General features: G+C 42.1%; 1 long non-coding RNA gene across 1 annotated transcript; it reads right to left on the bottom strand.

Annotated features, from left to right (window-relative positions):
* Positions 1 to 32,584: 32,584 nt before the first annotated feature.
* Positions 32,585 to 132,528, bottom strand: LOC141981330 (uncharacterized). The gene is made up of 3 exons (XR_012637735.1): positions 132,397 to 132,528; positions 120,713 to 120,830; positions 32,585 to 33,386 (listed from the first exon to the last, which is right to left on the bottom strand). It is a non-coding gene; the product is annotated as an uncharacterized LOC141981330 (long non-coding RNA).
* Positions 132,529 to 144,179: the final 11,651 nt, after the last annotated feature.

Genomic DNA, 144,179 nt, shown 5'->3' with positions numbered 1-144,179 from the left:
TGTGCTTCTCCCGAAGGGAAGGTGGAGCTGTACACTGAGGATGCATCTATGCCAAGACTCTGGGGTACTCTGATTCTACCCCATTGGCAGCCTATGAACATGCCCTGAGCTCGGAGCCAGAGGCAAAATGAAAAAACAACCTGGCAGCAAAACTTTGAAATTTCAAAGTTGTTTCCATTCTACAGGTGACAGACCCATTCTTTTTTCTTTTTTCCCCACTATTTTTTTTTTGGTAATTTTTAATTTTTTTTTTTTACCAAAGTGTCATTGAAACTCCTCAGCCTGATTGTTGGGCAATTAAAAATACCGATAACCATTTTGATAACTGTTTTAATGTTACTGATCGTTTTAACTGAAAATCTATGTGATTTTTTTTCAAAAAGGTCACCAAGGTTTCTCAAAAATAAATCCATTTTTGGAAAAAAATTCACACTTCAGCAAAAAATCATTTCATTTGGAACACTGCAGCCAGCTCAACTTTCAGAGGAGGAAGGAACTCTCTAAGGGCTTGGCTACACTTGCACGTTAGAGTGCATTAAAGCAGCCTCAGGTGCCCTAACTCCCGACCCGTCCACACTGGCAAGGCACTTAGGGTATGTCAACACTACGAAATTAGGTCGAATTTATAGAAGTCGGTTTTGTAGAAAGCATTTTTATACAGTCGAATGTGTGTGTCCCCACACAAATGTTCTAAGTGCATGAAGTCGGCGGAGTGTGTCCGCAGTACCAAGGCAACCATCGACTTCCGGAGCGTTGCACTGTGGGTAGCTATCCCACAGTTCCCGCAGTCTCCGCCGCCCATTTGAATTCTGGGTAGAAATCCCAGTGCCTGATGGGGCTAAAACATTGTCGTGGGTGTTTCTGGGTACATATCGTCAGGCCCCCCCTTCCCTCCCTCCCTCCATGAAAGCAAAGGCAGACAATCGTTTTGCGCCTTTTTTCTTGAGTTACCTGTGCAGACGCCATACCACGGCAAGCATGGAGCCCTCTCAGCTCACTGTCACCGCATGTCTCCTGTGTGCTGGCAGACGCGGTACTGCATTGCTACACAGAAACAGTTTATTGCCTTTTGGCAGCAGACAGTGCAGTATGACTGGTAGCCGTCATCGACGTAGTCCAGGGTGCTCTTTTAACCGACCTCGATGAGGTCAGGGGCGCCTGGGCAAACATGGGAGTGATTCAGTCAAGTCATTTCCCTTTTAAGTTTCATTTCATGGCGATTCAGTCCTACCGGCCGCGTAGTCTTTTAATCTGCAGCCAGCAGAAGACGATGGCCGGCAAGCCATTAGTGTGGAATGTGGCTTGCTGTGAGTGTGAGAGAGAGGCGGGGGGGCAGGGTAAGGGGGTGTGAACTTACAAGACAGCATGCTGACACCCCAAAAACCCACTCTCAGCACTCCAAAAACCCACTCTCTCTCCCCCCACACACTCCCTGTCACACTCCCTGTCACACTCTACCCCACCCCCCGCATTGGAAAAGCACATTGCAGCCACTTGAACGTTGGGATAGCTACCACAATGCACTGCTCTTTGTGGCATTGCAAGAGCTGCTAATGTGGCCATGCCAATGCGCTTCCAGCTGAGAGTGTAAGCACTCAGCAGCGTTTTCCCTGCTGCAGTCTCTGAAGGCTGGTTTAACTCCCAGCGCTCCACATCTGCAAGTGTAGCCATGCCCTAAGGCCTAGTTCACACTGCTATAACTGTACCAGTTAGGGTGTGATATTTTTACCAAAATGGCTATACTGGTAAAAGCCCTAGTGGTGATGCAATTATACTGGTATAAAGGTACCTTATTATGATACAGCTTATTGCCCTTCACGTACAGAAATAAGCTATACCTGCCAGAATTTTTATGCTGGTAGAACTGTGTCATACCGCTTTAAGTACACTGGTATAGTTAAAGGGTTACAACTTCTGTGTGTAGACATGCCCTTAGGGATAGAAGGCCACACGCCTATCCTTCCCTGACTGCCCTCTATAGTGTTGTACTGAAGGTACTGCCTCCTGCTAGTTCCTCCTTCCCTGCTTTGCCACTCTTTGCTGCTCTCCATTGGGCTACTGGAGAGCAGGGGGAAATGAAAAGCACCTACCACAAAGGACTTTGGTTCGCTTAAAGAATAGAGGAGAGAGAATTTAATTAGTAGCAATTAGCTCCATTAGCCTCTACTTACCAAACTGTCATTTACTTTAAGGACCTCTGAAAGCAGAGAAAATAAAAAAATGTTATACCTCATCAGTATTTGTTTGTGCCACATATTGCCTTGTTTTGTTAAGTTTCACATGTTCTTTCTGCCTTTTCTCACATTGAGCTAATGGTACTGCATATTAGTTATTATGGAACAATGGTATTGGTGTAGGAAGAGTTTAGGGATATCTGCTAGTGCAGTATAATTAGATAGACAAGGTGGGTAAGGTAATATCTTTTATTGGACCAGACAAGCTTTCAAGCCACATAGAACTCTTCTTCAGGTCCTGAAGAGCTCTGTGTCAGATCAAAAGCTTGTCTCTCTCACCAACAGAAGTTGGTCCAATAAAAGCTATTACCTCACCCACCTTGTCACTATGAGATGCTGGGACTGACATGTCTACAACACCACTGCATAGCACAGTATAATGTTGTTTATGTAATGCTTGAACTTTATACCATTGTTAATGACATAAAGGGGTTTATAATAGTTATCAGGACCATAAAAGTGGTACAAAATGAATCTTTTTTTTTTTAGCCTCTAACTGCAGAGATGTGAACAGGCCACTTCAGCTTGAATGATCTCTTAGAATACGGGTTAACTACTTATGCTAAACAACCTGCTCCACCTTGTATTTAACTGTGACTCTATGGGTATGTCAACATTGCAATTAGATACCTGTGGCTAGCCCATGGCAGCTGACTCAGGCTCACAGGGCTTAGGCTAAGGGGCGGTTTAATTGCAGTGTAGACATTCAGCCTCAAGCTGTAGCCCAGGCTCTGGAACCCTTCCACCTCACAGGGTCCTAAAGCCCAGGATCCAGCCCAAGCCTGAATATCTATATAGCAATTAAACAGCCTCTTAGCCTGAGCCCTGCAAGTCCAAGTCAGCTGGCATGGGCCAGCCTCAGATGTCTAATTGCAGTGTAGACATACCTTTTGCATACCTTTCCAAGACCTGAAGAAGAGCCCTGAATAGCTTGAAAGCTTTTCTTTTTCACCAATGGAGGCTGGTCCATAGAAGGTATTGCCTCATCCACATTGTCTCACTACATATCTTGAAACTCTTTTAAAGAAACGTGGACCTTTAATATTACTAAATCCAAATGCTGACACAGACAGCCCATAGAGGATCATATTCTCCAATGCACAGCAGCCATTTTGAATCACACTGGTGGTAGAACTTGGCCCAGCACCCAGTGTAATGAGCCCAGGAAGCTTGCCTCAATGTACATATGATTCTCCAGAGGTGTATGGCTGGTGTGAGGGCACTTACACTTCCCTACTGTGATATGGCATGGAAAATAGGGCATGGTCGGCTATTATTTTTATCCTTGAAATTAATCCAAACAAACCCTTATCCACCTAGTTCTGTCCCTGTGGTGTTTAATCCTTTGTCTTGATGTCTACAATCCTGGGCTCCTTTCACACCAGCAAACCTTGTAAAGTTCAGAAATCTCCAGCAGTGGTATATGGCAACCCACTACGACAAGGTCATTTTACGTGTTTTCTCTACTGATTTCCAATTTTCCCCCAGGGAAATTACTCCATAGGATGACCTCTTTGCTTGGTTCAAAAAGATTAAGAAACTTGGCACACATCAAACTGGGATTTTTGACTTAACCTGCAGAGCTGGGAACTGAATCACATTCAGCATACAGGAAGCCCTCAAACTCTGGTTAGATATAGGAAAAATATTGCAAACCATACTTTGAAACAGTGAAATTTCTTACAGCAGGACATGGAATTTCTTTGTATCCTCCTAGATATCAACCTGCTATCACAGGGTAAGTCTATAGTGCACATTAAACTTACTAGCACAGGTAAAAATAGCATAGATGTGGTAGCATGGGCTCCAGCAGGGCTAGCAATGGCAGTACGTACCCACGCTCCCCAGTGGGCTTGTACTCTGGCTGCTAGCTCACACTGAAGCCCATGCTACCATGGCTACAGTACTACTGTTACCCATGTTAGCTAGATTAAAGCTAGCCTGGATATGCATACCTGTGCTGCAATCACACTTTCACTTGCAGTGTAGACATATCCCAAGTGGCTTAGGTCCTGATCCAGAGCCCACTGAATGCAGTGGAAAGACTCCCACTGACTTCCCTGGGTTTTGTACCAGGCCCATAATTAGTATAAACATAATGGGCCAGACCCTCACCCTGTATGATCTGTGCAGCTCCACTGACATCAATGGAACTATGTCAGTTAACACCAGAGGAGGATTTGGCTCAGGTCTGCCATTTCCAAATCTTTGTTTCTCGTCTTATTTTCATATTCTAGAAATGGTAGCCATGCCTACTCTCCTGCTGTCTCAGATCATCCAGGAACTTTTCCATTATGAGACCGTCCCACACACTCCGGAACCACAAGGTATTTTCAGGAGGCATCTTCCTTTTCTAAAATTCTGCCAGAGCACAAACGGCTGCTAGCAGATGGTTATTCATTTCTTTAAAAACAAACAAAACAGAAAAAATAAACCACAAGCACAAAGTACTTCAGTTATGAAGAAAAAACCAAATGCACAAATACAAAACAGGGAATAACTGGCTAGGTGGTAGTACTGCTGAAAAGGATCTGGGACTTATAGTGGATCACAAACTGCATGAGAATCAACAGTGTGATGCAGTTGCAAAAAATGCTAATATTATTCTGGGGTCTATTAATAGGAGTGTTGTATGTAAGATACAGAAAGTAATTGTCCTGCTCTACTTGGCACTGGTGAGGCCTCAGATAGACAATTGTGTTCAGTTCTGGGTGCCACACTTTGGGAAAGATGTGGACAAATTGGAGAGAGTCCAGAGGAGAGCAGCAAAAATGATAAAAGGTTTAGAAAACCTGACCTATGAGGAAAGGTTAAAAAACTTGGCATATTAGGCTTGAGAAACAAAGACTGGGGGTGGGAGTGGGGAACCTGTTAACAGCCTTCAAATATATTAATGGCTATTACAAAGAGAACTGTGATTAATTGTTCTCCATGTCCACTGATGCTAGGACAAGAAGTAAAGGGCTTAATCTGCAGCAAGGGAAATTTAGGTTAGATATTAGGAAAAACTTTCTGAGTATAAGGATAGTTAAATTCTGGAACAGGCTTCCAAGGGAGGTTGTGGAATCCCCATCACTGGTGGTTTTTTAAGTACAACTTGAACAAACACGTGTCAGGGATGGTCTGTGTTTACATGGTCCTGCCTCAGTGTAGGTGGCTGGACTTGGTGACTTCTCAAGGTCCCTTCCAGCCCTTTATTTCTATGATGAACAATTCTATCCATATCAGCAAGCTAAAACAATGAGAGATATGTTATGTTTGATTTGGGCCTTTAAAGGAGTGTTTTGGGTAGCTAGTTTTGACTAACCTACTTACATCCACTCTCACATCTAGACTGGCTCTTTACAGTTCTGACAGAGAAGGAAATGTGAGCTTTGTAACTGCACTTTTGGTAACTATTTGAAATGAAAAAAAATGAACAAAAAAGCTCATTAAAAATCACAAAATTAAAAGAAAAAACAATTTTCAGAATATAGACTATAATTTGTCATCTTTCTGCTTGTCTGTAATGATGGACACTGCCTTACGCCAAGTCCCACTTCAAGCATCCTGGGTTGGTCGTGGACCCAGGCACCGGTGGTTTAAATCAAATCAACAACAACAACAACAAAAGGCAGAGTCAAAAACATAATAAAAAAGAGTCAAAAAAAGCCCTTGGTCCTCACGATTTTCATCTCTGTCTACCTCCCTGGTACTTCCAAGGGGTTATAAGTTTCTCAGAGGCAGCCTGGTGCTAGCTCCTCTGGCAGAGAGTTGATGCTCTTTTGAAATCCCAAGCTCTTTTGCCCCTTCCCTTCCTGTCCTGTTCCTCCCTCATTCATTAGGCTTGCATTCATTAGCTATAGCAGCTGTGCGCTTGTCTCTGCATAATTTATATGCACTGTTGTATGTGTCAGTCCCAGGTTATTAGAAAGACAAGGTGGGTGAGGTAATATCTTTTATTAGACCAACTTCCGTCTGTGAGAGACAAGATTTCAAGATAAACGGAGCTCTTTGTGACCTGAAGAAGAACTCTCTATAACTCGAAAGCTTGTCTCTTTCACCAACAGAAGTTGGTCAAATAAAAATGATTATCTCACCCACCTTGTCGGTCTCTATAAAGGATATTTCTCACAGTTGAGCCAGGGCAGGGCTGATTGTGCTGTCTGCAGGCAGAGAGGATTCTAAACCCCTTCCTACTTGTATTTTGTGGGGGGTTTGTAGACCGTATCACACTGCTATTTACTATGGGGAGCACTTATTGCAATTTTGGCATTCCTAGTCATAGATCTAGGACTCTGTCGTAATATGCAGAACTTCAGTGGATTCACCATGACTTGTGCCATGTAGTTCCATGCAGCTTTAGACGCGCATACAATATTTGATCTAATGGCCTGTTCTTGCCACAGACTCTATGAAGCTGTGATTATTCTGCCTTTTACAATGCAAGTTGCACCTTAAAGTGATTTAGGTAATTTTAGTACACTTTACTATCAGTTTCAGATATTGTGTAGCATATGACAGGTTTCAGAGTAACAGCTGTGTTAGTCTGTATTCGTAAAAAGAAAAAAGAAAAGAAGTACTTGTGGCACCTTAGAGACTAACCAGTTTATTTGAGCATGAGCTTTCGTGAGCTACAGCTCACTTCATCGGATGCATATAGTTTTCAACTAATAAAGCAGAGAGCAAATATAAATTCTGTGAAATCCTGGCCTTCAGAAGGCAATTGCAAAACTCCCATTGATTTCAATTGGGCTAGAATTTCATGTATACTATGCCCAGTTATTTATATGGCCTTTTTCTGTTTCCTATAAATATGCAAATAGCTTGGGCAACATTAAAAATGAAAGTATACCACACCAGTAAGATGGTAAAACATTAAAATTGCACCCATTAAATGGATTAAAAACTGGCTAACTGATAGGTCTCAAAATGTAATGTGAACGGGGAATTGTCTTTGAGTGGGTGTGTTTCTAGTGGAGTCCTGCCGGGATAGGTTTTTGGCCTTAAGTTATTTAACATTTTAATCAATGACCTGCAAAAAAACATAAAATCATCACTGATAAAGTTTGCAGATATTACAAAGGTTAGGGGAATGGTTAATAATGAAGAGGGCAGGTCACTGATACCGAACAATCTGGATTGCTTGGTAAACTGGGTGCAAGCAAACAACATGTGTTTTAATATAGCTAAATGTATACATCTAGGAACAAGAATGGAGGGCATATGTCACAATGGGGGACCTTATCCTGGGAATTAGTGACCCTGAAAAATATTTGAAGGTTGTGGATAACAATCAGCTGAAGATGAGCGCCCAGTGTGATGCTGTGGCCAAATGAGCTAATGCAATTCTCGCACCACTCCACCTTCCCACAAGGTTACAGATTGTAAGGATGAACATTTTCCCTTTTTTGGGGAAATTCTGTATTTGGCATCACAACAGCTCATTTATTACTTCTGTATGTTGTTCCAATATTACAAACGTGTGACAGAGGCTCCCAATAGAAATACTGCTGTACATTTTTATCAGGAAGAGTATTTAACCATTGGAACAACTTACCAAGGACTGTGGTGGATTCTCCATCACTGGCAATTTTTAAATCAAGATTGGATTTTTAAAAAAATATGATCCAGTTAAAAATGAATTATTTGGGGAAAGTTCTATGTCATAGACAGGAAGTCAGATTAGATGATCACAATGACCTCTTCTGGCCTTGGAGTCTATGAAATTAATGAATCTATGATGAATGGACATTTACCACCACAGTCTTTATCTTTATTGTGGGATTTGTGGTACTCCCTATACTTCACATAGGAAATACTAAATTACTCTGTAAATTTAACAACTGCCACTGGTAAATATCCAATTTTTATTGGCACTCACCGTAAGATGGACAGGGCAATTAGTAACTTATAGTGATGGGCTGGAAAAGATTCTTTCTCCATTTATGCTTTGGTCATGCTTCCTGCTTCTGAAAATCTTTTTAAGTGAAGGGATTGCATTCAGAATGGAATTCTAGTCAATGATTTCCAGATCACTATGGAAAACAACCTTTCATGAGCTTCTGTTGGAGCTTTGTAGTAATAAAATCTCAAGGAGATTCCACTCTATGAGGCTGATGGAGATGTAGTTGGAGCAATGGCTGTGAAGGTTGTGAGGGAGCAAGAAGCAGAGTTGGTAGGGATGACTGGAAAACCAAGGTTTGGGAGGAGGTGGAGGAAAAAGCAGGAAAGGTTTTGACAGGAGGAGAGGTGGAGTGGGGAAATTTTGTATGTAGCAGAGATCTTAGAATGACCTCCCTCTCCCACCCCGAGGAAATGTGGAATAAAGTTTTCATTCATCATTTCCTTTCATTCATATCAGGCCTTGATGAGCTCTCTTAGGACTGGGATTTGCATCTTGCAGTCCCCCACAAGGAAGCAGCAGCTTCTAGTTGCCAGGCCCCAGGAGCAGAGCAGGGACTAAATTGTAACTCTGAGAGTCACAGCTCTGACCCATTCTTCACCCCTACTGCAAGGGGGAAGTAAATTGCACTAGTCCATTCCCTAATGCAGCTTAGTTTCCCTCCACTTCATTTCAGGTGTGCTGGCTGGTGACTTGCGTAGAAAGGAACCAGGGCTCTGGCTACTCCCCACACTGCCTCCCCACAGGTGGCTGTTCTATATCCATATTTGACCTACAATGCAGATAACTCCTTTTGGTCCCTTTGCCTGCCAGTACAGAAGTAAAGCCTGGGTCACAGTCTGGTCTTTAGCTTTCTACCTCTTCTATTGATCATCAAAGAAGCTAAAGTGTATATCAGCAAAGGCAAAATGCTTCTAATCTCTATCACAGACAAATACTTAGTCAAACTATATCACTGTATATGGTTGTGATCTGGAAGTCAGTGGAATTTCTGGATACACAAGGAATGCAGGATCACGACCCAGCTATGAGCTGTATAAATCAAGTGAGACCTGATTTCAGAGGTTTTGAGCACCCATACTTCCCATGGAGACAACAGGCACTGACGGTTCTCAGCTCCTCTGAAACTTAGGCCCAAAAGGAACAGAAGAGGTAGATATTTTGTTTGGTAGAAGTGTAATGATTAAGAGATATTTCTGTCTGTAAGTCTCCTACTTTTGAATTCTAAGGAAATTCTAGGGATACATTTTTGTTTTCTATATTTATATGTCCTAATAGGAAATGAGAAATAATGTGACGTCTTTATAATCTTAGCTCATTTCAGTGGTATGGCTGTACTTTAACTGTGAACCAGCCCGTGACACTGAGGAGAATCAATATGAGCCATCATGCGTCGGACACTTTGAATTTCTAACGGTTTATAATTGGGAATCCACTCATTATATCATTGCTGTACCTCAGCTAGATTAAAATTAGTTTTTAATTTAATCTCTTGCAGTTACTAGAAGTACTGCTTGCATTACAGCTCATTTCGTAGCACTCAACACATCTGCAAGTTTTTCACATAGATCAACTTGTTACCATCTGGTGGCTGTTCATGTTACAGTCTCTTTCTTAGTGGACAGGCGCTAACATTAAAAATCTTGATTATAATAATTTGCCCCCTTTTGGACACTCGTAGCAATGCGATCCAGTATCAAATGGCCATTGAGACTTCAATAATTTCTCACCTCTAGAGACAGTCCCCACGCAACAGGCTTGAGGCACATTGGCAAGACAGTAGAGAAACTTCCATTGTCACTGCCCAGGCATCTAATGCATCTATTTTGTGCCAAGCGATTTCCAGAATCATCAAGATGGCACCTTCCATGTGCACTAAATTCACTTTAAAAAGAATGAGAGACATTTTAGACATCAGCTCTTTTAGACACTAGCACTAACGGTCCATTTCCCATTTTCTGACATTTGGAGACATTTTTCTGCTAATCAGAGGGAGTGAAGATACTGTCTACTACTGCCTAAAGGTAGGAGGCCCTTTTTTGAACATATAAAGGACTGTGATGACAGAGAAAAATGGATTCTGGTCTTACTTACACAGGTTCAAATCCAAGAAGTCAATAGAGTCACTCTTAAATTGCCCTGGTGTCAATAATGTCAGATTCAGGACCTCTAGGTGAGGTGAACCTTGGGAGTTTTGCTATGTTTTTGTTGGTGGCCTTTGTGTCTTCAGGAAAGTAGAATCACCGTATAGGCATCTGCCATTCTATTACAATTTCCGCACTATGCCTTGGAAGGCAATCCCTTCAAATAAAATGTGATACTAAAAAATAAATTAAAAATATAAAACACAAAGCAACAGCTTAGTACCTTACCGTGCAGTCTCTTTGAAACAGCTTTTAGAAATGTCCGCCCCCGCAGCCTCGCCATTAATTTGTGTATTTTCTTAAGCACATAATAGCACAGACTTCTCAATATAAGACTGGCACTATTCATAAGTAGAAGGAATGAAAATTAAGTTTGTTTTTATTAATTCACGGAGCAACCCATGTCTGGTACGCACAGCCTACGTTTCGCAAGTTAAACACAGAAAAGGAAATACATTCCCCCTTTATTGCTGCAGTTGCTTTAAATTAAAATGCTGAAGAAAGATAATGTTATGTAACACAAAGATTCTTTTATTTCTCTTAACAAGCTTTATGAACATACTGATGTATTTTATAAACATAATAAATTTTATCTGTCAAATCAGTGGGAAAACACAGCCCCAGGGCTCAGTGCTGTGTTGTCTCTGAAATGATACTAGTAAAGTCATACTAAAAGTAAAATAAAGATAAGAAGAAATCTTTTAGTGGGTGTTTACAACATTTTAATACTAATGGAACCATGTTTGCTGCAATTGAAAACAATTTGGTAAAAGCTCGTAGTGCAAAAGGCAATGCATTTTCTTTATACAAATAAAGAATATAAGATTAAAGGTCCGGAATAAAACTGGCAAAAGCCATCTCTTCATTGCTTTTACTGCCACTAAGAGAGGATGATCTAACTTGCTTGTCTCATGAAGAAAGTGTGCCTGGCCACTCTGCAGTTGTTGTTATAGTGTGAAGGAAACAAATGAACAGATGAATATAAAGAGATGAGGCCTACAGATGGTAAGATCTGGAGTTCCACTGCTGATGGCCAGCTGGGGAGAACACTTGGCCTCAAACTCTCTAGAGTTTCACTCTGAGCTCTGTCAGCAGCACTGTGCTTGTCAGTCAAAGGTATTATGGGGGCCATGTCTTTGATGCTAACTAGAACCTGTGCCTTTGAGTGTCCTAAAGACTGGCACCAGGATCTGGAAGCATATTCAGAAATTAATGGGGAAACTGGGGGAGATCAGAGAGGGCTTTTATGACAGTAGTCTGTCTTGCCTCAGAGGTAAGCTGTTATGTCCCCAGATAGCTTATAGAGAAAGGTACTTCTGACCAATTCTCTTATCCTAGCATTAGTAATGACTCCAATAAGACCCAGAACCTGCACATTGTCTTGACAATCAGAGGCAGACATCTTCAATGGAAGGTGAGGTCAAAGCTCCTGGTCTTTTCTCCAATTGACTCACATTTCCTGGCAACATCACTTCTATATTACCCAGACTATCCTTGAGGCATTTCGTTATTGGCACTTTTCTCGCAAAGGCACTGGAATGTGTAAGTGATGATGCTGTCCATGTTTCAGAACAAGATGTAGCGATGGGTGTTATCAGTATATTGTGGGCACTGATGTCCCAGAATCTCAAAATCTGAACTAGTTGTTTCACCTAGAGAAGGGACTGGATTGAGACTTGCAGCATCCCAGAGGTGAGAGTTCTCAGTGAGAAAAAGATGCTGCTCACCACACATGCTTTGGGATCTCCCCAAGAGAAATGGATGAAGCCAGCTCAATGAGACTCCATTACACGTCGTAGGCCTTGCCCTCAGTATCTCATGGTGAGCCATGACAAAGATTGCTGACAGATTTTGGAACATTGCCATGGATATTAATTATATCAGTGCAGTGCTGTTTCAACCTTATCCTGCTCTGAAGCCTGATTGGGAGGGATTTAGGATTTTGCTGGAGGACAAGTCCTGCTGGCACTAGTTGGTGCAAATTTCTTAATAACCTTATTAAAAAGTCCAGACTAGAGGTATTCTGAAGTTTATCTTACCTTTATTTTTATTTTGTATTTTATTTGCATTACACAATGTGAAAGGGGATATTTCAATTACAAGGTGTAAAAACTTGGAGAATAAACCCAATATCCTCTTTTCAGCCTTTGTTTTGGTAAATGTTGTTTTTAAAAGAATTAATATCTTTACATGTTTAGGGGCAAGAGACAAATTCTTCACTCAAACATTTGTATGAAGCTCAGTTTCCCACCATGAATTGCTTCTGCCGTCCACAGAGAAATCTTCAAGGAAGAAAGTTGGCAGTTGAAGGAGTTCTGAAATGTACATTCAGTAAGCAGTATAATAAGAGTAGTGTTTGTGTTGCTTGAGTTAGGTTATATTTGTCTTTCATTACAAACCATTAGCTATAATATACTTTGAGGATAAAGAGCAAACAAAGTCTGAGTTCAAGAGTTTTTTGTTTTGGTTTTAATTTGAAGAAAATAAGTTAGACTCTGGTGGGGATTTTTTAATTAATTTTATTTATTTACCTGTATAAATAAACTGCTAGCTCAGGCGCTATACACCTTTGCCAATAGTTAATACATGGTCATAGGATCACTTTATAGAGGTGGGGAAACTGAGGCATGACAGTGTGACATATCCTGCCCAAATGACTCAGAGTATTTTCTAAAGTTTTCAGGGCCCTGTGCTGATTGTTTGTTTGCTCCAACTCCCTGCCATCTCCTTCCTCACAGTCTCTTTACCTCCAGCTTCACTCCACATTGGACCTCATACCTTCATCCCCAGTCTATCCCCTTCTTTAAATGCCCCCCTGCCTTCTCTTGCCATTCAGTTTAGCTAATTCCCTTCCAACTGACCCCCACTAAAGAAAAACATGGAACAAATATGACATCTGCTGCCATCCATCGTTCTCTTTCCTTGTGTTATATCCATTTGTCCACTAGCTGCCGGTCTGGTCTGTTTAGAATGTACGCTCTTCATGGCAGGGACTGATTCCTATTCTGTGTTTGTACAGCATCTAGCACAATGGTACTGTACATTGATTGTTCCTTAGGGACTACTGTCCTAAACATGATTAATAATAATCAGTAGCAGAACGACAGCTAGAATTCTTTGCTACCCCTCCACTGACTGATCCACTGGTCCACACTGCCTCCTAGAGTAAAAATGTGTATTACTAGAGTTACAAACGTGGAAAAAATATGTTTGGATTTTTAAGATGTGCTCTTTGCCTGCTTACAAATTAACTGTGTTTGTAACCTTTTTGAACAATATTATATACAGTATTAATATTGGATTTGTCGAGTTAAACAAACATAAAACCAAGAGTTAATTTAGGCCCGACCTACACCATGTGCAAAACTGTCTCAATGTTTTTCAGCAATGCCTGATGAGGCTTGTGCTGCCATTTCGATTGTTCAAGACAATGACATTGTTCTTGAGCATCTTAATAACATAACTAAAAAAATCTTGTGCTTGCCTTGCCTTGTTGTAATTATGAAGTATTTCAGAAGATCACATTTTGTCTGGTTCCACATCAGCGAATTTCAACACTCCCCCCTCCCCCGCCCTTTTCCAGATCATTAATGAAGAAATTAAATGAGACAGAACCTAATATTAACCCCTCTGGCATTTCAGTAGCATCTTCCCCCAGCTCAATACACTGATGTTGATTTTTGCAGTAATGAATCACCGGCCTTTAGCCAGTTCTCAGTTCATCTCCAAGCCAATTTGAATTTGTTTTTCAATGACCACACTGTCAAATTGAAGGAGGGCAGAGGAAGACAACAAAAATGAGTAGGGTACTAGAAGTATTAAAGATAAATAAAAGTTATATTTTACATTAACTAAACCACAACTGAGAGAGGGGAGGGCATGAAAACAGTTTATAAATATTTGAAAGGAGTAAACACCGAGGACCAGAGGAATTATTTAGTGTAGTAAATGGAGATTTCACTAGGCATAATAAAATTAGGAAAGGGACATTTTAGTATGAATATTGAAAGGAAAATGCCCTGACAGTGAGATCAATTATGCTGTGCAATAGTCTGCAAAACAAATGGTGGAAGCCTCATTACTGGAGCCATTCAGAGTTACAATGGACAGGGAACTGGGAAAGTACTGTGTGCAACAATTGTATACTGGCAGTGAGGTGGACAGGATAATCCAATAGGTATTTTCCTTGCACTTCTATGAAGATATTTGTTTAATACTAGAGAACCTTCACACACACACACACACACACACACACACCCTGTCAAAGTAAAACAACAAATGAAGCTGTTTCCTTAGTAATGGCGACTTACCAGAAAAATATATGTGAGGGGCAGTAGGGGTAGGAATATGTGAAAGGATGGGAAGGGTTAGACCAGCTATAGATATAAAATTAGCATGCAGACTTAAATCTAGGTACATTATATGGACAAGCACCACACACAAAGAAAACATATGTTGGAACACTACATTAAGAAGCATGCCTCCCTTATCACTAAAGAATAATAGAGTTGCAAAGCTGTTCTGATATTTCTCAGCCAAACTCCCTCCTGCTAAGAGCCCATGCAGAGAGACAATGTAGCAAATTACAAACAAAATAAACAGTAAAAACAGGATAAAACTGTCTGCTCAGGAATAGTCTTGCATTTCTTATGTTCAAATCCAGCCCAGGGATCAAGTTCAGGATATGACCAGCTGTATCTGGGATCAGAGAAAACTGTGAGAAATTTGAGGTGGAATGCTCTGATAGGTTTTTGGCTATCCTGTCAGAGACATTGCCCAAATAGAAGTTGAAAGCCTTAAGACAATAAGTCATGGAAACCTAACCACGTCAGACAGAATCTCTGTCAGTTCCCCTGGGAACCCTTTGAACCCAGAAGGGAATAGAATGGCTAGTCCATCACAAGATTTGTCCTCCCTTGTTCTGGGCATGTGGTGAATAATGTGCCTGGGTATGAGGAGTAAGGTAACACCAGTCCTGGGTGCAAACCAGGTCAGGAGAATCATCAGCAACAGGATCATGGATATTTTGGGTGGTATTTTGGATTCCTAGATTATGAGTGCATGAGTCCCAGCAAATGGAATGGCATGTCAGTGTGTTACATGAAAATCCAATCAAAATTTAATTATTCCTTTCACACAGGGCCTGACTGAAGGCCCTTGGATCCCAGTATATTGTTGACGGTATTTCCCATCATAGTTGATTGTATGAGAGTCAGTTTGTTTCAGTGCATCTTCTTGTGTGAATGTAAACTCATGAGGGATCTACAGATGAGTCCACACATCAGGCAGACATGGCTGCATGTTTTTGCCACAGCCTGCTTTCTTTGCTCAGACTTCTTTGGCTTTTTGTGTTCTGCTATTTTCAACAGGTCTGCTGCCATCCTGATCTGTCCGCAGCAGTAGTGTCCCATGTGTTTGGGTTGACTTGACCAGCTTTTCAGGTGAGCTTTGAGTGTGTCCTAATATTGTTTTTACTGGCCTTCCAGCAAACGTGCTCCTGTTTTCAACTGTCCATAAAATATGGTGTGAGGAGTTGCACATCATCCATATGTATGAGGAGACCAGCCCTTTGAAGTTGTGTCTATGTGATTAGTGATTCAAATCCAGGACTTTGATGTTTGGTATCCTTTCTGACCACTTGATTTTATATATGAAACACAGTATATATTGATGGAAATGTGCATAGCATTTCATATATAGTATAATATTTTCTTTGTGGACTCAGCTGGATGCCTCTTACCTCTCATATTTTATGTGACTGGATAGAAAGAGAGTAAGCAATCCAGTTTACAAAGCACCTTTCAGCTGAAGATCCCAAAGCATTTTAAAAAGGGAGATGAGTATTACTATTCCTATGTCACAGGTGAGGAGGCTGAGGCACAAAAGGCAAGATTTTAAAGATATTTACATGTCTAAAGCTGCAGATAGGCACTTACTGGGATTTTCAAAAGCACCTAAGCACCTAACTCCAGTGGGCACCTACTCCTTTAAAAATGTGTCCCAAAGAGTGTAAGTGAATCAGTCCCTCATGTCACTCCCAGTGAGTCAGTAGCTGAGTTGAGAATAAAACACTTGGGCTCCATTCCATACTTTTGCGCTGAAATCCTAGCTCTGTTAAAATTAATGGTAAAACTCCTATTAAGTTCAAGAGAGGCAGGATTTCACCCATGAAGTCAAATGAGGTTTTGTCATTGACTTCAAAGGAGCTGGATTAGGCCCACAAGTCTCCCAACATCAAGTGGGCACCCTGTACTAATCACTGGACAGCATTGCTTCTCACAGGATGAGAGCAGAGAAGCAGCAGAGCGGAATGAGCATAATTTAGAAATGGCTAAGGAGTAGCTGGTTGACCTGACCAGGGTCAGAAGGAACCTGGGAGCATCAGTGAAAGTCCAGAAAGTAGCCAGGAGGATAGAGAGTATCCTAGAGAACAGGAGTAGCAGTTGTGAGGGCTGGGTAAGTGTCAAAAGGGGAAAAGAAGGAGGAGCAGATTGGAATAGTTTCCTTTAAAATGTCATTTCTCTAACAGGTTTATGGTTCAGCTGTTTAAATTCACATTGGGCTGAAACTTGAAACACAAGCTGTTAAACATGTGCAATAAGGCTTGTGTTAAAAATGGTTTAAACCAGGCTGGTTTTAAAATCCAGAATAATCACCTCAGATTTTTTTTCAACTGGAAAGAAAAAAAAAAGACAGCCAATAAAAATAGAAACCTCCAGCTTTTGTGAACACGTGTTCTGTATTGTGCTGGGGTCATTACTTTTTTGTTCTTCACTCAAGTTATTTTCCTTTGAAATGTAGCTGTAGTACCTGGGTGTTGGACATTCATACAAACAATATGCATGGGGCAGGTCTACACTTAAAAGGCTGCATCGGCACAGCTGCACTGATGCGGCTGTGCCACTGAAGCGCTTACGTGAAGATGCTCTTAAACTAACAGGAGAATTTCTCCCATCAGCATAGCTAGTGGTGGTAGCTATGTCAATGGGAGAAGCTGTCCTGTCAACATAGCCCTGTATACACGGGAGTTGGGGGTTAGGTTGGTATAATGACGTCGGTCAGGGTGTGGTTTTTTCACACCCCTGAGCGATGTAGTTATACAGATATAAGCTGTAGTGTTGACCTGGCCTAAGACTCCACATCACAAACACATTGTAACTGTTTGCTGATACTGATAGGATCTACAGATGAGGCCATTCCATTATCTGAATGCTGCCTTTCTGTTGGGAGGCTCTCTCACACATTTGTAACAGTGTAACAACATAGAGACGTAATAAATGAACTGTGGTGATGCCAAATAAAGAGTTTTGAAACAGTTTTCTATTCCACATTTTATTTTATTAAATATTCTTGTTAAGCCAAACAAAGGGAAAAATGTTCATCCTTATTATCTGGAACCTTGTGGGAAGGTGGACAGGGGAAAGCAGAGTGGTATTGGCTGTGTACACATTCCCAGAAATATTCTGTTCACACGAAGCAGGAGCATTGAGGGATAAGAAGGGGGGAAAGTGGTAGGGCACACCTGGCTGCTTCTTTAGGGCTTGATCTTGCACAATTGAAATCAATTGTGAGAAATGCCATTGACTTCAGTAGGCACAGGAACAAGGTCTGCATGCATCACCAGTTGTTACATGCTGCACATTGCAATCTACAGACTGCTCATCTGGGGACCCAACTGTGTCCCTTAGATGGCCCCTCCACTTTCCAGTTGGGCTTTGATGTTCTGGTGGGCACAGTAGCCTGATTCCTTTGAGTCTTGGTTTGAGGCCTATCCTGCAGTTGCATGGTTGCTTGAAGGAGCCCCTCCATTCTCTTTACTTCCCACAGCGCACCTATGCATCAGCAATACTCATCATTGGTCTAACTCTGCTCCAGTTCAATCTGTGATAAAACTTCCATTGATTTCAATGGGAGCAGAGTCAGGCCAATGATGAACATTTGTGAAAATTCCACTCTCTTGGTGTAAACTGAAAACTCTTTGGGACCAGGACTCTTTGTTTTATGTATATAGCACCTAACACAACAAGGCTCTGATTCCTTGCCAGGACTTCTAGGCACCACCATAGTATATATAAAAACCCACACAAAACAGAGGATGCAGCCATAAGGATCTAACAACATGACAAAACTAAAGCTAAACACTTTAGCTAAAGCAAAGTTGCTCCATATCTGCATATGGGATAAGAATAGGGGTGAGGAGATGTGGGGAGGCAAAGATGGGAAGCAAAGAACAGATGGAGCATAATGTGTATCAACTACACTTTCCTCCATTCCTCCAGAATGCTCATCTCTGTCCCTGCCCGGCTCACCCCCATGATAGTCCTATAGCAGAAGGCAGGACTGGCACTGGAATAAAGTCTGTATGCTGGCTCCATGTTGGCTCTTTGCTGGCTGGGGAGGCCCCAGTGGGTGGATCCCAAAGGAGAACCAGGCCCTTTATCTTGCCTAAGTCCTGCGGTGGCTCAGAATAGTTAGAGATCTTATAAGGAGATAAACAAGATGTCATAATACGTAGGCACAAAATACTGAGTTGTACATACAGCATTGACACCCAGTCTTGAATTTAATTGCATTGCCTAATTTTAATCATCATCTACTGTTAGGGACAAGTTTTAAAAATATAAGCGATGTAGTGCCAGCAATATGTTCATCTGTAAAGATGTGCAACACTTTCACACAAACCAGTGTTTGCACAAACAATTTTTTTCTTACAGGCTTTCCCCTGCAGTTCCACTTGCACATATTTGGCACACATAGTTTGGATACCTTGTTTGGAAAACTTGGCCATCATTGCAATAACAGTTTCTGATACAATATTTTCTTAATTTAACAATGAGGTTATCACTGAATGTGGATGCTATGAATCACATTCTCATTCTGCTATACCAATATACCCCAGATGAGGACCTACTCCTTTGTCTTTACAAAAACTAAAAATGACCAAATACATACCCACTGAAGGGAAGCTAGTGAACATAGTAGCAGAAAGCCAGGTGGAGCTTTTCTTTTTTGATACGGTGTCTGGGAATATTCTTACAGTTATCTCCAAGAGACAGATAATTAGCTCTGTCATAGCTTTAAAATACTGAGATAAAAAGGGACCTTCTGGAAAAATGACTTATGGCATTAGACACAATACATAAATATTCTCATGATGGAGAAATACACACAAAATTACACACAGAGCAAGGCTGAGCTCATTAATCATCTAGCTGAATTTATTTTATTTAGGGCTAACAGGAATTTTAATAAAGAATAGGATGAAGTCAGTGAAAATACAGGTTTGCTGACTGCGATAATTAAGCGGATGGATCTATCCTCACTTTCTTGACAATACCAGTGTAATTACTACAAAATCACAGTAACTTGAGAAACTCTTGTTGATTTCTATATGTCATCATATTAGTCAGATCTTTGCTTTTTTAAAAAAGATCGATATGTTAATGGACTCAATCCTTCATTCAAACATGAGACAAAAGCTACAGCTTCATAAGAAATTATAATCGTGATAAAGGCATTATAATAAGAGCGGGGAGGGAACCTCCTGGGGCAAATGAAAACCCGGAGGAATTCTATGAATAATTTAAAGATCAATTAGCTCTTCATCTGTTAGGAACTTTTACTAATTCTTTGTAGACAGCATGTTTCTTCTTCTGTGCAGATGGTAATAATTTCTATATTATTTATAAAAGACAACAAATGATCTTAGCTTTTTTGGCATGGACTAGTATCATTAATCAGTTTTGACTGTATGTTGTAGTTAAAGTCTTGGCAGCTCAATCTTATGTAATTTAACACAGGTTAATTTACCCAGATCGAGAGAGGTTTATGACAAAGTTATTCAAGTGTGTGTGTATGTCAGTAACTATACCCAGACTGAAATGTTGCCCTATGCTACCCTGGTGCCTAACAGAAGTGAGAGAGCATAGGAAGGCTTTTCCCTCATGCAATCCACAGGTAAGGATACTCCTATAGCTATATGGAGACTACTAAGGATATGTCGACTTAATGCACCAGCCTACATACCATGCACCGAAGGGTATGTGGTCTGCCTGCTAGGGGTGTGGCCAGCTCCCCAGTGTGTATGCTGTAGTCAGTAGTAAGTGCATGCATTGATAGTCCTTCTCAAAGACACCATAAACATCTTTCATTGCTTTAAGGAGGCCTACCCTGACCTAATCCATCCTGCAATGGCACAACGACTCTTGTGCCAGATATATGACAGACACTGCTCTGTTCCGCACATACTATAGGATGATTTGTCTTGTTCTGAGGAGTGTGAACCTCCCCCATTCAGTGGAATGAGGTGCTAACCTTGTCCAGTGATAATATAAATATCAATATTGTTAACTATTTCATCCCTCCTCTAAGAAAGGAGAGGAAGGATCACAGATGTAGGCAATTTACTGCAAGTGGCATCTCATTTTCATGCCACAGTAGATAGCATTTGGAAGACACAACGACTCCCCCCGCACCAGACACACACCCCCAATCAAGAAGAAACCCAAGGAGTTTAGCAAAGCCCATGGGCATATTCAAGCCCCACTGAGAAGGAGCCAAACATATTTTGAACATTTGCACAATCTACTGGGAGGAGCATTTCACTCTGGCAACTCACATGGGTGATATTTACTCTGTGAGTGGAACCTGGAATACCACCACAATTCTCTTTCCTGATGGGTACAGTTATAATGTCTGTCATGTACCTCTTCAAAAGTGGATGCTTTCCAATGGTAGATTGAAATGATTCCTATTATTAATATATATAATGTGTAATTCTGTAAAGCCCTTTAAAGAGCACAGAAGAAGCTAAGTGCATTAACAATAAAAATATTGCAGTTCTTCTGACTCATAACCATCATCCACTACGTTAGAACACTGTCGTACCTCTAATGGGGCAGGATTAAGGCAGGAGGATCGGCCCCACCTTTAATGTATTGGAGAGGTTTGAATTTATTAGGGCTATCAATTAATCTCAGTCAACTCAAGCAATTAACACAAAACAAATTAAATAGATTAAAAAATAGTCATGATTAATCGCAGTTTTAATCTCACTGTTAAACAATAACTGAATGCCAATTTACATTTATTATAAATATTTTTGGATTTTTTCTACATTTTCAAATCATTGATTTCAATTACAATACAGAATACAAAGTGTACAGTTCTCACTTTACAGTGAAAATATGTACAATAAAAATACTATAAAAAGATAACCAATAGAAATAGTATTTTTCAGCTCAACTCATACAAGTACTGTAGTGCAATCTCTTTACCATGAGAGTGCAACTAACACATGTAGAATTATAATTTTCTTACATAACTGCACTCAAAAACAAACCAATGTAAAACTTTAGAACCTACCAGTCCACTGAATCCTACTTCTTGTTCAGCCAATGGCTCAGACAAACAAGTTTGTTTATATTTATGGGAGATAATGCTGCCTGCTTCTTATTTACAGTGTCACCTGAAAGTGAGAACAGGCATTCGAATGGCACTGTTGTGGCCAGCGTTGCAAGGTATTTATGTGCCAGATATGCTAAACATTCGTATGCCCCTTCATGCTTCAGCCACCATTCCAGAGGACACGCTTCAATGCTGAATTTAAATTAGTATTTTATTATTAACAGTGCAATTAAAACTGTGATTAATCACAACTATTTTTTATCTCGTGATTAATTACAATTATTTTTTAAAATCATTTGACAGCCCTAGCATTTATTTTAATGGCATGATAGAATCCTCTACTAGGAATGCGAAAAAGATGACACAGAAGGCCGCGTCTAACTTAGAAGCTGTTGCAGGCTACCATATAAATACATGGGCCCAGACTGTAATGTCACACTCAAGATTGCAGTGCAGGGAACTCCAGATGGGACTGTGATTTAGGGACACCATTTCTCTCTCAGCTCCCCAGTGCATAGTACAAGCGTGCACACTATCTATCTTTGATGCTTTTATTGCACCCATTGCTGTGGTATCTAAGCAAAAGTACGTAACCCTTAGAATGGTGACATATACTCCCAGAGAGCAGAAATTGCTCTTATGCCTGGTCTTTGTGTGGGGGATACAAAAGGAGGAAAGGTCTCTTGAGAACAATCTGGCCCATATACTGTAATATGTACTCAGAGCCAGATTTTTAAAGGTACTTGGGCATCTAACTCTCAATGGAAGCTTTAAAAATCTGGCTTTTTCTACCTAATTCTGCCAATTTTTACTATTGGAATAGAGAATTTTTACATGGGTAAGGTGTTCCAGATCTGATCCTTAGTTAAGTATGAAAATCCTTATTATTCTGTAATTCAAAGGATGGAACAATTACCACCCATTGTGGCCACTTTCCTATACTTTTGTGAGGTATTTCTTTTATCATTTTTCTCAAATGAGTATTTAAAGAATCAGAGAAAAAGATACCTTTTTGCAATGCTCTCATCAAATGCAAATATTTTGGGTGAAAATCACATTCCTAACGAGCTCTCATTCTTGTTAACAATTGCCACACAGTTCAAAAGGTCAATAATATGTCATATTTATTTATGGGACAGCATAAGCAGAAAAATGTAACATCCCAGAGCTCTCTTTTCACATCTTCCATTTCCCTAAATGGGACAGAGAGGAATTACATAGAATGTTTATAATATTGGGGGGGGGGAGGATTAAAAGTGATGTGCTAATTTACAGATGTTGAGGACCCCTGCTAATTTATCTAGTAGGTAGGAAGTCTGTGAAGGCTGATCGGTATAGGATTTACAGGTTTTAATTGTATCCATAGTATTAAAGGCTAATTAAAGTGTTAAAAATACAGCTATTTCAAACAATTTCAAGCAGTGCATTCATAGGGAAATTTTGAACACAGGTAAGACAGCTGCAGCTAATTTCTAATCTTGCATTCCTGTAGTCTTTATTTTGCAAACATGTGAGAAAAAAAATCTCTACTTGCTAATTGCAGGTAAATCCACAGTTATAGAAACAGTTTGGCACCCCGCCATGAACCTGATGTTGTATTACAGCCAAAAGGTAGTGTTCCTTTGATTGAGAAGATGAATAATTTAGTTAAAGATGTAGTAAAAAAAAGTGTTAGCTTCCCATTAGCTTTCTTTTATACCATCTTTCTGTTAGCAATTTCAATATTTAACTCCAGAATAGGACTTAACTTCTGCCCTTTGCAGAGAAATACACTAGGCTTTCCACTCCTCCATAGTAAGCTTAATAGTTCTGCCTGACAAATCTTATGATAAAGGTTCTATCTTAAAGTGTGGGTGTGTGTATTTTTATATATGTTGTGCATATATATATACACACACACACACACACACACCATATATATCTATAAAACCTACACATACCCCAATGGAAAAGATGAGGAAAAATGACAAATATAAATCAATCAAGCAAGACATAGCTCATAATATCTATATATGTGATAGCTATACTTAGAGATCAGTGTAAGGGATATGAGGAATTCAATTTCTTCTCCTTTATCTATGATCTTACGTTTTGCTTGATGGATGTAGGGTACTGTCAGTCATTTTTCCTTATCATTTTAACTGGAATAAAAATTAGGAGGATAACACTAGTATAATCGGGAGAATTATCAAGACCCATACGCCACCTACAAAACAGTGGATCACAAGCTTTAAAATCATCTAAAGAAAATAATTGCTCTACACTAAATACACCTTCCAAGCTAGATATCTGTCCTCTGATAAATAATTTAGGGAACTTTATGACCCCGCACTTACATATAAGTAAAATGTAACCATAGAGATTCCAATGAACTGAACAATGAGCGCATTAACTCCAAGAAAGTATAAACTATCACAGGAAGGTTATATCTATATGGCCCACAGGGCATGAAGAACCCTCTATTGGGGAGCCAGGCTTGCAAATTGTGGAGGCCTCAGGTTGTTGTTTTTGAGGACATTACTGAAGGTCTTTGTGCTTTGTTTTTTTGGATGCTGGGATTGATGATAGCATGTAATGGTGTCCTGGAACTGATGCCATTTCTATACACACAGATATCGCTCTTAATAGCTAGGACATACTTTAGTCTATTAGCTTCAGTTTATATGAGGAATGCTGCATGGATCCAGGGACAAAAGAAATGGAGAAAGAGAGGAAAAAGTACTTCTTATCAACCTGACCTATTCATGGGCTGAGGGACAAATAACTACATCATCAGTTGTATCACTGAGATTGTATCTACTGGAAAGGCAACATGTGAACTTAGGACATATAAGAATGTCCATAGTTGAAAAAGAGGAGATGACAGAAAGTTGTGTAGGTCCTGACTTCACATGGTTTACCTGGCTCATACTTCTTTAATCTGTCTTTCACTCTATGAATTTACAAATGGAGACCACTTGTGGATGTGGAGGAGATGTCAACATCCTTAGGGACTATATCCCACTGCATGTGGTGTACAAAAGAATTTCTGAATTCTGGTCATATTTAAAATTCATGCTGAATAGAAATAGGCATACATCTAATATTCAAAATCATGATCCCAAGCAGCATATGAACCAGTTTGGTCAAGAAGACTATTAAGGAAAAAAACTACAATTTACAGTTCTTTTATTCAGGTAAAATATTTGGGAAGAGATTTTTTGATTTATATATTTAAAAATTGCCCTATTCTCGTCTTAATGTATGATTTTTATGTAGCAGGATCTGAATGAGCTCTCCCTGACAGCTAGCTGATGGGGGAAAAAAGTCTTCAGGACCGGACTGTATCTACATGCACACACCCACTCGGTCTAGGTATCCAGCAGATAGAGCTGTGTTGCCAAAATAATTGATTTTGGCTGGTGCTGAGTTAAAAAATTGCTTCAGTACTGAATGCAGGGTAATGAAATGTTGTTACCCTTATTGAGTATGAGTAAAGGACAGCAGAACTGTGCTTAGCCTGTCCTGACTGAGGTGTTACCCTCAACTGAACTGAACTTGCTATACAGGCGGCTTGGATGCCAGACCCCTGTGGTATCCTGTGAGAGAGAGAAGGGGTGGGGACAGGAGTCCTTGCCAGAAGATGTGGGCTCTGCTTAAGAGTCCTAGGCCTGGTTTATCCTGCCCTTCCCTGCCGTTCAAAGATAGAGCTAATTAAGACTCCATTAGGAGTCTCTTGTTTTGTTAAGTGATCACTAGAGCTGAAATCACTTCTTGTGGGACCGTGTGTCTGCCCAGGCTGTTTCAGCAATGAAGTTCCCCCAGTAAGAGCTGAAAATACTGAGAGATGGCTGGACCCTCAGGAGACCAACCGACCTCCAGAGGTCACAGTAGAGAAGCAGGTAGCAGCAGAAGGTGACAGTCTGCATCAGTGACGACTGGCAGGGTGGCCAGAGGAGAAGCTGGCAGGGCAGCCAGCAAAACGGTGACCAGAAGACTGGCGAGCAGCTGGTAGGGTGGCCAAAGAAATGGTGAGCGACTGGCAGAATGGTGACACCAGAGCAAGTGGTTGGATGGTGGAGCAAGCAAGGTGCCTTCTCCCCCACACCAGGGTGGGAGGTGAACTCACACAGACACACCTCAGAACTCTGGGCCTTCAATGACCAAGGACAACCACTGTGAGTGGGGTGTGGTGAAGGAGCAGAGAGGGGCACATTAAAGGAACTTTTGGTTGTAGAACTCAAGAATCTGAAGCAAAATACAATGCCCAGCGTACTCTGGGGTGGGTATTTTTTGCTCAAGGTTTTATGTTAATTAATCTTGCTTGCAGCATTTTCCATATTTAATGCCGGGTGACTTCCATCCTTTTATTAAAAGTTTCTTTTAAGCACGAGGGGAAGTATTGCCTCTCAGAGGCACCAAGGGGTGCTGTGTAATTTTCCCAGGTTACTGGGTGAGGGCTTGAGCTGGTTCTGTGTTGTACTGTTGAAAAGGAACCCCTAGATATTGAACCCAGCCCTGGTTGCTGCCAACTCCACCTGACAGAAAGGTTACATTTAATTCTGGGCCTCAAAAGTGAAATATAAATTTTACCTGTCTAAAAACTAAATAAGAGTCTAAGAAGGAAAATACTTTCACTCATTATGACATTTAAAACTTGATTTTTTTTAAAAAAAGAATGTATAATTTCCAAATGTTCATATTATTAGAGCATAAATACTATTGAATGCATTCAATATCCAGTACTCCAACTTCAATTGAAATAACTAAAATCTATCGCTTTTTGCGTGAATTATCAATGGAAAGGGCGTTAAAACATTTTGGTGTGTGTATGAAATACATTACCAGAGTAGTTCAGAAGCTACCAGCTTTACTATACAAGCAGTTTCTCTGTAATATTGATTTCTGCTACCAGAGAAAAGAACTAATTTTAGAATGCAAGGGTGGACAATAGAAGCAGCATCAACATTTGCTTAAAATAAATGTTAACACTGGAGATTTGAATCAATGAAATGAGCAATTGCATGTTCCGTCCTTATGGACAATGCAAATAGCATCCTTTGCTTTTCCAAAAGCAACAGTATATTGTATGTCATAGTCTATACTAGCAATTTTACATCTTATGTAGATCCTCTTTGGCTGAGTTTATTTGTCAATTTTATTGTTCGCTATTGCATTACATTTCCCTTAGTTTTGCTTTCTGAAGCAGTTTAATACATCTTTGGTCAGCACTTTGGAATTAAAGATGTTATATAAATAAATCCAATGTAGTGACTGTTCTAGCCCTGTCCCTTATTACAATGGATGACCCTTATTTTAGACACAAATTTGTGTGTGACTTACACAAAGTGAGTGCTATCTGGATCTTTATTATTGCAAATTATTGACCTCAGCAATGCTGACTCCTGAAACTGAGAATGTATCCAATGTTATTTATGTTACAGAAATGATTCTCACAATGCTCTAAGTTTTCAGTGCTAATCTTGAGCATGTGCCCCTTAGTTGTGGTCCTAGTCTTCATAGTTTGTGTCCCAGACTTTGGCCTTGGCAGAGAGTTATGTTCTGGAGGCTTTTGTCAAACTAAGGTCCTGCAGCATGTTCCTGGCAATTTTGCAAGGCTCCATTAATCAAGTTGTGACAGCTATACTTTTATATTTTAGAAGTAAAATATTTCAAGATCACAGTTCCTAAACATCTGCATAATTGTTTGACACATATCAATAAGATTTTTGTCATCAAATTTAAGAACATGGAACACTTTGTGAGACAAATCTGGATACTCTTACAGGAAAGTCATTCTGAATGTAGTAACTGAAGAAAGTAATATTTTGTTTATAGAAAATTGGCAAGGGATGGCCTAATACTCAGCACTGCCAGACTGATCCCCTCAGTTCATTTCTAGGTCTCAGTTGTTCACCTCCCAGGATGAGGAGAGCTGTAGGTCATATGCTTAAGCCCTGATCCTGCACCACTGAATGGGGCTCCCCCCCCCCACACTAACTTAAACAGGAGGAGGATCATGTCCTTAGATCCTGATGAGTGAGTGTGCCTGGAATTTAAATAGTTGTGGATAAATCAACAGCCACCCCACTGGATGATTAAGGAACAGTATCAACTGAGTCTGTAATGAGCCTCATCTATTTCTTCTCTGCTGAAAGGATAATGGCTGTGACAGAAAACTGTGGGGTGGGTTTAAATCAGGCATTTCGGGATTCCATTAGGTATACATAATAGTTCCTGAAAATAAAATAAGACCACTGAGCTAGTAAACATGACATATTAAAAGAGTCTTAATTTGACAGCTGCGCTCAAGGACAGTGGGTTGGGAAGCATAGCAGTCTGCTTCGGAAAGGTGATTTCACTGAACAGAACAATGGATACCGCTGACTAGGAGCCAAATCATGTAGCTAAGAAAAGGCTGGGGTTGAGGGAACAGGAGTTATGGGTAGTAATTTGAGAGGAAGTTGGTTTGAAAGCAGTGAAAGTGCAGCGGGAGTCAAAAATAAGGAAGGTTATGAGGGGATCATGCAGTAAGGAAAGTGCAGAAATACATACATGCTTCTGCCCATAGGAAATGCACATCCAGAATGCTACAAATGATACTCCTTTGTACTTAGGGACTTTGGCCATATTTGCTGTCCTTCTACAGAACGGCAAAATGTGCACTCTCACAAAAATTGGGGGAATGGTAAATGATGAAAAGGGCAGTCACTGATACAGAATGATCTGTATCACTTGCTACTTTGAATTCCAGTAAACAATATGTATTTTAATTCAGCTAAATGTAAATATACACATTGAGGAACAAAGAATGTAGTCCATACTTACAGGATGGGGGACTCTATCCTGGGAAACAGTGACTCTGAAACTGATTTGGGGGTCAGAGTGGATAATCAATTGAACATGAGCTCCCAGTGTGATCCTGGGTCCCAAAGGGTTAATGCAATCTTTGGGTAACAGGGGAATCTTGAGTAGGAGTACAGAGGCTATTTTACCTCTGTATTCAGCAGTGGTATGACAGCTACTGGACTGTGTCCAGGTCTGGTGTCCATAATTCAAGAAGGATCGTAATAAATTGGAAAGGGTTCAGAGATGAGCCACAAAAATGATTAAAGGATTAGAAAACCTGCCTTATAGTAATAAACTCAAGAAGCACAATCTATTCATCTTAACAAAAAGAAGGTTAAGGGGTGACTATGTCTGTAAGTACCTGTATGGGGAACAAGTATTTAATAATGGGCTCTTCAATTTAGCAGAGAAAGATATAGCATGATCCAATAACTTGAAGTTGAAGCTAGACAAATTCAGACTGGAAATAGGGTGTAAATTTTTGTTAGTGAGGGTTATTAACCATTGGAACAATTTATCAAGGGTCATGGTGGTTTCTTCATCACCGAAAATTTTAAAAATCAAGATAGGATGTTTTTCTAAAATATATGCTCTAGGAATTATTTTGGGAAAGTTCTGTGGCCTGTGATATGCAGGAGGTCAGACTAGGTCAGAATGGTCCCTTCTGGCTTTGGGAACTATGAAAAATACAAGAGTTGGCAACACTGAAGTAATTCCTATGTTCCTAAATGCCATTAACCAGCTGTGTTCTAGCAAGTCTAGCTATTATAGGAGCAGTAGCTCCCAAAATAAGCTTGTTATTATACACTTTTACTGTTACTAGTTGCCTTCAGAAACATTGGACCATTTATTTATAACAACCGGTATAAAGTTTCTGTCTAGTAACATCTAAATATCCCTGTTACAGAAGTATCTGGTGACTTTCAGGTAGGTGGGAAAAAGGCAAGGGGGGGGGGGAACACACCACACCAGAACTTTGAAGAGGCTGACAGGAAAATGGTGGTGATGTGAACAGAAATTGAAAACGAGGCAGAGGGGAAGGCTTTGGAAAAAAGATAAGGAGGTCAACAATCATGTTCATGAACCTGAGCTGGCAGTGAGACATGCTGAATTAGGAGCCAAATGCCTGGGTAGTGTAAATAAAAATGGCTCCACCAAAATAAATGTGGTTGCTCCCATTTACATCAGCTGAGCATCTGGCCTAGTATGACTCAAAGACAGACTAGACAGAAGGGAAGATATCAGGAGTGGAAAGGTAGATTTGTACAATTGATTTGTGGGACCACAGCTGTAGAGAAGTCAGGGACATTTATTGATTAGAGATCAGGAATGGACTATGTTGATGATGAAGGGGAGACCCAGAGTGCTACTGAAGGAAATAATATGGTGCATGGAAAGAGATCCAAGTGGGACCAAAAAGAGAGGCAGATATACAGGCTTCATCTACACTACCACTTTTGTTGGTAAAACTTTTGTTGGTCAGGGGTGTTAAAAAAACACATCACTGACCGACAAAAATTTCACTGGCAAATTTGCTGGTGTGGACAGCGCTATGTCAGCAAGAGAGGCTCTCCTGCTGAGATAGCTAATGCTGCTCGCTAGGGGTGGTTTAATTACACTGGCAGGAGAGCTGTCTCCTGCCAGCAAAAAGTGGCTATATGGGAGACCTTACAGCTGTGCTGCTGTAAGGTCCATAATGTAGATATAGCCACAGAGTGCACTATCCATGTTTGTTTATTTTGAATATCACCTCTGCACTTACAGTTAATTCCTTAGTCTTGAAAATATCCAAGTTCTAAGTTTATAATCATCTCGATTCTAAAGTGAGAACTCACATTTACCAGCTAAAATGTCCGATATATTTGGTACATAATAAGTTTTCAATATCACTCTGTTATATTAAGATTGTCTGCCACTTCTAGACTATGCAATTCAATGACTTTTATTTCTGATATGAGAAAGCAGAAATTAAAATTAATTTCTCAGGTTTAGGATTCAATGAGCATTTTATCTCATCATCCTCAATTTCTGTCTGTACAAGATTACCCTGTAATTCATGAGCAGGAGGTAAGCCTATTTGCTGTGATACATCAAGAATACTATGAAGCATGCAGTATTATGCTCAGGAGCTGGCTTGCTGCCATTTGGGAATTCTGCAGATGCTACGTCAGATACTCTTTCTATTCCACTTTCACTTCTAGAGATTTTCCAGGACCATCATGATAAACCGGACATATAGTATCTGATCGGGGGAGACTAAGGTTATGTCCGCACTGCAGTTACTTGTCTGTGTACTGCTAGATTGTGTACCCCATACCCACACAGAGGGTCCACATATGTTGTGCTGGGCATATGTGTGTGCTGTGCACAGGCATATACCCTCATCCACACCACTCCTTTTTGGTATGCTTTGTCAGTGCCAACATTTAAGGGGCTATATCCCAGAGTCCTGTGTGTCACAGGAGACACGCTAGGAATGGCCTTGCTCGTGTTGCTGGAACTGTACACCACTGTCACGCATTTGACAATAGTGGCTCCCTGTTATCTCTCAGCAAATTTTTGATGTAGCAGTAATTCAAGCTGGTTCTTCAGGTTTAACATCAGGGCAAATGTGGTTGATCCACCTTTGTAGCTCACCAAACCCCTTCACTGAGCAATATGTAGAGGGGTCACCATTAGCAAAGAACATCTCTCTGGCAAAGGTGGCGGGGTGTGCTCTACAATACTGAAAAGCCACTTCTCTTTTCCTTTCCAGGTTTTTGCAGAAATCACAGTCATGTGCTGTGAATCCTGCTACCTCATTCCAAACCTCAGGGAAGTATCACTTTGCTTATACTCAGAAAACAAGGTGTCATAAATGTAAAGGGAAGGGTAAACACCTTTAAAATCCCTCCTGGCCAGAGGAAAAACCCTTTCACCTGTAAAGGGTTAAGAAGCTAGGATAACCTCGCTGGCACCTGACCAAAATGACCAATGAGGGGACAAGATACTTTCAAAGCTGGAGGAGGGGGGAGGAGAAACAAAACTTTCTCTCTGTCTGTGTGATGCTTTTGCCGGGAACAGAAAAGGAATGGAGTCTTAGAACTTAGTAAGTAATCTAGCTAGGTATGCGTTAGATTCTGTTTTGTTTAAATGGCTGATAAAATAAGCTGTGCTGAATGGAATGTATATTCCTGTTTTTGTGTCTTTTTGTAACTTAAGGTTTTGCCTAGAGGGATTCTCTATGTTTTGAATCTGATTACCCTGTAAGGTATTTACCATCCTGATTTTTACAGAATGATTCTTTACTTTTTCTTCTGTTAAAATTCTTCTTTTAAGAACCTGATTGCTTTTTCATTGTTTTTAAGATCCAAGGGTTTGGGTCTGTGTTCCCCTATGCAAATTGGTGAGGATTTTTATCAAGCCTTCCCCAGGAAAGGGGGTGTAGGATTTGGGATGATTTTGGGGGGAAAGACGTTTCTAAGTGGGCTCTTTCCGTGTTATATATTTGTTAGATGCTTGGTGGTGGCAACAATAAAGTCCAAGGGCAAAAGGTAAAATAGTTTGTACCTTGGGGAAGTTTTAACCTAAGCTGGTAAAAATAAGCTTAGGGTTTTTTTTTCATGCAGGTCCCCACGTCTGTACCCTAGAGTTCAGAGTGGGGAAAGAACCTTGACACAAGGTGCACACACAAGTGAAGTGAGCAGTAACTTTTATTTACATGCATACATCAAATGCAGAGATAAATGGTTTGTAACAGGGACAAATGAACCAAAAAAAAGGGCCAAATCCCCTCAGAAGTGGGCAAACATTACTTTCTGTGTACACATCTCTCCACCCTGGCCCTCCCGCTTGCCCTGAGACATGGGGAACAACTACAAAATATTGTGGAGGGGAACAAACATAGATGTGTCCTGCATGGGTTTGGGGGCCAAACAAGGGCTGGGCTATATATAGGGTGACCAGATGTCCTGTTTTTTTGGACTTTTTCTTATACAGGTGCCTATTACCCCCCCCCACCCATCCCATTTTTTCCACAGTTGCTATCTGGTCACCCTAGGCTATAGGGACTGTATTGGACTCCTTGTTCCCTTCCTGGATGCTCCAGAGGGTTCCCCTGAGAGAGGGGTTTTGGGTGACTGAGAAGGATGTGGTGCTGGGCATCCAGCATGCTCCTTCCCAGTAGTAGAGGAGCTGGGATTCATTGCCTCAGCAGCAGGCTGGGTGGCAGCTGATGGATGCAGGGGAGGTGGTGGTGCTACCTGTTCTGGGAGAGGAACAGTGGAAATTACTGTGGGTGGGCCCCAAAAGTCTTTCACCCCCACCTTATGTGGACCAGGGATTCCATGACTGTATGATCCTGTTCCCCCATTCATACTCCCATTCCTTGTGGGCATGATCTCATTTTCTGCTGTCTTTCCATGCCTCATTCTGCCTAAGAGCCCGATCCTCCCTTGCCCTAAAAAAGTCCAACTACTTCTGATTCCTTCTGTCTTTGCCAAAAAGCTGGTCCTTCAGGGTTGTTTGGTGTCTTCCTCTGCTCCTGCCTTCCCATTGGAATGGGTTCCCTGTTGGCATGGGAATGTCCTGACAAGTCAAACACATGGCTAGCATTATACTTCATTTCTCCTTTGAAGGAACCTAAGAAATCTCTGCATATAACACAAGTCTGCTGCCGAAGGCCACAATATTGATATATTTTTAGCATTGCAGGAATGCTACTGTTACAACCTCCTCTCTTCAGTCTACTTTTTGCAGCCTGTGAGGAAGGAGTTAAGGGTAAAAATGGTTTACAGTGCATCAATGAGTTGGTTGGAGTGTAGACTGGCTCCTTCTAGAGTAGTTATCAGTCATCCTTTTTCTTCTTTAAAGGTTGGCCATCACTTGGAGAACAGAGCAGTCCTGAAGGTACTGGAATGGAAAAGAGAAGTAGCTTTTCAGTATTGTAGAGGACACCCGGCCACCTTTGCCAGAGAGATGCTTTTGCTAATGGTGACCCTTCTACATATTGCCGACTGAAGGGATTTGGTGAGCTACAAAGGTGGATCAACCACATTTGCCCTGATGTTAAACCAAAAGAACCAGCTTGAATTTCTGCTACACCAAAATTTTGCTGAATTATGCTTAGAGGACTGCGTGGCAATTTGAGGGGAAATTCTAAGATAGCAGATTGACCGCCCATGGAAGAGGAACAGAGAACCACAGAGAATGCCCACCCACCCGCAAACCACCACTACATCTCCAGAAAGTCCGGCCCTGTCATAAATATAAAGGGAAGGGTAACCATCTTTCTGTATACAGTGCTATAAAATCCCTCCTGGCCAGAGGCAACATCCTGTTACCTGTAAAGGGTTAAGAAGCTCAGCTAACCTGGCTGGCACCTGACCCAAAGGACCAATAAGGGGACAAAATACTTTCAAATCTTGGAGGGGGAAGGCTTTTGTTTTGTGCTCATTGTTTACGTGGTTGTTCTCTCTTGGGACTGAGAGAGGCCAGACAGAAATCCATCTTCTCCAACCCATCCTAATCCAAGTGTCCAATATTGCAACCAGTATCGGTAAGCCAGGCAAGGCGGATTAGTTTATCTTTTGCTTTATGTGAATTTTCCCTGTGTTAAGAGGGAGGTTTATTCCTGTTTTCTGTAACTTTAAGGTTTTGCCCAGAGGGGGATCCTCTGTGTTTTGAATCTGAATACCCTGTAAAGTATTTTCCATCCTGATTTTACAGAGATTATTTTTACCTTCCTTTTTGTTTAATAAAACCCTTCTTTTAAGAACTTGACTGATTTTTCCATTGTTCCAAGATCCAGGGGTTTGGGTCTCTGATGATTTTGTAACCAATTGGTTAGGATATTATTCTCAAGCCTCCCAGGAAAGGGGGTGTGTAGGGCTTGGGGGGATATTTTTTGGGGAAGATGTCTCCAAGTGGGCTCTTTCCCTGTTCTTTGTTTAAAACGCTTGGTGGTGGCAGCATACTGTTCAAGGCCAAGGCAAAGTTTGTACCTTGGGGAAGTTTTTAACCTCAACTGGTAAGAATAAGCTTAGGGGGTCTTTCATGCTGGTCCCCACATCTGTACCCTAGAGTTCAGAGTGGGGAAGGAACCCTGACAGGCTCCTGTGTCCAGCGAACAGCATTGAAAGAGACAGGGAAACAAAGAATAGCATCACAAGTGTATTTTCTTCCCTGAAGTTTTCGATTAACACCTACAAGTCAGTCACCGCTCTGCTGCTAAGGGACACAGCGTTGTGTCTGTGGAACAGCTGGAGCAGATGCTTCATCCACCCACCTCTGCTTCTCCTCGCTTCTGCAGAATGGCTTGGCACAGGGAAAGACCACACACCAGGGACTGGGAACAGTAACAAACATTTGAAGTGGCCACAGGGAAAAAGAACTGCTCTGACTTTCGTCAGACAAATGGTTCCCTTTCCCTTCCTGGACCCACACCCAGATACCAGCAATCCCCATCCCCATTCCGCACAGCTCCTGTTTGCAAGGGGAAGGAAAGATGGTGGGAAGAGGGGTGGTTTGGGGTCCTGAACAACTATAAAATATCAGAGAACTGTTCTTTCCCTACCTGGGCCCTTTTGGAACCACCTCCCTTTCCTCACAGTCGGCATGGCCCAGGGACTATCGCTGGTCAGAGTGCTGGCCAACAAGTGCACGGGCACAGGGACCACTCATTGATATTCTGTTATAGCTTCTGCGAAATGCTTTACAGTGGTTCATGGGATTTCAATAAAATGTTTGATTTACAGCTGTGTCTTGCTCGTGTACAATGTTAGGATGGAGTGGGGTTGGGTGTGGTGAGGGGCTGGCTTCAGGCATGTATCACTGGAGCAAGAGGGGATATTTCCAGGGAGTGTGGGGGTATATTGTAACTTGTCAAACTCAGATTCTGGTTCCTGCTGTAGCTCCGGCTCCTCAGAGAGGGCTTCTTCAACCAGGTCTGGGGGGTAGAGGAGCAATGGGCCCTTCTTCCTCCCTGATCTACCAGGGCTTCCTCCAGGACTTCTTCAGAGGTTCCGGCTTCCTTCTCACCCTGCCTCTCATTTACATTCAGTCATCTGATGAGGCCAGTGGGGTTGAAGAGGAGGGTCAAGGAGGGGATCGTGCCTGGACAACAGGTGAATCCACACTTTGCACAGGCTAGCTCGCTGGCTGCACCCCTTCTGCCCGAGGGCCTGCCCCCTTGCATGCTGGACCCATCCCCCATAACAGAAGAAGCCCTGAAGGGCCCCCCCCACCATTAGAGGAGCCCCGGCGTGTCCACTCCAGCCACAACAGACCACTCCTCTCCCGAGCACCAGTCTGGTTCCAGCCACACTGGGCTGAGCCACCACCACCACCACCACCACCACCCTGAGCTGTGGGCTGAGCCTCTGCCCCACCCCCAGCTGCTGGTCCCGGCCACGCCAGGTTGAGCTGCCGGCCGGGCCAGGCCTCCAGTCCAAGCTGAGCTGCTGCCCAGGCCGAGCCGCTGGGCCAAGCCGTGGGCCATGCCGAGCCGCCAGGCTGGGCTGCTAGCCAGGCCGAGGCGCCAGCCCCACTTCCTGCACCAGGCCAGCCCCAGCGCGTGGCTGAGCCACCTCACTCCCCCATCAGACCCTCCTGCCCACTGCTGGCTCGCCACATTCCCTGCTCCTTCCTGTGCCCCGGAGGAGAAGGGACGCAGTGAGCAGTGGCAGGCAGGCAGCAGCAGCAAGCAGTAGGGGCCTCGAGGAAGGGGAAGGGACAAGGCCACCATGGCTCAGGTGTCCAGCAGTGAGTCTGCAGCAGCTGCGCCAGGCTTAGCCTTCCCTGGCCTGTTATACCTGCCACTCATGGCATTGTGACTGAAGTCAGGCTCAGTACTTGCAGCTCTGGAGAGCACCCTATAATTATAAATGGGAATTGCATGCCCATTTGGAGTGGAGACTGGAACCCCTTAATTTTAAACACATTCAAGTCTAATTATAGGTAGGGCCAGTAGCATTGCCTATTATTTAGAATGCCGGGCACTTCCCATTATAAGACCCCATTTTCAGTTGTGTATTATCTTTGACAAATTTTCACCATCTGGCCTGAACTTTTCTATGAAGTGTGTCTGCCTCAGGCTGAAACTTTTTGGAAAGCTTCAGCCAGAATAGTTTAGCTGCTTCCAAAAATGTAGCTCCTAGATTTAACCTTTTGGGCCCAAGTACTAGGTAAGAGTGAAAATGACAACATGAATCTAAAATATAATGATTTTTGGGAATTAAGCGAAGGCTGGGTAGGATAAAAAAATAAAAATTCCCTCTGTAAGTAGGGTACAGAAGTGGATAAAATGAATGAAAAGAAAGGACTGAAAGAGACCGACATCCATATCTATGGGAAAACGCTCTATCACTGGAAAACCATGGACATGGAATTATATAATGAAATTATATGATTAAATAAACAAAAGGAGAAGACTGATAAATATCACAAATATATTGACCTTCTATATCTTGAAGAAATGGGGACACTGTTTCCAAATAAATACAGATGGCCCAGAGAGGAAGGAACAGGAAGAGTGGGAACAGCTTTCTACATGCCCTCACTCATAGTCAAGAAAACCATATGGCTAACTAACTTTATAGCTGTCTTTATGACTGAGTTAACAGGATTATGCTAGTACTAAACTGGGCTTTAAATGTGCAGTCAGCGGCTGTGGCCATCCTGCCCAACTCCTTATTAGGACTTCAGGCAATTTACAGTGGTAAATATGACAGCAGAAATGATATTAATGAAATATTACTACTAACAATAGAACTGGTGCAACTGGATATAACCATAGTAACAGCATGGCTCCCAGCATATGGAGAGATAGCAGGCAACAAATTGGTGGACCCACAGGGAAAAAGCGCCATTAATCACAAAGAAGTTGACTGGGGAATCCCCACATTAGCAAACTGAAATTTAAACACCTAATCAAAAATGAGCTAAGGAAGGAAGGGCAAGATCTGTCGGCAAGTGAAACAAAAGGGAAAAAATTCTGAGAATTATGCCCAACAGTTGAAAATGTTGATATAATCCAAGGCCCTGACAGGAAGAGAGAAGTGGCTCTATTTAGAATTTTTACAGGGAAATGTGGGTTAAATAGTAATTTAGTTCTATTTAACATGCACAGAGATGGATTATATGTAACATGTAAGGTTCAGGAAATAACAGATCATCTCATTTGGGACTGTATAGACTGTACCAGTGAAAGGAGGTGTTTATATAGAAAACTCAGAGGTTTTAAGTTAACCGAAATTTTCCTTCCAGTATCTATCAAGAATACAAGGAAAATGGGGCCAATAAAAAAAGCTCTTCTGCAATTCCTTAAGAGTACCAGGAAAAGTACAAGCTCTTAGTCATGAAAAAGATTCAAAGTACAGTGCATGGTGGTCATATAGATTCAGAAAGTGAGTCTACTGAACCACAGAACCAAAGAAGAAGGGGCTGGAGGGCTGCTCAGCTGGCTGCTGGGGGCCTGACTGTGAGTGGGCAGCGCCAGCCCCTGAGAGAGGGACTGTGATAGGGCTGGGGTTGCTGAGCCAGGGACTGGTAGACTGCGGGCTGGCTGAGCTGTTGCTGGCTGACAGGCTAGGCAGAGTGAGAGGGAAGAGATAACAAATGAAATGGAAATCAGGCTAGACAATGAGGCTATGGAAAGCATTGAGGAAGACTGGATGCAAACCATGAAAAGGAAAAGCGTAGATTTTCTGAAACCAGAACAAAGGTCACCCAATTGGAGGGCAGGAACACAGGAGCCAGGTTTCTCCTTTCCCCAGGGGTGCTCAATCCCCGCTCAGCCTCAGGCCCCGCCCCCACCCCTTCCCCCAAACCTACACCCCTGCCCCACCTCTTCCTGTCCCCGTTCCTCCCTAGGCCCTGCCCCCACTCCACCACTTCCCTCAAGGCCCTGCCCCAGACCTGCCTCTCCCTACCCAGTTCTGCCCCCTCCCCTGAGCACGACCCGTCCCAGAGTCTCCCCCTGGAAGGGAGAAGGAGGAGCTGATTAGTGGGGCTGCCGGCAGGTGGGAGGCGCTGATGGGGGTGGGAGGAGCTAGCTGCCGGTGGGTGCTAAACACCTGCAAATTTTTTTCCATGGGTGCTCCAGCCCTGGAACACCCATGCTGTTGGTGCCAATGGACAGGAAAGGGAAATGAGGAGAATTAAATAGTAGTAAAATCCCTAGGTAAGGACATAAAGATAGGGGATATCAACCCCCTGAGGACTGCAAAGTGGGTCAAAAAAGTGCTGGAGATAGTAAGATCTAAGGAATAACCTTGTTAGTGGAATGTAAAAACAAAAAACAAATAGGGAAATTCCTTAAGACAAAGATGTTATGTACAATAAAAATAAGCTGTCAGATACCCAAATTCCTCACAGGAACAAGATGGGTAATATACGCCAATTGAAATGTCAGAAGAAGAAATAAAGCAAGGAATGATTGAAGATAAGGTGATAACTGCTAGGAGGCTAATTAGCAGAATGTGGTAATAGCAAGTGTTCGAGACCTGTGCTGGTCACATTTAAGGGAAGAATGCTACCAGACTGAGGCCTGGTCTACACTAGGAAATCAGGTCGGTAAAACAACATCGTTCAAGGATGGGAAAAATCCACACCTCTGAGGATTTTAAGTGTAGATGTTTTAAGTGCAGACGTGCTATAAGCCCTGTATTCCTCCTCCTGTGAGATGCTACATGTGCCAAGTATTTGGTCATGTAGCAAATAATTGCAAAGGGAAAATACAGCACAGTAAGTGTTGAGGTGAACATTCATATGATAATTGTGAGGAAGGGACAGAACTAAAATGCTGCAACTGTGGATGTAGGGGATGTACTGAGGCAAAGAGATAGAGAAAGAGATAGATACCCCCCACACACCCCCAAAAAAATTACTAACAACATCTCATATGCAGAAGCTACTAGGAAATACCTAAAAGGGGGAAAAAAAAGAGGAAAAAAGGAAATCTGATAAGGGGAAAAGGAATAGCCAGCAACAAATTAATAGGAAGGAAGTAATGAGTGACATTGGGATAAAAGGAGGTGACATACTACTTATAGAAACAGAAAGATTCATTGAGTTTATGATTGAAGTAATAAATTGTACATCTCGAACAAACAGGAAAGAAAACAGAAAATGAGAATTGTAATTAAAACAGTTGAAAAGTACCTATGGACTAGCAACCTATCAGGTGAATAACTTCATACTTTCCTACGGGAAGGAAATATTGAAGGTTAAAAGAATGGTGGTGACTACCCTCAACTGGAATGCCTGTAGCTCTATAGTGCATTGGCAAGAATTAAAGAAAAAAATATACAGAAGGAAAGCCTGATATAATATGCATATAAGAGACTTGGCAAATAGAAAACAAATGGCTATGAAATTCTGGGATATGGCATATATAGTAGACATGACAGAGAAATAGGAAAGGATGGAAGTGTCTGCACCTTTGTTAAGAAGAACCTGAACTACCTTGAGGTAGAGGTTAAAAAGCTAAATATTGACTATAAAGCTATTGAGACATGCATACAAAACAATTTTGCATCTCTAAGACTTTATAATGTTTATAACCCATTCAGGAAACTAGAGGCTATGGACTGGAAAGAATTAATTGCAGATGTCACATGCCTGTTCATTATCTGCAGTTATCTGATTAGTCACAACAGATTGTGGGGAAGTAAGAAAAATGATATAAACAGAAGATGTCTAGAGCAATTTTGGGAAGACAATAATTTAGTAATATTAACTGATGGAGCACCAAGCCGGTTGAATGCAGCACCCAGAAGCCTCTCTTGCCTGGATCTGGGAATAGCTTCTAGCACTACAGCAAGTAAACACAGCTGGGAAATTTACAGAGAGGAGGCAATGGGTAGTGACCATTTCCTGACGTTAATTATGTATCAAGGAAAAGGAAATACCAAAGACGAGGATAATATCCCCATTTGGAATCTAAAAAAAGCAAATGAAAAACTCTGTAGAAACAAAAGTGAGGAATGTGAATGAGCAATATACACATGAAGATATTGCAGAATGATATTGTAATGTTACAAAGGGAATCATAAAGACAACCAGCCTAGCTATTCCTAGGATACCAGCACTAGTGAAAGATAGGAAAAGTGCTCCATGGTAAAACAAGGAAAGTGAAATGGTAATTAGGGAAAGGACTAAAGCATACAAGACAGCAAAAAAATTCCTTAAATGGCAAGGACATAATGAAATATTGAAAAGTAAGGCAGTTGCACAAAGGGCTACAAAAGGGCAAAAAGAGAAAGCTGGAGAATATACTGTCGGAAACTAAATACAGATACCAATACAGCAGAGGTACATAAACAAAATTAGAAAAATGAATTGAATAAAGAATAAGAGCCACATAATGCCAAGCCATGCAGTGCAGGTCCTGGAGTAATAAGCTCCAACAAAGAAAAAATGGAAATTCTAGCCACTATGTTTCAAAATGTCAATAACAGCAAAGCTCAGAAGACAGAAATTAGGACGAAGAAAAGAACATTCATTATGGATAATTATGAGATGATGAAGAGGTGGGAGTAGAGTGACCAGATGTCCCAATTTTATAGGGACAGTCCCGATATTTGGGGCTTTTTCTTATATAGGGTCCTATTACCCCCCTCACACACACACACATCCCCTGTCCTGATTTTTCACACTTGCTGTGTGGTCACCCGAGGTGGGAGAAGGTTGTGGATATAATTTGAAATGAAAACTTTAGTATGAGAGAACTCCAAAAAGCAACAATAAGGAGCAAAAGCACCAGACCAGCCAGGGATAAAATAAGCTTTGAAATGCCTCAACACCCAAGTGAAAGAAACTTGAGAGTGATACTAAAATGATATAATATGGTGAATAGATGAAATATCTAAGGACTTGAAACGTGATTATTGTTCCAGTGAGGAAGCCGGGTAAGTTGAACTGAGTATACAAGGCATACAGACCAATTGTCCTCACAGCACATTTAGGTAAAACCATGGAAAGAACAGTAATGGGAAGATTACTAGCATACCTAGAAAATAATTGATTAATAGATTAAACGCAAAGCAGGCTCAGAAGAGGTAGGAGTATGATTGACCACATTGTAAGGATAGAGACAGAAGCACAGAAAAAAATGTGAGAACCAAAGAATTCATGATAGTCACCTTCCTGGATGTAGAAAAAGCCTATAATGTGTTATGGAGAGAGGAACAACTTCACAAAGTAGCCTCCATGGGTACTGTAGGAAAAACGTTCGGATGGATAAGGGACTTTTTAAGCAAAAGAAATATACAAGTCTGAATAAGAAAACCTTTTTCCAAAATATATTCCAGGCGTGGTCAAACTGTGGCTTGCAAGCCACATACGGCTCTTTTACAGTTAAATTGCGGCTCCTGGAGCCCACCAGGCCCTGCCCCCTTCTCCACCTAACAGACTGGCAGGAGGGGAGCTCAGGGCTTCTGCCCTGACTTAAAGTACTGGAGCTCGGGGCTTCAGCCCTGCAGGGCATGCCTGCTGGGGCCCCATGGGGCATAAGCCCCAAGCCCCACCATCACCCTTCCACAGGGCAGAATCCCTGAGCCCCAGAAGCAGGCCTGGCTCTCGAGGTTATGAAGATTATTGTATGTGGCTCAGAGGGTCAGCAAGTTTGGCCAACCCTGACATATTCAATTGCAAATGGAACTCCACAAGGGTGTGTAATTAGCTCAACCCTCTTTAACATCATAATAAATAACCTCTCCCAGGAGATGAGTACAGGAATAGGGTTCACATTATTTGTTGACAACTGTGCAATATGGACCAAAAGCAGAAACCTTGAAAGCACCACCAAACGAATCAATGATACACTTAAGAGAAGTGCAGAATGGGGAAACAGGTGGGGCTTCAGATTCTCCATAGGCAGAACTAAGGGAATGATCTTCACAGAAAGAAAATCCAAAAAGATGTAAAGTTATATCTATATGACCAACAGCTAAATATAGTGAAAATTTACAAATTCCTAGGTGTCGTTTTTGGTAACATGCTCTCTTGGAGGGACCATATTGAATACTGAAAATATTTAAAATGAGTGCAAAGGTAGAATTAACTTACTTTAAAGTATTTCTGGAACATTCTGGGCTGTTGGGTAACAAAATGGTGGTAATGCTATACAGAGTGCTAATTAGCAGGGGCGGCAAGTTATATGGGCCCGTGGTGCCTCTGCTCTAGAAAATTCAGGGTCCAGGGGCCCAGCTCCATCAATGTTCGGGGCCAGGTATCTCCCCGACCCTGCCTGCCACCCTATGCGCCTCCCCGGAGCATCCCAGCCTGTACCCTGGGCAGCAGGCGGCTGCCCTGTCGCTCTGCACAGTGCTCCCTCGCCCCCTCGCTACAAAAGGGAGCGGCGCCGGCGGTAGGCTGAGGCAGCGGTTATGCGGAGGGAGTAGGGGAGGAGGCGCATACATGATGACAGCCCTCCCCCCACTCAGCACCCACCACAGGGGAGGCGAGGGGGCTTCCTGGACCTGAGAGGGGCACAGCCCCTAGAAGCACGTGCAGTGATGGTGCCGGGTGAGTGTGCTGCTGCGGGGGGGCGGGCTAGGGGGACTGTGGAGCTCTCCTCTCTGGCCCCAGCCCTGGGGCAGCCTGAACTCCTCATTCCCAGCCCCACCCCACCACAGAGCCCACACCCACAGCCAGAGCCCTCACCCCTCCACACCCCAAACCTCTGCTCCAGCCCTGAGCCCTGCACTAGACTGTAAACCCCTCATCCCCAGCCCCACCCCGCAGCCTTCACTAATGATCTGGAAGATGGCGTGGATTGCACCCTCAGCAAGTTTGCAGATGACACTAAACTGGAAGGAGTGGTAGATACGCTGGAGGGTAGGGACAGCATACAGAGGGACCTAGACAACGTAGAGGATTGGTCCAAAAGAAATCTAATGAGGTTCAACAAGGACAAGTGCAGAGTTCGGCACTTAGGATGGAAGAATCCCATGCACTTCTACAGACTAGGGACCGAGCGGCTAGGTAGCAGTTCTGCAGAAAAGGACCTAGGGGTTACAGTGGACAAGAAGCTGGATATGAGTCAACAATGTGCCCTTGTTGCCAAGAAGGCTAACGGCATTTTGGGCTGTATAAGTAGGAACATTGCCAGCAGATCAAGGGACGTGTTCATTCCCCTCTATTCAGCATTGGTGAGGCCTCATCTGGAGTACTGTGTCCAGTTTTGGGCACCACACTACAAGAAGGATGTGAAAAAATTGGAAGGAGTCCAGCGGAGGGCAACAAAAATGATTAGGGGGCTGGAGCACATGATTTATGAGAAGAGGCTGAGGGAACTGGGATTATTTAGTCTTCAGAAGAGAAGAATGAGGGGGATTTGATAGCTGCTTTCAACTATCTGAAAGGGAGTTCCAAAGAGGATGGCTCTAGACTGTTCTCAGTGGTAGCAGATGACAGAACAAGGAGTAATGGTCTCAAGTTGGAGTGGGGGAGGTTTAGGTTGGATAGTAGGAAAAACTTTTTCACTAGGAGGTTGGTGAAGCACTGGAATGGGTTATATAGGGAGGTGGTGGAATCTTCTTCCTTAAAGGTTTTTAAGGTCACGCTTGACAAAGCCCTAGCTGGGATGATTTAGTTGGGGACTGGTCCTCCTTTGAGCAGGGGGTTGGACTAGATGACCTCCTGAGGTCCCTTCCAACTCTGATATTCTATGATTAATTTTGTTATGTGCACCAATATGCAGGTTTTGGGGAGCGGGACTTGGACCTGTTTGTGGCAAAACCAAAAATTATACAAACCTACCACCCCTGCTAATTAGACCAATTATCGAATATGGATGAGTCAACTGCAAACACAAATCTGAGAAAACTAGACTATATCCAAGCACATTACAGCATACTTTCAGGGCCCAATTAAGGGTCACAATCTCTAACTTCTACTACAGAAAATAGCACAGAAGTACTGCAGAATGCCAGGCACGCTAAATACTTGACAGAATTCTGTCATTACTGATATACACAAACACACATTAATAAATATAATAAAATTATACTATTCAATCATATAAAAGACAAATACTGGGCAAATTAAATAAGAGTAATCATATGGAGGTTATAAATGACAATGAACAGTGAGGTCACATATATTATTATAAGATTCAGAAAGGCAGTGATTCAATATTCTCCACCTTATCACAAACTAGCTGACCTTAGTGATACTAGCAAATAAAATTTATGGTTTTCAGTAACTCAGAAGATTCACTTGCAATGCCTGAGGCAACACAGACCCATATTTTTTATACTTTTTACACAGGTTAGTGCAATAAGCAAATGACCTATCATTGCCTGGATAACTACAGAGCAATGAAATAGTGTTGATACCCTGTTTAATCCAATGTTTGATGTTTTTGACGCATTTCATTTTGTGCCCAGTGAGTTTCTGAGAGAAGTGAGATGGCCAAATATCAGAAAATTATGTATATACTTGACATTTTTCATGCTAATTTTATAATTTTGTGTGTGGTTGGGGAAGTGGTTTTTTCTATAGACTTTTAAAAAGTCCAGGTATTGCCCCTGTAGAGATTAGAAATGAGAAAAAGATTGGATTTTTTTTTCCAAATCTCAGTACTCAGAGCTTGTCTTTGCAAAATCCATGCCAGCTCCTAATTAAGTCAATGGAAAGGTTCCCATTGATTTCAATGGGAGTTGGATTAGGCTTTTTGTACTCAGGAGCCAACAGCTTCCCATGATTTCTCCATGAAATACCTGTACCTCACTACTCTTCATAGCTGTAAAGTGGTGTTGGGTGCCAAAGATTGTGGGCAAGGGTGTTAATGGCATTGCTGGCGGATGGTCATGTCTAATCATGTCAAATCATATAAAATTCTCTCACTTGGAGCTCAACTATTAGATTGACTTATAAATTGTTTATGGTGCACATGAATGTAGACATGACTTTACGTACCAGGAAAAATAATACAAAAAAGGGGGTGGAAATAAAGTCGATACCTTCCTTTCAGTCTTCTAGGATGTCCTGCTTATCTGCATCTGTACCCTAGGGCCTGAGGTTGTCATATATCTTCAACAATCTTTTAAGTCAATGGGAGTTGAGGGTGCTGTACAGCTCTTGAGAGAGATTCAGCAGCTCATAGGAAGGGAGCCTCAGATTATAAACACGCATCTCGGGTTGTGTTTGGTCTTGTACATCTCAATTCCCAGAGCTGGTACTTAATAAACTAAATAAATAGTACTAAGGAATTTGATAGAGCCTAGAAGAAAAATGACCGTGTGTCATATGGAGATAATTGCATTTTGTATTTAAATCTGAGTGATTTATAAATCCCTTTTCATTAATGTAACTGATGGACACCAGACACTCAGCCAGATGTAAAATGAGTCAGCAGTCTCCATGCAGCTCTTATTGGATAGCTATCTGTGTCACAGAATCAACCTCCAGAAGGACAATGACTAGCTATCCCATTGACAGTCTCTGGAGTCAGGCCAAGGACATGGAAACCGGATAGCATTCTCATGCCCAGAGGTGGATCCTCTAGAACTGCCTGGGGCATAGTGATGAGGGCAGTGTGGAGAACAGGGATGGGCAAACTACGGCCCGTGGGCCAGATCCATCCTGCAAGCTGTTTTAAGCCGGCCTGCGAGCTCCCACTTGGGAGTGGAGTCTGGGGCTTGCCCCATTCCGGCCAGGGCGCTGGTTCGGGGGCCGTATCACAAGGCTCAGCCCCGCTCCAGCCGGGGTCCTGGGTCAGGGGCCGCATGGCCCCACTCAGGTTCCTATGTGCTCCAATGGCCCCCTCCAGCGCTCCAAAGGGAGCTACTGGGGTGGTGCCTGCAGATGGGGCAGCATGCAGAGCCGCCTGACTGCACCTCCGCATAGGAGCTGGAGAAGGGACATGCCACTGCTTCCGGGAGTTGCTTGAGGTAAGCACTGCTCGGAGCCTGCACCCCTGAGCCTCTCCCCATGCCTCAACCCCCTGCCCCAGCCCTGATCCCCCTCCTGCTCTCCAAACCCCTTGATCCCAGCCCGGAGCACCCTCCTGAATCCCAAACCTCTCATCCCCAGCCCTACTCCAGAGTCTTCACCCCCAGACAGAACCTCCACCCCTTCCCGCACCCCCACCCCAGCACTGATACTCCTCTCACCCTCCGAACCCCTTGGTCCCAGCCCAGAGCACCCTCCTACACCCCAAACTCCCCAGCCCCAACCCAGAGCCCGCACCCGCAGCTGGAGCCCTTACCCAATCCCATACCCCAACCCCAATTTTGTGAGCATTCATGGCCCACCATACAATTTCTATTCCCCGATGTGGCCCTCGGGCCAAAAAGTTTGCCCATCTCTGGTGTAGAAACTTGCATTGTTTGCACTCAAACTGTCCCTGTTTAGTGAATAAACAGATTAGTTCAGTATTGTCACATTTCAGCAGGACTAAATTCAGCATAATAAAAAACCCAACTAAAAACCCAAAAGCAAAATTGGTTAAAATGTAATAAGAGTAAATGAATGAATGCTGTTCCTCTAAAAAAATTGGTAATGAAAATCCCCTGGGGTGAGATCAGTGACTAAATGATGGTTTTCCACAGTATAAAAAGGTTTGTAAGTTATTACTACTATATTAGTTATTAGAATAAATAATAAAGGAATCAATATGTAAGCACTTAGATGTGGACATTTTGTATCATAAGCAATACATGTTCATAAAAATCAGACCATCCTAAACAGTGCCAATCGTTTCCTTTGATAAAATTACAATCTTGATGGACAAAGGTGATGCAGTAAATTAATTTTACCTACGCTTTGGTAAAGACTTTATATTAGAGTTCTATGCTAAGATCTAAAATTAGAGGGATGCTGAGCATGGATACAAATGTGTCTCATAAAGCAGGTTTCAGAGTAGCAGCCGTGTTAGTCTGTATTCGCAAAAAGAAAAGGGAGTACTTGTGGCACCTTAGAGACTAACAAATTTATTTGAACATAAGCTTTTGTGAGCTACAGCTCACTTCATCGGATGCATATAGCTCATGAAAGCTTATGCTCAAATAAATTTGTTAGTCTCTAAGGTGCCACAAGTACTCCTTTTCTTTTCTCATAAATCAGTAACAAAAAGAGTAATCTCAAATGGGGAAAGATTAGACGCTGATTAAATACAGGGTTCTGGGTTAGGACTGATATTCCTGTCATCTTTGTTAGTGATTCAGAGGACAAAATAAGATATATTTAACCTATGGGTTTGATTCTTCTCTCAAACACATGGTGTAAATCAGGAGTGACTCCAATGAAGTTATTCAGGTGAAACTGTCTTTTGGCTTCCAGGGTACGATGGCATATGAGAGAGGGATGACAAGCAGGACAGATGACACTTAACTGGGAGGAGAGGTAGATACTCTGGAGGGTAGGGATAGGATACAGAGGGACCTAGACAAATTGGAGGATTGGGCCAAAAGAAATCTGATGAGGTTCAACAAGGACAAGTGCAGAGTCCTGCACTTAGGACGGAAGAATCCAATGCACCGCTACAGACTAGGGACCGAATGGCTAGGCAGCAGTTCTGCAGAAAAGGACCTAGGGGTTACAGTGGACGAGAAGCTGGATATGAGTCAACAGTGTGCCCTTGTTGCCAAGAAGGCCAATGGCATTTTGGGATGTATAAGTAGGGGCATTGCCGGCAGATTGAGGGACGTGATCGTTCCCCTCTATTCGACACTGGTGAGGCCTCATCTGGAGTACTGTGTCCAGTTTTGGGCCCCACACTACAGGAAGGATGGGGAAAAATTGGAAAGAGTCCAGCGGAGGGCAACAAAAATGATTAGGAGACTGGAACACATGAGTTATGAGGAGAGGCTGAGGGAACTGGGGATGTTTAGTCTACGGAAGAAAAGAATGAGGGGGGATTTGATAGCTGCTTTTAACTACCTGAAAAGGGGTTCCAAAGAGGATGGCTCTAGACTGTTCTCAGTGGTAGCAGATGACAGAACAAGGAGTAATGGTCTCAAGTTGGAGTGGGGGAGATTTAGGTTGGATGTTAGGAAAAACTTTTTCACTGGGAGGGTGGTGAAACACTGGAATGTGTTACCTAAGGAGGTGGTGGAATCTCCTTCCTTAGAAGTTTTTAAGGTCAGGCTTGACAAAGCCCTGGCTGGGATGATTTAATTGGGGATCGGTCCTGCTTTGAGTTGGACTAGATGACCTCCTGAGGTCCCTTCCAACCCTGATATTCTATGATTCTATGATGAAGTGAGAGGGGAACTTCTTTATCTGTGTGGGATGATCTTTTCTTCTGCCACTGACAAGATGTAGAGTTACTTACATTTTATGTGTTTTATTAAGTTATGTACTTGTGCCTCAAGTCATATAGAAGGGCAATTTTTTTCCACAGAGGATCTAAAAAATAAACATTTGCAGATGATACCAAAATAGGAAAGACTTTCAGAGACTGTGGAAGATAAACTGAGATGACAGCATGATCCGGAGATCTGTTAGAGATGGCCTTATATAAATAGGTTAAGATAAGAGCCAAATGCCGTGATTAAGGAAAAGAAAATGCCACTATAAATTCAAAATGGGAGAGTGTCATAAGATGCCCCCTGCCTGTAGCATCCTCCTGAAACAAACTGTGACAATGACATGCATACCTACCTCAGTTTCCCCTTGCAGAGTTCCTAGAAATAGTTCTTAGACTTTTCAAGTATATATATATATATATATAAGCCTTGTGGAGTTAACTTATTACCTCCCAGGCAAGCTGGACCTAGTGATCTTTGGTTGCAATTAGGGTGACTAGACAGCAAGTGTGAAAAATTGGGACAGGGGGCAAGGGGGTAATAGGAGCCTATATAAGAAAAAGACCCCAAAATTGGGACTGTCCCTATAAAATCGGGACATCTGGTCACCCTAGTTACAATATACCAAAGATCACAAAAGATTCAGGTTGCTTCCAGTCCCAAGAGACTAGTCACTTATCCCAGGTCAATTTGTACCTCAGATCTCACACCAAAGATAACACTTATAGCCAATCCTATAGTAAACTAACTAAGGATTTATTAACTAGGAAAATGAAATGACAGAGCTATTTACAGGTTAAAGCAAGCATGCATAAATACATAAATCAGTTACACCCTATGGTTCCAAAAGGTGACAGAGTTGTAGCAATCTGTCAGCACTGAATGTCTTTTAGGGCTAACCCATGCTAAGCAGCATGGGGATCTCTTGCTTATGTTTAGCAATCTTTGCCCCCAGAGTCCAGACAGCCTAAAAGATCCAGTTTCTCCTTGTCAGGGATTTTTATCCCCTTCACCCCAGGGTCCAAACTGATGGGATGAGTTCATGCATAGGTCTCTTCATCCTGGAGGAAGTTAGGAATGCAGTCAACAGAGCCTCTGTCCCTGGATGCTACACAATACCTCGGATGAGCATTTTACCTTGATTAATGCTTCTCTTCCTGATTGGTGAATTATACATAGGGCCTACCAAATTCATGGCTGTGAAAAACGTGTCATGGACCATGAAATCAGACCTCTTCCACGAAATCCAGCTATTGGAGGAAAGGGGGAAGGACGGGGCTGGGGTATACCAGGCTCCAGCTGCTAATCCCAGCCAGGCTGGGGAGGGACGGGACTTCCTCTTCCCCTACATGCCTGCTCTTATGCGGAGATCACACCCACCTCTCGGTACTTCCCCTGGCTGCAGGAAGCTCTGTGGCTGCTGCCTTCAGTTCAGCACTGTCTTCAGAGCTGGACTCTGGAGGCAGCACAGCCACAGTGCTTCCTGCAGACCAGGGAGGTACCCAGAGGTGGGTCTGATCTCCCCACACCTCCCCAAGAGCAGCCATGCAGGGGAAGAGGAAGTCCTGTCCCGCCTCAGCCCAGTCAGAACAAGCAGCTAGGAGCCCCTGGCTGGGGTGCTCCCAGCAGCACGGGGGAGATCAGACCCACCTTCACCTCCAGGAACCTCCCCTGGTTGCAGGAAGTTCTCTGGCTGCTGCTTTCAGAGCTCAGATCTGAAGGCAGTACAGAAGTGAGAGTGGCAATATTATGATCCCCCTACAATAGCTTTGCGACCCCCCTGGCCCCATTTTGGGTCGGGACCCCAACGGTTACAACACCCTGGAATTTCAGATGTAAACATCTGAAAATGTTAAACTGATTAATTCTAAAACTCTATGACTGTGAAATTGACCAAAATGGGTGGTGAATTGGGTAGGGCCCTAGTTATATAATTACAGAGGTTTACAGTGCAAATATCCACTATAGCTTTATATCATGGGCTATAAAGGTTATAAATGAGATCAGTACATGCAGCATCCTACAAGCATTTCAAAAGGTCTAAACATATTTTTATCAACTTAACTAAATTCAGCATAATAAAATAGCTCATTACCAGCAGGAGAGTGGGGTTGGGGGAGAGAAAACCTTTTGTAGTGAAACACACCCATTTTTTCATGGTCTGTGTGTATAAAAACATCTTCTGTATTTTCCACTGCATGCATCCGATGAAGTGAGCTGTAGCTCACGAAAGCTTATGCTCAAATAAATTGGTTAGTCTCTAAGGTGCCACAAGTACTCCTTTTCTTCTTATGAGAAGAAACTCCAAGAGCTTGGTTTGTTTAGCCTAACCAAACAAAGGCTGAAGGCAGATATGATTGCGCTCTATAAATACATCGGAGGGATAAATACCAAGGTGGAAGAGAAGTTATTTATGTTAAACACCAATATGGACAAAAAAAATGGAAATTAGACAAAGGTTTCTAACCATCAGAGGAGTGAAATTCTGGAACATACTTCCAAGGGGAGCAGTGAGGGCAAAAAACCTAACTTGTTTCAAGACTGAGCTTGATAAGTGTATGAAGGGGTTGGTCTGATGAATCTGCCTATAATGGCATGAGGACCATCTGTGACTGCCAGTACAAAATATCCCCAATGGCTGGAGATGGGACACTAGGTGGAGAGGGCTCTGGGTTACTACAGAGAATTCTTTCCCTGATTTCTGCCTGGTGGGTCTTGCCAACATGCTCAAGTTTCAACTGATCACCATATTTGGGGTCGGGAAGGAATTTTCCCCCAGGTCAGATTGGCAGAGAGCCTGGGGTTTTTTGCCTTCCTTTGCTGCATGGGGCACAGGTCACTTGCAGGTTTAAACTAGTGTACGTGGTGGATTCTCTGTAACTTGACGTCTTTAAATCATGATTTGAGGATTTCAGTAACTCAGCCAAAGGTTAGCAATCTATTACAGGAGTGGGTAGGTGAGATTCCGTGGCCTGCAATGTGCAGGACTTCAGACTAGATGATCACGATGGTCCCTTCTGGCCTTAGAGTCTATGAGTCTGACTCTATATCCTTCAATCCTAAATTAATATATATTTTGAGGATATTTGAGCTAATAACTATGATGCAGATCTATCTGATTAAGTTAACACGAGAAGATCTGAATAAGAAATTTGATATTTGGATAGTAACATACCCTATGCATGATTAGAGAGCAAAACTAACTCTTTCTTCTGGTGTTGTGTGTTTTTCATTTTCAGAATCTTTTATAATCTTAACCTATTAGCTGAGGGTGAAATTCACCCCAAAGCCAAGGCATCTCTTATGTTTCATTTAAGCACTCAAAAAAAAAACAAACCAACCTTAAATGGGAGTTTAGTGGTTCATAAGCTTTCTGCTGGCCCGCTGCACAAGGATGAATTTCATCCAGAGGGCAGAGCCTTGCTTTTAAAAGCAAAGCTTGGCAAACAAATAGACGGGATACTCACAATAAACATGTTCCAGTCAGTTTCTGTTTGTTTGTTCCAGTTTGGATTTTGTATTGTTTCTTTTGAAAGATGTGGAGTGGCCAGGGGCCGGCCAGTGACCTGCTGATTATGAAGATTCAAAATTTTGTTCTTTACCACAAAATTCTAATTGAATTACAGTTCCCAGCAAAGTATCAAACATCTATACATATTAATAGGTAGAGCTGGTAGCAACCCTTATAGTTTAGTTAGTCTAACATTTTCCATTATAGGACCCCACTTTCATTGCTTATAACTTTGCCAAACTTTAACCATTTGGGCTGAAACCCTGAGGAGAGCAGGACTGAGAAGGACTTACCCTGTAGTTGGTTCCCCTTTCTGCCAGGGTCTGCTGTGGCATGGAGTACTGGAGTTAAGAGCAGGGAGACTCTATCCTGTGTTCTCAGTGTGCCCCAGGGAGAAGGGGAAAAAACGTGAAAGGAGACTGAGAGAAGCTATGGGAGGTGGAGTCAAGAGATGAGGGACAAGGATGAGGAGAAACAGGAGCCAGGAGAGGAAGGGCCTAAACACACTCCCCTTCAGAACTTGGAATTGAACCCAGATTTCCTGAGACTTAATATTCCTCTGCTGTCAGCAAATATCTGTGAAAACCACTGGCAAAATGTATCTCTCATCTCTCTCCATTGATTGGTCTCTACATAGAGGGTGACAACATTTTGCTATCACTTGCTGCAATAGCTCTACTGGAAGAGGCGTGTGTTTTATATCTTAAGGTTCCAACCCTGCAGATGGGTTGACAAAATGGAATTTCTGGATTTTTTCCATGTCCTTAAAAAAAAAGTAAGAAATTGCATTAAAAAACTACATGAAAAGAATGTTTATGTTGCCCCCAACATGCCCCCTTCACTTGATGAGAGCAGGAAAGCAGGTGGCATAAATCCAGATATGGAGAAATCCTCAGCTGCCTGTGAAAGCAGCACAAAAGGAGACTCAAGAAGACCAAGGATCTGGCCCCTTATTTTCAAATTCACACTTACAAATTACTGTAAACAAGGGTCCAATTTCCCTGCTGGTGTAAACTGGCAAAGCTCCATTGATGTCCATGGTTTTTTTTTTTTTCCTTTCTGCCTTTATTTCTGGGAGTGATTGCTGCTAAAATAATGTGAAAGTTTTAAAACATATTGGTGAAAATATGCAAAAGAACACTAAAGAAGGGATGGGAAGGGAGCTGGGTATATTAGAAGAGTCTGAGGGGTCTCTTACATGGGACTGTGCTATCAAATCACAACAACCCTGCACACTCTGGGCAGTTGGCGGTGAAGCATCCTGGCCCCACCTGTACTTCTGCTCCTCATAAGAATACCAATTTTCCTGGGAAATGGCATTTATGCACCTCGTTACCATATTGTGGGCCACAGCTCAGCATTATTATTCCAGAAACACTCAATCTGTTCCCTGCAGCATCCTCTCTTTGGGGTGCTTTACACTCAGGAAGAAGACAGTGAAGGCACAGACTCCAGTACACTGTGTGGAACGTGGTGCTCTGGATTTTGAATGCACTTGCTGGCTGCCCATCTACTGATATTGCATATGCATCACTGCACATCTCTCCTCCGCATAAAGAAGGATTGTACCCTAGATTAACATGCTGTGGTGCAATTTTAAATGTGAAATAAGTGAGTCAATTACAGTTTGTTTATTCTTCTGTGGCACTGCTGTGATTTGAAATCCAGAGACTTCATCCAGCTTCTCTCTGAAAGCTGGAGACTTCATCCTGCTTCTCTCTGAAACACCATGTAGCCTGAAGAACCGCAGTCACACCAAGGGATTTAGAACAAGAAAGCAGACTACGGCAGCAGTGACAACAATACTGACAATTTGCTGCTGTCCCTTTATACAGTAATCAGCACTTTCTTGCAAGGCTTTTATTGTCTTGTTTAGATAATAGCAAATATGCAATTTGAAGCTATGGATCAAAAGGATGAATTCATAAATACAGATACTTTTCATTCTGTTATTTCCAGGGTAAAAGTTAGAAGCATATCAGATACCTTAGATGTGAATATTATCAGTAGAAAGATTAAACATACATCTAAAAGCTCATAAGTAGCTCTTTATAGTTGTAACTAAAATAAATAATGTAAGAGGATGACAGACTTCTGTTACATTTACATGCGTATTATATTTTCCTCGTAAGCCATGATGCTGTATTTTATGTAAACTCTAGTAACATTTTACACATTTCTCTTTAGAAATAAAATCAAACTTCCTATCTTATTGTGTGGAATACATATAAAAAATAGAATAAATGATCCTGAGAATTATGTATCACTGTTTGTACACTACACTGAAAATTGCTTTCTTGTCATTCCAGTACTCTCAAACTTTGTCTTAGTACTATATTGTTTCACCACAAAGTAATTCCAGTGGAGCTATTGCAGTATGAGGAACCCAACAACTAGCATTAATTCAAAGAACTTCTTAATATTTTGACTTCTTCATGTTTAGTTCAGAGCACTCCAGACTGATGTGAAGCTTTGGAACCCCTGTTGTTTTATTCACTTTAGGCCTCAAATCCCACTACAGAGAAGGCTACATCTTCTGGATGGATGGGAGACTCTCCAGAACCCATAACTGATTAGATATTGGAGCAAATTGAGGCTTAGCATCACACCAACATAGTTAAGAAAGGTAAATCCAAGAAACCAAGGGGAATCTGTCATGTATCAGTGAATACTATTTGTGCTCTCCACAATGCACTTCTTATCTTGTTGTACACTTCTTGTCAGTAGAACTCAAAAGCACTTTATCCCAATTATTTTACAAATGGGAAAAGTGAGGCACACAGCAGGGAAGTGACCTGCTCAATGTTACTCAGCAGGCCTGGGAATAGAACACAGCTCTTGGGGGTCCTAGGCTGGTATGCCATCCACTATACCAATGCCTCCTCTCAACAAGTTCTGTATATCCAAGTTAACCTTTATATGGACCCTCAGTATGACCCCAGATCATATTTCTGAAGTGTCTGCCTTGGACTATAACTTCTCTAAATAGAGAATGAAAGCCTGTAATCAGACAGCTCAGGCAACTAGGATAAATCTAAAAAAGAATGGCTGCCATATTTATGCTGATCTTAGCTATTCAGATAATATTATTTAACACTTTCTATTTCTGAAGGGCTTTACCACCTTGGCTAACTGCCAAAGCAGCTGGTATTAGTGAAGGTTGAGATTTTCAAAGCAGTATAGTGGATTAATTTTAAGTGAAGATGTGTGACTAACTCCCCTGCACTACTTTGAAAGCCTCAACCAAAGCATCTACTTAACTCTGTCATTTAAAATAGAGTATGTTGAATCCAATTGACAGCTCACATTAGGCATCTCTCAATTGGAAATCTGCTGGCTCCTCCCTATCCTCACTTATCCATCGGAGACAATTTTTACTTATGTGGGCTCTGGTGCTCACAGAGTTTGCTCAGGAAGTACTGTCCCATTCAAGGTGTGCAGCAATACTGTCATTTAATTTTTTAAAATGTACATAATCCTTACTGATATTGGAAATAGAATAAGTGCATGTCAGTCATTGGTTACCATGATGGCACTATTTTGGAAAGTTGTTATATATTGGTGCCTTCGATACTTCTTGCTTACATACTTGCAGTAAGTATATGGGATGCTGAAACACAAGTGTTGACCTTTTTTTGCCTGCATAGGTTACAGACCTCTGCACCAATGATTACAGCTCATGCCAGATAACAGTTGCTCCATTTTTGCACTATACCCAGAGTAGCATCTACAGCAAATCAGCTGCTGCTCACTTGTCCTCAGCTACCCAGCCTCATCAGATGTTAGAGCAGCAGAGGGCCTCTTATCATCTGGAACTGGTGTAAGCTCTGTCTCGGCAGACAATGGGTGGATGGAAGAATCGTTCAGCTCCTCAGCATGCTGCTGCAGAAATGGAGTCTAACTGCTTGTTCCTTTGCACCCTTTACAATTGGGTTACATCAATTCACATTTTCAAGGCCATCTTTGCAAGGAAAAAGGCTAGAAACTTAACTTGTTTTACAAAAAAGGAAAGATTATATTTTCTTTCTTGGGCCTAATGGCCAGCTCTGTTAACAAAAGGGGCTCACAGCAGCTTCTTCTGCCTCATTCATGCTCAACGGTATTTATATGTTTTATCCAACTCTCTGCCTAAATGTGAAAATCCAGAAGGCAATCTTTGTCCATTGTAACATATTCAAATTGCTTTATGACTATAATGTATTAATAAACCAGGTCTCGACACAGCACTGCCAATCCTAGGTATTGATCCACCAGTAAGTGACAGTTTAGCAATTCAGAGTCACAGGAAAAGTTGTGTTAGCATTTTTTCCCCCTGATCAAACAGTTGATATAGCAATTTCAAGTGAGGAATGAGATTCTTGTGCCTGGAAGGAAGCAGACAGCGACTTTAGAAGATTTTGATAAAGTATGATTTTTCTCTATACAAAAGTAAAGAGAGTGTTAAAATACTAAGATTAAAAAAAAGAGAACTGGATAAATTCATGGAGGTTAAGTCCATTAATGGCTATTAGCCAGGATGGGTAAGGAATGGTGTCCCAAGCCTCTGTTTGTCAGAGGGTGGAGATGGATGGCAGGAGAGAGATCACTTGATCATTACCTGTTAGGTTCACTCCCTCTGGGGCACCTGGCATTGGCCACGGTTGGCAGACAGGATACTGGGCTGGATGGACCTTTGGTCTGACCCAGTATGGCCATTCTTATGTTCTTATGTACTAGCAGTTGTGATTTTTAGGTGTTTGCTATTTCTTGCAGCAAGAAATGGTTACATTCCCATTTCTTTGTTTAAAATTTGTTAGTATGTTTTTCAAACATGAAATAGCCCTCCCTTCACATTTTAGCTGTCTGGCTTAATTCTTTTTTTTTCTACTAGAATGATAGAAGGTCATCTAGTCCAATCCCCTGCTCAAAGCAGGACCAACACCAACTAAATCATCCCAGCCAGGGCTTTGTCAAGCTGGGCTTTAAAAACCTCTAAGGATTGAGATTCCACCACCTCTCTAGGTAACCCATTCCAGTGCTTCACCACCCTACTAGTGAAATAGTGTTTCTTAATATCCAACCTAGACCTCCCCCACTGCAACTTGAGACCATTGCTTCTTGTTCTGTCATCTGGCACCACTGAGAACAGCCTAGCTCCATCCTCTTTGGAACCCCCCTTCAGGTAATTGAAGGCTGCTATCAAATTGCCCCTTACTCTTCTTTTCTACAGACTAAATAACCCCAGTTCCCTCAGCCTCTCTTCGTAAGTAATGTGCTCCAGCCCCCTAATCATTTTCATTGTCCTCCGCTGGACTCTCTCCAATTTGTCCACGTCCCGTCTGCAGTGGGAGGATCAAAACTGGGCGCAATACTCCAGGTGTGGCCTCACCAGTGTCGAATAGAGGGGAATAATCACTTTCCTCGATCTTCAGGCAATGCTCCTACTAATATAGCCTAATATTCTGTTGGGCTTCTTGGCAACGAGGGCACACTGTTGACTCATATCCAGCTTCTCGTCCACTGTAATTCCCAGGTCCTTTTCTGCAGAATGGCTGCTTAGCCAGTTGATCCCCAGCCTGTAGCAGTACATCAGATTCTTTCTTCCTAAGTGCAGGACTCTACACTTGTCCTTGTTGAACCTCAGATTTCTTTTGGCCCAATCCTCCAATTTGTTTAATGGTTGGGGGTAATCTGGGAAATAAAAGTATGCTCTGAAAGCTGATTTTAAATGAGCTAAAAATCTAAAACACCATGTTAGCGATACAGAGAAATTCTCCTTATTTACTGTTTTCTGAACCAAAAGTTATGGCCTCCCTTAATAAAAACTTCTCTAAATTATACAGGAACAACAAGAAAGCCCAAGCAATAAATATACTAAGAACAAAAGTAAAGATGAAGATTTGTTGAGCCCAAACATCAAGAGTGTTAAATTATGTTTTAATTCTGGAAGCGGCAGCCAGTACGTCCCTTGGCCCGCGTCGCTTCCAGCAGCTCCCATTGGCCTGGAGCAGCGAACCGCAGCCACTGGGAGCCGTGATCGGCTGAACCTGCGGACACGGCAGGTAAAGAAACCGGCCCGGCCTGCCAGGGGCTTTCCCTGCACAAGTGGCGGAACAAGTTTGGGAACCACTGAGCTAATCATTTTTTTAAAAAGTCAACACACATTATAAGCTTTATTCCCCTCCTGCCTTGTATCCTATGTGTATACATGGTTACGTCTGTGTGGGTGACTGTAAATGTGCTACCATTTTTTTTGGTAGTGTTTGCATTCATGTCACACTACTGTAATATCAGGGCCTTATTATTATTATTAAAGACACTGGCATGACTCACACAGCAATATTAATGGTGACACTGAATGAATTGATAGATTATTAGAATACATTTATTCTCATTTGTCCTTGACATCACTGTCAAAAATGTCACCAGGATTTCAATATTCAAAAAAGGAGAGTAAAAGTACAAAACATAATGGCCTTTGTCACTTAAATTATTCATCTTTTCACTAGAAAGACTGAAACAATGTTTAAATAATAACATATGGTTTTTCCTCCAGATTAAATCTTTATTCCTTATGGAATGAAAGAGGGTTTGCTAAAGGGATATTATAGCATGCTCAGAAAGCTGCTGCTGAAACAAAGCCTTGAATATTTTAGAAATATAAAATATGAAAGACTTTTTTTTAAATGGAGTGCGATATTCTTGGTTTTCCGATTTGTCATCCCTTTATATCTAGGGTTGTTACTGTGTGGTTGCTAGGGTGCACAGCTGAGCAGGACAGATCAGAAAGAGTTCTTTAAGTGCTCAGCAGCCCTGGTGATGTGTATGCTATGAACAATTAGATAACTTTAGATAGGTATACATGTAGGGAGGTAGCTAGATCCGATAAATGACTTGGACTTCTGAAAAGAGTTGGGGAAGAAATCATGCATGCCTCATTTTCAGAACCTGCACAAAATTGAGGCCAAATGCATAGCTAGTATAAATCAGCATAGCTCTGCTGACTTCCATGGAGATATGCCAGCTTACACCATTTTAAGAACTGGCCTTCTCTCTACCCGAGACTGTTCTGCGATACTGTATCCGACCAGCCTTTGAACATCTCTACATTCTTTACCCCTAAAAGTTGCTTAATCTCTACATTATGTGAATGTAATCCCTACACGTTTGTACTAAAATATCATAGACTCAACTGCATTCAGAGTTAGGATTAATACTATTATAACTATATGGTAGGTGCTCTCAAAACACTAAAGAAACAATTCGTGTGCTAAGAAACTCACTATCTAAGGACCAATAAGTAGACAGCCCTTAGGGACAAAAGACCTAAAACAAGAATGGGCAAATTATGTATAATTTATACACAAGTCCACTAAATTAACTGTTTTTAAGAGCAATTTAAACATAGTAGGGTAGGGACCTTGTGGATGAGCTCAGGTGGTCATACTAAGCATTAGAGGGACCGTCTACAAGAAAGTATTGATGTGATTGTCTGAGAAGCTGCTGGCAAGCAGCTGTGCAAGGTCGGGAGCACCAGTGTGTGTGTCTGGGGAGCAACATGAAACTTGAAAACACAGGGTAAGTAGGAAAAGGCTGAATTATGCAGCATTTTGAAGACAATGAGAAGTTTAAAATTTGATAGGATGGTGGATATGGAGCTGTGGAGAGATTCAAAGAGGAGAGCTACCTGATCAAATCAATGAGCAAGGAAGATGAGTTGTAAGGTGACTGTATTACTGCCTGCTCATTTCTGTACAGTGTGTTCAGTTTAGATGGTGGTATAGTCTGCCCATAATAGCATTCGGGCTCAAGGAACCTTTACAAAGAATTAAAAATTCAATCAAATCTAATCTAAAGCCAGCAGCTCCTTCTCACTCCCCAGCCAAAGAAAATGAACAATCACAATGAAATCAAGTCCAGAGACTATCTCCTTTCCCTATAGACACCAGCCCTAAATGTGCCCTTATCTCCCCAAAAGAGATGGGCCTGTAGCATGCCCTGAAGGCTGGCAACTATTAGGATGTCATTTCCTCAATACAGATGCCAGATACAAATGAATCCAGCTGATTAAACTACTTTATAGAAAGGTGGAGGGGGGAATTTGTCTCCATCCCAGGAAAGGCAAGATGTGGAGCCTTAATTGCTGGGTAGAAAGGATGCCTTTCCTCAGGCAGCATGAGTTTTGCAGTTCACGGCGGGTGATGCTGCATCCCACACTCTGCCTCTCCTGCAATCTGTTCGTACTAGGACTATCCATCTGTTTAGTCTAAACAGCCCTCCAGTTGCTTATATGTTTGTTCACAGATGTAAGTAGGAGATTGACTGCAGGTTTCCAAAACTCAAATCCAAGATTATGAGACACATTTGCAAACATACTTGCATACAGCAGAGTCTTATTTTTGTGCTGGGAAATGGCCTATTGTTTGACTTGCTAATCTGTTCCATTTAAATTGAAACATGGTGGTGATACATAAGCCTATAAAATTAAATCCGAACAATATTTTTTGCTTAAGTCGAGAACCATAAAATATACAATGACATAAAACGTTAAGGACAACATCCAGATAATCATTATATATAACAGACATTTGAAATCAAATTTATTTGAATGGAAATGAAATTCTGCAGGGACGCAAGGAAAATCTGCATTAGAACAAACTCTGTCTACCTCAAAGGAATCTACAAGACCTAGAAATAACAATGTACTTTTCAGTTGACTCCCCAATAATACTTTACATTAAATCAATTACTGTATGGGGGGCATGGATCAATGTTCATGTCACACTCCCCATTAGTACCCAGCCCAGGCCAGGGAATCTAATGATCCAACCAGTGGACCAAGGAACATGCCACTCAAGGAACATTGTGCATATGCCAAGAAGAAGAATTAGTGCATTTCATCAATGAGTCAAATCCTGAGGTCCTTTCTCTAGCAAACTCCCACTGATTGCACCAAGGACTGTTGTAATTCCCATTGGAACAAATTCTGAAGACTTTACTCAGTTTCTCTCAGTCCTTAGGCAAACTCCCAGACAATCTTGTTTTTCCTCCAACAAGCCCTTAGCAGCTGGAAAGTAATCAAACACAACAGAAATCGTTCAGAATAGAGTGCACCAAAACCCGACTGTCCTGTTTTGGCATGAAGGTAGTTCTGTGGGATGATACCATAATATTTTGCACAATGTAAAGCAGAAGTTTCTCCCCACTCTACCAACTGCTGTAGATTATAAGATTTCAATCTAGAAGTAAGATTCAGGACCACTTGCCTTCATGACTACTCCAATTAAGTATTTGAAGTTTTGCAGGAATGGCCCTTAGGCTAGGTCTTTGATTATTATTTTAGACCACATATAGACATATTTCATTGGGCATAACTACTTGATCACTGAATAATAGTAACCTGGAGTGTCCAAGACTTTCCTGGACATAAAGACTGTGTCAGGAATGAGGGCGTGCAGCTGTGCTGGCCCTGTCCAATGCGTGCAGCTGGGCCACAGAAGAACCATTGGATTGGCTAAGGCAGTCAGACGGCTTGCTCCTAAGCCCAACAGCTGCAAAGGGCTAGCGGCTGTTCAGTGTGTGTAGCTGTGGGCTCTCTGTCTTGCTGTGTTGGCCATATTCCAAGCCCTGCTCCTGTGTTGCTCTAGCCTGGACTCTGATCTCCATCCAGCCTTGCTCTGGCCTAGATGCTGCCCTGCACCTGACCTTGTTCCAATTCTGTCTCAGCTTTGCTCCTGCTTTTATTTGTGCATAGTGGCTGTCACCCAAATGGTATCACAAAACGAGTGCAATCAGGGTGACCCAACTAATTACTGTTATCCACAACAAGTCATCTCATACAGGAACTGTGCATGATTTTTTGTGTATGAGGAACAACCACAATGGCGTAAGAAAGGGTAAGGCCTTTGAGAGACTTAAAAGCAAATAACTAGCCTTGAAAATTAGTCCTGTAATAAACAGGCAGCTGGAGCTAGCATTAGAAGTTTTGTTGAATTTGGAAAATAAAGTGGAGCAGAGGGAAGTTGAACTAAGACACTTTCAGGCAGTCCAAAGAAAAGTCTGTTAAGGTAATTAAAGTGTTTAAAGGCAGAGCACAATTTTTATAATATAGTCCAAATGGAAGAAGCAAACCTTGGCGACATTAAAGCATGGTCCTACTCTGAAATGTGACTTTGCAAAAATTGCATTTGGACTAGTTCAACATTTAAATCATATGAAACCCAGATCAAATTTCCTTGGTTTAAAAAAAAAATGTATTCCAATTCCAGCCCTGAAAATTCAACCTGGAATCTGTGAGTCAGTCTGGGTACCTTCTGTCTCCTGCATCACCAACATGAAATGGAACTTTGGTAATATTTCTGTTGATATTGCATGAACCAGAATAAAAATTGCTACAGTCTCCAATAGGTGTTGCTTCTGCAGTGTTAACAAGAGTAAAAGGCAGTAACAACTTATTTTAATCAGTGAAGTAAGCAGATGTGACTGTCAGTATGCAGCAGGCACAGATCAGTTAAGTATACACCAATTTTAGTTGCTCTTTAGGATAAAACCACATTTTAAGAACATGTGGGCTAGATCCTTAGCTGGTGTAAATCATCATTAAACCATTGATTTCAATAAAACTGCCAACTAATATCTGCCGCAGAGAATCTAGCCCATACACTTTTAAAGACAAAGATCTGAATTTCTCATGATATCCCAGTTTCTCACTTCTGATATATTAACTTACAGCTGTCAAAATACACCTTAATATCAGGTATCCTTTCTGAGATCTGTGGTGACAGTCAGGCTTCTGTTTAATTTGCATTCACCTGTAGGAAATTATTCTCAAAATGCAATAAACAAAATCAATGTGTAAGCATAATGTATGGTAAGTTTTTTTTGTTGCAGAGATATGTGGAGACTTTTACAGTTAATATGCCCTGAAAACCAGTAAAATTTATTTGCCTCTCTGAAAATAGTGGGGGGGGGTGTATGAAAACAGTGTGTATTTCACATCAGAGGGGAGGGCTAAAGGTCAATGATGAATTCTGCTTTCTGAAACATATGGTCTCAATCTGAATCTTAATGACATGATCAGCAGAGTACACCCTGCCAACCAGAAAAGTTAGGAGGTGGCTATGGAGCCAACAGGATAATGGAAAAAAACAGAAAATGGTAAAAGAGACTATCAACGGTGAATTGATGAAAATCAACTTCATTATATGTTTTAACTCTTTAGGTTCTCTCCCTGCCCCCAGATGGAGTTCACAAAAATCTGAAAAGGAGATTGAAGTCAGATGTGATTGTGGCAAAATGGAAGGGAAGAGAAACCCAAGAGCTGGCAAGAACAATGTATCTTCTTTACCAGTGCTAACCAGGGCCTCCAAAAAAAAGGCGTGCTTTCAATTTTATGGAGACTCAAAAGGCAGGAAGAAGCAGATGCTCTAATGGCAGCAAATAGAAGTAAAGTAAAGCAGTAGTTACACTGGTGGTGTTAACTTGAATGCTGTTTTGGAATCAGCAGGAGCTGATAACACATTTCCTGGCTCTTGTACCTGTGCAGGTTACAGTGCAAAGGTGACGGCCAGCAAAGATTGGTGAGGTGTCAGTTTCCTCTCACTTGAGAGTTGGAGGGGAGAATCATGGTGGAATGTGCTGCTGTTGTATGAATGACGATGCCCACTGAAGATATTGGACCTACTAGAATTTGGTGGGGGGGAGAAGGAAGGGTTGGAACTTGAATACCAGAGTGCTAGTAGCGGCATGTGTGTGATGGTTTTGTTACAACTGACCAGCAGAGTGCAGGAGTGCAAAAGACTGAACTAAGAACATGTAGGAAGGCCAGGCATTAGTGGGAAGACTTGTGGGAAGTGGGGGTAACTCTTATTATCTGTTGCTCTGCCCTAAGAGTCAGGCAGAATTTAAAGAGAATGGAAGGAACAAAACCTACACTTACTAATAGAGCTAGGTTAATGCCACAACTTTTTTTAGTGACTATTTATTCAAATAAAAACCTGAATTAGCCTTCCCTGCGCTCATGTCCTTCTTTACATTGGCTTCCTGCAAATATTCTACCAGACACTTATTAGCTAGAAACTTTGCAGAAACCAGTGCACTGTAATTGTATTTTAGATAATGTTTGCCAGGAGTGAATTTTGGACTTATAAATGTATTTGCACCAGAAACTGTTATGCTCATGCAGTCAGGGAACAGAAATGATACCATGTGACCTATGTATTAAATCAAAGCTAATCGACTGAGTTTGAAGTTTAAATTCTGATTAGCAAATTTTTGGAACTGTCTACAAGCTACAATCCTAAAATGTATTTATAAAGATTATTAGGTTTTCCTTCAGTGTATTTAGAGTTACCAAAGTTGCTTCCAGACATTTAGGGGAAAGTAAAATGAGAATTGCAATAAACTATTTGCTATGAATTATTCTTTCAACTTACTTACCATTTGATAGTCTAATGATCCCCTTGCATGGATTGTCATCAGGATTTGAAAACTGGACCCTCATCACTGCAGTAGACCTGCATTACTTGACCTAAGGTGTAATTCCATTACCTGGTAGCAGTAGTAGACCATTATCCCCCTTACTGGTTTGCTCCCTAGAGGATATAACATGCTTTTGAGGTGCTTTGACATAGAGTGACACTGCTGGTATTAACTTAATCCCCCGAGAAATGTTAATCTGGATGTCTGTATAGGTATCCTAAACTGTAATTCGTAATAAAAGTGTTCTAAATTCTGTACTTGTCTTCTAATCTTTAGCGCCCCTGATGTTGCCATATACATTGTACGTGGGAGGGAGGGGGAGAGGACAGTTGATGTACATTATATTTTAGTGTTTGTTTTTAAACAGATTTGTAACTTTCAGTTGGATCTTCACTTATAGAAACTGTTCCTACTTTAAGGCATGAACATAAAGTTAAAATCCTCTTGGTTTCTTTACTTTTAGGTAATTAAGTATTTGGGTTACAGGAAGGTTTATATTTCAAATCTTCAATTGTCATGTCTAACACACATAATTATAGAAATTTAGGTAGAGTATCAAGGATGTACAGAATTTATTCTTCAATATTAAAACTATCGTCCTTATCCTGTCATACTGTATAGTGAATAGGTGCGTTCATCAGCACACACATATACTATACAGCTGATTTTGTTTGGAACAGCTCAAGGTTGAAACAAAACATCAGTACATACACTTATAAAGTACCTTTCATCCCCAGGCTCCGCACAAGAAAAAAATAATACACAGCTGGCTGTGAAGGTTATATTTGTACATATTTGGTAGCCTTCTGAAAACATGCATTTGTTAGTGCTTTAGTGATTAACATATTTTTGTATAAATGAAGCCATCAGCTGATGCCAACCCTATTTAAAATGCCTCCTTTGGTTAGTCAGTAATATAGAAATGTCCAGGAATCAGGGCATGAGAAGACCTCTGAATATAGGCCTGGGAGCGAGAAACTGAAACAGACAGTGTTTACTTAAAGTTGTCTACAATAACTCTTTACTGATTTTACCTATTGGAGACACAGAAGGAAACAATGAGAAATGCTTCCAAGAAACTTTATGATGAGTACGCTGCATTTACTGTCACTTACTTAATGGAAGAGCAGGAATGGTAGATTGTGTGTTAAATTGATTTTTCTAGGAAATGGTTGTCATTCCTATCTGTAACCGTCATGCTTAAAATAAACTGATTTTGATTGCTATAAACTGCACCTCAGTCTTGTATTAAACATTTTGGTACCAAATGTAAATTAATTCACAGCTGTTAAAAAGGGCTATGCTATTATAATCTATACTTCCCCTAAAGTGCTCTAAGGGTGATACACAAGGGAGTGCTTCCAGGGACCAGGGGCAATTACCTTGCCAAACAATAAGCAGCTGTGTGGAGCCACTGTAAGTTAGGATGGACAGCCCCAGGCAGCTGAGCAGATCCCTACCATAGCTCAGAATTCAGGAGTTGCACAGGTGTCTGTCCTGGGCTGGTGCCCTCCTGCATTGTATCTCCTGCGAGGTGCAGCTCAGAATCAGGTCCACTCATTCTGTTTAGGTTTTCTTTCATGTAGGTATAAATGGCTGCACAAGGTGCAAGACCCCTGGAGAATCAAGTCCTAAGTGTTTGTCACCTGCCCATCCAAGTACTGACCAGGCCCAATCCTGCTTAGTTTGAGATGTGGCGGGATCACTACATAGGCCAGCGTGGCTGTTCACTAATGCTGATACAAACCATGCTATGTGTAACTAAATATTAAGTAGCACAGCTCTGTTAAAAATGCATTAGTTTAAAAGCATGTAGCCTATGGCAGCAATTTTTGTAGGAATCCAGTGGTCTCGTCTTTCTGACTTGAATACGCTAAAAACTGTGAGTAGGTGCTGGAGTCTCAATTCTAGCAAGGAACTCTTCCACAAACTATATCATGACAGCCCCATGAGGGCTCTTTTTTTAGGAAAGCACTGGTGCAGAGCACAGAAATCTTCCACCACTCGGCTTCTAAATAAAACTGGCATGTCTGGGAACTAGGTGAAGCCAACTCCAGCATGGAGTCAAATAGTCTTTACATTTTTTCTTGACTACACATCTTCTCTCTCTAATAACAGCAAACCTGTTCCAAGGCACTGTGACTCAGGTATGGCTCACCTTGGAGAGCAAACAATGAGAGAGGATCTGAAACTGAGGCCAGGTCTACACTACAAAACTATATCAGTATAATTACATCACTCAGGGGTGTGAAAAATCTATATTCCTGAAGCAATGTAGTCATAAGGATCTAACCCCCAGCGTAGACAGTGCTGTGTTGACAGGAGAGCTTCTACCACCCACATAGTTACTGCCTCTCAGGCAGGTGGATTAACTACAGCGACTGGAGAAGCTCTCCCCGTTGGTTTACTAGCATCTTCACTAAAGTGCTCCAGCAGCACAGCTGTGCCACTGTACTGCGGCACGTGAAGACAAGCCCCGAGTGAAAGAGGCAGGAAACGATCACGGATTATTTGAGGAGATATGTTTAGCTCTCACATTCAAATGTCTAAAATTAAAGTGAGCTCCAAAGGCCATGTAACAAATGGTAAAACACATTGACCCCAGGCAACTTTTCCTTTCATTGTGTAGTAGGACTTTTATTTTTCATTTACAGAAAACATTTTTAACTATTTGAATGAAGATTGGCATGGGCCAAGTAGATGTCGCTACATTTGCTTTTGTTTTTTTATCAGTAATTAGCAATTCTGCAAGCACAATTTATTTTCTCAGCTACTCTTGAACCAAGAGGTCTTTACTCAGGGCCCCATGCTCCCTCCACGAGAAGAGAGGTGTCTGCACGAGACAAGTTCCACCTCTGAGGCATGTCCCCCAAGCCCACCAGTTACCTTTCTAGTTGCTCTGCAGTACTTCAGCTCTACTGAGGTGGAGGAAGCAGAGAACCTAATAAAGTGTTGTGTGGTGTGTTGTGGTGATCTAATAATACTGAGTATGGACCCCTCAAATCCATTAGGTGACTTTTTAAAAAAAAAATCAATTATTTGCTATTTCCATTAAGCAGAAAAGTTACCTATTTGACTAGGCATTGATGTGTGCTCTTATTACATACATGGCACTGCTCTCCTTGTTGTAAGGCATCTCTACACTACAAAATTAAGTCGACTTAACTTGCAGTGGCATACAGCTGCCGCAGTAATTACAACATTTGTGTGTGTCTAACTTTGCTCCTTGTGTCAGTGGTGCACATCCTCACCAGGAGTGCTTGCACTGATTGAACTGCCAGCGTGTGGCACTGTGGGATGGCTTCTGAAAGCTAGCAACAGTCGATATAAGCAACGCATTGTCTACACTGACACTGCATCAACCTAACTACATCGACATGGACTCTATGGCTCTTATGGAGCTGGAGTTACTAAGTTGGTGTAGTGGGCAAGTTACACTGGCAGGAGTGAAATGCTAGTGAAGATACTGACATAGTTAGGTCAACATAAGTTGCCCTGTGTCAACCTAACTTTGTAGTGTAGATCAGGGCTTAGACACCTTTGCATTGCTATAATTGCCTCTTCCATTTGTTTATTCTTCTCTGTATGCCTGGGTATATTTTGAATAGATGCATTTAATTTATTTTGCTCCTTGCTAACACTTTCTTTTGGGAAGCAGAGTTTCCACTAGTCCTCCAACTATTGACTTTTTTGAAAGAAATGGAAGTTTTCCGTATCTTTGTTTTGTCCTGGTTGATCAGTTATACAACAAATAACATAGTTGCTAATTAGTCCATATGATGTTCCTGTGTGGATTACACTGTGCATGAAATGTTAGCATGGCTTTGTCTAGCACTTTGCAGTCCCCTTCATGCTCCCATTGGACAATATTGTAGATCTCTAATGCCTGGTGGCCTGCCCCATGCAGCCGTGTGAAGGGTGTCACCCTTTCTGACTTTGCAATGCCATTTGCTTAAAAAAAAAAGTTGGAAGTGCTGCAACCATTTCCTCCATCTCTCTGCCAGTTTTCCTTCCAAAGTGAAGTGGTTTCCTTTTTGCTGAAGATTTAGTTTTTGTTCTAACACCATGTAATAAAGGGGTGACACACAGGACTCCTGGTAAAAGACCGTTAACTATTTCTTGGCCCTTGTCATAAAGCTGGTGGCATGGGTTACAGAAGACTGCAAATGGGATTTTCAAAGGAGGCTTTGCAAGTTAGGTGCCCAAATCCCTTAGAAACTACTGGGATTTGGGTGCTTAAATCTCTTAACTATAGGTTGGGATTTTTCAAAGGAACCTCCTTGCATCACAGGAGTCAATCTCTATTGACTTTAGTGGCTTCTGTTAGAGGGTGCTCTTTTGGAATCAGGAATTACAGTTCAAAATGGCAGAAGCCAGCTGATGCAGCAAAGAAAAGGGCCAGCTGTGCCAATTTCATTTGGTTCCTAAAAATCCCTAACATCCACTGAGGTCATGGAGATCGGCACATACAGGAGGGCAATCCCTAGTTTCTTCCATGGGCTGGAGTGTTTGGCAGCCTAACCCCAGAACAGAATAAGTCAAAAGAAACTTTCTACATTGTAGGGTGGAGGAAACTGAAAATACATAAATTTCAAAGTTAATTCTCATGCAGGAGCACACAGGAGCCTTGTTTTAATTCCATATTTACTCAGGCTATGTCTACACTACAGCCTATGTCGTCATAACTTATGTTGCTGAAGGGTGTGAAAAAAACACCTCCCTGAGAGACATAAATTACACTGACATAAGTGCTTGTGTGCACAGCACTGTGTCGGAGGGAGAAAGCTCTCCCGCTGACATAGCTTCTGCCGCTTGCGGAGAGGAGCTCTCTCCAGTTGGCATAGAGTGTCTTCGCCAGACATGCTACAGCTGGCCACTGCAGTGCTGTACGTATAGACATGGCCTTTGTCCCACTAACTTTGGTAGGAATGTGCCGGAGTAAGGACTGAATAAAAATCATACTGGAATTTTCAAAAGAAATTAAATCACTGAGCTGCTTTTGAAAATCCTCCCCTGAGAAAGAATTTTAGGCTCAGTATTACCATCTGACTAAAATATTTGAGTGTTTCATGCGGTGTATATGTTACTGAGAGGCACCAGGGCATGAATAAATAAAGATGGTATACATTTATGATACCAGCAAGGGGTTCAGAAACTGTGGGAATCATCTAAAAATGGGGGGAACTCAGAACTTCTTTACACCAGAGGTTATGGCTGTCTCTCGTAAATGACAGTGATGACACAGCATCTTGTGGGTTCACTTGTGGCTGTGTAGTTCAATCTGCAAGGAGCAAGGACATGACCAGACATTTCAAAGGTATATGTAATCTCCAACTGAAGACTAGGAAGGATGATTTGCCCTTTTTAAGATGTGTTTACACCATGGGCGGTAATCGTTTAGAATAAGTAACCGAAGATAAGAAAATCAGATTGAGACAACCTTAAATCTCCAGAAGAAGAAGATGGCTGAGTTGTGGTAAAAAATTAGAATAAAGATAAACAAAAAAGGTAGGCTGTTCCTAAAATCTGAATTTTCCTGTATGTCATAAATATATACACACAGAGATCCTGAGGGGACTGCCTGGAAGACTGTAGGTAGAAATACTTTGCATACTCAGACTGGTGAAACGGTGGCTGCTTGTAATTCTTAGCATTATCATTCTATGCAGTGACATCACAGCACCCGCCTATGCTGACCGACAAACTCACATATGGAGCAACCAACCAATGAATGTTTTCCTGAGCCTGACAAAAACAGAAGGTGGCCTTCTGCTGTATGGTGAGCCATTAGGAAAGGATCATAGTCATTAATGATTTGGATAACAGAGAGAAAATTATGCTTATAATATTTGCACATGACAGCAAGGTGGGTAGGGTTGCAAGCACTTTGGATGACAGGATTAGTATTGAAAAAGACCTTAATGAATTGGAGAATTGGTCTGAATTCACAAAGATGAAATTCAATAAAGACAAGTAAGTACTTCACTTGAGAAGAAAAATCAAATGCACAACTACAAAATGGGGAATAACTGGCTAGGTTATAGTACTGCAGAAAAGGATCTGGGGGTTATAGTGAATTACAAATTGAATGAGTCAACAATGAGATGCAGTTGCAAAAAAAGGCTAATATCCTGATCTAGATTTACTTGGTCCTGCCTCAGCACAGACGGCTGAACTAGATGACATCCTGAGGTCCCTTCAAGCCCTATGTTTGTATGATATTTTAGAGGATTTTTTTGTCGGTCGGGGAAGATTGTTCATTGGTCCTACCCATTTTAGTATTAGTCACATGTTCTTTCTACAATGCTGATAGCAGTGGGAAAAGAGGCAATGGACCAGCCAACGAAAGAAAGGACAAAATGAAAAGGAAAGTTATCAGTTCTGGTTCCAAGATGGGGTAGAGAATCTCTCTGTCTTGTTCACAAGACTTGAGGTGGGGCTGGTTGAGGAAAGCAGGTTGTCCAACCCACTTTTCCCACACATTGGAATACTTGGTAGCATGATTACACAAGTAAGTGTGAATTGACTTGTAGGATATACTTACAAATGATGATTTAGTAGGAGCCTAATTATTCCTCTGTGTGTTATAGTGAGCAAACTTGTTTTTAAAGCTTTCAGTCATATCAACTATCTTTCCTCTTAGTGCTTTCAGTAAATATTTTACAGTAGGCTACTTAAACTAGGGATTTCAATCTGTTTTCCGGATGAATTGTTCCCATTGTATATACTGTCTAAGTGAAACCAACTGGTTGAGTTTTTTATTTTGGGACTAGAGGCCTGACGCAGTCCTTCCTGACTGCCTGAACAGAAGGCAGTTACACTTGCACCTTGTGTGTTCAGTTCCATCCATTTGAAGTGGGGGTAAAACTCTACTAAGCCAGAAAGGTAGCATTTTGCACCCACTTTGCACAGCTGCCGTTGACTACACAGAATGCAAGGGGGGATAAAGTCAAGCCTCTGATCTCTTTAAAGATATGTATAGATGGACAGATCATGGTATAGAAGAGGATATCCTTCAACTAACACAGTAAAGCATATGGCACTGCAAACTGTGAAATGGAAATGAAAAAAAACGTGGTTCCATTCTTATTCTGGGGATCAGGACTGTGATTTGAGAGCTTGACAAAGTTTTCCTGTGACAAATTAGCAGGAGGAAAAATGTGTTATGCTGAATTGTTTCCAACTGTTTAACTAGACAACTCTGACTCATTACAGACTCAGAACATACTGCTCAAACACCCACCATATCATAGCTAAACATTAACTACAACCTTGCAATCATCATAGTCATGACCTTAATCCATTTTCATTACACTCTTGATAGAGGATGTTGAAATGCTTAAAGATCTTACACTATATGGATTATTAAGTAACACTTTAGATATAAAATAAACATTTCCTGTTCTTTAATTATGTAGAGGACTAGACTAGAGTACTCCTGGGGGAATTCTGCACCAAAAAAAATTCAAAATTCTGCATACAATATTTTAAAATTCTTCAAAATTCTGTATATTTTATTTGTCAAAATAACACAGTATAACCACTCTGGTTTCAATTAGTTCAGTAATTTATTTAAACTACAGTACAATGGATGGAGAATGGGAGTGGGGAGTACTGGAGAAAATCCCCAACCCTCCTTGCCTAACAGTAATGTAGCTAGGTTTGATGCTTTATTTCTAGTTATTAGTCAACAAATATATGCAGCAATATGCTCAGTGTTACATCATAGGCAACTGAAGCAAAAGTGGGGGCTGGAGAATCAAACTCACGATTTATACTGGCTACTGACCATCTCCAGGAAGGTCAGTAGAAAACAGTTCATGGACCACATTTTGATAGGATTTTTTTTCAGTCCCAAAATTTAGACCAGTTCTAATCACTAAAGCACCATAAGCATTTATAAGGCCATGCTGTCCTTTACACCAGTCTGGCAATGTAAAGGAGCCTTAAAACTTCTACAGCTGTTTTAGGCTCCTGGGGGAATTCACAGAGACCATGGGAACAATTCACTAAGCAGGCAGGCTACTACATTCTGCTTTGTCTGAGGGGGCAGAGCCTGCCCACACATACCTTCATAGAAACATCCCAAAGCCTGGCCCCTCTATGCCGAGCATGCTGAAATAGTGAGTGAAGGGGACACAGTGTCTCTCTCTCTCCCATGCATGACTGCCCAGCCTCCCCCGAGTAGTAATTTACGTCTCTACCGGCTGCTTCGGGCACCCGAACCAACCTGCCTGCACTACCAGGGAAGACATGTGACTGCTCTTGAGTCTTCCCTTTGCTTCCCTGTCAGAAGTCATTTTTCTGTGGAGCAGCAAAGAAATCTGTGGGGGACATGAATTCTGCGCATGCGCAGTGATGCAAAATCCCCCCAGGAGTAACTCCTGTTTGGGTGAGTATGCAATGATGCTTTCCCTTTCAACCCTTCCTCCCCAAGATTTTTCCCCTTCTCCAGGGGCTTAACACAAATACAGTTCATGTTAATGTCCGCTGAGGTGCAAAACACCTTTAGATGTGTTCATTTATGCACATTTCTATTGTGAAATCATTGAATATTATGGTAATAGTCATTCCTCATTGAATAACATGTTTTAAGTCTTGCATAAGCTAACTAAGTTGTTCTGAAACTAACTCTTTGAATAAAATCCTAGTCCAAGTGAAGTAAATAACAAACTTCTGATGACTTCAAACTGATTATTAGAATTTTACCGGCGTCAATTTATATAACTATCATAGCTGAGTCATTCTACTTCATGAAAATGTGTCTCAGAATAATAGCCTTCATGATTTTTAATTAAATTTGTACTCTTGTGCACTCTTTTCTTAACTCACTCTGTTTTACCTGGGTATTGCAGGGGACTTTGAATGTTGAATAATCATATATACAGTACAATCTAGTAAAGCATATGCTGCAAAGCAGGCTATATGGTGGTGGGACTTGGATCACTACTGTATTTTCTCTTAAATGATCACTCATGTCCCCTTTACACTACCAGCCTTCAGCCTCGTGGCTCTATGTGCAGCCACCTTGTTCTCAGTGTACTACTGCAAGAGACTCCCGTTAGAATCCATGAACACACCTGCTGCAAGCTGTGCCTTTTCTGCTCACAAGGTGATCAGCATTTGTAGCCCCAGCAACTGAGAGTGGGACGTGCGCTTGAGTCTTCTGCATGGAAGTGCAAAACACTGCTATTTGGCTACTAGGTTGGTCTGTTGATGCTTGTGTTGATTGTCTTTAGAAGCAGTGATTTCCATAAATCTGATAAAAAGAACAGGAGGACTTGTGGCACCTTAGAGACTAACAAATTTATTTGAGCATAAGCTTTCATGAGCTACAGCTCATTTCATCAGATGCATGATCTGATGAGGTACAAGGGTAGTATGACCACAGATTCACTTGCAGTTGTGGGGGAAAGTATTGTTGACCTGACCCCATCCCACTCTGTGACAAGATCTATGCACTATATCCAGCCTACGCAAGAGCGGTAACTCAAGAGGCCTACAGGCCTGCATCCTGTAAGACTTAGCTTAAGCTAAGAGCATTTACATATGCTGGGCTGTGGTATTTTGACCCAGATAACAAACTAGGCCAACCTCTAGCCCAGCTCAAGTCCCTAGCTGTCCACTATATGCAACCCCCCCAAACCTGCAAAAGCCCCTAGGCAAAACACTGCCACAAGCAAACTGCAGATCTTCATAATAAGGAAGTGCGCCAGCACAGTGCTAATTATGATACTCAAAAAGAAAAGGAGTACTTGTGGCACCTTAGATACTAACAAATTTATTTGAGCATAAGCTTTCGTGAGCTACAGCTCACTTCATCGGATGCATTCAGTGGGAAATACAGTGGGGAGATTTATATACACAGAGAACATGAAACAATGGGTGTTACCATACACACTGTGAGGAGAGTGATCAGGTAAGGTGAGCTATTACCAGCAGGAGAGCGGGGACTTTTGTAGTGATAATCAAGGTGGGCCATTTCCAGCAGTTGACAAGAACGTCTGAGGAACGGGGGGCAGAGAGGGGGGGAATAAACATGGGGAAAGTTTTACTTTTTGTAAGGAACCATCCACTCCCAGTCTTTATTCAAACCTAAGTTAATTGTATCCAGTTTGCAAATTAATTCCAATTCAGCAGTCTCTCATTGGAGTCTGTTTTTTAAGTTTTTTTGTTGAAGAATTGCCACTTTTAGGTCTGTAATCGAGTGACCAAAGAGATTGAAGTGTTCTCCGACTGGTTTTTGAATGTGATAATTCTTGACGTCTGATTTGTGTCCATTTATTCTTTTACGTAGAGACTGTCCAGTTTGACCAACGTACATGGCAGAGGGGCATTGCTGGCACATGATGGCATATATCACATTGGTAGATGTGCAGGTGAACAAGCCTCTGATAGTGTGGCTGATGTGATTAGGCCCTATGATGGTGTCCCCTGAATAGATATGTGGACACAGTTGGCAATGGGCTTTGTTGCAAGGATAGGTTCCTGGGTTAGTGGTTCTGTTGTGTGGTGTGTGGTTGCTGGTGAGTATTTGCTTCAGGTGGGGGGGCTGTCTGTAAGCAAGGACTGGCCTGTCTCCTAAGATCTGTGAGAGTGATGGGTTGTCTTTCATGATAGGTTGTAGATCATTGATGATGCGTTGGAGAGGTTTTAGTTGGGGGCTGAAGGTGATGGCTAGTGGCGTTCTGTTATATGATACTGTTTACTTTGGCTCCTTATAAGGCTTTATTAACAATGCTTGAGTGATAAAAAATTAAGGAAATGTATCATTTGACTTGAATGAAAAAAAAACTATATAAGACTGGTATTATAGGGGCAGGACAGAGAGAGAGACCAGGGTGGTACCTGCGTGTGACCATCTCTGTCTCCTTCTCCCTGCATGCTTGTATTCAAATAAAAGGACCTCAGACTGTTTGAACCAAACAGATGGTGTGACTTGTTTTCCACAACACAGTTAACTGTATTCTAGCCACCTGAGTTAGTAGAACTAATGAGGAATTAAATGGTGAGTTCTGTTGTACAGATTTTCTAGTGTATGTTGTCAAGCATCACATTTGAAGTTAATCGTGGTTCTCTTAGCAGACTCTTTCACAGACCTCCTTAAAATCTCATGCAGCAGTGGGTTGTCTGGAACTGAGCAGTGTTTTTGCTTCAGTTTCTTCTTCTATCTATTAGATACTGCTGTTTCAGTTGCTGCTGTGTTGTAGATGGTGCCCTTTCTTATGACCCATACCAGATCTGGTTTACCTCTTGGTGCCTCTGAGTACAACACAGTGGAGAACAGGTCAGAAGGAAAACTGAGATAGCATGAAGAATGTGGCAGACACTGGATGCATCATTCAACTGTCTCCCAGCCCTTGACAGTATAAGCAGAATAGGTTGTAGGGTATACTTTTTAGCAGGAGTGAGGGGGAATGAAGAGAAGGAGAAGAACTGAAGGATTGATGGAGGAGATCAATGTGGAGGAAGGTAAGTTTGGAAAAATCTGGACTGGGCAATGGAAGACAAGATTTGACCATTCGGGAGAATAGTGGAGGGGATAAAAAGTGTCGAAGAGATATTGAAGTACAAGGAGTTCAGAGAGAGACTGGGACACAGAAAGGAGGTGAAAATAACTGAAGGGTTTTTTAAAAAATCAATAGATGTGGCCAGATCAGAAAAGGAAGATGTTTTGAAGAGAAAGGTTTTTTCTCTCCAACCTCTTAATTTCTCTAACAGTTTAAAAGAAAACAAAATTAGTCCTTATCTACAGTAAGCCTTTTTTCCCAAAGGTTTCCCAGCAGCAATAGCAACAGTGGGAGCATTCATACAGATTTAGTTTTTGGAAACTAAAAGTGGGTTCCAGTCAGCCACCAGCATTTTAAGCCCAGCATTGCAAAAACTTCTCTGCACATTCGTTTCTTCTAAGGGCACATTGCTGCCCCATTCTGCAGAGACCCTTGAGTGAAATTTCCTCCACTTGCCACATATGTTCACTTTCAGCAATGAGGTGAGGAACATCTTGGAGTCTTGTATGACTTAGTCACTTGAGCATTAAGGCCCCAGTTCTGGATGGAGCTCTGCGGGAGCAAACCCCTGTGCCTGGGCAGAGCTCTTTGCAGGTTTGGGGCCTTGGTATGGTGGGCACCATTTTAAAACACAATATCATCTTGGAAAAATGGAGGTGGTAATCATTGGTAAATGCTGATGACACTAATCACAGCCATTTCAGTTATCTACCTGCTAGTAGCTTGCAAATATTAGCATGTCCCATGAATAACAACTGTCTAAGTAAGCTATTGCCCTTTGCTAGAGGAAATGTTAGATTTGCTCGCAAGTGTGCAAATAGAGCCAACGGTCCTATGTTCTCCCTTGTCACTGTACATGCAGCCACAGCGGGTGGAATCAGAGCTGATCTGCAAGATTTTTGAAAACATTTTAATCAATTCAAACATTTTCAAAAGGTTTATAAATGTTGCAGGTTTTTTTAAAGCCACCTTACAGAGCAGCGGTTTTTAAAAAAAAATCTCAAAATGTTGACTATTTTCATGAAAATATTCAAACATGGTTTGTTTGCAAAAAATACTTTCTGGAGTTTTCAACCAACTCTGTGAAAGAGTTGGTGTGCATGAAGTCCTGTGGGGAAGTTACTGGAATTACTGAACTAGGGGCTAGCAATCAAACGTACTTGAGAGAGAGCTTACTATACTGTAGCTGAGAAAGTATGGTACCTACTGGCACAAAGTAAATGACAGTCATGCTTTGCCTTCAAAAAATTATGAAATGCCACATCTTCTCTCTCTCTCTCTCCTTCCTCTCTTTTCAGCTTTCTTATATATTCCCTTCCATACCCAGTTTAAATCAAGAAAGTGACACATGGCATATTTTGCAGATGGATCTTCAGCATTATGTAGACATAGGACTGTAGTTCCATGGAGTGTCTAAGTACCTGCCAGGAAAGTTTTTAAATTATTTTAATTGAAACATAGCTACTCACACTGCAGGGCTGGTGACTTGCCAGCTGCTACAGTATACGGTCAATTCAGAAGCAGCAATATAACACGCTGCAATTTGCAGGAAAAATAGACACCTAAGAAATTAGTTGTTTACTACTTGCTCGGAACAATTCTGCTTTTCAGCGGCTTTGTTGGATTTAGTAGCTTAACTTTAGGCACCCAGGTTTGAAAATTTTGGCCATAATTCTTATCTTTAAAGTTTGGCTGTATGATTGCACCATATTTTGGCAGAGACTCATTTGCCACAGATCAGCATCTATATGCAGCTTCCATCTGGCTCAAAATAGGCTTTTTAATGGCATTATACAAATCACAGAAGTTAAGAACCAGGAACTAACTTCTTATTCTTCTGTTCTATAAACATTCTATATGGCTTGAGCCTATTACAGTACAGTAGGAACACTAGTAATTAATTTGCTTCAAAGTAGTGGGGTTCTCTAACTTCCTAAGTGTATTTCTCGCTGAACTAAGCCAACACTTATTTCCATAAAGCCTGGAGCACTAAGCTTTGTGGTATAGAAAATGAAACCGGTAAAAGAAAAACATCCTCTGAATTTTTTTCCCCTATGCGTTTCATGCTTCTTGTACTTGGGCACTCCATGCATTCTTTTACTGTAAAGGAAAACAACATGCTGCTGACCTGAGACAGCTCAGCCTCTGAGCAGTGTCAAATCAACAGTGGCCTAGGATAAGGGATATCTTAGCACTCTGTGTTTGGTTTGTTCTCCCTCTCACCCCCACATGCCAAAATTAACCAATATTCCTACATGTTTATTATTTTTCAGAATGATCTCTGGCTGCTTTTTGACTTATTTACACCCGCAAGGTCCCACCAGGCTCTAGGACAAGCCTTCTTTAACAAGACCCTTAAGGACCTGACTATCACTGAGTTAGTGTGTTATATTCCTTTGGAAGTAAAGAGACCCTTGGCAGTTCTTAGAGCTGGCCAGAAATGTTACAAGGGAATGATTTTACACCAAAAATGCTGATTCAATGTAAAAAGATACTTTAGTGTTGTGTCCTGATTTGGCACAAGTAAATAAATACTGCGAAACTTTTCATGGGAAGGGATTTCCATTTTCCCCACCAGCACCAGTGGTTTAATTTCCTATATAATTGAAGCAAACAGGCAGTTGAGTCCCTTATTCTGGTGTCAAATTTATGAAAAGGGCTGCCTGCCTAGCAGCCCACTCACTGCAATTCAGATAGCTCTATAAGAACACTATCCTTGGGTAGCACATCATGGTGGGTCTGGCTTTAGACTCTGCTGCTGCCCCCCACTCCCCGCACCCTGTTAACCAGTCTTCATGGTACAAGTGTTTACTTAAGAACCTTCCCCTTTAGGAAGCCTGGTTTATTAATGTAAAATTCAAAACACCTCAGATCTTTCACCCAGCCTCCTGCTGGTTCACAACCTTCCGTGTAGGGTTCTTTGTCCTGTCCCGGCGGAGACTTTTCTCCTACAAGGCTTAGTCTCACCAGCCTTCCTTACTGATTCTTGCTCCCTGCAGGCTTGCTTCTTACTTACATGACACCCTCCCACTCTAGTCATGTGGTCCTTTCATTCTTTCCCTCCAGCTGGGGAGATGGACTAAACCTGACACAGGAGACAATGAGCCCCAGACCCCATAAAGGGCCAGCTCCTCCTCCACCTTGATTTGGCATTCCAAGATTGCCAACTTATCTGCATGTATACGTATATACATATATATATATATATATATATATATATATATATCTCTTACTATATGTTCCATTCAATGCATCCGATGAAGTGGGCTGTAGCCCACAAAAGCTTATGCTCTAATAAATTTGTTAGTCTCTAAGGTGCCATGAGTACTCCTGTTCTTTTTGCAGATACAGGCTAAAACGGCTGCTACTCTGAAACCTGTCACTAATGATATGTGATCTATGTCTTGATAGAACACTTGTTCAGGACTAGCAATTTTTAGGAATGATTTTTTGTACAATGACCATATTAGAGAGTTTTTAAAAGACCCTGATTTAATTAGTCTGACTATTCCATGTTGTTGAAACCTTTCACGCAGTTCTTAGACTAGTTTGGTCAGCAGGTACCATGTACAGGGCCTGTGGTAGGATATAAGTTTTGTTACTGAAACTACCACTAGATTTGCCCACTGAGCATCTTGGGAATATAGCACTTGACTATCCATCTTCAGCGGTCACACATTACTTCTCTTTATTGCCTATAGCTTAAAGCTTATAAGATTACTGTACTGGAATTTAGAACATAAAAATGGCCATACTGGGTCAGACCAATCATTCATCTAGCTTGGTATCCTGTCTTCTAACAGTGACCAGTGCCAGATGCTTCAGAGGGAATGAACAGAACAAGGCAATTATCAAGTGATCCATTCCCTGTCAACCAGTCTCAAGCCTCTGGCAGTCAGAGGTTTAGGGACACCCAGAGCATGGGGTTGCATCCCTGACCATATTGGCTAATAACCATTGATGGACCTACCCTCCAGGACCTTATCTAATTCTTTTTGAACCCAGTTATACTTTTGGCCTTCACAACATCCTCTGGCAATGAGGTCCACAGGTTGCTGTACACAGTGTGAAGTAGTACTTCCTTATATTATTTTAAAACCTGCTGCCTATTAATTTTATTGGATGAACCCTGGTTCTTGTGTTATGTGAAGGAGTAAATTACAGTTCCCTGTTCACTTTCTCCACACTTTTCATAATTGTATAGACCGATATCATATCCCCCGTCAGTCATTTCTTTTCCAAGCTGAATTGTCCCAGTCTTTAAATCACTCATCATAGGGATGCTATTCCGTACCCCTAATCATTTTCTTGCCATTCTTTGTACTGTTTCCAATTCTAATATATCTTTTTTTTGAGATAGGGTGACCAGAACTACACACAGTATTCAAGACGTGGGTGTACCATGGATTTATATAGTGACATATTTTCTGTCTAACTATCCATCCCTTTCCAAATACAGTAAAAGCTATTTTATACGGCACTTCACCAACCAGAAAGCTCTATAAACTGGCATTTCTGATCTTCAATGAAATTGCGCTTTATAGTCCAGTTGGGGCGGGCTCTGGGAGGGAATTTGGGTGTGGGAGGAGGCTAGGGGTGCAGGAAGGGGTGCAGTGTGCCGTATCCGGGGGCCTCTCACCTCAGACAGCTCCCTGCAAGCGGCGACCTGTCCCGGCTGCTCCTAGGCGGAGGCGCAGCAGGCATCTCTGCACACTGCCCCCTTCCCACCCCGAGCACTAGCAATGCAGCTCCCATTGGCTGGGAACTGTGGTCAATGGGAGCTGCGGGGGCGGCTCTTGCGAGCTGGGGCAGCACACAGAGCTGCCTGGTTTGTCTTCGCCTAGGAGCAGCTGGGACAGATCGCTGCTTGTGGGGAGCCACCCGAGGTGAGTGGCCCCTGGATACGGCACCCTGCATACCCTCCCGCACCCAAACTCCCTCCCTCTTAGTTAACCGGCATTTTTCACTTACCAGCACCCCCCATTCTCCCAACATGCCGGATAAAACAGCTTTTACTGTAGTTCCTGATATTGTCTCTTTTTTTTTTTTTTGACTGCTGCTGCTGTACATTGAGTGGATGTTTTCAGAGAACTATCCACAATGACTCCAAGATCTCTTTCCTGAGTGGTAACAGCCAATTTATACCCCCATCATTTTATATGTATAGTTGGGATTATGTTTTTTAATGTGCATTACTTTGTATTTATCAACATTAAATTTCATCTGCCATTGTATTGCCCAGTCATCCAGTTTTGTGAGGTCCCTCTGTAATTCTTCACAGTCTGCTTTGGATTGAACTATTTTGAGTAATTTTGTATCATCTGCAAATTTTGCCACCCCACTGTGTACCCCTTTTTCCAGATCATTTATGAGCATTGAACAGCACTCTTCCCAGTACAGATCCTTGGGAGACCCCACTATTTACCTCTCTCAAATTTTGAAAACTGACCATTTATTCCTACCCTTTGTTTCCTATCTATTAACCTATTACTGATCCAAGAGGACCTTCCCTCTTATTCCAGGAATGCTTAGTTTGCTTAAGAACCTTTCTGAGAGTCAAGATACATGAAATCCACTGGATCACCTTTGTCCACATTTATTGACCTCCCTCAAAGAATTCTAATAGATTGGTGAGGTGTGATTCCTCTTTACAAAAGCCATGTTGACTCTTCCTCAACATATGCTGATCTGTGTGTCTGATCATTCTGTTTTTTACTGTATTTCAATCAATTTGCCTGGTACTGAAGTTAGGTTTACCAGCCTGTAATTGCCGGGATTGCCTCTGGAGCCTTTTTTAAAAATTGGTGTCATGTTAGCTAGCCTCCAGTCGAAGCTAATTTAAGTGATAGGTTACATAGCACAGTTAGTAGTTCTGCAATTTCATATTTGATTTCCTTCAGAACTCTGGGGTGAATACCATCTGGTCCTGGGGACTTATTACTGTTTAATTTATCAACTTGTTTTAAAACCTCTTCTATCTGACACATCACTGTGTGACAATTCTTCAGATTTTTTGCCCAAAAAAGATAGCTCTGACATGTGTATCTCCCTCACATCCACTGTAGTGAGGACTGATGTAAAGAATTAGCTTCTATGCAATGGCCTTGTTTTCCTTGAGTGCTCCTTTATCACCTTGATCATCTAATTGCCCTAGTCCCTGTTTGGCTGGCTTCCTGCTTCTAACATACTTAAAAAAATTTTTTTTTTCATTTTTAGCAAGCTGTTTCTCAAATTTGTTCTTGGCCTGCCTTATTATAGTTTTCCACGAAACCAGCTACAGTTTGTGCCCCTTCCTACTATCTTCACTAGGATTTGATTTCCAAATTTTAAAAGATGACATTTTGCCTCTAACTGCCTCCATTACTCTGCTGTTCAGCTATGGTGGCATTCTTTTGGTCCTCTGATGGACTTTTCGTATACATTTAGTTTGAGACTTTTATGGTGTTTTCAAATAGTTCCCATGTTGCTTGCAGACATTTAAACCTTGTGACAGCTCCTTTTAACTTCTGTCTAACAAGCGTCCTCATTCTTGAGTAGCTACCCTTTTAAAAATAAAATGTTAATGTAGTGAGTTTTTTGGTATCCCCCCCTGCAAGAATGTTAAATATAATTATATTATGGTCATTATTACTGAGTGGTTCAGCTATATTCACCACTTGGACCAGATCCTGCATTCCACCTAGGACTGGAGAAAGAATTGCTTCTGCCTGAAACATATGCTCTCAGCACCTGTTGGCTTTTCCCTAGCCCTTAGTTTAAAAATACCTTTACCACCTTTTTAACTTTATATGCCAGCAATCTGGATCTGTTTTGGTTTAAGTGAAGATCATCTGTTCCTGATAGGCCACTCCTTCCCAGTTCCTAATAAACTTAAATGCCTCCTTCATACAGGATTGCCTTAACCATGCATTGAGATGTTGCAGTCCTGCTTCTGTTCCTGGCCCTTCAAGTGGTACTGGAAGCATTTCAGAGAACGCTACCATGGAGGTCTTGGACTTTAATCTCTTAGCCTAAATTTGGCCTCCAGCAACTCTCTCCTACAATTCCCTATTTACTGTTACCTACACGTACAATAATGTGGTGTTTAGATGTTGCTTATAATTATTAGAATTGGGGGCACTGGCTGTTGGGAGTCTGAAAGGACAGGAAACAGGAAGGGGGGAGGAGTTGAGAGGCTGGGAGAAAGCTACAGAGGGTGCAGCAGCAGCTTGGTAAAGAGGTTTCCACTTTGAAAATAAAGTTCTGTTGAAGCTTGTTAGTACCTTGCCTGGTTGATACAATATTTTGACGACGAGGATGGATCTTCTGCCTCTGAATCCACCTGCACCCTTCCTGCAAAGCCCAGGTGAGCCTCCAATTGCTTTTATTACCTGGATCCATATGTTTGAGACTTATCTGCTTGCAATCAGTGCTACAGAGATTTCTGAAGTAAGAAAGCGTGCTCTGCTAACCCACTGCCTTGGAGCAGAAAGGCAGCGTATATTTTACACTTTTCCCCTTGCAGATGAAAAATCTGAGACTGCACTCACTGCATTAAAGAATTTTTTTGTGCCAAAAGTGAATGTAGTAGCTAATCGCTACAGATTTTGCCAGCGTGAGCAGAAAGCAGGGGAAACTATAATGAAATATATTGCTTCCCTGAGGAGTCTGATTGTAATTTGTGACTTTGGGAATATGGCAGATGAGATGATTATAGACCAGCTCATTGCGAAAACAACCATGCTTCATGTAAGAGAACGCTTACTTCTAGAACCACAACTTACACCAGAAAAAGCAATAACCATTGCTACCTAGATTGAGTCAGCTACAGCTGAAGCCAAAATAATGAGCATGGATACAAGAGGCACAGTTCAGGCTGTGACTCCTTTGCAGAAAAGTTCACTACCACTGCAGACACACAATTGCAAGAGGAAAACTAATGAAAAACCACCAAATCAGCAAATTCAAAATAAAGTAAAAGCATGTTTTCACTGTGGATCCCCTCAACACCTTGCAAGCTTCACAGGATGTCTGGCAAAAGTTGCTCAGTGCAATCATTGCAAAAAGATTGGACATTTTGCTAAAGTATGTCGCAGTAGCCAGTTCAATCAACAGGTGCATGCAGTTACAATACCAGATGTTACTATGCTGAGCGTGGACAAAATCACTACTGCACATATTCCAGAACAGATAAAGAGCACTGTAAATGTTTCCGCCATACCCATAGGCAAACCACACTCTATTCAGCTAATGTTGGACACCGGCTCAGCAGTATCTATACTACCTGATTCCATCTATCTGCGTTATTTTAAAGATGTGCCTCTTACTGAACCCAAACTTCACTTGGTGTGCTATTTGCAAAAAAAAACACATATTCCAGTACATGGCTGCCTACCAGTAATAGTTACTTTTGGTGATTGCTGTGTAATTGCAGAGTTCTACCTTGTCCACAAAGGCACTCCTATCTTTGGCAGAGATTTATTGGCTGCTTTAAATCTCAGGGTAGTTAATGGACAAATTGATCTTCTTCAGCAAAGCACTCTTGTGGTACACACACCAGTTTCAGCTGGGACCCAACACTAGGTTGAGGAGAAACTCGGCTGTGCTTATGGGTTTCTGCATAAAGTTAAAATGCGGAATAATGTGATGCCTGTATGACAGAAGTTACAGTGCTTACCATTTTCAGTCAGGGAAGCTGTTTCAGAGGAACTTAGAAAAACTTGTTCAAAAGGACATTACTGAAGAGATCGTCTCCTCAGAATGGGTTTCACCTATAGTAGAGATGCAGAAGAAGTGTGGAGGCATTCGCCTTTGTGTGGACTTAAGGGAGCCAAATAAAGCTATTGTGATTGACAGTCATCCTCTTCCTCACATAGAAGAAGTATTTGCAGAACTCCGTGGAGCAAAGGTGTTTTCTACTCTTGATTTGCAGAGTGCATACCACCAGGTTATGTTGCATGAAGATAGCAGAGACCTCACAGCATTTATTACACATGAGGGACTATTTTGTTTTAAACGTGTTCCATACTGTCTCGCATCTGCCCCAAGTGCCTTTCAAAAAATGATGTCATTGATTCTGAAGAATCAGCATGGAGTTCAGTGCTATCTGGATGCTATTATCGTGCTTGGAAATACTTCTGAGGAGCATGACAATAACCTGCAGTCTGTACTAAACTGTATCAGCACAGCAGGCCTCCAGCTCAATACGTCCAAATGCAAATTTAGACAAACTGAACTCTCCTTTCTAGGGCATACAATTTTAAAGGCTGGACTAAAACCTGATCCAGATCATATCCTGACAATTTCAAATGCTCCTCCTCCAACAGATTTGCAAACCTTACGTTCCTTCTTGGTTCTTACTTCCTGGTATGCAAAATTCATTCCCAATTATGCTTCTGTCATTGAACCATTACGGGAATTAATATGGAGAAGTTCAACCTTAGTGTGGACAACGGATGCACAAGCTAGTTTTGAAACGGTAAAAGACTTGATTGTACATAATCCAGTACTTGCACTATTCAGTCCTGCATTGCCCACAATTGTAACTACTGATGCTTCTGATTATGGACTTGGGGCTGTTCTCACACAACTGCATGAAGAGAACACAGAGAGGACTGTTGCATTTGCTTCAAGGACACTAAGTAATGCTGAGAGAAAATATTCTACAGTCGAAAAAGAAGCACTTGCTTGTGTCTGGGCTACTGAAAAATGGAGAACTTACCTGTGGGGCCGCACGTTCAAGTTGCGCACAGACCACAGCCCTTTGATGACATTGCTCACCACAAAAGGACTGGGAAGAGCAGGATACCGTATTGCTTGATGGTCTGCAAGACTACTCTCTTTCAATTATGAACTGGAATATAAGCCTGGAAACCAAAATGAGGTTGCTGATTGCCTTTCTCACCTGCCTTTCCTTCACCAGATGGTCCACTGGAGGATGAGGATGTAGTGGTTGCGCTTATTACAAGCACTCTCACTGCAGTTACAAGAGAACAATTTCAAGCTGCTTGTTCAGCGTGTCCAATTCAACAAAAACTACGGGAATTTCTCACAAAGAGATGGCCCAGTCACCCTAAAAACCTTGACCCAGTTTTGCCACAACGCAAAGATCACCCGCAGAGTTACTGCATGGGAAACAGATGAATACTAAACTGAACTTTGCTGGATTGTTAAAGGCACAACCTGATGCCCCAAACAAGGATGATGTGAGAAAAACAGTTGAACAGAACTAAGCAAAGTCTAAGGCTTTCACAGACAAGCGGCGGGGTGCTAAGGAACCAAAGTTTGAGTGTGGTTCCTTCGTTAGAATACAAAAACCTGGACTTTTATGCAAAGGGGACCATAAATTCACAGCTCCTTTTAAAATCATAAAGGATTTACACTTATCATAAAATCATAGAGGATTTACACCTACCTTACACCTATCGACTTTCTGATGGGCAGGTATGGAATGCTTCCTATCTTGCACCTGCCTATGCACCAAGAGGAGATTATGCCAACACCCAGTTTGCATTGGATGACTTTACCGTAGTACCAACACAAGACATTGCACTGGAACCGGGGCTTGAGAGACGGCCTGTCAGACCCAGACGACCACCTGTCTGGACTAGAGACTATGTTATGTAGTATCTACAGTGTTTTCAGTGTAATATTTCTGCCAACAGTACAGTGTCTTGTTTCATATTTGTTCCTGTGGTTAGAACAATAATGTTTATTTTAATTGGGAGAGTTTCTTAAGAGAGGAGGGAACGTGGTGTTTAGATGTTGCTTGTAATTATTAGAATTGGGAGCACTGGCTGTTGGGAGTCTGAAAGGACAGGAAACAGGAAGGGGGGAGGATTTGAGAGGCTGGGAGAAAGCTACAGAGGGTGCAGCAGCAGCTTGGTAAAGAGGTTTCCACTTTGAAAATAAAGTTCTGTTGAAGCTTGTTAGTACCTTGCCTGGTCGATACAACAAATAACCACTGGCTGCTCCCTACCACTAACAATAATGCTATCTAGATGTTTTGTGCTGCTATCTTTGCAGCTGGCAGGCAATTTACCATATAGTTCTTGTGGTCACCACAAACCCAACTATCTATATTTCTAATAATTGAATTCCCCACTTTTATTGCCTATCTCTTTCCAATAACTGGAGTCCCAGCCCTGGAGGGATATCCTTGGTGCAAGAGGATATCATAATGTCATCTGGAAGGTAGGTCCTAACTATGGGATCATTTCCCTCTGCTCCAGCTTGCTGTTCTCCTGCTCCGAGACTTTAATCCTCCTTATCAGCCTGTGGGCTCTCGGACAGGAGGCTGGACCATGCTACTCTGTCCCTGGAGGTCTTCTCTATTTACTTCTCGGTCTCCCTTTGTATCTCCAGTTCACTCCACTCTGGTCTAAAGAGCCCATTGTCAGTCTCTGGGAGCCATGAGTTTCTTGCCCTGCACACACACACACACGCCACCTGCCCACCAGGCAGGTATTCATACATGTTGCACTCAATGCAATAAACTGGGTAGCCCCCACACCCTCCTGCTGGTCTTCTGCCTGCCTTTTTACTCTTATGGTGTTTGTTTTGGTAGCTTAAGTTTTTTAGGTGTATTTGATTTTCTTTATTCTGTCAGGTACCTTCCTAGGGCTTGTCTACACCGGCAATTTATGGCGCTGCAACTTTCTCACTCAGGGGTATGAAAAAACACCGCCCTGAGTGCAGCAAGTTTCAGTGCTGTAAAGTGCAAGTGTAAACAGTGCACCAGCGCTGGGAGCTACGCCTCTTATGGAGGTGATTTTTTTTAGAGCGGTGGGAGAGCTCTCTCCCAGCTCTGCGCCGTGACCACACAAGTCACGTTAAAGCCTTGTGGGATTTTAATTGTTAAAATCCCTCAGCTGCACTCAGACTGCAGCCAGACTCTCCTTACCTTGGCAGCTCAGTCTGTCATTGTGCTCTCTGTCTGCTGCAGGCTCTCTCTGCTCGAAGGGGCTCTAATAGAAGACCTCTAAAATTTATACCTGTGGCTAGGTCACTCACCCCTCCCACCTCCTATACATTACTTGAGTCCTGGTCTTTACAGTCTATCCTTTTGATCCATAAGTATCACTAAGGAGTCACTTACTCAGCTGACACAGTGCCCAGCCCCTCCCAGGAGGTTTTGAGTCACCAAGCTTGGAAGTTAAGACTTTGATCTCGGTAAGCCTTTAGATTTTAAACTAGAATAAGGTAAAAAAGATTGTCTTCTTTCAGCAGTGCCCCAGTGTGATGGAGTATGAGTAGTCTAAGGCTGCCACCACTTGGCAAGTGTCCCCACATAGGCCAAAATGAGGAGATAAGTGATTAAGGACTGGATGAACCAGAGAAGCCTCCAATCTCAGGGATGTGAGATCTCTGCTTATGGAGAAGGTAAAAGTCTTATATGGTGGGGGGAAAGAACTTGTATAAAATACTATAAATGAAGTACTTGGTGTTGAAGTTGCTACCGATGCGCGTTAGAACTGTTTGCAGAGAGGAATACAGCAGGAAGGAACCCAGTCTTATGACACCTGTTATGCCCCATTAACACACACTCTTTACTCTGCCAATCTAGGGTCGCCATATTTCAGGTTCCCAAAAGGAGGACGCTGCTGAAAGGGCAGTGAAGGGGAAAGAGGGTGCTGGAGGGGTGCTTGTGGTGGGGGTACTCACTGGAGGTGGGGGGCAATGTCACTCCTGGTCATAGTGGCAGGGCAGCTGGGGCAAGCCCAGGACACAGTGACAGCCATCAGCCAGCGACTCCCTGTGGGACCATCTCCCCAGGGCTAGTAGCTGGGGCTTGGTTGGGCTGCATCTGGTAGCTGTGGGCCCAGAAAAAAAAATTTTGGGTGCTGAGCACCCACTGGCAGCCACCCATCAATGCCTTCCCAACGCTTCCTGCCCACCAGCAGCCCCACCGATCAGTGCCTTCCCCTCCCCTACCTCCCGCTCACCATGGATCAGCTGTTCCACGGTGTGCAGGAGGCGCTGGGGGGAGGGGGAGGAGCAAGGACAGGGTGTGCTCAGGTAACGTGAGGCAGGGAGAGCAGGGAGGGTTGGATAGGGGGCCCCAGGGGGGCGGACGGGATGGGAAGCAGGGGAGATTGGATAGGGGTGGGGGCCCCAGGGGTGGTCAGGGGGTGGGGAGCAGGGTGGGTTAGATAGGGGACGGGTGTCCCGGGGGGATGGTCAGGGGGCAGAGAGCAGGGGTGTTTGGATAGGATGCGGGAGTCCCGGGGGGGCAGTCGGGGCTGGGGAGCAGGGGGGGTTGGATGGGGGTGGGGGTTCCACAGGGCTGGATAGGGGGCCAGGCCACACCTTGCTGTTTGGGGAGGCATAGGCAGGGCTCAAACAGGGCGGAAAGAGGTGGGGCAGGGGTGGGGCCATGGGGGAAGGGGGTGGGGTGGGGGTGGGGACTGGGGCGGAGTCAGGGGGACCCTCCCCGGCACATTAGAAAGTCAGGGCCTCTGGTGTAGGCTATGTCAGCAATGCACAGGGCTTTCATTACAAAGAACACTGTCAGAGGTGAGATGGAATATGAGAAGATTCTAACATTTTGATGGTGGTTAAGTGAAAGTGTAGGCTGAGATGGAATCCTGTCAGTAAATATAGGGGAGTTGTTAAAGCCTGAGAAGTGGTTCTTAAACTGCACATGGATGGTATTCTTCCTGGGGAGTTGGCTAAGTGTGGGATTTTATGCCAGGATCTGAAACCTCCTGAATCTGATCGCACATACTCATGCTGGCCCTTGGCACTATGTGTATTGATGCATTGCTCAAAGAGGGTAGAGGGAATGTAGTGTGGGCAACCTTTTTCTTTTGGGCCCTTTTAACTGTGTTAGGTAGAGTCCTGGTGGGTGAGAGTGAATGGGTTGTTAAAGGAGGTGAAGGTGTACATTTCAGTAACAGCAAGTGTGGGTTTGGCAGAGTAATGGTATTTATGTTAATGGGTTGCATTAGGGCATTGCTGAAAGAAGGCAGAGTTAAGGCAACATGGGGCAATCCTTAACTGTGCATTTCTTGGTTTTCAAAAGTTTAAGTCTTGCTCAACTCAGCATTCTGCAAGGGGACGACATACGACCAAGCTACCTTAGCTCTGCATAAACATTGGGGTTGGTGGAGGTTTTTTGCCACTGACTATATCATTCCCTCAAGCCCCTAGCAATTGTTCTTCTCTGAACTTTGGTTTGGAAATACCTTTGTGATAAGGTGGTGGTCATGAATGAATGAAATGTAATAGTCCAAGTGTGGTCACACCACAGCTATATAAAGAGACTATTGCTTCTCTGCATGGTGACCTGATGACTTTGTGTATGATGATCAAAAATGTAGTGGACTTTATATTTATTTTTGAAAGTATGTGAGAGTTAAAACTCAGGTTGGATTTGTTGTCTAACATTGCTCTTTAGTCTCTTTAGGCATTACCTTTTCCCAGTTTTTTTTTCTTGCCATAAAGTACAATTTTTTAAATTTTTTCTTCTTCTTCTTCCTCGAATGTATTGTCTTATTATTTCTCCCCCTGACCCAAGCTGAAATTACTAAGGAAATACCAGATATCAGTGTGATTTTTTTTTTTTTGGAGAGAGCCACCAAATGCCTCAAGGAAAATGAGGCCAGATTGACAAATGTCTTGCCTCTAAATTGATGAGAGTTAGGTTCTTCTCCAGCAACAGTTGTGGGCGAGACAGAGATATGAAGGGACAATACTGCTAGAAACTGTAACAGAGATTTACTTGGATGAGTTTATATGCCAACTCCACTTCGACTGAAAGAACAAAACTGTGTAAAGGGAATAAACATTGATATGACAGTGCAGTTCTTAGGTTAGATCCTTGGGGATGACGCCAAAGAAGGAAGTGTATTCCGGTTGCTAGAGCAGGGCACTGGAAATCAGCGATTTAGATTCTCCACAGTCATACTCACCTTTTGACCACAGGCAAATCATTTGACCAATCTTGGCTTCTGTTTCCCTGTCTGTAAAGGGCATTCTCACATTTAAAGCACACTCAGATATCTAGATGAAAGGTGCAATATAAGTGCAAAATGTTATTACTACCTTATCCAAGTACTGTACCATGTACAGTATATGAAAGCCAAAAATCTCCATGATTCTGCTGCAAGAAAGCTTTGATCAACTGGCACTCTAAGAAGTTTGCAGGAAGGAATCTGTATAACAAACCACTGAGACCCTAAGGTGATGAATGAGAACAGCCATACTGGATCAGAGCAAAGGTCAATCTAGCCCAGTATCCTGTCTTCTGACAGTGGCCAATGCCAGGTGCCCCATAGGGAATGAACAGAACAGGTAATCATCAAGAGATTCATCCCATCGTCCATTCCCAGCTTCTAGCAAACAGAGGCTAGGGACACCATCCCTGCCCATCCTGTCTATTAGTCACTGATGGACCTATCCTCCATGAATTTATATAGTTCTTTTTTGAACCCTGTTAAAGTCTTGGCCTTCACAACATCCTCTGGCAAAGAGTTCCACAGGTTGACTGTGCATTGTGTGATGAAATGCTTCCTTTTGTTTGTTTTAAACCTGCTGCCTATTCATTTCATTTGGTGACCCCTAGTTCCTGTGTTATGAGAAGGAGTAAATAACACTTCCTTATTTACTTTCTCCACACCCATCATGATTTTATAGACTGCTATCATATCCCATTAGTCATCTCTTTTCCAAGCTGAAAAGTCCCAGTCTTATTAATCTCTCTCCTTACAGAACCCATTTTGCTTACCTGAGATGAGTTACAAATTGGGTGAAAAATAAAATTACATTGGTTTATAACTATCAATTTAGAAATGGATGTATATAATGTATTTTATGTGATGTCTCAAATCTGTTAGAGGCTAATCCCCAACCTGTACTAAACCCCTTTCTTACATGCAGTCATAAATTCTAATATCTTAACATCCAGTAAAATGCTTGCATCACTTCTTATAAAACATCTAGCCTCTTCTCACAAAAGTACCATACATATCGTTACTGTGACTGCCTGCTTGTGGTTAAATTCTATTATGTTTACAAATCAGTTCTTCATTCAACTTTCAGAGGGTATCTGTTAGTCTTTTAAAATGCCTATAACAGTTCTGTCACATTAAATAATAGAACTTCATGAAATTCTTTCTATAAATCTAATGCCCTGACACTGAAAATTCATGAAGCTCTGTCTTCAAGTAATGCCATACTGACCAGAGAATGGTCACTGAACTTCAAAGATACCTTTATCCAACCTATTGTTAATTTTTGACAGGCATTTTGGACCCTATGACCTGTTTCCACAGACTGGGAAGAACCTCATGTCCATTAATTTATAACTAGAGTGAATATTTATTGCTATGGACCTTTATTTATTTTTAATTTAGCTGCTAAAATGTCAAAGTATTCATTATAATGAGACTTCAAGCAACTTCCTCTGGCAACACAGATTTTATCATAAATATCAAATTAGCTGATACAAAGGGAGAAACATGCTCATACACAACGGACAGCTTTTAGTTTCTCTTCTGGGTAGGCCAGTGCTGCAGTAAAATACTCATGGCTGGCCCGCGGGTGACTCAGGCTCACAAGGCTTGGACTGCAGGGCTATAAAATTGTAGTGCAGACATCTGGTCTCAGGTTGGAGTCCAGGTTCTGGGACACTCTCTCATCATGGGTTCCCAGAGCCTGGCCTCCAGCCTGAGCCCAGATATCTACCCTGCAATTTAAAATACACCTGTGAGCCTGAGTCAGCTGTCCCTTGTCAGTTGTGGGTGTTTTATTTCAGTGTAGACATTCCCTCACTCCCTACCAGAGTGTTGAAGCATTGGCCTACCCAGAATTATCTCCAAGATATTTATTTACTTTAGGTCTCATTTTCATTTACAAAGTCCCTTTTCACTGCAAAGGAACCTTAATATAAATTAGAGTCAGGCTCAGGCCCTTTTTCTTTTAGATTACCTAGGAAGTTTCTCAGTTAAAGTGAATCCTTGTCCTCCCAAGCAATAACTGCAAGGTACTAATATTACAATACAACAGAGCGTAATTTGTACTAACCCCAGCATAAGGTCCAGAGTGGAAAAGAGCCCAAGACACAAGATTGGGATTTGGATCCAGACTCTAAAGTTTCCATGGTCTTGGGATGTGAAGATAAATACATGTGGTTAAAGTTCTGCAACGTTGTTGTGGTTGATAGAGCCTGAAGCTCTAGCGAAGCACTGAAAAGATCTTCCATTAAATATAAAAATATTACTCAGGGTAGGAAACTGCTTTCTTAAACCCTCTCCTCACCAGTAAGTGCCTCAATTGAGTCCATTCACTGTTTTTGTGGAAAGTTTCCTAAATTCAGATCTAGATAAATTAAAATCGGTTCTCTTGAAATTATTTTTCCTTTTTGAGTGTCTCTGAGAATTTGTTCCTTATCCTGAAACCTTATAAATTGAATAAGTGGACATGGAATATTATTTTCCTTCTGTCTTAAAGCTTAAAGGGCTTCTTCTATTTCAAAGGCAGACTTTTGTTTTTTTCTTTGTCTGATCTTGTTTAACAATTTCTGTGCAAAAGATTGACTCCTTCAATTTCTTATTCCACTCTATTTAATCTTATATTTCAATATATGCTTCTGTTCTTTAGATCTATCATAATATTTTAGCCCATTTGTGTGTATGTAAAGCTTGCACCAGCAACCTTAATTCTGGCCTTTCCTAACTTTTGAGTACTTGACTTTGCAACCTTAACATTTTATTTGGAAGTTACATTAAAAAAATTATCTTATGTTTAAAAAATTGAAAAAAAAGCAAACATTTCATCATGTGGAATCATACTGACAACTCATGTATCATCACCAGGATTAGGATCTTTAGATTCAAAGAAAGATCCCTACACTTTAGCATTAGATCTGCCACTACAGAGGGATGGAGACACATACTTTACCAGTGGTTTTCACAGCTAATTACTAGAGAGCAAAGGAACGTGCAGACTCAGGAATTCCAGGTTCTAACGCGGAATGTGTTCTAGTGGTTAGACCTCCCTCCCCCTGAACCCTCAGTCTCTCCTTGTCCTGCTGTGCTCCTATCCTTATTGTCTCATGCCCCACAAAGGCACAGGGGTTGTCTGATAGGAAGTGCGAGTGGAAACAGTGACGCTCAAATAATAGTAATAATACCTGGCATTTCCCATGGCAGAATTTTGCAGTAATGGTGCAAAGCACAGCAAGAGCACTGATAGCAACTAGAGTCTACTGGGCTGGGCACAAGTCTGGGAATCTGATCTGCCTCCCAGCCCTAATCACTGTAGCAAGTCACTCTGCCTGGTCAGTTTCTCCATCTACAAAATGAAGATAATGATGCTACTCCCCTTCTGTAAAGTACTTGGGGTGGAATCCACAAAGGGATTTAGGTGTTGCAATGCTGAGTGTCACAGCACCTAGAAACTCACAGGAACGCACCGTGATCCATAAAGCTGAGTTAGGCTTCTAGGCTCCCTGTACAATGCATGGGGAGAGATAAGTGCCTAAGAATGCCATCCACAAAAGCCAGCATTGCCTCTTCTTACCTAAGCTAGGCATGGGAGAGGCCAACAATGGAAGAGGCCAATGGGAGAGGCCAACAACAGGCATGTGTTAAGCCCTGCCCCTTTTTCAGAGATAGGCACGTACATCCAAGCTGCACTGAGGCACCTACGTCAGTTTAGCAATCCCCAAACAGGAACTCACCACCTGGAATCAGATAGCTTAGGCACCTTCTTCATGGATCCTATTCTTTGAGAGCTAGAAAATGCTGTCTGACAGCTAAGTGTTATAAACAGGAATGCTTTGGATTGATGCTGCAGAACAATGTAACATAGCTCTTATGTCCTCAGCTAGATCTCCCGAGGGAAGCAGTGGAAACCCTATTGCTCTGCACATTTAAAATTCTCCTGGACCAATTACTAATAAATGCAGAAGTGGGCACAATCCTGTGTTGGCAGGGAGAAGGACTGGATGATCTAACTGGTCTTTTTAATCTCCCGAGTCTGTGATTTACAAACATTGACTAATGAATCCACAATTCTCCGAAGTGAGTGGAGAGGGGACAGGGGTTTGAGGAACATTGCTCTAGTGCAGACTTGTTTATTAAGATGCCTATGTGTTGCAGGAGTAGGCAGTGTGGCTGAATAGACTGGGCATTGAGCTGGGAGCCTGGAGAGGAGAGCTCAGTTCCTGGCTCTGCCCTTGTCCCACCATGTCATCTCAGGCTTAAACTGTAGGGGCCTCAGTTTTGTCGTCTGTAATTACACTTGCTTGTAAAGTGCTTTAAGATCTTTCAATAAAAGCTGTGATGTAAGTGCTGAGTATTTATAGGTAGATAAAAAAGACAGGAATGCTGCCTGGAGGAACTTACAAAATCAGAAACACAGCAAAGATGCCAGTGGGCAATGGCCTAAGGAGGAGGAAGAGGACAGCAAGAGGCTGACACAGAGAACAAACCATGCTTCTTGCACTAACTTGTTGCTTATTACATCAATTGCACTAGATTTTCTGTTAGCCTGGATATCCTTACCAGGTTAATTCCCAGCAGCTTTTCACCTGACCAAAGAGCCTTTTAACTGTTGTGTCCCCGGACAGCACTTTCCCTTATGTCTGAGACAAACAAACAGCCTTGTGCTGATCAAAATGTTAAAGTCCACAAACACTGGTGCTTTCACAACCAAGCTATCAATCCTTGCTGCTTTTAACCTTACTTGAGGACATGCAGGTATCAGTCCATTCCCCTCCTGCACCCCCAACCCCTGCACTCCTTTGTGGTCCTAGCTCCCTGCACCCCATTCCTGTGCAGTGCCCCCAGGCACTTGGTGCAGCCAACCTCCTACCTCCAGCACATGGCTGCACGTAGAGTGCAGCCCTTCCCACCAGCCAGGGCACTCAGAGCCCTGCCATTGCAGTCCTAGCGCTGGGGAAAGCCTGCTCCAGCCGGGGTCACTGGGCCCATGATACTTCAGGGAAAGGGGCCCTGAGCACCCTGGACTCTGGCCAGATGATGTTGGGCCTGATCCTGTGAGGCGGAAGAGGGGCTGACACCACTGAGCGCGATCCTACGCGCCACCCCATTTTTGTACCCTCAGCAGCTCTGCACCCTGAGTGCCTGCACTGTTCGCTCTGCCCGAGTTACCACCCTGGTAGCAGAGTTCAGAACAGAACTTGGATCTCTTTACTCAGTCTAGGGCCAATGCTGCCTTTCTGAGAGGAGAATATGAAAGGATTTTTTTTAAAAGGGGAGGAGGTTGAGGGCAAGGAGAAGGGAGATCATTATTCTACATATAACCCTGATGGACCAGAATGCTCGGTCTCTGTGAAGAGACTTATCAGAACAAATCAACTGACTGTTGAGAAACCATTATTAAAAGGCATTTTAATGTCTCCAAATTAAAATGTAGGTAGCAATAAATACATTGTATGAAACTGCTATATTACTACTTAGATTTTACAGATAAAACCCTTTGGTGCATGCCATTGTGGATATCTTCACTCACACTGATTATTGTAATATTCTTCTGGAAAAATATCCTTTGCATATTTTATATAAGGAATAGGTTCATACTTTACATGCTGATTTCTCAGTGATAAGAGTTTTGAACTGATTTCTTATCTTGTTTCTTTCTTCCTCTCTTCTTTTTGCCTTTTAATCTCCACTGGTTCCCTCTTGCCTAGAGGCTGGAGTTTTATCCTGTTTATTACTTGGAATTCTCCTCTCATGAGCCCTCTTCCCCACCCCCTCATGCTTATTTGTTTGATCTTAGTAAAGTGCATCAGACTCTGCCAGAAAAACAGAGGCAAAATCTTCAGACATATCTCCACTGATCTCATGATGAGCAGCACCCCCAATGCACCTTTAATCCATGAGCCCTACGCAGGCCTATCACAACATGTGGTTACCTCATCCAGTACCCTAAATGCCCCAATAACTACATGGGTGAAACCAGACAATCACTAAGCTCTCCAATGAACTCACTCAGGAAAATGACAAAAGACAAAAACACTGCATCAGCCACAGGTGAACACTTTTCACAAAATTATCACTCCATATATGACCTCTCAGTCCTTGTCCTCAAGGGAAACCTGCACAACACATACAAAAGATGAGCCTTTGAGCTTAAATTCATAACTTTACTAGACATTAAAAATACTGGTTTTAATAAAGAGACTGGTTACTACAACAATCTGAAAGCCACTAACCCCCCTCTTTTGTCTTCTGATTGCAGGGTTGTTAACAGGCCACTTCACCTAGAATGATCCCTTGAAATGTGTTAACTGCTTATGCTAAACAATCTGTTCCACCTTGTATTTTGTTGTGATACTCTGAGCTTGTCTTCACATACAGTGCTGTAGCACTTTAGTGAAGACACTATTATGCCAACAGGAGAACTGCTTCTCTTGGTATAGTTAATCCACCTGTCCAAGAGGTGGTAGCTATGTTGACAGTAGAAGCTCTCCTGTAGCACTGTCTACACACAGAGGGTTAGGTTGGTATAACTGTTGCTCCAGGGTGTGGATTTTTTACACCTCTGAGTGATCTAGTTATACTGACATAGGTCTATAGTGTAAATCTGGCCCCAGAGTACCTTTCCCAGACCTGAAGAAAAGCTCTGTGCAATTCAAAAGCTTGTCTCTCTGACCAACAGAAATTATTTCAATAAAAGATATTACCTCACCCATCTTGTCTCTCTAATATCCTAGGACCAACATGGCCACAACACCACTGCAAACAACTTAATAAAGGGACACATACAGAATCCCTACTAAAGTAGAGCTTTTCCTGTGATGTTTTGTGGCTTATAGGATGTTGTTCATTCAGTGACACTGCTCATCCACTGAAACCATTGAAGTAGTATCTCTAGTTAGCTTTCAAAGTATTGTGAAGTCTTGCCTTTGGTGAAGAAATTTAAGTCGTTAATTCTGTACTGTAGTATAGTATGTTTTGTTATTATCCATCTTTTCCTTAGCGTTTGTATATGGATGCTGGTTTATTTCCATCGCTTAAATTAGCCAGTTGTGTTTGTCAGATGGTGACTCCTTGGGGTTTGTTGAAAGGGGTACCAGGTCATGTGCTGTTAACTCAGCACCAAGCCCCTTTTGGGGAGGCAGGCAACTAACCCCTAGAAATGGAGACTACACTTACCCATAAGATAACACTTTTATCTGAGTTGGAGTGAGCCCTCCCTCAGTACCAGGAGTGATCCCAGGAGAAGACTCCTAAAGGGAGTTACACATATATCTTCCTCTAAAAATAGGGCAAAGGGCCCAGTCCCCAATACCTAAATATACAGATTAATGCTCACTGACCTGCTCAATTGTCCAGCCAACCCAACTCATTTAGGATGTAAGTACATTGTAATCCCCTTTTAGTACACTCTCTGGTGCTTTCTAGAGTGCAGTGTAAGCTCAGATGAGTCATCCTGCCTGCTGCACAGGGTCATGCTGGTCCCCTTGCTGTAGGGTTGGTCTTTGCATCCTGGGCTCTGCTCTCTGCTGCTCAGTTCTCTGCTGTCCTGGCACAGACCTTCCATTGCTGCCAGTTCTGCTGTTCCCCTCTCCTGCTGTGCTCCTCTTCCAGCACAAAGTGAAAGTCTATATTGGGACAGGAGAAAGTGTGGCCTTTCTCCTCACTCCTCAGCACCCGTACAAAGGAGTCAGCTAGCTCTACAGAGAAGAGTAAGCTGCATTTCCTGAAAAGGTGTATCTGTGGATATGCTCCCCTTGCACACCTGAGAGCTCTGGGAAGCACTAGGCTCCACACCATCATGAGTAAAGGGCTATTTCAATACCAGATGCTTACAGTGGGTTTGCACCTTCCTTCCTTGTATCCCAGAACGTCTGCTGAAATCTAGTGGGTGTGTTGAGGGCCCAAGGAATGAATGATGGGGCCAATAATGGAAAATATCTGCATAGATGTGTGTTCTCTGGATACATTCATGTTTCTAAACAATAAGACTATAATTAAAACATAAATAATAAAAATATTTTGAATGGGCTGAGTCCCTACTCCATCCTCAACACAGCACACAAGTTCTGATTTAGTCTTCAAAATGTATCCCTTTTTAGAGTTTCTTTACTGATGGCTCAGGAGCAATTAGAAAACATGAATTTAGCCTAAGCTTCCACTTCAGTCTTGACAGTTTCTGCTTCTAGCACTTCCCTCCATGCCCACCTGTGGCCTAGTTCCTACTGCATGCAGAAACACTCCTTAATAGGCTGGTTGGAGTTAATAGGACACAACAGCCAGCCTACCTGAGCAGTACTTTCCCTGAAACGTAATGCAGGATTGACTTAACAGCTATGCATTCCTATTCAGGATCTTTAGCCTTGTTATATTGGGGGAAATGACACACCGACATTCATGCTACTTCTAACACTGGTTCAGCATGTTAGAATTGAAGGAATTTTTTTTCACTTCCCCCATGGATTCAGGACTATCGTCCTGTTATATGGAGTAAATAAGTGCCTGCAAATTTATATTCTCTTTGGTCTTTTCCCCTGCTGTTTGCTCCTGGTTGTGTTCTTTGGCTTCCCTTCTGTAGTATTAGAACCAGTCCTTTGGCCACATTCAGTGTGTGCTTAGTAGCTTTATTTCCCTGAAAGTAATCTGGAGAACATAACAATTTTTCTTCCCAAATGGTACAACTGTAGATTTCTGGTGGGCTCTATCACTGGTTTCTCTGACTCTACTCTTGACTTGATTTCATCAGCTGTAACCTTCTGGTTGCAGCTTTGCCTGGGCTCAAATTGCTGAAGGGCTGCCCTGACATTTTGAATGTCATTTAACGTCTGGTTGTGTTTTAAAAAAAATCAGTCACATGGTGTTTAACAAATACTGCATTACATCCATATTCAATGCCATTCTATGGGGAAACTCTGGGTGGCTCCCCTATGTCTGTATTTATTCTAGTAAATGTGTGCACTCTTGTCTACCCATTGCCTAAGTTCTCCATATTAGTTAATTAATTAATGCCATATTTTCTCAGCAAGTCAGAATTTAAACCCATATTCTTCCTTCCGCAGAGATATATATGTCTGAAGACACAGTCATGGAAGCAGCCCCCGCTCCCCAATAGGCTCATAGAATTGACAGAGCTTGCTTTCTTATTTAAAAACATATATGAAACAAGCCTTGCACCATCTTGCCATGTTGAATCATGCTCCCTTGTTTTTATATGCTGCAGTGGCAATGTTTTACTGTGGAAATGCTGTATGGATAGCCCTACAGGCTAGAGAGGCTACAATATAAAAATATATTTTGATCAAAATTCTATAAAGCAGAATGTCACTTTCTTTTCTCCAAGTAACAAATCGCTATGTGGAAGGCCAAACTTGTATCTTTGCCATTATCAGAAACAAACCCTTACCGGCCTTTTTAAAACGGCTATTCCTTAAACAGAGGGGTGGGGGCGGTGATGATGATAACAAATGAGGGTGAATTACTTTCCTTTCCACAAAGGGGATCATCAGAGAAGAAAATACATTTAATCATGACAGTTTTACTCAATTATTTAAAAACACTAGACAGTTTACAGACTTGCCTTGTTTGTATAGCCCAGTGTATTCATTTCTTTTAAAACTAACCATGGACATATCTTTGTAGGTCTTCCTTCTTAGTTGTGCTTTAAATAACCATCCCATTTAACTCAATTCAATTGAATTGAAGTCTTCTGATTTCAAAGGCAAAAAAGAGCCTACCTGCCACATGGCAACATAACACTGTGATCCTGCCTTTGATAATGATTTACTGTGTAGTCTTAAGTCACTTAAACTCAATGTGTCTCAGTGTCCCAATCCGTAAAATGGAGATAATGTTACACATTTTCACAAAGGTATTGTGAGGATTGCAGTCTGCACATTTCTTCAAAATGTAAATTGTCACATAAATGTTTAAATATCATTACTAAAATGAATGATGCCCTTTTGAAAGAGTCTGTTCAATCTTCCAGTGTGCATGAAGTCAAGTACCAGCATAAATGCACTGAATGTGTTCTGAATATTTGAAATTCAGGAAAGGGTCAAATCTCAAAGACATTCAAACTATTAAAATGTACATAGCAATACTGTTTCCCAATCTGGCTTGCGTATCTTATATATTTATATTGCAATGTCCTCATAAATTCAGGAGGTAAATCTGACAAATTGTCTATCAAAAACATGCCAGACAGTCTGATATTACCATGGAGGTGAGCTAACTCTACAATCTTTTTGTGAATAGCAAGATTTATTCTTCAACCAGCAGTTTAATCTATGCAATCCATCTTGCAAAGAACAATGGAGTAAAGAAAAAGGGAAGTGTGTGTTAGGCTATAGTTTATGCTTTTGAAAGGATCTCTGCTTCAACCGGCTTACCTTGTGTGGGGGGAGAAGAGCAAATAGTTCAAAGTATGACCTCCTTTGAGAGATGCCTGGCAAATGTTATATGATCACTAGCTTTTGTGCTGTTAAAGCAAGAGTCTCTTCTCTGAACCATCTAGACTCTTATTATCTCTCATCTGTCACAACTGCTTTAGCAAAAGAGCTTGGGTTAAGGTCAAGCTGTAAGTAGCAGTGGTGGAAGATGAAAGGTATGTTCTTCTCTTTGGTGAACTAGTTTCAGTTCTCTTTCTATAATGATGTTAGTCAAATCTCCAGGACTTAATGAGTGCCAAATGTTTTCTTTCTCTGCAATGTTATCTAACTACAAAGGTGCTAAGTAAAACCTTTTACTTTCACCATTTTCCAGTTATTCTTTAGGAATTCTTCAGGCACACATGATCCAGTGGTAAAAAGCAGCTGTGGTCAGTCTTTTCAGGAAATAAAAAGAAAGTTAGCATCAAGCAGTAACTTCCTTTTCTTCTAGATTTGGGCAAAACAGTAAGTTCCAGACTCTCCTAGCCTGGAGGGTTACAAGTCCAACAGGCCTCAGCTTCCTTTATGTAGCACATGCAACATGAAGTTCTGTTGTATATTGAAGCTTCATTTAACTTCAGTTACATTCCTACACCTCAACATTTTTCAGTGCTGCTTCAATGCTCTACAACTTATGGTGACTATTTTTAGCAGTGACTAATTCTTCCAAATTGTCCTGAGGCCTTGATCCTGCATGATTGGGGCCTGCATACTTGTTATAACCATTTTTACTATGGTCCTAATTTTCAAATGAGCTTTGCTTTACCTCAGCCTGCACCCCCATGGAGCGCATTGCAGGCAAGGTTGGGGCCTTAATGAAACAGACTAGATGATGAACAAACCATCCTGATGTGCAGAAAAAATAGCAAATATGGCAGGCGACCAGCTTGGCTTAACAGAGAAATCTTTGGTGAGTTTAAACACAAAAAGGAAGCTTACAAGAAGTGGAAACTTGAACAGATGACTAGGGAGAAGTATAAAAATATTGCTCGAGCATGCAGGGGTGTAATCAGGAAGGCCAAAGCACAATTGGAATTGCAGCTAGCAAGGGATGTGAAGGGTAACAAGAAGGGTTTCTACAGGTATGATAGCAACAAGCAGAAGGTCAGGGAAACTGTGGGACTCTTACTGAATAGGGGAGGCAACCTAGTGACAGATGATGTGGAAAAAGCTGAAGTACTTAATGCTTTTTTTGCCTCGCTCTTCACATACAAGGTCAGCTCCCAGACTGCTGCACTGGGCAGCACAGTATGGGGAGGAGGTGAGCAGCCCTCAGTGGTGAAAGAACAGGTGAAGGACTATTTAGAAAAGTTGGACATGTACAAGTCCAGGGGACAGGATCTAATATATCCGAGGGTCTGAGGGAGTTGGTTGATGTAATTGCAGAGCCATTGGCCATTATCTTTGAAAACTCATGGTGGTTGGGGGAGATCCCGGAAAATTGGAAAAAGGCAAATATAGTGCTCATCTTTAAAAAAAGGGAAGAAGGAGAATCTGGGGATCTACCGACTGGTCAACCTCACCTCAGTCCCTGGAAAAATCATGGAGCAGGTCCTCAAGGAATCCATTTTGAAGCATTTGGAGGAGAGGAAGGTGATCAGGAACAGTAAACATGGATTCACCAAGGGCAAGTCATGCCAAACCAACCTGATTGCCTTCTATGATGAGATAACTGGCTCTGTGGATATGGGGAAAGTGGTGGACATGATATATCTTGACTTCAGCATAGCTGTTCATACAGTCTCCCATGGTATTGCCAGCAAGTTAAAAAAGTATGAATTGGATGAATGGGACTATAAGGTAGATAGAAAACTGGCTAGATCGTTGGGCTCAACAGGTAGTGATCAATGGCTCAATGTCTAGTTGGCAGCCGGTATCAAGCGGAGTGCCCCAGAGGTTGGTCCTGGGACTGGTTTTGTTCAACATCTTCATTAATGATCTGGCTGATGGGATGGATTGCACCCTCAGCGAGTTCACAGATGACACTAAGCTGGGGGGACAGGTAGATATGCTGGAGGGTAGGGATAGGGTCCAGAGTCACCTAGATAAATTGGAGGATTGGGCCAAAAGAAATCTGATGAGGTTCAACAAGGACAAGTGCAGAGTCCTGCACGTAAATCCCATGCACAGCTACAGGCTTGGGATCAACTGGCTAAGCAGCAGTTCTGTAGAAAAGGACCTGGGGATTACAGTGGACGAGAAGCTGGATATGAGTCAACAGTGTGCCCTTGTTGCCAAGAAGGCTAATGGCATATTGGGCTGCATTAGTAGGAGCATTGCCAGCAGATTATTCCCCTCTATTCGGCACTGTTGAGGCCACATCTGGAGTATTGCATCCAGTTTTGGGGCCCCCACTGCAGAAAGGATGTGGACAAATTGGAGAGAGTCCAGCGGAGGGCAACAAAAATTATTAGGGGGCTGCGGCACATGCCTTACGAGGAGAGGCTGAGGGAACTGGGCTTATTTAGTCTGTAGAAGAGAAGAATGAGGGGGGGGGGATTTGACAGCAGCCTTCAACTACCTGAAGAGGGGTTCCAAGAGCTAGGCTGTTCTCAGTGGTGGCAGATGACAGAACAAGAAGCAATGGTCTCAAGTTGCAGTGGGGGAGGTCTAGGTTGGATATGAGGAAAAACTATTTCACTAGGAGGGTGGTGAAGCACTGGAATGGGTTACCTAGGGAGGTGGTGGAATCTCCATCCTCAAAGGTTTTTATGTCCTAGCTTGACAAAGCCCTGGCTGGGATGATTTAGTTGGGGATTGGTCCTGCTTTGAGCAGGGGGTTGGACTAGATGACCTCCTGAGGTCTCTTCCAACCCTAATCTTCTATGATTCTATGATCCTTGTTTATTTAAAATAGATTTATTTTCTGGTGTAATTTATTGGAACAGGGCCACATTTTAGCCAGTAGTCATTGACGTGTTTTCCTATTGGAAAATAATATTCTGCCATTGCAGGGGAGAATGAATTTGATTTATTTTCCTTCTTTAAGTAATATGATCATATGACCTTCATGCCAGTATCATGATTTGGTTCTAAATGACGTTGTAAAATCAGTCATGAATATTTACTCAATACTAAATTCAAGAGTATAATAGTGAGGTATATCTATTTCCAATTATATATCAATAATTCTTAGCAAATTACAGAACCTTATAAAGGCAGGAACAAGAATTAAATCTTGAATAGGAATACTGGATGTAACTTGTGACTTTCTGAGGCAGGGACTGCCATTTACTATGTGTTTGATGGATATGAATGTACTTATTGTTGGTAAGGCAAGCACAAGGCCTCCAGTGAGACTGGTGTGGTGCATAGATTTTGGGCTGACCTCTGCACAGGGATGAATTTTGCCACAATGTAAGACATCCCTGTGAGAGAGTAGGTATCTGCATAGCTCTCTTGTTAATTGAACTTGGCAAACATGCTCAGTGCTGTGTTGCTGATTTGTAGGTAATTTCAACTTCATGTGAACTAATATATGACTGGTTTCAGAGTAACAGCCGTGTTAGTCTGTATTCGCAAAAAGAAAAGGAGTACTTGTGGCACCTTAGAGACTAACCAATTTATTTGAGCATAAGCTTTCGTGAGCTACAGCTCACTTAATGAAGTGAGCTGTAGCTCACAAAAGCTTATGCTCAAATAAATTGGTTAGTCTCTAAGGTGCCACAAGTACTCCTTTTCTTTTTAATATATAACTATTTACCTATAATAAACTTCTCCTAAGGTGCTGGTTTACCACTGTAGCAAGATAACATAAACTGAATCTTTAGATTGGGTTAGCTTCCTCATGCTCTTCTCAAACTGAATGCAACAACAGGTGGCCAAATCTTCTTTTATTAACATACCCAAAGCTGGAAACCAACCAAGGCTTAGTCCAGAGACCTCTAAAGGGATCAACATTTGTCTAAAGGGATCAACATTATCAGAGGGCCTCAGAGAATAACTCTGCTTTCTTTTCAACTCAATTTGGCCATTGTTTAGTCCCAGCAGACTATTTTTTAAAAAATCACAGTAGCCTAAAATTAGAGAACTTGATGAATCCTGCAATATATGTAAATTACGATTTGCTTTTTTAAGTGTTTACCTTCATTTATAATCAGTAGGTCTCAATTTTGTCACTTCAATTTTTGAATAAAAGGAAGTTATGTTTAAAAGAGAAAATGATAGGCCATTTTGTTTTATTATATTTCAAGTCAAAAACCTTGTACGGGAAGTAACTTTCTTGTTCTGTTTCACTATAAATAACCAGTGAATGCAGTGTGGGCACAATCAATAGCTTTGAAGATACAGTAGGAGGTGCCTTACCTTGGTAAATCTAACCTGACTGTCCAAAGTTTCTTTTTTTAGCTGCAGGGAAACCTCGTGCACCTGTAAGACCGGTGGCCTGATGCTGTAGAGCAGAGGTGGGCAAACCACAGCCCGCGGGCCACATCTGGCCCACGGGACCGTCCTGCCTGGCACCTGAGCTCCTGGACCGGGAGGCTCACCCGCTGTTCCCCCTCCCACGCAGCTAAGCCGTCGCCCGGGCAGCAGGGGTGCGAGCTCCTGCTGCCCTGAGCTGCATGGTAGGGGGGCGGCGGTGGCAGCGGGCTTGTGACATTGAGGGGGTCCCAGGGGGCAGTCAGGGGACAGGGGGCGGTTAGGGGCGGGAGGTTCCGGGGGGGGTGGAATCAGGGGACAGGGAGCGGTTGGATGGGGCGGAGGTTCTGGGGCGGTCGGGGGTCAGGGAACAGGGGGGGTTGGATAGGGCGTGGGAATCCCGGGGGGCCTGTCAGGGGCAGGGGGTGTGGATAGGTCAGGGCAGTCAGGGGACAGGGCAGGTTGGATGGGGGGTGGGATCCTGGGGGGGCGGTTTGAGGCGGGGGTCCCAAGAGGGGGCGGTCACGGGACAAGAGGGGGTGGGGGGGTTGGATGGGTCGGGAGTTCTGAAGGGGGTAGTCAGGGGGCAGGAAGTGGGAGGGGGCAAATAGGGGGCAGGGGCAGGCTGTTTGGGGGCACAGCTTTCCCTACTCAGCCCTCCATACAGTTTCACACACCGATGTGCCCCTCGGGCCAAAAAGATTGCCCACCCCTGTTGTAGAGCGTATGGGTATGTCTACACTGCAGACACCTGCAGCTGGCCTGTGCCAGCTGACTCGGTCTCACAGGGCTCAGGCTAAGGGGCTGTTTAATTTCAGTGTAGACGTTCGGGGTTGGGCTACAGCCCAAGCTCTGGGAGCCTTCTGCCTCGCAAGGTTTTAGAGCCTGAGTGTCTAATTGCAGTACAGACATACCCTATGTGACAAGTTTGGGGCATTTTGGTTAACATACAGTTTTGAGTTTGAAGGCAATAAAATGCTACTAACCCCGTGGGGAAATGAAGGCACGGGAGACTGACACTAAATGTTCTTGGGCTAAGACTGCAGTTAGGCACAATTGGGCAAGGAAACCACAATAGCACTCAGAAGGGGGAGAGAGGGGAAGACACCCCTCCCTAAAGAGCTGGGCCCAGGCAGCTTCGAAGCAACGGATGGCACAGAGCTGAGGTGGTTTTGAGGTGATGGAAAGCACAGTTAGGTAATGATGTAACAGATACCCAGAGTCTACCTGTGACAGGCTCTGCTGAAGGCAATGAGCCAACCCAGGTTCAACTGGGAATAGTTAATTGCCTCTAAATAGCTGGAAGGCAATTAATAAGTAAGGAGCATCTGGGCCTAATAAAAAAATCTTAGCAGAGCTCAGTTATAAAAGCTCCTGAGGAGAAAAGAGGTTCCCAAGGATTCTGGACTAGGCAAAAGCTCTCTAGGTAGGGAAGTCTAGGAGAGACCCTGAACAAGCAGGGGGAAGCCTGAAGCCTTACAGCAGAAGGAGTTGCTGATGGAACCTAGAGACTATTATTTTGGAGCTTAAATTTTATCTGGGCTCTGATTGTACCACATTGTACCAAGTGGTCTTTTCAGAAGGCTTGACCTCTATTGTAAAGTAGAGCATCTGGCTTGCTTCTCTTTGACTGACTGTAACCAGCAATCTGTTATCTCATTGAGGGGGTGTAATGGGATGGACTAGGTCTGGAGGCTTCATGCCCTGCCACTCTGCCTGAGAAAAGTGCAGTAGAGAGGTCCTCCAAGCTGCCTAGAGCGGCGGTATAGGAAGGAGCCAGTCAGGGCCCAGCAGGCTATTATAAGAAGAGTTGCAGAGTCTGACTGAGTTCAACTCCTTGCTAGAGCTGGAGGAGTGTGGATAGTGTGCCTGGCTGAGGGTGCTATGCCTAGGTGCCTGGAGACAGGAATGCTGTTGGGATGGGGATGGGGGAGATGCAAAGGAGTTCCAGGCTGGCTGCTGGGATTCAAGCAGGACAAGGCCCTGAGATAAGGGCAAAGAATGAACTGGGGCCATGGGGAAGTGGCCCAGGGAATTGTAGCAGTGATGCAGTTTATTTAAAGGGGTATAGTGGATGGCTGCTAGCTATAGTATCCATGGGCTGGGACTCAGAGTAAAGGATGGACCCAGTATCCCCTGAGCCACTGGGAAAGTGGCCTGGATTTTGATACAGCCAGAAGGGAAACTGAACTCTCTTCAACTGGGCCACCAATAGTTGGGGCTGGGAAGGCGTAGAGAAGCAAAGAGCCTACAGGGAGGGAGCCCTAGGGGATGTGGCCCCACATGAGAGCTGGGACTGCTTGAGGATCAGGGACAATTTGAAAAAGCACAGAAGGGGCCAAGACACAGGTTTGAAGCAGGGTACTGTGATAGGCCCCACTGGACTGATTGATGAGTGAGCCCAGAGGTAAGGCTACAGATTGAAAGACCTTATAGAGGGCACTGTGATAGGCCCCCTGTTGGGCATATACCCTGGAAGGCATTTGCTTTCTTTTTATTTGACATACAGAGTGTGTGAGACTCGGCCAGAGGGCTCAGTCAGCAAAGACCTACCACAAACACAGAGAGAGAGAGAGAGAGAGTGTGTGTGTGTGCAGGCACACTCACTCAGCCAGGGGGCACTCACAAGAGGTGCATGCACCCCATTCTGGGGAGAAACTGAGGCAGGCTTCAGCCTACACGCTTTCAACTGAAAGGAGGTGCTTGGTGGTGGAGTGACAATACCCCTTTAACAGATGGATGCTGTAGAAATGAGGTGGCTTGGGTTCAAACTGCAGAGAGAGCAGCAGCCTACCTAAGGGACTCTATATGGGCCTCTCTACCCAGCAATTAAAGATGGAATCACTTAAGTTGGGTCAGGTGACTGAGCAGCACAGACAGCATTGACCTGCCAGAATCCTTATATTCCACTAACCCAGGTGCACTAAGTGAATGCCCTAGCCACTTATGACTGAAGACAAGTACTGAGGTTGGGGCTATTGTTAAGGCCACGGTGGGGGAGGGTTGTCTTACCTAACATTGTTAATTCATTAATTTTTGCTTTTAATCAAAATTATTCTGTTGCCCCTTCCAACCCCCAATAAGGTTCTCTTTGTTTTAAACGTCTGGACTCAGTGCTTGTGAGTGGGGAGGTATTGCCCATTGAGATGGGGTGTGCAGGGTGACCTATATAATTTCCCAGGTTTCTGGATGGAGGGGCTCACACCATTATTTATCTTTAGAAGAGACCCCTAGAAAATTGAATGTGACCCTTTTTGCTGCTGACAACACTTGGCAGAAGGGTTACAGGTGCCTGGAGAGTGCAAGCTCTCATTGAGTACGCTAGTCTGGCCTACTATGTCATTGCAATATTGTCACTGAGCTCCTGCTCTCTACAGGCTGGATCAAAAGTCCAGTGAAGTTGGTGGGAGTCATTCCATTGATTTTTTTTTTTTTTAAGTGAACTTTGTATTAGGCCCTACTAGCTTCCTGTGAAGCTTGTCCTGGGGTTTAATTTAGCAGCTGTAAAGGATTCACCAGAGATTTCATGATTGCATCCACCTTTTCCCCAGTGTAGTATTCATTGACAATATCAGATGTTGTGATTTATTACCTATGAAAAATATTCAATGTCTTTTATAAAATCTTGCTGCACTCAAAATGGTACAACATATTTCCTACAAATATATTGCATGTACAAGACACTTTTGCTTAGTTTTAAGGCAGGGGTTCCCAAACTTTGTTCGCGGCTTGTTCAGGGTAGGCCCCTGGTGGGCCGTGAGACGGTTTGTTTACCAGAGCGTACACAGGTTAGGCTGCTCCCAGTGGCCGCGGTTCACCGTTCCTGGCCAATGGGAGCTGTGAGCGGCCGTGCCTGCAAATGCTCAGGTAAACAAAGTGTCTTGCGGCCCGCCAGGGGCTTACCCTTAACAAGCCGCGAACCAAGATTGGGAACCCCCGTTTTAAGTTGTTTGTGCTTGGCTTTTTCTTAATTGTGTGTCCAGTACCTGGCACATCTGTATACTGATTCCTTAGTGGGGCCTCTAGGCACTTAACATATGTTGTAGAGACATTATCAGCAAGTGGTTCTATCTTTCTAAAAATATCACTGCTCTGTCAAGATTTTACTGACTGTTACCATACAGTGGCATCTGAGATGCTGGTGAATCATAGCACTGGCAGCAATTTGATGTAGACCCCTATGCTGACCATGTACATGTCATACCTAAGTAAAGTACATGTAAATGCTGAAGATTTTTATTAACGTTGTAGACTAGTCTAGTGATGTGGGTGTGATGGGTTGTCACCTCCAGGATGAAGCCTGGAAGCTGATGGACCGCTGTGCCCCCAAACCATTCAGCTGGATTGGCCTCTCCTGCTCTGCTGGTGACTCCCAGCCAGGTCCTCTGGGGACTTATCACCCAACATGACTTCAGGTGGAACCACACATCCAACTGAGTCACCTGAGTGCTTTACCTAAGTCAACAATAGAGGCAGCACCCAATTTCCAAGCTCCCCAGCCTTGCACCCCTACCGGAGTATAAGACCAGAATTATACCATCTTGCACTGCACAGAAGTCTGTACGGTGCAAGCTCATTAAATTAGTCCACTTCCCCCTCGATGTGGGGAAGATACGGAACAGCCTATGTTACCAGAACCAAGATTTCCAAACATGTCACTCAAAGACACAGTGGTTAAGATAAAACAGGTTTATTAACTACAGAAAGATAGATTTTAAGTGATAGCAAACAGATCAAAGCAGGTTACCTAGGAAATTAAACAAAATCGCTATCTCAGTCTCCTACAAACTAGGATATCTCACAAGGCATACTTTGTACACAACATATCATAATTAGATGACAGTGGTGAATACAGGAGTGCCAGGGTGTCACAGTGGGTGGGTGACTTCCTAATGGTGGTCACAAATTTATGTATTTAACTCAATTGGTTGACATGAATCACAGCTGTTACCCCTTTTTTTCTCTTATTTGGTTTTTGTCAGAGTAAGAATGAAGTTCTTTAGTAACATACCAAACAGATACAATATGCACAGTAAAATGGCATTTCCAGTCTCCCCATAACTTCCCAGTAGGGTGTTTCTTCCTAATCTGGAGGAATTGCCACATAAAAGATGATAACTTAGTCCCCATGCCATCAGCTTTTGGTGTCTCTGAGACTACCAACAGGGCAGCCAGCTAGTCCCAGCCATGTTACAGTTTTGCTGTGCCTCTTGTGGCTACTGAATTAGCATTAAGGTTATAAAAAGTGGTTTGGATAAATTGAGTGAACCATCAAATTACTAACTTGCTGTACTACAGTGTTGAGCATAGAATTAAAATGGGGGGGGGGGGTCAGAAAAACTAAAATGTAAAGCAAAAATCATGCATCCCTAAGCTTTCTGGTTTTGACTGGAACCGGAAATGGATATAGACACATACCAAAGATAAACAAACCTCCACTGAAGTCTGACCCACTTTATCTCTATCAGTCTGTAATATCCACATATTTTGAACATGGAAAAACCCTCCTTGCCACTGCTGATGTTTGAGCTTCCAAAGTCAGTACCAACAAAATACTGGAAATAGTTTTTTTAAAAAGCTTGTTACAATCTTTACAACCAGTTTCCAGAACAAAGAACTTCACAGCAGGATTGGATGCTTATTCATACAGAATCTATAGAACTGTTGAACTTCATCCTTTCTAGTCTAGGTTATTCTATATAGTTTCTTATTCTATAGTCTCCAAATGCCTCCCATAGTGCACTAAGCAATGTGAAGTTTCAGAGTAGCAGCCATGTTAGTCTGTATTCGCAAAAAGAAAAGGAGTACTTGTGGCACCTTAGAGACTAACAAATTTATTTGAGCATAAGCTTTTGTGAGCCAATGAAGTGAGCTGTAGCTCACGAAAGCTTATGCTCAAATAAATTTGTTAGTCTCTAAGGTGCCACAAGTACTCCTTTTCTTTAAGCAATGTGAGTAACAGCTGTCATGTGTTTGTTCTCTTCTCTTTTCCCTAGGGGAAGAAGTGTGTGAAGTGAAATGGTTTTTTTGGATGTTTTTTAAACTTATAGCAACATGTCTGTAAGTTAGAGAAGACTAGGTCAAAGAAATGCACCTTGTACTTGGAGCAGAAGGTGGTGAGGTTTGTAATGGTTTTTAGTTCATTTGGGAGTTCATTCCACAGTCTTGAACTGGCCTCTGAGAAAGTTCTGTCTCTCTCACAGATGAGCTTTACTCTTATTGTAGAGATCTTTGTTGTGCCATAGGAGCAAAGTTGTTGACCAGAGTCTTCACCCCAGAGCTTCAGTTGTTCTCTTGGAACCCAGTCCATTGAACACCTTGAGGACAAAGACCAAGACTTTGAATGTAATTTGAAGCCAGTGTAGGGAGGGAAGGGTAGATTTTGATGTGTTTCCAGTAGCCAATGTCACTAGAGAGATGCACTGCCGTATTCTGTACTAGCAGGAACTTCTGAAGTTCTGGAGGCTTCATGATTAGGTATGTTGCATTTCTGTAGTACCCCTGAAAGGTGACAAAAGCATGAATAACTGTGGCTAGGTCACCATCCACCAGAATGGGACAGAGTCTCCCAGTTAACCCAAGATGATAGAAAATGTTGTTAATGGATAATGGCACAGAGATTACACTTATAAAGTTTGTGGATGATACCAAGCTGGGAGTGGCTGCAAATGCTTTGGAAGACAGAATTAGAATTCAAAATGATCTGGAGAAATCATCTAAAATAAATAGGATGAAATTCAATAACGACAAATGCAAAGTACTGTACATACACATACAAAATGGGAAATGACTACCTAGTAAGGAATACTGCAAAAAATAATCTGGGGATTATAATGGTTCACAAACTAAATGTGAGTCAACGATGTAATATTGTTGCCAAAAACAACAAAACAAAACATGATTCTGGGATGTATTAGCAGGAGTGTTTTAAGCAAGACATAAGAAGTAACTCTTCCACTCTACTCAGCACTGATAAGGCCTCAGCTGGAGTACTGTGTCCAGTTCCGGGCACTTTGGAAAAGATGTAAACAAACTGGAGAACATCCAGGAGAGAGGAGCAAAAGTGATGAAAGGTCTAGAAAACATGGCCTATGAGGAGACATTGAAAAAAACTGGGTTTGTTTAGTCTGGAGAACAGAAGGCTGAGGTGGGACAGAAGTTTTCAACTTCATAAAAAATTGTTATAAAGAGGAGGGTGACAAATTGTTCTGTTTGTCCACTGAGAAGAGGACAAGTAGTAATGGGCTTAAATCTCAGCAAGGGAGATTTAGGTTAGACATTAGACAAAACGTCCTAACTGTCAGGGTAGTTAAGCACTAGAACAAATTATGTAGAGAGGCTGTGGAATCTCCATTACTGGAGGGTTTTAAGAACAAGTTAGACAAACACCCATCAGGGTAGTCTAGCTAATACTTAATCCTGCCTCTGTACTGGGGATTGGACTACATCTAGATAACCTACTGAAGTCCCTTCCAGTCCTACATTTCTATGGTTCTGTGCTGCTATGTGAGACATCTGGGAGTACTCCTAAGCTACAGATTGAATTGACCAGTTGTGGGTATGAGCCTTCAACCAAAGGCAATGACACTATGGCTGCAAATTCTTCAAATTCTTTCCTCTGTGTATCAGTATCACCATCATCGTTTTGCTCAGGTTCAGCTTCAGCCAATTGTTCTTCATCCATGTGTTGGTCTTGTATAAGCACTGGACCATCTTGGTAGTAGTGATGTGGTCACATATGGTAAAGGATGAGTAGAGCTGTGTGTTACCTGCATATTGCTGGCACTTGAGTCGATTTGGTCTGACTATTTCACCTAATGATTGCATGCAGATATTTTTGAAATGACTGGAGAGAGAATTTATCTTTGTGAGGCTCCACAAGTGAGGGATCTAGTGGTGGAGGTACAGTTTCCCATCACTATTTGGTGGGTGCATCCCATCAGGAAGGATTCAACCCATTTTAGTGCACTCTCTTGCACCCTCTTGCTCTGTCTTGCTCAGGTTCATCACTAATGGCTATGTAAACCAGGTGGGTCCAAATGGGAAGGAAAAAAAGATTGAAATTATAATCATCCACTAATACATGTTCTAATATTTAACTTGATACAAACTTGCAATAAAACCTGAAGTTAAACATGTATCTTTGAAATCCTGGTCCCACTGAAGTCAATGGAAGTTTTTCAATTGATTTGCTTAGAGCCAGGATTTTATCCCTGGACTTGAACACCTCATCATCTTTACTTGCACCAAGAAGTACCTTATTCAACAAGTAGTCCCTCTGATTTCAAGCGGGGTATTGCGGTGTAAGTTGTTGTTATCATTTGCAAGTGTATCAGAATCTGGAACTGTGTTCCTGGGGCTCTTCCTTCAGACTGAATCACTTTTTTTTTTTTAACATTACAAATGATTTTTTTCTCTAAAAGGTTCATCTTGTAACTTTCTCAAAACATTTAATCAAAATTCACACATACGTAGATCTTTTAGAAGGATAGTCTTACCTTTTTAAAATAAACTATTCATTTACCCCAGGAGTATAATTTCACTATAGTCTCTCTAATGCTACCACTAAATTAGCTGAGATCCATTTACACAACTGCCTCTGGCAGCAATGTGTCCTCGTAGACAATGCAGAGACTCTAGAGTACAGATCCACATAGTGCCACTGATTTCAATGGTGCTGTGACAATTTACACTGGCTGAGAATCTGCCTTGATCAGAGGCTTTTGTGAGGTTGGTTGTGACAGCTTCAATAGATAAAAAGAAAAGGAGTACTTGTGGCACCTTAGAGACTATCCAATTTATTTGAGCATAAGCTTTCGTGAGCTACAGCTCACTTCATCGGATGCATACTGTGGAAAAACACAGAAGATGTTTTTATACACACAGACCATGAAAAAAAATGGGTGTTTATCACTATAAAAGGTTTTCTCTCCCCCCACCCCACTCTCCTGCTGGTACTAGCTTATCTAAAGTGATCACTCTCCTTACAATGTGTATGATAATCAAGGTGAGCCATTTCCAGCACAAATCCAGGGTTTAACAAGAACGTCTGAGGAACAGTGGGGGGAGGGGGGAGGAGAAGGAATAAACAAGGGGAAATAGGTTACTTTTTATAATGAATCAACCATTCCCAGTCTCTATTCAAGCCTAAGTTAATTGTATCCAATTTGCAAATTAATTCCAATTCAACAGTCTCCCGCTGGAGTCTGTTTTTGAAGTTTTTTTGTTGAAGGATAGTCACTTTGGGATCAGAAATCGAGTGACCAGAGAGATTGAAGTGTTCTCTGACTGGTTTATGAATGTTATAATTCTTGACATCTGATTTGTGTCCATTTATTCTTTTACATAGAGACTGTCCAGTTTGACCAATGTACGTGGCAGAGGGGCATTGCTGGCACATGATGGCGTATATCACATTGGTGGATGTGCAGGTGAACGAGCCTCTGATAGTGTGGCTGATGTTATTAGGCCCTGTGATGGTGTCCCCTGAATAGATATGTGGGCACAGTTGGCAACGGGCTTTGTTGCAAGGATAGGTTCCTGGGTTAGTGGTTCTGTTGTGTGGTATGTGGTTGCTGGTGAGTGTTCGCTTCAGGTTGGGGGGGCTGTCTGTAGGCAAGGACTGTCCTGTCTCCCAAGATTTGTGAGTGTGTTGGGTCATCCTTCAGGATAGGTTGTAGATCCTTGATAATGCGTTGGAGGGGTTTTAGTTGGGGGCTGAAGGTGATGGCTAGTGGCGTTCTGTTATTTTCTTTGTTAGGCCTGTCCTGTAGTAGGTGACTTCTGGGAACTCTTCTGGCTCTATCAATCTGTTTCTTCACTTCCGCAGGTGGATATTGTAGTTGTAAGAATGCTTGATAGAGATCTTGTAGGTGTTTGTCTCTGTCTGAGGGGTTGGAGCAAATGCGATTGTATCGCAGAGCTTGGCTATAGACAATGGATTGTGTGGTGTGGTCAGGGTGAACGCTGGAGGCATGTAGGTAGGAATAGCGGTCAGTAGGTTTCCGGTATAGGGTGGTGTTTATGTGACCATTGTTTATTAGCACTGTAGTGTCCAGGAAGTGGATCTCTTGTGTGGACTGGACCAGGCTGAGGTTGATGGTGGGATGGGAATTGTTGAAATTATGGTGGAATTCCTCAAGGGCTTCTTTTCCATGGATCCAGATGATGAAGATGTCATCAATATAGCTCAAGTAGAGTAGGGGCGTTAGGGGACGAGAGCCAAGGAAGCGTTGTTCTAAGTCAGCCATAAAAATGTTGGCATACTGTGGGGCCATGCGGGTACCCATAGCAGTGCCGCTGATTTGAAGGTATACATTGTCCCCAAATGTAAAATAGTTATGGGTAAGGACAAAGTCACAAAGTTCAGCCACCAGGTTAGCCGTGACATTATCGGGGATAGTGTTCTTGACGGCTTGTAGTCCATCTTTGTGTGGAATGTTGGTGTAGAGGGCTTCTACATCCGTAGTGGCCAGGATGGTGTTATCAGGAAGATCACTGATGAATTGTAGTTTCCTCAGGAAGTCAGTGGTGTCTCGAAGGTAGCTGGGTGTGCTGGTAGCGTAGGGCCTGAGGAGGGAGTCTACATAGCCAGAGAATCCTGCTTTCAGGGTGCCAATGCCTGAGATGATGGGGCGCCCAGGATTTCCAGGTTTATGGATCTTGGGTAGTAGATAGAATCCCAGGTTGGGGTTCCAGGGGTATGTCTGTGCAGATTTGATCTTGTGCTGTTTCAGGGAGTTTCTTGAGCAAATACTGTAGTTTCTTTTGGTAACTCTCAGTGGGATCAGAGGGTAATGGCTTGTAGAAAGTGGTGTTGGAGAGCTGCCAAGCAGCCTCTTGTTCATATTCCGACCTATTCATGACGACAACAGCACCTCCTTTGTCAGCCTTTTTGATTATGATGTCAGAGTTGTTTCTGAGGCTGTGGACGGCATTGTGTTCTGCACAGCTGACCCATTTTTTTTATAGTCTGTGTGTATAAAAACATCTTCTGTATTTTCCACAGTATGCATCCGATGAAGTGAGCTGTAGCTCACGAAAGCTTATGCTCAAATAAATTGGTTAGTCTGTAAGGTGTCACAAGTACTCCTTTTCTTTTTGCGAATACGGACTAACACAGCTGTTACTCTGAAACCTTCAATAGGTAGTTTGAATTGTGTGGGTTTGTCTCTTCTCTCCTTCATTGGCATATTAAAATTCTTAAAATCCTCATGTATTCGTTAATCATTTCCTTTCCTGATGATTGCAATTTCCTCTTTTATGGTCTCTTAATTTCCTGCTGCCTAAACTTCAAGGGAATCACCAGAATTCTGCAGCTGGGTTACTTTCTTTTTCCAGAAAACAAAAACTATATCAGCTTAAACTTATTTCATCTAGACCACTTCAAGGATGCCCTCTTTCTCTACTTCTGTCCTCATTTCTGCTCTCTCCACTCCTTTCAACCTTGACTTCCTGTTCTCTATTCTACTAGAATTCCCACTTCTCCCTCCCTCCCTCTCTACCATTGAGTCATTTCTTCCCTTTAAATACCACCTTTACGCCATCAATTTCTCTTTAGTTTATAACTGGCTCTAGATAGAGCATTGTTATACTGCATTTCAGTGTTGCTATATACAGATAAATGGTACTGTAGAAACATAATTTAATAGGATGCAAATAGATACCTTTTTCTGATTTCAGTGGAAATGGGTCTTAAACCAATGAGATGTTGGTATTTTCAAAAGTTCTTAAAATAATTAGGAAACATGAATATCTGAATATATTCACATTCACTTAATGGCAATATGTTCAATTAATGATTTTCATCTTACTTTGATTATTTAATTCACTCTGAACTACAGGAGCTTGCAAATTTTAAATAATGGATTTCAAACATACAGCAAATGACTTGAAAAGATTTTTAGGGTATTTTAGCATTTTGTGAAACATTTAAAGCATAGCTGTCTATCAGCAGTTTAAAAGGCCTTGGAAGGTCAAGTGTAATGGCTTTTACTTTATAAAAGGTCATATTTAATATGTAAAGTAAGTTTGCGGTTTCAAAAATGCCCTATTTTTCAGCCATCACAGTTGAAAATATTATTCAAAACAAAACTCAGTTTTCAGTCACTAATTACTGCCCATTATCAAAAGACTGATTGACCCTTCTCCTTTCTAAATACAGTGCTGAGCTTATTGGATTTAAAACTTTCACAAATTGTAGATTTTATGGGGAGCATATGTGCAAGTCAAATGTAAGGGGAGAGTTTCAAAGACACAAAGGGAAAATAGGCTTCCAACTCCCTTTGTAAGACAATGGAAGCTGAGCCCCAATTCCCATTTGTGCCTTTGATAAACTCCACCAGTAGGATTTCACACAACTACATTGTGGGCACAAGTTAACTCATTAGGTGTGCAAATGGATAGCTACATGCACAGATTTCTCTGTGCATCCACTGCAAACAGATTTTCATATGCACATTTACTTGCATATTTTTTTGCATATCTTAGTCTTTACCCTATGATATTTTGTCCTTTAATTCTCAATAATTCTTTGCGATGGCCTATTTCTTAAAAATATGGCTGGACCAACAAAGGATGCATGTGTGAGACCAAACAGATAGCTGACTGTACAAAACATAGTTATCAACTTGCTCTCATGAGGATATGTTTATGTGGGTAGTATCAGTGCCTCACTTATGACCTAAGTCATATTGTATTCAGCTTCTGCAAGGGAAATCTGGTGTCAACTCAATACTGTACCTCCACCAACATTAAATACACACGTTTCAACAGTGATGTTTAAGGTTATATGCAAATTAGCCAATTACCTAATGTAACACTTGGAGCTACACAAAACATGTCAACTATGAATCAGCCATTGTGCCACCTGTAGTACCTACTATTATGTTAGTTGTTAGAAGAAACTTTCACCTACTTCTACATCAGTGCATGAGCAAAATAAGAATTAAAGTGAAATAGTGATGAGAGGAGAAAGCAAACTCTGTGTTGGATGAAATCAAACAGGGCAGAGATTGAGTTACTTAGCAATTCAAACAATAATTATTTCATCTACAGATGGTGAACTACAGGAAGTAATGTTCCTTTCCGTTTCTCCACAGGACTCACTGCTGAGCAACAAGAAAACAAAGATAGTAGAATATTATATAAAATGTGACTTTAGTCTACACTAAGGCATGCCACAACACCTAACAGACATGTTGAGTATAATTATACCTGCTAGTTCTCTGTAGGATCTGGTCAGGAATGGCTATGAACATAACTGTCTTTTGAGCTTGCAATGTCAAATCACACTGAACTATACTAAAATATGAGTTCAGAAGAAAATATAAATATATGATAAAACTATAACATGGACTGGCTCTGAATTTCTGTTAAACAGAAAGGAGTAGGTCAGCACATTTTGTAGTAATAAACTACATTATCAAAGAAGAGTTGGCTCTTAGAAAAAGAAAAGTAATTTCCCTAAATTCTTTCAAAGCATGCATTCCAGTTTCAGTTTTCCCTTCTGTAGATTTTACCTACAATTTAATTTCAAAACCTTTGTAGTCACCATCTTTGCCTATATAGTTTTTTCAGGTTATGTGTTGTGATAAATGAAGGGAGTGAGGGTAGCTCCCTTTTATGGACACCCAGCCAGCCACTTAGCTATATCATCCATGTTAGTAGCTGTTCTCTACTTGCTTTCCCCGTAAAGGGTTAAAAAGTACATAGGTAAAAGGAAGGGAGTGGGCACCTGACCAAAAGAGCCCATGGAAAGGCTAGAACTTTTTAAAATTGGGAAAAAACTTCCCCTTTGTCTGTGTTGTTCTCCTAGAGTGCAGAGACAGGGCTGGAACTGTACTGTAAGAGCTTGGGCCAGGTATGAAAAATCATCTCAATCATCATACATTACACACCTAAATTTCATTTAAAACCCGAGATATGTAAGTAGATCAGGAAATGTCTAGGAAGACACAATTAGGTTTATCTCTTTTTATTTCTTTATGGCTTGTGGACTCCTCTGTGCTAACCGCAGGTGCTTTTGTTTTGCTTGTAACCTTTAAGCTGGACCTCAAGAGAGCTATCTTGATGCTTAAACCTTGTAATTGGCCTAAGTTCCAGATGTATTTTCTTTCTTTTTTTTTAAATAAAATTTACCTTTAAGAACAGGATTGGATTTTTGTGTCCTAAGAGGTTTGTGCATATGTTGTTTCATTAGCTGGTGGCAACAGCTGATTTCCTTTGTTTTCTTTCTCAGCTCTTCCCTGGAGGGGTGGGGGTGAAAGGGCTTGAGGGTACCCCACAGGAAGGAATTCCCAAGTGCGCCTTCCTGGGTTCTCAAAGGGGTTTTTGCACTTGGGTGGTGGCAGCATCTACCCATCCAAGGTCAGGGAAAAGCTGTAATCTTAGGAGTTTTATACAAGCCTGGAGTGGCCAGTATTAGTTTTTAGAATCCTTGTGGGCCCCCACCTTCTGCACTCAAAGTGCTAGAGTGGGGAATCAGCCTTGACATGTGTATTATGTTTTCATAAACTGCAAAATATGTACCTTCAGCCTGAATGACTTCTATTTTAGATTACATACTTCTAGCTTGTTTCTTTTTTTCTGTAATCTCCATAAGACAGAGAGAGCACAGAGTTTGTGACTGACTTTCTAATAGCATCCATCCTGAACTGAACACCTGTTCCAAAAGGCAGGCAGGAGTACTCATTAAATTTAAAGGTGAAGAAAACAATCGGTATACAAAATCAAAACCTTTCATTAAATTTACATAGATATTTACATCACAATGTAAGAAAATTAATACTTACATATACTTTACAAATGCCCAGTAAGATATAGCAGAAGATAGAAAGAATCCAAAATGTTGTGGTACATTTTTCAACTGAGTAGTCATGGGGCATCTGAAATCTCACCAGCGGGACAGGTCTGTCACAGTGAGCAGGAAGAGACATTTATTACTAATTATTATTACCAATCCTTTACTAATCTTCTAAGAATTTAATCTTCTAACCCTTAAGGATGCCAAAATAATTTCTGAATGCAAATTGATGCTATGCTGGCTTCCTGAGTCATGTGAACTGTGTATATTGACAGGCTACAAACACATTAAATGTGTGCATGTGCATGCTCAAGGGGACAGGGGGCTGCAGGTAGCACTAAAGTCCATAAGCCTTGTAATATTTTCCATTCTCCAAACCCCTGCCTTGGTCTTCTTGTACAAAATCAGCTTACACAAAGTTTTTGCAAGGGACTAGCATTTCATCCTTTAATAATTCTGTGCAATGTTTTTAGAGAGAATTATCTGTGGCTTCAGTCACTGTGTATTTTATATAATTAAGTGCAAGATGTAATGCTGCATTTGTTTGATTTCCCCTCCAAAATTTGGTATTTTACACTTAACAGTAGTGAGTGAATCAATTTAGCTTATCTTTGATATCAGGCATTTCTTTTCCATTCTGGATATATTATAAAACATTACACACCTAAATTTCATTTAAGTATAATGAGCAAGCAGGGTAGCTTTTAATCTTTGGTGGATGATATTTGTTCATCTGAGTAGCTGAAATGAAATAAAAAGTTAAAACCCTATAAACACTTTTGTTGCAGTTACACAGTGGTTGCCCCTAATATTCTTTTTAATGTTAACATGTATTGAGTTACAGTAATTAAATATACTGTGGTATTTCCTCTAAGAGGAAATAGAGCAAGAAAGGCAAATTCAGTATGCCACTGTATGTTAATCTTTATATTTTTCAAAGCTTTTTAGTGACAGTGCCTTTATTTGGGAATAAGCCTGGATCCACAAAATGACTTAGGTGTTGTGGTAAATTTTTAGGCACCATATAGAGATCACTGGAATCCACTGAGTTAGGCACCTACACTCCCTATATGATGCACAGGGTAGTAGGAAGTGCCTGAGAATATGATCTACAAATACAGCATGCTAGGCAGCTCCTGGCCTAGGGTAGCTAGTGGGAGATGCTGACAAGAGAGGTGTGCCCTAAGCCCCACCCCTCTCATGGAGCTTGGCACCTTGGTCTGCTTGCAATCCACAGCCAGAAACCTCTTTCCTGGAGTCAGGTGGCTTGGATACCTCAGCCATTTCTTGAGAGAACCCCTCAGGTGCCTGCCTAACTCCACACAAAATGGCTGGCGGGAGGAGGAGGAGGAGAAGCAGCAGCACCCATTCTCATGCTTTCTCTCTGGCCCAATTAATATTTTATATTTATTTATTGAACACAAAATAGAATAGCAAGATAGTGAATGTTACATCAGAATGTCCTATAGTATGCCCTATAGGCTTCTCACCTGAGGGGTAGGGAACCTCTGTTCAAATCCCTTCTCATGAGAAGGGAATTGAAACATTGTCTCCCACAAGTGCTCAGTGCATCTCTACCAGATCAGGCCCTACAAGCAATATGGGGATGAGGGGGGAATTCCTATCTTCATCTGGTTTGGGGATGCCGTGGGTCTGAGGCATGAACTAGGCAGCGGATGTCTGCCTGAGGCAGCAGCACATGTGCCCAGAGGCAGAAACTTTAGTGCCTAGAGCAATTTAACAGTGAAAATTTTAAGGGTTTGTAGGTGTGGAGTCAGTTTAGGCATCTATGCGGTTACGCAGCAGCTGAGCAGGGTGTGTGTGGCTCAGAGTGGCACCTAAACCCCTTTGTAGATCTGAGCCATAGTAACTAGAGCTGGGTTGTTTGTTTGTTTGTTTTTTTTAATAGCACTAAATTTACCCCAAAATATGTCAAAGCATTTCACAGTTTCTGTTGAAAACCTTTTTTGAGACACTTGTAGAGCTGAATGGAAAATTTGTAAGATTTGCCATACAAGTCTGTTGTCCTACTTGTGGTCATAGCCAATAGCTAATACTTCAAAGAAAAGTAAAACAAATAAATGTACCTGTCCAGTTATATTAATTTATTTTGGGGGTGGTGTGGTGCGGGCAGACCCCCACCACAGCCAGGAAGGTATTAAAAAGCTCTTCTGGGCCAAGTCCACCTCAAACTGGTGCCCCTGAGAGACTTGTCAAGCTTGAAGATGGGCAAGTCCTTAAAAGGGAGGACCCTGGCTCTGTCCAGGCGGGTAGTCTGAAGGAACAGGACTGCAACTTATAGCTCCCCAGCCCCTGGAAGCAGGGGTTACTGATCAGGGAAACAGCCTGAGAGCCTTGCCCCGCCCCCATTCAGAGCCTTCTCAGAAAGGAGAGGAGCCACTTCCTTTCAGTTTTATTTTGTCTCTTTAGCTTCCCAAAGAATCAGGACTTAACTTTTGTGGGACTACTCACCTTTTGTGTGGACTACTTTAACATCCACCCACCACTAGTAAGAGAACAGATGGAGGCACTGTGCCCTGGACACACAGACAGAGTGGGTGCTGCTTCTCTCCCCGAAGGGGTGCTAGAGAGGTATAGCCTATTACAAGTGGGAAAGCTCCTTCTTTTGTCTGGCGATAATGTAGTGTATGACTGAAGCATGAGATTGGTTTACCCTTATTTTAGAATGCTTATCTGTAAATATTATTTAGTATAAAATTAACAAAACATATTTAAATTCAACTATATCATTTGACTGTGGCAGTGAATTCTATGGGCTGACTAGATGTTTTATGAATATATACTTCTTTTCATTCTCCCTTTGTTGTAAATTTGCCAGCCATTAATTTCATTGAGTGAGGTGCTATCCTTTCAAGATAGGACAGTATAAAAAGGAGGGATTGAACAGTTTCCATTATAATCTTATGGACCTCAATCTAGTGTCTTCAGACTCTTCCTGATAGGGCTACCTTATCAGTTAATGATGTGCTGTAGGAAGTCATTCCTCACTGTAAATGGGTTGGATAAGATGGTCTAATAGGGCTTTTCAATCATTAACTTCTTTGCTATCCAACCCTACCAAATAACCACATTAGCTTGATATTTCTATAAAAATGATTGAGGTGACATAACTAACAGTGCTGATTCATCAATTTCTTTCTTAGTCTTTACAGTTAATGTCAGGTTGAGATGAATATGCAAGATTCACGTAGCTTGAAGATGTTGTTTTAGGCTACATTGATGCAGTCTCAGAAAGAGAACAGTAGTGGCCTCACTACATTTGAGACCTTCCATGGCAAGTTTGGAGCTGGCAAGATTTCATCCTAAATACATAATTAAAATTACATACTCACCGAATCCTGCACCAATAATCTTTAGAACAGTTGTTCTCATATAAGGCTAAAAATTCCCTTTGTTTCTTCAATGGTCATCTTTCACCCATATTTTATACATTTAGCTAATAGATACATTTGAAATGCTTCTAATAATGATGCTAAATTTAACATTTTTATGATTGTGGTTTAATTTAAGTACTGGACTATTATTAAATTGCACACCTGAACCCACAAATCTGCCTTTTTTTCTATTTTTCTCAAATTATAAAAGGTTCCTCAGAACAAATCACATTTTGATTTTTAGCCAGTTACCTTTTATTAGCTATAAAGTATTTATTTGAGTTTGGGGGTTCATTACTATAGTTCTGCACTGAAATAAGTAGAGACAGAATGGGATGTATAATATAAGAACAACAATCACTCTTACTTCATGTAAGTAGCTGAAATATACCATGCACTATTGTGGTTCTTCATCCAGTGAACAGTGACACCTTAAAAACAAATCTGAGCACTACTCTGGTGTTCTCTCATTTAAAAAGCTAAATGTAACTGTATTTTGATAATGAGAGATGAGAATTGTGAGTGCAAGTATCTAGCATTATGTATTTTTGCATTTATTTACTACTTTTATTTTATTAAAATAAACTATGCTTGTCATAAGCCTTTCTGTTAAGACACTCAGCTGAACGCTAGAACATTAATCTTATAAATGTAGCTTAGCCTTTAAAGTTTCTTAAAATATATATATTCAGGAAATAGATAATACATTGTTCATTTTAATTTCAATAAGAGGAGGCCTGATTCTTTACTACCTTGCATCTTGTGTGGTTGATTATACGCAGTTTACATGAGTGTATATTGGATATAAAACAGTATAAGTCAGATATGATAATGTTTTACACCACAAAGCCAAAAAGGATCATTGTGATCATCTAGTTTCCTTCCAGCCTTTTGGAGCTTCCCCAGTGTTCCAAGACTTAGTGAAAAGCAACATTAATGGTTGTGAGCTGCTTAGTCAGCTCTTTTAAAACTCTTGAACGCAAGTTATCCAGGCTTGCTGATTTTAAAATGTCTAACTTCAATTGCTGTCCCACCAAGACAGCAAAGAATGAGGCTCAGTGTGTTTGAAAATTTACTGGACTAGAAAGTCATGAGCCCTGCTCCAAACTGCTTACAGTCTATATCCAGAAAAGGTAAGAGTTCAGCCCCATATCTTGTATCAGATAATGGCATATGCTCAAATAGCTAAAGTATTGCAGATGTTAGTGGCATATCTGAGGTGTTTCTACTGTTCCTAGCTGACTGTCCTGTCTTTTTGACAGCAATAGATGTTAAGGAGCAGAGGTTGGGAATTTGGCACATGAAGGGAAAAATGCATGGAAGAAACTGGAGCAGCTAAACATTATTTGTATTGCAAATGTCATTCTAGAATTAGTTTCAAGTTATGTTTCTCTACTTTCTAATGTGTATTTAGTATGATGGAACAGATGAGCTGCTAGATACTCTGTACTTTCCGGTGTACAGATGTCTTAACTTTCTGAGAACATAAAGTAAGAGGAGCAGCACAGGAACAGAAAAGAGCACCTGCCAAATAACAAAATATGAAATTTGAGTCTGGCATTATTTTTTCATTGTTGAAGTTCATTAAAGCTCAGGACATCAATTTGCTCTCTGGAACAGGAAGGCATGCCTGCCCTTTAATGAGCTTTAACACAATCTCAGCTCCATTGAAGTGGGAAAAAACCAAACTTTTGGACAGCAGAGCAGTCCCAGTGGTGTATCTGTGATGGGAAAGGAAGGAAATAATGGTTGGGACAAGGTTGAGGAGAAAGATCTCCTAAACCAAGGAATGTACCCTTACTCTCAAGATCTGTTTTCCCAACCCACCACCATTATGGGTGGAGAAGAGGACTTGAGAGATGAGGGGCCTTCCATGAAAGGTATATTTTAAGTGTTCTTTATTATACTCCTTTATCTGTGTGTATTGGGTAGGAATGGATCTGGGTTATTGATGTAGTGATTTGCAGGGTGTGGCCATTTCCTGTTATGGTAAGAACTGATACAGTCACCAGTAAAGGCAGAAAGCTTCATCTTCTATCTCTCTGTCTGTGAGCTGATTAACAGCTGAAAGACCAAAGGTTTCCCTTGCAAGGAACCAGCCCATTACTGCCTTCCTACTATCACCAAATAAACACAGTCCTGTCTCTGCCATCAATCTGTTGTGTTGTTGGATGGCTGTAAGAACAAATTTCTTGGGGATCCCTGCAGCTCACTGTCCACCAAATGCCACTGTAGCTGGCACCAAAATGGTGTTGGAATGACAAAGTTTAAAACATACCACAACAGAGTTGCTGCCAGCTCAAAAGCCAGACATATTCACTGTCAGTAATGGTAAATAAACCACACCCTCAAGGTCCCAAATTTCAGAGATTACAGTTCTGAAGTTGATGATTTACCTATTCATAGGTGTAATAACTGGATGAAAATGTGGATGAGGTGGCATTGTTGCCCAGCTTTCAGGCGGGGGGGGGGGAAACACGGTCTCCCATTCTCCTTTCTCATAACTTTGATCTTTTGTTGGATGATGGGGAATGGAAGACAGGATCCTAAATGTATTGCTGTGAGCACAGGCTATACATCTACCCTGTCCATCCGATGTGGTGTTGCCTAGCAGAAGTCGATATTTCACTCAGGCTAAAAGGCGGAAGTGGTACCTAGCTCAGTCAACATAGGGAACCAGAAGGAAGGATCCAGAATAGCTCCTGAGGTCTGTGCTCATTGGCCGTAGAAAGGACGCTTTCCTCCACACCTGGAGACCATGAGAAGAGACAGAGGAAGGAACTGCTGTAAGGACAGGGATTCCATTTTGGGGAGACTGGTCCCAAAAGGACAGGAGAGGAGGATCATAGAGCAGTGGTTCCCAAACTTGTTCCGCCGCTTGTGCAGGGAAAGCCCCTGATGGGCCGGGCCGGTTTGTTTACCTGCTGCGTCCGCAGGTTCGGCCGATCGCGGCTTCCAGTGACCGCGGTTCGCTGCTCCAGGCCAATGGGAGCTGCTGGAAGTGGCGTGGGTCGAGTGGCCAATGGGAGTGGCGTGGGTCCAGGCCAATGGGAGCTGCTGGAAGTGGCGTGGGTCGAGGGCCGCTCCCAAAATTGCTTTTGCCAGTGTCCCCATTTACAATCTCTCCCTCCTCCCCCGTTTGCTAATGCTGCTTATTTTAATAATTTTATTTTTTCCACCTCTTCCTCAACAACCTCATTCTTTCCTTAACCTATCATTACCTAATCCATAAAGAACTTTCAAAATGGCTGCCAGGGCACTTGCAGCATGTGTTCTTCCAGTTATTAATTCACACTGGAGTTCACAATGGTGTCCATGAATGTTCTTGCAAATAAATATTAGGTGCAATTAGATACTTGCAAATATGACTATAGGGGAGTTTGTGGAAGCAGGAACAAAGTTTCATTTGCAAGATGTTGATTATTCTATAATTCCCAAGGAATTGTTTCCCCCAGAAACACAGAAACTAAATACATTCTCATCATTCTGCTTCTCTCTTTTTTTGGGGGGGTAGGAGGGCATGAGCTTATTTTTAAGGATTTGTGTAATGGAGTTAGTAAAAAATAGTTAAATATTAAAGTTATTGTAGACTGGCATGAACATAAAACCATCTTGGCTTATGCCAATTAGTGACTTCATTAACTATTACCACTTTTCAGTACTTTTTTCCTATTAGTAATATTAATGTTAAAGTAATTCACAAGTATATTAAACTGCAAAAAAGTGTGTGTCAGTTACAAATACTGAAGTGGTAATTATATTACTTGCAAAGCATTTAGTGGGAAATTTATACAGTAATTAATACTGTAGTCCCATACATTTCCTTTCAAGTGATCCAGGGATAAACAGTGAATAAATTAATTACTTTGTCTCAAGAGATAAAGTAATTTCTGCCTTGCTAAAGAACAAGTTGAGAATATGTTTAATGTACAATCTTAACCAGTTTGCCACTGTATTACAATTATCCAAGTTTTTTTTTTTTTTTTTTTTTTTTTTTTTTTAAGAGAAAACATACTTTGATGTATTAGAAACAGCAATTATCAACCTACACTGACACTTGTTAGATGTCAGGCATGTTTTATTTTGTCTCTGAAAACCTAGCTGGCAAAACAAAATGTTCAGTAAGTCAATCAATTCACTTATCCCTGAGTCACTGGTAAGAATGCAATCATAAAAGTTACAGTATGTGTCTGTTCTCAGGCTCTGGGATGAATCATTGTTTTCTAATAATTTCTTCCCATATTGGTTCACTATCTTTGTTCAACTTTTCTTTACCATTTTAATCTTTCCTATAGAATCCCTTGTTTAGCCTACACTTTGTATTTGGAGATGCAAACATGGAGGCCAAAGAAAGACTCCAGCTGATTTACATGGGCATCGCAGAAGTCCCTAGTTGATTTATATCCTCCTTAAAATCAGCCCTTTCCTCTTGTCCCATCTTTAGAAACCTTAGTCTGTGCCTTGGTCACTTCTTGCCTTGACCAGCCTCCAGTCTGTTTTTTGTAGCTCTCTTCTCTCCAGTCTATCCAAAATGTCACAATTAAAATAATCTTTCTCCTAATGCTCTGCCCCATCCCTCTTAAGCCCTCTGTTGATTCCTGCCCTTTTCCATGTCAAATTCAGTTCCTCATCTTCACCTTTAATGTTCTCATGGCTTCACCCATACATGTGCCTCAGTCCTTATTTAGTTCTGCACTTCCTTCAGTGCTCTTCATGCTGTCCATTTCTCTTTCTTCATGCTCCCTCTTTCTTTTCCTTACACACTCTTGAATTCATAGTTTCATTCATGCTGCCCCCTGGTGTTGGAACTATGGCTCTGGTCTTGGGCACGAAGTGCTCTTTCTTTCTTCAAGTCTCACTTTGAAATCTACTTATTTAATCTAGCTGTCGGTCATCATCTCCTAAAGTTATTTCTTGTCCCAATCCTGACTCGTGCTTCATTCTTACAATGTTTGGTTTGTATCAGCTCATATTTGATTGTAAAATCCTCAGTCCAGAATTCTGTATTTGTAATGCACCATCTTCCCCTGTGTTACGGTGCTATAGAATTAAATATTGTTGCCAATATGCCAAGTAGTAGCAGATGGCCTTACAGATCAGTTCCCAATTAGAGAAGAAGGCAGTGACATGGAGCCTAGGATATTCTTAGTGCAACCTGTTTATTTTACACAATATACACCAGTCCTTAAACAGTGGGGGTCAGACAGCATGCAGGCAATCCCATCTTTCAGGAATCTCTGTTAAAACACCAATACCTAGTTCCTAGGGAGTAACTCTGCACCATGAATTGATTTTAGTTAGAAATTAAGGCAGAGAGAAAACTTTCCTGCTGATTGTAACAGCTCCCCCTAAAGAAAGCTTCATCACAAAACAACAACATTTCTTCAAAGACTACACTGCTTATGCGCCAAGAAAAAGAACTTGTAAGACAATGTGTAACTGTCCTGTCTGATTGCTCCTGCCATAACAATATATTGCGTTAGATCCTCAGCTGGTATAAAGAGACATAGGTCCATTGAAGGCAACACAGCTATGCTGATTTACATCACCTGAGGATCTGGCCCAATAATAATAATACCAATATATTCATGTTTGTCTTATTTTTATTAATCACACCTATTGTATAACTCTAACTGACTAACTGGGTCCACTAGATGCTACTGCTATACAAATATAAAAAACAAGACTCTGGATCAAACCCCGGAGTCCGCAGTCAGTGTTCTCAGTCCTCACGCAGGAAAATTTCCCATTAACATCATTCATAAAATAGAGATTAACCAGATAATAACACTGTGTACTTGGTCTGAGCTCTTCTAATGTCTAAGCAATGAAGCAAGAAATAATTGTTCTCTCCAGTAAGTATTTGAGGAAAACAAGAAAGACATCAAGATTTGACCTTTAACATAATACATAATAAACACTTATTATGTTTAAATTTACACATTTATTATCAATAAAATTCATCTCAGTTCTGAAGACCTGTAATCTCACCAAAGACCTTAAAATGGCAGATTAAGTGATGTGCAAGGACCTGCGCAGATGCTTTTCTCTGATGTGAATTTCACCTTTATATGCATTAAATTGAATACAATAAATTTACACTGTCCTGTATTTAGACATATTAGTACACTTATTGCCAGTTAAATCTATATTAATTTCACAGTGAAGATGGCTTGAACAACAATCTTTGCAATGTTATGCATAATAAGCCAAATTTAGAGAGTTGTACCAAATTCATGAATTTGCTTATCTATAAGACTTATTCCAGCACAAACTTTTTGTTTATGTATTTAGTAAGTATTTTGTATTAGTTTACCACATGGGGTAGCTAAGTACTTTAACTAAATCTTGGCCAAAATGAGTTGGTCACTAAACTGCAAACTCATATTACTGCTGTATAATGTTATCCCGATCCCTTTGGCTGCCAGTCTTATTTCAAATAAACTGCCACATCTACTTGCAGCCTACCTTTAAGGTATGTCTTTGAGTTAAATAGTCCCAAATGACAGATCATGCATGTTGGAACTCTTTCTGGAGATTAGAGATATTAATAACTGAAGCTAGTGCTGAATGTGGTGCTCTGCTTAATAAGTCATGTGTCACACTGAAAGCATGTTGCACCTTTGCTCAGTAATCTGCACTGACTGCCAGTAGCTTTCTGGGTGCAGTTCAAGATGTTGATTTAAATCTCTACAGCCCTAAAGCTTACCTACAAAGAGAGGCGATATCTACTAGTAGAGCCCTCTTTAATCTAACAGGCAAAGGCATAAGAAGATCCATTGGCTTGAAGCTGAAGTCAGAAAAATAGACATTGGAAATAAGATGAAATATTTTTAACAGGAAGGGTAATCAACTACTGGAAAACATTAGCAAGAGATGTGATAAATTCTCCTTTACTTGGAGTCTTTACATCAAGATCGGATGTCTTTCTAGAAAGATGCACTCCTGTTCAAGTTGTTGAGTTGGATTCAAGAATTACTGGATGGAATTCTATGGTCTATTTTATATAACGAGTCTGGTCTGAAAAATCACTCACAATCAATTATTTGGGACCTGAAAGGAATTATTTCCTCTTTGCGCAATAAATATAACTGAAGTTATGCTCACTGGAGGCACTTGAGCTGGAGCCTCAGTTTGAAAGACACTTTTTATTCTTCATGAGGAACTTGCTGCCCACCTAGGTCTGCTCCTACCCAACATTGTTAGGCTCTGTGGCATGCCCAGAAGGCTATTTTCTTTTCTCTGGGTAGTTGAAGACTGACAAACATAGTGCATTTAAAGTAGGGGGCTATGTTGGCTTTTGTGATATCTTTAGGCTTTAGAGGGATAAAAATGCATTGTGAGGCACACCCACTGAAAGGCTGTCTTGAGCTAACTTTATTAATGAACAGCGGGAGCCAGACCCAAGACCACCTTGAAATTTGATACATCTACTGAAACACCATTCAGGGGAGCTTTGTTACTTATTCCAATAGTGTACATTTATTTTTAATTCTATGTACAGGTCAATCAGTGAGTGCAGCATATACTTTATATTGTAAGATTTTTTTTATTTAAAATATTGTAAAGCTCCTAGAATAAAAGGTTTCAGCTGAAAAAAATATAAATAAGTACATTTTAATATAACTTGTGGATACATTCAAGTCCCCAATCACCATGCAAACCTCACCATGCTACATTTTATTTTGCATGACTGTAATATATCTGAATACTATGTATGTGGTATTCAATTTGTGTGTAACATGCAGGAGCAGGGGTAAAAGACTGTAATTTAGTTCCTGATCCTTATGTTTGACATAGATCAGGGGAGGCAAGCTGAAACTTCAGTGCAGTAGAACATCAAAGATATATATGAACACCAGAGTTACGGACTGACCAGTCAATCGGACACCATGTGAAACTGGAAGTAACCAATCAAGAAGCAGCAGAGATGGAAAAAAATGGGAAAAAGCAAGTACTGTACTGTGCTTGCATTGCATCTTGAAGGAAGGCACATGTGGGCTGCCTCTCAGCCCACCCCCAGGGCAGCCACTTAAAGCAAGACACTGGGGCTGCCAGCCCAAGACAGCCTGAGCCAGCAGGGCAGGAGCAGCGCTGGGGTCTGTGCAGCTTTCACCCCTCCTACCCTAGGAGGGGGACATACTGTTTTCTTTCACACACTCACTCACTCTCTCACTCACAAAAACTCATGTGGGGCTAAGTAGGAGTCTGGCTGCTGTCGAATCATGGCCTGGAGTGTCAGCTGCTGGCAGGGGTGAAAGTAAAATTGAAAACTTACCGGTACGGGGGCCAGCTCTGGCCCCCCTGGAAGGGGCGGGGCCTCAGGCGGAAGGGGCAGGGCTGGAGGGTCAGGGTCAGTGTCCCCCAGCCAGCCCTTCCAGGCTGCCTGGCCCGCGCAGCCCTGGGCTCCAGCGGCGATTTAAAGGGGCCGGGGCTTCAGCCACTACTGCCGCTACCGCAGCGGCTGGAGCTCCGGCCCTTTTAAATCACTGGCCCCGGGGCAGCTGCTCCTCCCCCCCTCCACCATTGGCAGCCTGGGGGGGCAAAAGGGGCAGTGACGATAAAGCGTTGCCACAGCAGCGCTTTAAGGAGGGTCCTTTGCCATGGCTTTAACGTCGCTGCCCCCAGGGACCCAGCAGGGCTGCCAACGGGGGGCGCAAAAGGGGCAGTGACATTAAAGTGCTGCCGCGGCAACGCTTTAAGCAGGGTAAAACTATTATGCTGATAGGTTGCCAGCCTCTTTTTTTTTTTCATTTACAATGGGATAACTGGGTGACATTCTTGTCATACTATATCTTTTGTTATAGTTTCCAGGTGTACAGTGTCTTGTAGTTACTTCAGGATAAATGGAATCTGGCTCAAAAAACTTGCTAGATGTTGAAACTAATATTTTTGTACTTCCGTCCATAAGATCCTGCAAGGCAATAAAGCATGATGTGGTGTGTTGTGATAGTCTAACAGTGGAAAATGTGGAATACTTGTAGATCTGCCAACATACATGATTTTAATTGGGAATCTCATGATATTTGGTGTGTTTTCTTAAAGCCCCAGCTGCTGGAATCAAGATACTTTATGAGAATGTCAACGTATCTTAAAAGGGTAACTTTCTAGCCTTCATTGTTGCAGAGAAAAACTTGAAAATATGCAGCAAGTGCACCTTAAAGGCTCAGAAAACAGAAGACAAATTAAAAGAATCCCCAAAATATTACCTCTTTAAAAACTTGTGTTTACACCAATCTCATTATTTAAAATTTCATTTTATTTATTTTTATCCTGACTCATAATTTTTTAATACTTGGGGTTGGCAGTATTGCGCTTGAATCTGCCAGTGACATTTTGATCAAACACTTTGCTATTACTACTGACTTTTCTGTTAATCCATTTGATTGTGCATTATAAAGGTGTGGGTGCTATGTGCTTGATATATCAAAGAGAATTGCTAAAAGGAGTTACTTTTGAATTCTGGGTAATTATTTGTTTTAATTCATCTAAAATCCCATGGTGAGCTTACTGCAGTATCCAATATTTTATGACATGACTATTAATGTCTTGTGCAGCAGTGTAACATTATAGATATAGACTCTGTGTGTGTGTGTGTGTGTGAGAGAGAGAGCGAGAGTGAAATGGATCAGGGTGGCCAAACTTATTGATCCTCTGAGCCGCATATGATAATCTTCAGAAGTTTGAGAGCCATGGGACATGCCTTCTGGGGCTTGAGGCTTCTACCCTACGGGGGGTAAGAGGGAACACGCCTGCCAGGGCTTCAGCAGGAGTGGCCTCCCCCATGGGGATAAAACCCCAAGATCCCCACGCCCCACAGGGCAGAAGCCCCTAGCCCTACCACCTTGCCACAGGGCAGAAGCTCCCCCCTGCCCCAGTCTGGTAGGAGGAAAATGGGGGAGGGCTGGCGGGGGGGCTCCATGAGCTGCAGTTTAACTGTAAATGAGCCGCATGTGACTCACGAACTGTGGTTTGGCCACGCCTGATTTATGTATGTGTGTTTGTGTGTGTATAATTTTCACTACGTCTACCAGTGTCTACTAGGTAGTATTTCTTTCTTAATTCATATAGAGCCTTGCCAACTTTAACGTCTGATATTTCCCAGCACCGTGGGGAAATACACGTGAACTTCATATAATTTAAGGGTGGAGATTTCCATCTTCCCACTGGGAACTGGAAGATTCCTACCACTTGAACAACCCATGATATCAAACAATTAAAGCCATGGCTTTGATACAAAGTTATTTTAGGACAGCTCTGTGTGTATTTAAGGCTCTCTTGGAGCCATATACAGTTGGGCTCATAGTTAAGGCTACAGTTTAGTCATGGGTATTTTTACTAAAAGTCATGGACAGGTCATGGGCAATAAACAAAATTCATGGCCTGTGACCTGTCCATGACTTATACTAAAAATACCTGTGATTAAATCTTGGGGGAGGGAAGTGCTGGAGGGCCATGGGGGGCTGCTGCTGCGGGGGAGCCACCTTGGGTCAGCGGCATCAGTTGCCAGGGGCTGAGGACAGCGCCAGCCACCTGGGAATAGTTGCCGGGGCTGTGGACTGTGGCTGCTCTGGCCGGTGGGCTGGGAACCACTGAGTGGAATGTGGTTGCTCCGGCCGTCAGCCGGGGACCACTGCCCCAGACCGCGGATGCTCCGGCCAGACTGACGGGGACCACTGCCCCTGACCGCAGCTGCTCCAGCCGGATGGACAGGGACTGCTGCCTGGGGCCATGGACTGCAAATGCTCTGGCCTCCCCGGGACCACTGCCAAGGGCCGCCGGAGCAGCGGTTGGTGTGGCTGTCCCGGGGCCACCTGAGCAACTGGCCCTGGAGCCAGCAGCTTGGGTGGCTGTGGGGCCAGCCACCCTGGTCCCTGCAGAAGTCACAGAGGTCATGGAAAGTCAAGGAATCCGTGACTTCCCCGACCTCCATGATAGATACAGAGCCCAACTCATAGAAACTAAAGCATATGACTACAGGCAGGTGGAGGATTACAAAAATAATCCAAATAAAAAATTTGAAGCTCTGTAAAACAACTCTCAAACAGTTTTCTGTAATATTTATGGCATAGACAGAGTACATAGTGTGATACAAAGGTTTTATTGACACTTGTTTGGAAGGACTCACATCATTCATGCTGATAAAACATTTTTTACCACACCACACTCTCTTGGGTTTCCTATATACACCGCATAGGCAGCAGTAATATTGATGTGATAAACTGCAAAGTCACTCAGAAAATACATTTATAGTGCACGTTTGACTAACTCACTGTCACTCTGATCATTAATCTATCCCAGGTGGAATTGCTAACATTCCAAACCTCTGAGAAGATCAAACAACTGCCATTTTGTCTTTTAAAACAAATCTCCCATTAAAAAAATCAACATTTTCTTCAAATGTAGAATTTTTCTTCAGCCACAAAATTGCATTGGCCCAAAGCCCAGGATGTACAATATTCACTCCAGTATCAGTTCCATGTCCTTGGTTTCTTCAATAATCATAGAAGTGTAGGACTGAAAGGACCCTCAAGAGGTCATCTAGTCCAGTCCCCTGTGCTCAAGGCAGAACTATGTAATAACTAGACCATCCCTGACAGGTGTTTGTCCAACCTGCTCTTAAAAATCTCCAATGATGGAGATTCCACAACCTCCCTAGGCAATTTGTTCCAGTGCTTAACTACCCTGACAGTTAGGAAGTTTTTTCTTAATGTCCAACCTAATCCTCCCAGGTTTCAATTTAAGCCCATTGCTTCTTGTCCTGTCCTCAGAGGTTAATGAGAATTTTTTCACCCTCCTCCTTGTAATAACCTTTTATGTGAAAACTGTTATGTCCCCTCTGTCTTCTCTTCTCCAGGCTAAACAAACCCATTTTTTTAAAAATTTTTCCTCATAGGTTATATTTTCTAGACCTTTAATAATTTTTGTTACTCTCCTCTGGACTTTCTCCAATTTGTCCACATCTTTCCTGAAATGTGGCGCCCAGAACTGGACACAATACTCCAGCTGAGGCCTAATCAGCACAGAATAGAGTTGAAGAATTATTACTTCTCATGTCTTGCTTGCAACACTCCTGCTAATACATCCCAGAATGATGTTCACTTTTTTTTTGCAACAGTGTTATACTGATATACTCATATTTAGCTTGTGATCCACTATAACCCCAGATCCCTTTCTGCAGTACTCCTTCCCTGGCAGTCATTTCCCATTTTGTATTTGTGCAATTGATTGTTCCTTCCTAAGTGGAGTACTTTGCATTTGTTCTTATTGAATTTCATCCTATTCACTTCAGACCATTTCTCTAGTTTGTCCAGATCATTTTGAATTTTAATCCTCCTCAAAAGCACTTGCAACCCCTCCCAGCTTTGTATCATCTGCAGACTTTAAGTGTACTTTCTCTGCCATTATCTAAATCATTTATGAATATATTGAACAGAACCAGACCCAGGACCGATCCCTGTGGGACCCCACTCAATATGCGCTTCCAACTTGACTGTGAATCACTGATAACTACTCCCTGGGAATGGTTTTCTAACCAGTTATGCACTCAGTATAGTAGCTCCACCTAGGCTGTATTTCCCTAGTTTATGAGAAGGTTATGTGAGACCGTATCGAAAGCCGTACTTAATGTTACAAGGGCAATGAGCTAAGGCCGCGTTTGCAAACTGAATTGTCACTTGCTGACACTCAAGTGCTTAACAATAAGAAAAGGAGTACTTGTGGCACCTTAGAGACTAACCAATTTATTTGAGCATAAGCTTTCGTGAGCTACAGCTCACTTCATCGGACGCATACTGTGGAAAGTATAGAAGATCTTTTTATACACACAAAGCATGAAAAAATAGGTGTTTACCACTACAAAAGGTTTTCTCTCCCCCCACCCCACTCTCCTGCTGGTAATAACTTATCTAAAGTGATCACTCTCCTTACAATGTGTATGATAATCAAGTTGGGCCATTTCCAGCACAAATCCAGGGCTTAACAAGAACGTCTGGGGGGGGGGGGGGGAGGAAAAAACCAGGGGAAATAGGTTACCTTGCATAATGACTTAGCCACTCCCAGTCTCTATTCAAGCCTAAGTTAATTGTATCCAATTTGCAAATGAATTCCAATTCAGCAGTCTCTCGCTGGAGTCTGGTTTTGAAGTTTTTTGGTTGTAATATCGCAACTTTCATGTCTGTAATCGCGTGACCAGAGAGATTGAAGTGTTCTCCGACTGGTTTATGAATGTTATAATTCTTGACATCTGATTTGTGTCCATTTATTCTTTTACGTAGAGACTGCCCAGTTTGACCAATGTACATGGCAGAGGGGCATTGCTGGCACATGATGGCATATATCACATTGGTGGATGTGCAGGTGAACGAGCCTCTGATAGTGTGGCTGATGTTATTAGGCCCTGTGATGGTGTCCCCTGAATAGATATGTGGGCACAGTTGGCAACGGGCTTTGTTGCAAGGATAGGTTCCTGGGTTAGTGGTTCTGTTGTGTGGTATGTGGTTGCTGGTGAGTATTCGCTTCAGGTTGGGGGGCTGTCTGTAGGCAAGGACTGTCCTGTCTCCCAAGATTTGTGAGAGTGTTGGGTCATCCTTCAGGATAGGTTGTAGATCCTTAATAATGCGTTGGAGGGGTTTTAGTTGGGGGCTGAAGGTGACGGCTAGTAGCGTTCTGTTATTTTCTTTGTTAGGCCTGTCCTGTAGTAGGTGACTTCTGGGAACTCTTCTGGCTCTATCAGTCTGTTTCTTCACTTCCGCAGGTGGGTATTGTAGTTGTAAGAATGCTTGATAGAGATCTTGTAGGTGTGTGTCTCTCTCTGAGGGGTTGGAGCAAATGCGGTTGTAGACAATGGATCGTGTGGTGTGGTCAGGGTGAAAGCTGGAGGCATGTAGGTAGGAAAAGCGGTCAGTAGGTTTCCGGTATAGGGTGGTGTTTATGTGACCATCGTTTATTAGCACTGTAGTGTCCAGGAAGTGGATCTCTTGTGTGGACTGGACCAGGCTGAGGTTGATGGTGGGATGGAAATTGTTGAAATCATGGTGGAATTCCTCAAGGGCTTCTTTTCCATGGGTCCAGATGATAAAGATGTCATCAATATAGCGCAAGTAGAGTTGAGGCGTTAGGGGACGAGAGCTGAGGAAGCGTTGTTCTAAGTCAGCCATAAAAATGTTGGCATACTGTGGGGCCATGCGGGTACCCATAGCAGTGCTGCTGATTTGAAGGTATACATTGTCCCCAAATGTAAAATAGTTATGGGTAAGGACAAAGTCACAAAGTTCAGCCACCAGGTTAGCCGTGACATTATCGGGGATAGTGTTCTTGATGGCTTGCAGTCCATCTTTGTGTGGATAATTGGTGTAGAGGGCTTCTACATCCGTAGTGGCCAGGATGGTGTTATCAGGAAGATCACCGATGAATTGTAGTTTCCTCAGGAAGTCAGTGGTATCTCGAAGGTAGCTGGGTGTGCTGGTAGCGTAGGGCCTGAGGAGGGAGTCTACATAGCCAGACAATCCTGCTGTCAGGGTGCCAATGCCTGAGATGATGGGGCGCCTAGGATTTCCAGGTTTATGGATCTTGGGTAGTAGATAGAATATCCCAGGTCAGGGTTCCAGGGGTATGTCTGTGCAGATTTGATCTTGTGCTTTTTCAGGGAGTTTCTTGAGCAAATGCTGTAGTTTCTTTTGGTAACTCTCAGTGGGATCAGAGGGTAATGGTTTATAGAAAGTGGTGTTGGAGAGCTGCCGAGCAGCCTCTTGTTCATATTCCGACCTATTCATGAGGACAACAGCACCTCCTTTGTCAGCCTTTTTGATTATGATGTCAGAGTTGTTTCTGAGGCTGTGGACGGCATTGTGTTCTGCACGGCTGAGGTTGTGGGGCAAGTGATGCTGCTTTTCCACAATTTCAGCCCGTGCATGTCGGCGGAAGCACTCTATGTAGAAGTCCAGTCTGCTGTCTCGACCTTGTCACTCTGACATTCTCTTTAAATGGTGTTTGATGGACGAAAAATAAATGTTACAGAGAGAGATTTATTTACCTGTAGTTTTCATTGTCATCTATCAGAGGGGTAGCCGTGTTAGTCTGGATCTGTAAAAGCGGCAAAGAGTCCTGTGGCACCTTATAGACTAACAGACATATTGTAGCATAAGCTTTCATGGGTGAATACCCACTTCGTCGGATGCATGTAGTGGAAATTTCAAGGCAGGTATAGATATGTAAGCAAGAATCAGGCTAGGGATAACGAGGTTAGTTCAATCATGGAGGATGAGGCCCTCTTCTAGCAGTTGAGGTGTGAACACCAAGGGAGGAGAAACTGCTTTTGTAGTTGGCTAGCCATTCACAGTCTTTGTTTAATCCTGAGCTGATGGTGTCAAATTTGCAAATGAACTGAAGCTCAGCAGTTTCTCTTTGAAGTCTGGTCCTGAAGTTTTTTCGCTGCAGGATGGCTACCTTTAAATCTGCTATTGTGTGTCCAGGGAGGTTGAAGTGTTCTCCTACAGGTTTTTGTATATTGCCATTCCTAATATCTGATTTGTGTCCATTTATTCTTTTACATGGGAACTGTCCAGTTTGGCTGATGAACATAGCAGAGGGGCATTGCTGGCACATGATGGTGTATATTACATTGGTGGATGTGCAGGTGAATGAACCGGTGATGGTGTGGCTGATCTGGTTAGGTCCTGTGATGGTGTCACTGGTGTAGATATGTGGGCAGAGTTGGCACTGAGGTTTGTTGCATGGATTGGTTCCTGAGTTAGAGTTACTATGATGCGGTGTGTAGTTGCTGGTGAGAATATGCTTCAGGTTGGCAGGTTGTCTGTGGGCGAGGACTGGCCTGCCTCCCAAGGCCTGTGAAAGTGAAGGATTGTTGTCCAGGATGGGTTGTAGATTAATAGATTCATAGATATTAAGGTCAGAAGGGACCATTATGATCATCTAGTCCGACCTCCTGCACAATGCAGGCCACAGAATCTTACCCACCCACTCCTGCAATAAACCTCTCACCTATGTCTGAGCTATTGAAGTCCTCAAATCATGGTTTAAAGACTTCAAGGTGCAGAGAATCCTCCAGCAAGTGACCCGTGCCCCATGCTACAGAGGAAGGTGAAAAACCCCCAGGGCCCCTTCCAATCTGCCCTGGAGGAAAATTCCTTCCCGACCCCAAATATGGTGATCAGCTGAACCCTGAGCATATGGGCAAGATTCACCAGCCAGATACCCAGGAAAGAATTCTCTGTAGTAATTCAGATCCCACCCCATCTAACATCCCATCACAGGCCATTGGGCCTATTTACCATGAATATTTAAAGATCAGTTAATTGCCAAAATCATGTTATCCCATCATACCATCTCCTCCATAAACTTATCGAGTTTAATCTTGAAGCCAGATAGATCTTTTTCCCCCACTACTTCCCTTGGAAGGCTATTCCCGAACTTTACTCCTCTGCTGGTTAGAAACCTTCATCTAATTTCAAGTCTAAACTTCCCAATGACCAGTTTATATCCATTTGTTCTTGTGTCCACATTGGTACTGAGCTTAAATAATTCCTCTCCCTCTCCGGTATTTATCCCTCTGATACATGTATAGAGAGCAATCATATCTCCCCATAACCTTCTTTTGGTTAGGCTAAACAAGCCAAGCTCCTTGAGTCTCCTTTCATAAGACAAGTTTTCCATTCCTCGGATCATCCTAGTAGCCCTTCTCTGTACCTGTTCCAGTTTGAATTCATCCTTCTTAAACATGGGAGACCAGAACTGCACACAGTATTCCAGGTGAGGTCTCACCAGTGCCTTGTATAACAGTACTATCACCGCCTTATCTCTACTGGAAATACCTCACCTGATGCATCCCAAGACCGCATTAGCTTTTTTCACGGCCATATCACATTGGCGGCTCATAGTCATCCTGTGATCAACCAATACTCCAAGGTCCTTCTTCTCCTCTGTTACTTCTAATTGATGCGTCCCCTGCTTATAACTAAAATTCTTGTTATTAATCCCTAAATGCATGACCTTACACTTCTCACTATTAAATGTCATCCTATTACTATTACTCCAGTTTACAAGGTCATCCAGATCCTCCAGTATGATATTCTGGTTCTTCTCTAAATTGGCAATACCTCCCAGCTTTGTATCATCCACAAACTTTATTAGCACACTCCCACTTTTTGTGCCGAGGTCAGTAATATAAAGGTTAAATAAGATTGGTCCCAAAACCGATCCCTGAGGAACTCCACTGGTAACCTCCCTCCAGCACTGATGATGCGTTGGAGAGGTTTTTGCTGAGGACTGTATGTGATGGCCAGTGGAGTTCTGTTGGTTTCATTCTTGGGCTTGTCTTGCAGCAGGAGGCTTCTGGGCACACATCTGGTTCTGTTGATCTGTTTCCTTATTTCCTCATGTGGGTATTGTAGTTTTGAGAATGCTTGGTGAAGATCTTGTAGGTGTTGGTCTCTGTCTGAGGGGTTGGAGCAAATGCGGTTGTACTTCAGCGCTTGGCTGACAATGGATCGTGTGGTGTGTCCAGGATGGAAGCTGGAGGCATGAAGGTAGGCATAGCGGTCGGTGGGTACAGACAGATATCATCTTCCTTTCCAAATGCAAACAGATGGACATCAGACCAAATGGACTGAAGGTAAAAAATCCATTGCTATCTACATACTGCACAGACCACAGTGAGAGATTATGCCACACACTATCAAAGAAACTGAGGAACCACCTGATCAGCATCCTATACCGCAAACAGGAAAACATCAAAAAAGAGCTCTCCAACCTGGAGACTCTCATAAATAACCAACCTTCCATACAAACAGCCTTTACTAAAATAAGACAGGAGATCTACATTACACACTTCACCTCTCTACAAAGGAAAAAGGACTGTAAGCTGTCTAAAATCCTACCTGCCACATAGGGCCACAACAGTTGTACCCCTAACTCACCCAGCAATATCGTCAATCTATCCAGCTACACACTCAGCCCACAAAAGCTTATGCTCCAATACGTCTGTTAGTCTATAAGATGCCACAGGACTCTTTGCCATTGTCATCTATGTGTATCTTGCTTCATTGCATAGATATTAGAAAAGCACAGAAGTGCAGGTTTATATTATAATGTCAAATTGAACTAAACCTGTTAGCTGCTGTCTCTATTCTCCATTTCTCAAGCTATATAAATGTTAAGGATGCACTGGGTATAGAATGAGTGCCTTTGGCAGCTGAAATGTAGATGATCAAATTACTTTTCTCTCAGAGAATATTTAAAATGAGATTTTATGCAATCCTTTTGTTTGTTGTCATTTGGTGTTAAGGTTTTTCTTAATATTTTTTTAAACTAGCACAATATATTCTGTCAATGTACCTTCTTCAAGTCAGAATTCAGGTCTATCTCCAGCTCAGAAGTGGCTTCCCTAAAGCTACTTTTTGAGCAAGCTGTCAGTTCTTCAGAGAACTAATTGATTTGTGGTCAGTCAGCTTGTGTCTTAAGTACAGGTAGTACATCTGCATATGCTAGAAAATTTCAGTTATTGGCTCACTGAACTTGTTCTAAGTTTTCTGTGTGTGTTTAAAAGGAAAAAAATCTGTTGGGAAAATAGAAAATATTTTCTTGGATGTTCTTGTATTCACTATGAAATGAAATTCACCCTTATACGTTGGTGGTACATTGGTGGATAGAAAGCTGGCTAGATCGTTGGGCTCAACGGGTTGTGATCAATGGCTCCATGTCTAGCTGGCAGCCGGAGTGCCCCTCCAAGGGTCGGTCCTTGGGCCGGTTTTGTTCAATATCTTCATAAATGATCTGGAGGATGGTGTGGATTACACTCTCAGCAAGTTTGCAGATGACACTAAACTGGGAGGAGAGGTAGATACGCTGGAGGGTAGGGATAGGATACAGAGGGACCTAGACAAATTAGAGGATTGGGCCAAAAGAAATCTGATGAGGTTCAACAAGGACAATTGCAGAGTCCTGCACTTAGGACGGAAGAATCCCATGCACCGCTACAGACTAGGGACCAAATGGCTAGGCAGCAGTTCTGCAGAAAAGGACCTAGGGGTTACAGTGGACAAGAAGCTGGATATGAGTCAACAGTGCGCCGTTGTTGCCAAGAAGGCCAATGGCATTTTGGGATGTATTAGTAGGGGCATTGCCAGCAGATCGAGGGACGTGATCGTTCCCCTCTATTCGACATTGGTGAGGCCTCATCTGGAGTACTGTGTCCAGTTTGGGGCCCCACACTACAAGAAGGATGTGGAAAAATTGGAAAACGTCCAGCGGAGGGCAACAAAAATGATTATGGGACTGGAACACATGAGTTATGAGGAGAGGCTGAGGGAACTGGGATTGTTTAGTCTGTGGAAGAGAAGAATGAGCTGCTTTCAACTACCTGAAAGGAGGTTCCAAAGAGGATGGATCTAGACTGTTCTCAGTGGTAGCAGATGACAGAACAAGGAGTAATGAGAAAAGGAGGACTTGTGGCACCATAGACACTAACAAATTTATTTGAGCATAAGCTTTCGTGAGCTACAGCTCACTATTTGTGAATACAGACTAACACGGCTGCTACTCTGAAACCTGCCAAGGAGTAATGGTCTCAAGTTGCAGTGGGGGAAGTTTAGGTTGGATATTAGGAAAAACTTTTTCACTAGGAGGGTGGTGAAACACTGGAATGCGTTACCTAGGGAGGTGGTGGAATCTCCTTCCTTAGAAGTTTTTAAGGTCAGGCTTGACAAAGCCCTGGCTGGGATGATTTAGTTGGGGAATGGTCCTGCTTTGAGCAGGGGGTTGGACTAGATGACCTCCTGAGGTCCCTTCCAACCCTGATATTCTATGATTCTTATGGAGAGGGACAGCACAAGGCCTCTGGATTTAAATGGGATTAAAATTTGTAAGTAAGCCTTGCACTGGTACTCTCCACAGGATTGATTTTTTTCACCCTATGTTATTGTAATAACTCTTCAGTAAATATGTATACTACCTAGTATAACAGGGACCTGATCCTGATTAATAATTGCAGCATTCTTTATTGTATATTATTACTGCTAATTAAGCTGCATTAATACTTCATAT

This window comes from Natator depressus, chromosome 2 (assembly GCF_965152275.1).
Source record: "Natator depressus isolate rNatDep1 chromosome 2, rNatDep2.hap1, whole genome shotgun sequence".
Classification (NCBI taxonomy): Eukaryota; Metazoa; Chordata; order Testudines; family Cheloniidae; genus Natator; species Natator depressus.
The sequence above is the reverse complement of the archived record's forward strand: the minus strand, read 5'-3'. Positions and strand labels throughout refer to the sequence as shown.